At 40.2% G+C, this 144179-nt stretch overlaps 4 protein-coding genes and 1 long non-coding RNA gene across 14 annotated transcripts; 4 read left to right on the top strand and 1 right to left on the bottom strand.

The window, feature by feature from the left end:
- Positions 1-33895: 33895 nt before the first annotated feature.
- SERPINB2 (serpin family B member 2) lies at positions 33896-46640 on the top strand. Its single transcript, XM_003926008.4, has 8 exons — positions 33896-33965; positions 37638-37814; positions 41246-41365; positions 43038-43166; positions 43687-43804; positions 44492-44634; positions 45164-45328; positions 45654-46640. The coding sequence occupies exons 2-8, from the start codon at positions 37647-37649 to the stop codon at positions 46056-46058; spliced, it is 1248 nt and encodes a 415-aa protein (XP_003926057.1). The 5' UTR covers positions 33896-33965; positions 37638-37646; the 3' UTR covers positions 46059-46640.
- Positions 46641-50930: 4290 nt separating this feature from the next.
- On the top strand, positions 50931-66398 carry SERPINB10 (serpin family B member 10). The gene is made up of 8 exons (XM_003926009.4): positions 50931-51029; positions 53774-53950; positions 55734-55799; positions 56244-56381; positions 58066-58183; positions 60009-60151; positions 63039-63194; positions 65107-66398. Exons 2-8 carry the CDS (start codon positions 53783-53785, stop codon positions 65509-65511), a joined length of 1194 nt encoding a protein of 397 aa, XP_003926058.1. The 5' UTR covers positions 50931-51029; positions 53774-53782; the 3' UTR covers positions 65512-66398.
- Positions 66399-85106: 18708 nt separating this feature from the next.
- LOC101050733 (serpin B6) lies at positions 85107-104543 on the top strand. Of its 4 annotated transcripts, none has more exons than XM_074383287.1 (6): positions 85107-86656; positions 91041-91215; positions 97141-97258; positions 98354-98496; positions 102967-103122; positions 104454-104543. In XM_074383287.1, the coding sequence occupies exons 1-6, from the start codon at positions 86586-86588 to the stop codon at positions 104541-104543; spliced, it is 753 nt and encodes a 250-aa protein (XP_074239388.1). In that variant the 5' UTR covers positions 85107-86585. The 4 variants fall into 4 exon arrangements, with proteins under 4 accessions (XP_074239388.1, XP_074239387.1, XP_074239389.1 ...); XM_074383286.1 differs by lacking the exon at positions 104454-104543 and having other exon boundaries at positions 85107-85277; positions 86394-86656; positions 102967-104311; XM_074383288.1 differs by lacking the exon at positions 104454-104543 and having other exon boundaries at positions 85107-85277; positions 102967-104311.
- On the bottom strand, positions 98465-120106 carry LOC104651061 (uncharacterized). Of its 4 annotated transcripts, XR_012513069.1 has the most exons (5): positions 119973-120106; positions 118580-118671; positions 117734-117830; positions 115985-116119; positions 112164-114039 (listed from the first exon to the last, which is right to left on the bottom strand). It is a non-coding gene; the product is annotated as an uncharacterized LOC104651061 (long non-coding RNA). The 4 variants fall into 4 exon arrangements; XR_012513067.1 differs by lacking the exons at positions 115985-116119; positions 117734-117830 and adding an exon at positions 98465-104724 and having other exon boundaries at positions 113788-114039; XR_012513068.1 differs by lacking the exon at positions 117734-117830.
- On the top strand, positions 119443-135298 carry SERPINB8 (serpin family B member 8). Of its 4 annotated transcripts, none has more exons than XM_039463863.2 (8): positions 120244-120910; positions 122849-122968; positions 126145-126322; positions 127648-127785; positions 129636-129753; positions 131483-131625; positions 133017-133169; positions 134782-135298. In XM_039463863.2, the coding sequence occupies exons 2-8, from the start codon at positions 122964-122966 to the stop codon at positions 135184-135186; spliced, it is 1140 nt and encodes a 379-aa protein (XP_039319797.2). In that variant the 5' UTR covers positions 120244-120910; positions 122849-122963; the 3' UTR covers positions 135187-135298. The 4 variants fall into 4 exon arrangements, with proteins under 4 accessions (XP_003926056.3, XP_039319797.2, XP_074239385.1 ...); XM_074383284.1 differs by having other exon boundaries at positions 121747-122968; XM_003926007.4 differs by lacking the exons at positions 120244-120910; positions 122849-122968 and adding an exon at positions 119443-119706.
- The last annotated feature ends 8881 nt before the right edge of the window (positions 135299-144179 follow it).

Raw genomic sequence — 144179 nt, 5'->3', positions numbered from 1 at the left:
TAATATGATCTGTCACTGATTATGTTTCCAGTGAGTGTCAGTTTGGCTCATCTCCAAAAGGCATGTGGAAGAATTTCCTTTTTGGTTTGGAAGCACATCATACCTCATTATATTTTAATAGAACTTTGTTATGACTATTCTGATATGGGAAGGGATCAAACTGCAGGAAATATAAATGTGTCGTGCTATATAGGACAAATTCAGGAGCAACTCACAGAATTGCCTGTTTTCTTATCTCCAGAACAAAGTGACATCACTTCTCACAAAGACACAAACTACTAACCTGAACCAAAGGAGGTAAATAGGAGCTGTGATGCCTACAAGCAACAGACATGAATAACAAGAGGAAATAATGACAGAAAATAATAATTGAAACAATGATTAAATTGCAGCTGGGCATGACCCACAGCCCACTTGACCCATGCTGTAGTCTCCCAGTGTGTGATGAACATACAAACCCTCCTGTGTATTGTGGCAGAAGAAATAACTAAAACAGCTATTTTAGATTTTCCAGTGAATTCCCACACTTAGTTCTAATTTTGAGTTAGAGGACAAAGTAATCGTATCTTTAAAGAGCTTAAAATAAGTGACTGAATAAAATAGAAGTAAAGAGAGGTGCTATTCAAATTGTTTAATTGAATTGTTTAATTATTTTGCCAGTGAGCATCAATCCATCAGAATGACTTCAGATGCAGCATTGGAGCATAATGGAGGCCCCTTGCTGTCACAGATGGCAAAATTACTGGATGAAGGGGTGGGGTGGGGGACGGATTTGGAGAAATGGTGCATCAGCAATTTACTGGTATGGGAGTATCACAAGACTTTTGCTTTTAGTCTTCTGTACTGTACAAACCAGCTGAATTTCTGCTCTAAGTACTTACATAATAAAACAAATCCCTCAGCCCAGTTCTAAGTGGGGAGTTCAATGAGTCTCAGAGGTGATGGACAGTTAGAAATCTAATTGATCAGTTATTGACATATAAATGCCTAAATCTGAAACTTTCTCATTTAGGTGGTCATTTCCTAAGTGCTTTGAGATGTAAGCATTGCCCCCAAACCATGTATCAGAGAAACTTTATGGCAACCACTGTCCTTGGAATTATATTTTTGGTCTTTGTTCCTAAATTTTTAGCTAACTGTGATATTATTGTTGCCTCAGAGAAGACGAAATGGAGCTAACACCCAAAATCTCTTTTTGGAGATTTGTAAAAAAGAAATAAAAAAAGAGATCAAGATCATTGAGGCTAAGACCCACAGCTCAGAAATCAGGATTTTGGAGGCTTGGCTGACTCAAGTAGTAGCTTTTCTTGACTAGAAAATGTTTTTAGAGTGGCCAGGGAAGAATTAGACATTATGACCAGATTCCCTGGGCACCGTGATCCTAAATTATGTGGAATATGCATGTCATTTTTACATTCTTGAGGTCCTTACAGATTTATAAAGCAAGTCAACAATGTAGCATCCTTCTGGCTTAATGCAGAACAAAGAAGCTGCATCCCAGGGTCTGGGGATGTAGTTCTTGATAAGCCTACCCCTTGGGGTCTATCTGGGTGACACGGGTCTCAACTGGTTTTTCAAACTCCATCACTTACCTTAGGCTTCCTAACCTCTCTAGGATGGAAATCATAGAGATCCCTCGCTATCACTTACCTCCTCCCCTGCTTTCTCTAAGTACCCTGAATTGGAGCCATGGACCATCCCTTTCTAGTCCGGGCCAGCAGTTCCTTTAGGGTGTACTCACACACTCAACTTTATTGCCGTATTTTTATACGCATACGTTCTCTCTCTAAATCATCCTCACACAGTTCTGAAGGCTTCAAAAAATCTGTCCCTATCAAATTTAACGTTTTCAGATTTCGGAAAATTTCAGGTTAAGATGTATCATGAGGGTGCTGGCATGAGGGTCAGAAGTAAAAGAGATAATGTTTTGAAGAGTGACAAAATGTAAACTAGTATAATATTTGGACATTCGATTTAAGAATAGCATATAAGAACAATGATAAAATAGTATCTCTCCAGTTCCACTAAAAGAAGTTCTCTGGCCAAAATATATCCAGAATGTGTCTCTTAGAATCTTTTCATTTACAAATTCAAACAACTTGCCATCGCTGTCTCCAATGATGTCATTACATGACATAGCCAGTGACTGTTTGATCCCAAGTATGATATGAGCAGCCTTTAAAAACCCTGTGACCAATACAAAGATGATATTTGGTGAACTGTTTTTCTCTCTTAATGATGCATCATAAATATTTTTATTAGTAAAACATGTTGGAAATAATTGTGTCAAGACGTGTAAAGGGGCTTAGAATGTTATTCTTTCTTATCACATCTGAATTTACAACTGAAAACAGCCTTACATGACATAATCATGTCATTTTATGTTATTTATTTATTTATTTATTTATTTATTTATAGTAGCAAAGACCAAGAAAACAAAAAAATTATCTAAAACAAAAAGAGGAATATGGTTTAGTGGATTTTGATGAGTTGACAAGATGGAATCTTATTATTCCATTTAAACAATTTTAGAAGAATTTATATCAACATGGGTAAACGCTTCTTTTCTAATGCTTACTCTAAAATTCAGGTTAAGATGTATCATTTGTGCTGTCATGAGGGTTGGAAGTAAAAGATATAACAGCAATTTGAAGAGTGACAAAATGTAACTAATAGGACGTTTGGACACTTAGATTTAATATAGCATATAAGAAAAATGCTAAAATACTCTCTCTCCAGTTCCATTAAAAAAGGTCTCTGGCCAAAAACTTCAGCCATGGCTGAAAATTGCTATTAATGAACTACACATTTCAGTTAGGGCTTAGTTTTGTTAAAATAAAAATGTAATATCTTGCAGTGCTGAGTTAGGTTTTGGGGGCAGAAAGGCTCCACTGACTGGGAACTCGAAGACGTAATTTGCCTCTCTGGTTACTGCTTCCTCCCCAGTGAAAGAAGTAAGGCTAGCATTAGCCTTGGAAGGTAGTTTTAAGGATTAGTGTGCTGATACATATAAGGCACCTACTACAAGGCCAGGCATTTAGTAGACGCTTAATAAGTTGTTGTTCTTTATTAAATTGTTCCAACCTTCACTCCTGGAAGAAAATAACCCATATAGCTCGGGGTACCTGGTTTTTGCTAAAGGGCTTCTGGCTTAAAATCTGCATAGAACCAAGGTTTTCTAATTTAAGGTTGTTTTTAGACTTCTTTTTTTAAAATTTACTTTAAGTTCTGGGGTACATGTGCAGAACATACAGGTTTGTTTCACAGGTATACACATGCCATGGTGGTTTGCTGCATCCATCACCCCATCATCTACATTAGGTATTTTCTCCTAACGCTACCCCTCCCTATACCTGCAACCCCTACCCCCCGATAGGCCCCGTTGTGTGAGGTTCACCTCCCTGTGTCCATGTGTTCTCATTGTTCAACATCCGCTTATGAGTGAGAACATGCGGTGTTTGCTTTTCTGTTCTTGTGTCAGTTTGCTGAGAATGATGGTTTTTAGACAACAGGTTATAATTCCACCCCTTCCACAAAATGTTAACTCTCACCATCCTTACTCTAGGGAAATGTGTGTTTTTTTTTGGTGGGGGGGAAGGATCTCATACTAAACCAGTTTTTGATGCAAATTATGCCTACACTCACACACACACAAGTATTTCCTCCAACATAGTGTAAGGCTGCTTTCAAGTGAGCAGGTACATTTATTGACCAGTCTCTGGAATTACTTTCCTGGACAAGCCTGACCTCTAGAGGACAGGAGTTGCATGTTACCCACTGAGAGCCAACGCTAGCTACTAAGTTACGAAGCATTAAGGTGCTCTAGAGTCAGACAAGTGCTAGCGTTCACATGATGTGCGTGTAGGATCTTAAATCTGCACCAATGAGCTTGAGCAAAATTCTTTATCTCCTTGATCTTAAATGTGTTTTAAAAACTTTATTGAGGTGTAAGTTGCATAAAATGAGCTGCTCATATTTATAGTAAACCATTTGATTAGTTTGACGATTGTAAATATAGCAATACAATCAGGATGCCCCACTCCCGTCACCTCCTAAAGTTTTCTCATCCCTTCTTGCAGTCCACCCTGCCTCCAGCCCCATCCACTGACAACCAACAGCTTTCTGTCACTATGCACGAGCTTATATTTTCTAAAAGATTTTATCAATGAAATTATATAGCATCTACTCTCTTGTGTCTGACTTCTTTTACTCAGACTGATAATTCTGAGATTAAATTGTGTGTACCAGTAATTTGCTCCATTTTTTCCTGAGTAGTATTCCACTGTCTGGATATACCACATTTTGTTTAACTTGAATGGGATCATAGCCCTAAATGTAAAAAGTTGAAACTGCTAGCAGAAAATCTGGGAGAAAATCTTTGTGAGATCTGAGTGGGCAAGGATTCTTTAAAATATAAAGTGCACAGATAATAAATGAAAAAAGGATAATTGGAGTTTATCAAAAGTAAAAATATTTACTCTTTCAAGTAAACAGAAGGGCAAGTCAGAGATTGGGAGAAAATATTTGTACACATATATCTGATAAAGATGTTATATTCAAAATAATAAACTCAAAGACAAACGTTCAGTTAAAATATATGCAAAATGTTTCAGCAGACACTTCACAGAAGAAAATATACAGATGGCCAGTAAGCACCTGAAGAGCTGGACTGCAACATGAGTTATCAGAGAAATGCTTAATGTATTTTTCATGTCTCCAAAATCGGGTTATGTCTTACTCTTCAGGTGCTTGGAATTGGTGTACTCCTTTTGATGTAAAGTTAATTTTATTTTTAGAAGTAATATTTATTGAGTACTAAGGTTCAAGCAATGATTTGAACACTTTGTGTGCATTATGTTACTTAATTCTCACAAAACTTATGAAGCGAGTACTATAATTAAATCCATCTTTATGGGTGAAGAAACTGAAGCTCACAGAGTGCTTATAACTTGCCCTAGTCCCACAGCTAAAAGATGGCAACACCAGACCTGGAACCCTCTAGCTACCACCATAGCCCGTGGGCTTAACTATTATGCTATTTTAAAAATTATTCCATTGGTGGTGAATGGTCAGTGGAGAATGCCTGAGAAAACAGGTCCTTCTCTGGAGTCCTGATGTTAACTTCTTTTGTTTGAAAACATTTTGAATGTTGCAATATTCTTGGTCATGGTTCACAGCTAAGGGTGATTTTGCCCTGGGTGACATGTGACTGTGTCCAGAGACATCTTTGATGGTCAGACTTGTGGGGAAGGGCTGCTACTGCCATCAATGGTTAGAAGCCAGAGATGTTGCTGAACATTTTACAATGTAAAGGACAGTCCCACGACAAAGAATTACCCAGTCCAAATGTCACCAGTGCTGATGTTGAGAAATCCTGCTTTATATAATATGTGGGACTTAATTATTTATTGATGTCAGTTGAGAATACTGAGATCCTGCAGGAAATTAAAGAAGAAGACATGGTCTCTGATAGCATATAGCTACCAAGCCAACGAGGGAAATAAAGAAAATAACACCACGAACTCTACCACCATTATTATAATAAATATTACAATAGAAAATAATAGAATATTTTAAAATTTTAAACAAGGGGACTCTAGCTGGATAACACAATGAAAAAAATCAGAAAATGGTCCTTGAGAACGAAGTACGGAAGTACTCTACTTCCTCAACAAAAATAAAATTTGGCTTCTTTAGGGCTGATAATAGAAAATAATTCTTGTTTACCAAACTTCATTTTCCTTTTAATTCTCTGAGGTATGATGAGACAAAATATAAATTGTTTAAGGAGACCAAAGGAAAGGCTGTGAAGTCAGCCAAACGGAGTAATGTAAAACTGGATGATGTCTTACAAAATACGCTTGCATTCTGGAACTTGAACACATCCCATCTTGATCTTGGCTGTTCTCCACAGTCAGGGTGTCTCTTAATACCTACCAACCACAATTGCAAATCCAAGCATTTAAATGTCTTTAATGCTGGACCTAGAGAGAAATACAGTTCCCTCCCCCCTCACTCATAGTTACCTCTGAACTGTATTTTTTGTTTTAGTACCTCCTTCACTGGAAGCAGTGATTGACATGTTCACTGAAATCATTTCCCCTCTTACAGTGGCGTGGCCTTAATCTGTAGGCTGAACAGGATAAGTCTCTTAGAATGTAATACCGAGCCCTGCACAGTCATGTCATAGATTCAGATGCGGATTAGCAGAGACAGTGGACTGCGATTGCACCGATGGTGGGATTTTAGACATCATCTAGTTTAATATAGGAGATGATTTCTGTTGACAGTATATTTAGGTGGAATCCATTTCTAACGCCATCTTTTAAGAATAATGCAAGGTCTGCATTAATCATATACAGATTGTCAGAAACTATTGTAGCTAATGGAGAGAAACCGCTGTTAGCACCAGGGAAGCATCATTAGGAGACAAGGTCAAAGGCTGAGCTAGGAATGCAAAGATACGGAAGGATTACGCAAACGGTTGCAATATGTTGATTGTGAGTAACAAAAGAGGGCTTGTGTTGGGGGTCATGAGATATACAGCTTTTGCTGTATCTTATAGCTTTTGGTACGCTGTGTTTCCAGTATCATTTGTTCAAGAAATTTATTAATTTCCTTCTTAATTTCTTCATTGACCCACTGGTCATTTAGAGCATGTTGTTTAATTTCAATATATTTGTATACTTTCCAAAATTTTTTGTTATTAATTTCTAATTTTATTCCATTGTAATCAGAATAGATACTTGATATAATTTCCATTTTAAAATTTTTTTAAAGACTTATTTTGTGGCCTAGCATATAATCTATCGTTGAGAATGATGCCAGTGCTGAGAAGGATGGGTATTCCATAGTCATTGGATGAAATGCTCTGTAAATATCTATTAAGTCCATTTGGTCTATCATGCAGATTAAGTCCAATATCTCTGTTTCTCTGTCTGAATGATCTGTGCAATGCTGAAAGTGGAGTATTGAAGTCTCCAGCTATTATTATATTGTTATTATATTGGGATCTCTCTCTCTATCTCTAATAATATTTGCTTTATATAACTGGGTGCTCCAGTATTGGGTGCATGTATATTTATAGCTGTAATCCCTTCTTGCTTAACTATCATTCTATAATAACATTCTTTGTCTCTTTTCTAGTTGTTATCTTGACATCTATTTTGCCTGATATAAGTATAGCCACTTCTGCTCTTATCTGGTTTCCATTTGCATGGAATATCTTTTTTCCATCCTTTTATTTTCAGTCTATGTGTGTCTTTAAAGGTGAAGGTTGTTTCTTATAGGAAACAGAGAGTTGGGTCTTTATTTTTCTGTCCATTCAGCCACTCTATGTTTTCAGATTAGAGAGTTTAGTTCATTTACATGAAATGTTATTAATAAGCAAGGAAGGGCTTACTCCTGCCATTTTGTTATTTGTGTTATAGATGTTTTGTGGTCACCTCTTCCCTCTGTCTTTCTATCCTGTCTTCCTTTTAGCCAAGGTGAGTCACTCTGCTGATATGTTTTAATTTCTTGCTTTTGATTTTTTTGTGTGTTGTAGATTTTTTTGAAATTTGATGTTACCATGAGGCTTGCAAATAGTATCTGCAACACATTATTTTAAAGTGATGACAATCTAGCACTGATTGCATAAACTAACAATAAGTACAGAAAAAAACTAACAAGAACTCTACACTTTACCTTTGTCCCCCACATTTTAACTTTTTATTTCCTCTATAAGTATCTGATTGTACTTTCTATGACTTAGAAGTTGTAATTATTGTTTTAGATAGGTTCATCTTTTAGTCTTTCTACTCAAAATATGAATAGTTTACACACCACACTTAGAGTGTTAGAATATTCTGTGTGTTTCTCTGTACTTACTATTACTCGTGAGTTTTGTACCTTCAGGTGATTTCTTATTGCTCATTACCATCTTTTTCTTTCAGATTAAAGAACTTCCCTTAGCATTTCTTGTAGGGTAGAGCTACAAGTGTTAATGAAATCCCTCAGCTTCTTTTTCCTAGCCCCTCTGGGAAATGCTTTATTTCTTCTTCATATTCGAAGGATATTTTCACTCAATATACCATTCTAGGATATAAGGTTGTTTTTTCTTTTCTTTTAGCAGTTTAAATATGTCTTGTCGCTCTCTCCTGGCCTGTAAGGTTTCCATTGAAAAGTCTTCTGCCAAACATATTGAAATTCCGTTGTATACTATTTTATTCTTTTCTCTTGCTGCTTTTAGTATCCTTTCTTTGTCCTTGACTCTTAGGAATCGGATTATCAAATATCCTGAGATAGTCTTATTTGGGTTCAGTCTGCTTGGTATTCTGTGACCTTATTGTACTTGAATATTGATATCTTTATCTAGGTTTGGGAAGTTATCATAACTTTGAATAGACTTTCTACCCCAGTCTCTCTCTCTACCTCCTCTTTAAGGCCAATAACTCTTAGATTTGCCCTTTTGAGGCTATTTTCTAGATCTAGCAGGAGTGCTTTATTCTTTTTTATTATTTTTCTTTTGGCTCCTCTGACTGTATTTTCAAATAGCCTGTCTTCGGTCTCACTAATTCTTTCTTCTTCTTGGCCAGTTCTGCTTGTAAGAAACTCATGCATTTTTCAGTGTGGCAATTGCCTTCTTCAATTCCAGAATCTTTGCATAATTTTTAAAAATTATTTCAATCTCTTTGTTAAATTTATCTGACAGCATTCTGAATTTCTTCTCTGTGTTACCTTGAATCTCACCGAGTTCTCCCAAAACAGCTATTCTGTATTCTCTGTCTGAAAGGTCACATAGCTCTGTTTCTCCAGGATTGGTCCCTGGTGCCTTATTTAGTTTGCTTGGTGAGTTCATGTTTTTCTGGATGCCCTTGATGCTTCTGGATGGTCATAGTGTCTGGGCTTTGAAGTATTTATTATAGTCTGTGCTTCCGGGCTTGTTTGTACCTCTCCTTCTGGGGAGGGCTTTTCGGATATTCAAAGTGACTCTTTTGTCATTGCAGCTGCATCTGGATTAAGGCATGACCACAAGCCCAGTAACACTGTGGCTCTTGAAGATTCACAGACATACCATCTTGGTGGTCTTCAATAAGATCTGGAAGAATCCTCTGGATTATGAGGCAGAGACACTGGTTTTCTTCCCTTACTTTCTCCCAAACAGATAGAGACTTACCGACTTACTCTGTGCTGAACTGCCTGGAGCTGGGGGAGAAGTGACACCAGCACTCCAATTGCCACTACCCCTGGGACTATGTTGGGTCCAACCTAAAGCTCACACAAGAGTGAGTCTTTCCCACGGCCTGCAGTAACTACTTCCTGGCTGCTGTCTGCATTTGCTCAAGGCACTAGAGCGCCACAATTAGGAGGTGGCAAAGCCAGATAGACTTATGTACTTCCTTTCAGGGTGGTGAGTCATCTCTGGCTCTGGGTGGGTCCAGATATGCCATCTGGGAACCAGGCCCTAGAGTCGGAAATCTTAGAAATCTACCTGGAGGGTTATTCCATTGTGGCTGAGCTGGCACCCAAACCACAAGAGAAAGTCCCCTTTCCACAATCAGAGGAGCCTCTCTCCATGGCTGTCAGTGCCTAGGCTCACAGCAAGGACTGCCAGGCCAACCCTAATGTTCAAGCCCAAGGGCTTTTCAGTAAGCTTGTGATGATAAATGCTGTCAGGACTGGGACTTTCTTGTCAGGGAAATGGGCTCCTCTCTGGCCCAGGGCAGGCCCAGAGATGCTATCCAAGATCCAAGGCCTAGAACTGAGGACCCCAAAAGCCTGCAGGGTGCTTTAACCCATTGTGGCCAAGTTGGTACCTAAGGTGCAAGACAAAGTCTTTTCTACTTTTCCTTCTTCTTTTCTCAAGCAGAAGGAATCTCTTCCTGTAGCCACCACAGCTGGGAACGTGCCGGGTCACACCAGAAGCCAGCACAGGCCCAGCTTCCCACGGGTGCTTCTGCTGATTATTCAGGCCCAAGGGCTGTTTAGTCAGCCGCTGATAAATCCTGCCAGGACTGGGTCCTTCCCTTCAAGGAAGCGGTTCCCTTCTGGCCCAGGGTGTGACTAGAAATGTCATCAAGGAACTAGGGTCTGGAAAAGAGACCTCAGGACCCTGGATAGTGCCCTACTGTGGCTGAGCTGGTTTCCAAGTTGCAAGACAAAGTCCTCTTTACTCTTTGCTGTCATCTCCTCAAGCAGAGGGAAGGACCCTCTCCCAGATCTTAAATCTTAACTGCCTAGGACTGGGGGAGAGGTGATGCAAGCACTCCACTGGCCACCCTGGCTAGTGGCTCACTAGGTCATGTGCACCCCCTGTCCAGTGGTTCTGAACCCAGCACAATTCCAGGACTTTCCTGGGAATTTGCAGTCCTTGAGGCTGAGACTGCTTTTCAAGTTTATTTAGGACTTCACAGCACTTTAGTATGCAATGGTGAGGCTTTCCAGAACTCAGGTTCCAACCACTGAGATAGGTGATTCTTCTCTAGCTAGGGCTAGTCTAAATGCTCCCTCTATGGGCATCAGCTAAGTTCTGCCCAGTGTCGGTGACACTGAATTTCAATGCAAATCCCACAATTGCTACATTCTCGCCTTCCAAGAGCACATATTCTCTCCTGCCATGTGGCCGCTGCTGGGGGAAGGGGAAGGGTGTCATCAGCAATTCAAGACTGTCTCTTCTACGCTCTTCAGTTCCTCTTTCAGTGATATAAAGTTAAAACCAGATACTGTGATGGCTTACCTGATTTTTGATTCTTATAAAGGTGCTTTTTAATGTGGATAGTTGTTTAATTTGGCTTCTTGTGGGAAGAATGATTGTGAAAACTTCTATTTGGCCAGATTGCTCTGCCTCCACTTTGAGATAATTTTTAAAAGCAAAATTAAGGGAAAATTAAAACCTGAGAGAATATTTGCCACCCAAAACAACATACAAACGGTTAATATTCTTTACCTAAAAAGAATTCCAGCATATCAGTATTTTTGAAAAATTGGGTAGAAAAAAGGAAAGAAATATACAATGGACATGACAGAATAATTTACTGAAGACAAACAAGTGGTTAATAAAAGTGAAAAATCTTTATCATTTTAGTAGTACAATAAATGTAGCTAAAACAATGAGATGATATATTTTATTTATTAAGTGATTTTTAAAAAATTATACCTTAAGTTCTGGGATACATGTGCAGATCGTACAGTTTTGTTACATAGGTATACAAGTGCCATGGTGGTTTGCTGCATCCATCCTCTCATCATCTACATGAGGTATTTCTCCTAATGTTATCCCTCCCTAATCCCCTCACCCCCTTCTCTCTCTCTCTCCTAGCCCCACTGCCCCCCAACAGGCCCTGGTGTGTAATAGTCCCCTCCCTGTGTCCACGTGTTCTCACTGTTCAACACCCCCTTATGAGTGAGAACATGTTAGGTTTTCTGTTCCTTACTAGTTCTGACAATTGCAACTTAATCAATTATTTATTTAGTCAGGAATTCATTTTAAGGTACCTACCATATTTCAAATGCACTAAAAATACAGAGATAAATACAAAATTTACAGTCTTTTGAGGAGAATAAAATAAGTTGGGAGATGGTCATTTAAGACTTTAATTAATGTCATGAATTCTGATGATGATGGAGAAAATAGGGAATATGACTGCATTTATGGAGCCACTTCCATGTGCCCAATACTAAATATGAATAAATACTTTTTATATTATTGTATTTAATTTTCTCACAAAAACTAATGTTAGATCATATTAAACCCCATTTTACATATAAAGATATGAGAGAGGTTAATAAATTGCCTCAATATTATCCAGGTAATTTGGAGCAGACATTTATACTTGATTGGGTTTATGTTAAGAGACAGTTGATAAGAATGGGCCTTGGAGTCCTCGGTTTGAGTCTCAGCCTCTGACTCACTCGCTGTGTAACCTTGAGCAAGTGCTTTAATATATTTAAGCTCCATTTTTCTCCTCCACAAAATGGTGTAATCATAGTACTGATACATATGGTTATTGAACAAATTAAATTAGATAATATAGCTAAATCGCTTAGTACCGTGAATGCATAGGGTAATGTGCAATTTCCGAATTGTCATTATGCACATAGAATACTATTCATCGCTATATTTTTATAAATTGACTCAAAGCTTCTGTTCTCTTCACTGTTAAACACACTGTCTATATATAAGCACAAAAATAACGGTGTGCAAAGGAGGTGGTTACCTCGGCCCAGCATTGATAGAAGAGGGCTGTGGAGGGGAGGGAGGAGGAAAGATCTGGAGTGAATTCTGCAGGGCCGACAGTGAAAGGGCAGAGAATGATGAGGATGGCATTGAGTAGGTGGGGAGGTCAATTTCGTACTGTGAAAGATAATTCCATTAAATTCAATTTAGCTTACATCTGCTGAATACTTACATTGCTCAAAGCAGAGAGAACTATGATTTAACTTCCACGGTAGAATTACAGTGTAGTGAGCAAGATAGACAGATACACCACTATCTGTTTGAATTTGGGGCAAGGGAACCAAGTGTATGTGGTGAGGGGTTTTGAGAAGTTCTCATCCTTCCAAGGAAACGGTAATATCAAAATGAAGGAGCAAGACAAACTAAAAGATAGAAAAGTCTTTATCAAAAAGAAAGAAAAAAAAGAAACCAAACGAGAAATTTCAGAATTGTCAAAGCCAAAGGATCTCAAAAACAATCATTAAACCTGGGACGTGAGACTAGAAACTGGGAGTCTGAAAGCTAGAAATGTGTTGAAACAAGTTGAGAGTAGCTGGGTGGGGTGGGAATTGGGAGAGGCAAATATTTTACACAATTGTTTGTGCCCATGCATGAGTTTTATGAAACTAACATAACACGTGTTGATTTATGTAATGTAAATCTTTGTTTAAAATTGAATTAAAAATTATGAACGGCTTTTCGTTAAGTTAGAGGAATACGTTGAGTTAAGGAATGAATGTTCACAATCTCCACCACAGGTCTGCCTCTCTCTATTCTCTTTGCTTCTATTATGTGGGAAGGTTTCTTGCTTCACGGATTAGTTTCTAGGCAGGAGAGGTCGAGTCATGTGTATAACACAGAGGGTAAGTTAATGGAGTCATGTGTATAACCCAGAGGGTAAGTTTATGGATCTAATTAACAGCTAATAGAAAGAAGGGAAAGGAAGAGGTCTGAGGAATTTTTGGAGAGCAAGGGGTTTAGGTGCCTGAGAGGGCATGTGAAAGCAGGGAGCAAAGGGAGACCTCAAAGACGGAAGGCAAGAGGGAGAGGCAAAGGCCCCGCACACGCTGCTGTTGACAGAATTAGAAAAGAGTTGCAAAGGGGTTTTTTACAGGCTGTTACAGAGCTCTCAACTGGAAATCCTCTTTCTTCCAAGAGATGGAAGCAAAGACTGCAATTGCTTTTAAATTATTTCTGGTTTGCTGGACTATCCAGACAAGATGCATTGCAACCTGCATGTTTCCGTTGGGGTTAGCAGAACTCAGATGGCTCCATCTCTTGGGGAATAGATTTCAAAGAAAGATCCAGAAACAGAAAGCTCTAGAAAAGGAAAGCATAGGTAACTTCAGAAGAAAACTGTGTGCAAAATGACCAAGATTTCCAAATTTACATGAATCCATTGATAGTGGAAAAAACAATGACTTTCATGTACTTGTGTCATATTCATGGGGTCATGCCATAGCTTCGGATGTGACTAAAGCAAAAATCAGAAATACAGCTTTTTTTTCTGTTAGGGAGACCAGGTTTCTTCAAGGTTTTTATTATTTGAGAATGAAACTATAGCCAGATGGAATGACCATGTTATTAATGATCTCAAGATACAATTTTTTCCCATACTCAAAGTGCTTCGTTATATAAGAAGCAAGGAAGAAAGTCAGTTTTTGCTTCTACGCTAACGAGGTTTCATAATCTATTGTAAAAGCCTGATGCAGGCGGGGTGCAGTGGCTCACGCCTGTAATCCCAGCACTTTTGGTTGCTGAGGCAGGTGGATCACTGGTAGTCAGAAGTTTGAAACCAGCCTGGTCAATATGGTGAAACCCCATCTCTAATTTAAAAAAATACAAAAATTAGCTGGGCTGTAGTGGGCTATAATGCACCTGTAGTCCCAGCTACTTGGGAGGATTAGGCAGGAGTATCGCTTGAACTCAGGAGGCAGAGGTTGCAGTGAGCTGATATCGCACCATTTCACTCCTGGGCGACAGAGACAGGCTCCAAAAAATAAAAAATTTTTTAAAAACCTGAAGCAATAAGCAGAACTGAACTAGAATGGGCCAATGCTACAAGAAACTAGGAAACAAATGAAATGGCAGAATCAGCAGAGGCAGACAGCAATGCAAGGTGTAAAATAGAAACTCCCTTGCCACTCCAGTGGATAGAAAACAGTTTTAGACAAACATCCTTTGTCATTACTTTCACTCCTTTGAACACTAAAATAAGATGCCTCAAACCTCTCCTCAAGATTGGAAATTGCCACTTGAGCAAAACTTTTGTTACCTTTTTATAGCTTATATTTGTGTGGGACCAATATCAATTGCATATAATTCTGTTTTTCGTACTGTTCGTAGGGACCGCAACGTACATTCACTTTCTCTCCCATTTCTTCTTATACTTGCAACCATTTGGAGAAAACCATAAAAAAATAAGCTTTTATGAATGTTTTCTTTGAAATGTCCCGTGCAAATGCGTTGTTCTTAGAATGATGAGGCTTCCTACCACATGTGTGCTCACTGGGCCTGCATTCCAAAAATGTTGCAAGAATGTGTGCACTGCTGTTTTGCCACATCACAGCAGTTGCGTGATGTGCTGCCATGACCAATAGGCAGGAAATGGGGTTTGCGTGTGGAGTGAGCGTCCGGTCTTTCCCCAAGGTTAGAAAGATAACGGTATGAAGGAGGAGTCCTAGGTCAGCAACTCTTGTGTTGATGTGGCCATTACTAGATGCTCTGCTGGTCTTTCCCGGATGGTAGAGGGCAAGGCAAAGAGGAAGGAGCTGGAGGTGGGGGGAGGTGGGGCCGCAGCTGATGCCTTCAGCACAGAACCTATGGTTAAAGGAGGAGGAGTGGGGACATTTGTTACTGAACCTTCTATACCACCTAGAGATCCCAAAATAGTATTTGGGTGGTTTTGAGGTGAGGGAGCAAAGGAGCCAGCCCTGTCCAGCCTGGTATTTGAGTATGATGAGGGCTCAGGTATTGCTCCAGCCCCATAATCAGAAAGTCAGGTAAGGTTTTAAGTCAACTCTATCAAGACATTTGATTCAATCATGCAATCAATGATTCAGCCTAAGTTGAATTATCACTTGCTGTGTGTCAGGCACTCTCTGGGTGCTGGGAAACATCAGTACGTAGTCTCTTAATTTAGAATTTTTCTGCCAGAGTCACTTTCTTATTAGGTTCCTTTAGATCCAAGAACAACTTAGGAGGAGGCTGTCTGTTTTAGGTTGAATTCTCCTGAAAGCCAACTTAAGCCCAGGATTCATGTAGTTCTTTCCAAAGGAAGTGTCCCCAGGAGAAACCAGAAAGGGTGCAAGGCAAGTAGCACAGGGAAGGCAAAGAAGCCAAAGTCCCAGATGTGACTGATCCCTCTGAAAGCTCTAGGGGGTGACATCTTTCTTTAAGATTTTTTTTTTAAATTGTACTTTAGGTTCTGGGGTACATGTGCAGATCATGCAGGATTGTTGCATAGGTACATACATGGCAAGGTGGTTTGCTGCCTCCATCCCCCCATCACCTATATCTGGTATTTCTCCCCTCATTATCCCTCCCCACCCTTCTCACACCCTGCTGTCCCTCCCCTATCCCCCTGCTACTGATAGCAATGTATGATGCTCCCCTCCCTGTGTCCATGTGTTCTAACTGTTCAACACCCACCTATGAGTGAGAACATGCAGTGTTTGGTTTTCTGTTCTTGTGTCAGTTTGCTGAGAGTGATGGTTTCCAGATTCATCCATGTCCTTATGAAGGACACAAACTCATGATTTTTTATGGCTGCGTAGTAGTCCATGGTGCATATATGCCACATTTTCTTTATCTAGTCTATCAATGATGGACATTTGGGTTGGTTCCAGGTCTTTGCTATTGTAAACAGTGCTACAATGAACATATGTGTCATGTGTCTTTATAATAGAACAATTTATAATTCTTTGGGTATATACCCAGTAATAGGATTGCTGGGTCAGATGGTATTTCTATTTCTAGGTCCTTGAGGAATCGTCATACTGTCTAACATCCTTGAGAATTTGTATCATACCAGAATAAAATAATTGGACTTTTGAATTCCCACATCAGTCAACTATTGGCTATGAGCTTACCATGAGAGATGTAATACATATGGCACTTCCAATTTACATACCAGAGATGTGGCTCTAGCACTGAATGGAAATACTCTGAATGTTGCAGGTGCAAGCCAGCAACAAAGCAGACAGAAGCATGTGGACAAGGCACCAACATTGTCCACTACACCCTGACAGTGGGAAGTTATAGATAGGGTGAAGAGAAAGAATACACACACACACACACACACACACACACACACACACGGTAGAGACTTACTACTCAAAGTGTGATCCTCAGACCAGCAGCATCTGGCCGAATGGTGAGCTATCACCTTCCAGGCGCTTTAGAAATTCAGAATCTGGCCAGGCGCAGTGGCTCGTGCCTATAATCCCAGAACTTTGGGAAGCCGAGAAGGGCAGATCACTTGAGGTCAGGAGTTTGAGATCAGCCTGGCCAACATGGTGAAATCCTGTCTCTACTAAAAATAAAAAAATTAGCCAGACATGGTGATGCACACTTGTAGTCCCATCCCAGCTACTTGGGAAGCTGAGGCAGGAGACTTGTTTGAACCTGGAGGGGCAGAGGTTCAAACAGTGAGCCAAGATTGTACCACTACACTCGCATCTGGGTGACAGAGCGAGACTCTGTCTCAAAACAACAACAGCAACAACAAATGCAGAATCTCAGGTCTTGTAAAAGACCTGGTTCATCAGAATCTCATGTTAATAACATCTCCCCAACTTTTGTATGCACGTTAATTTTTAAGAAGCTCAGCCCCAGAGTGTTATAAAACATAATTTGCTGACTTTGGGACCGCAGGAAGAATAAGCTTCCAAACAAGAGCTGCAGTGTGTGTCCAGGGAAGGTTCTCAGTCCGAAGATTCCTTGGGCCTAGCAATGAAACCAGGGGGAATGAAAAGCTTTCCCAGCTGGAAGCAGGGTGGTGCTCTCTTTCCTACTTGGTGCAATTGTTCCAGGTTTGCAGGTCCCAGATTCTAAGACTTTGCAGTCTTCTTTAGTTCACTTGGAACTGATATCTTTTGGAGTTGGTGAGTTTTGGGGGGCTTTGTGGAGAGAGGCTGAGGAGGGATTTGGGTGTGGGCACAGGAAAGAGCAAATATAACATAAGGCAAGATTTAGAGCTGACCATACAATTTAAGCTTGAAAAGCATTTGGAAAGTCACAAGTAAATCACTCAACTTAGATATGCATCATTAAGGAGTCATGACACAACTCACACAAGAAGGGACTGTGGTAAAATATGGTAGCCGCAAAAAGCCCCCCCCCTCCGCCAAATTTAAAATGTCTCTTCCATAATGTTGGAAATTCCTATTAGTCACAATTGGGGTCAGTTAACTAACAGGGATATCATTGTCTTAGGGGGGCCATTGCAAGGAATTTTGGGAAACATCTGGTTAAAGACAGCAAATTAAAGACTCATTTAACTTCAGGTCCCTTCTAAAATCAGACAATAAATTAGCAAAATTTTCTTATTGTTGCTACTGTGGTTTTAAAGTATTAACCTAGGAAGATAAAGGGAATTGGAGAGAATACAGCAGCCATCCCTTTTTGAATGCTGAAAAGTAGATTGGTTATTATGAATGGTAGAACCAAAAAAGTTTGATACTAGAAAAGAAAGCTATTTGAAAAGTAGAAAATAAATTTAATTTACTCATGTAATATTTTTAAAACTGAAGAATTAATAGCAAGCACCTCAGGAATGAAGGGTTGAAAACAAGCTAAAAACAAAAAGATAAGCATTCCAACGGAGAAGCAGTTGAACTGTCAGATCCCCTCACACACTCCACAAAGTCCGCATAGCAACCTTTCCCTGCAGGAAGGCAGGTGATGGAGCTTGATTCTCCAGGGAGAGTAAAATAGAGGGTGATAGTCCGGATTGCAGTACAGCAGACAGAGATAGGATCACGGGTGCCATACTGAAAACGGAGGAGTAAATAAAAGCTTAATTTCTGAATTTTTATATCTGAATTCTTATATAGGCCCTACTGGATTCCAGAAATCTGGCAGCCATCATTTTCCAGGGATAACATTGGAATAACTTTCTCAGGGATCCAAAGATAAGAACAATGGGTATGTCCCCCAAAAAAAGAGCCCAGCTAGATCATCCTACATTCAACACTTTTCTCCCCTCTTCCTAGATTCCCTTCCAAACAGAACTTCCAATATGCCTTTTCAGGGTCCCATTCTAAAATGAGTAGACCACAGAAGGATTTAAGGAGCCTATCTAAAAGGGAAGTAGGACACCGAAGTACTTTTTAGGTTGAAGATGCTTCTCCCAGGAGTTGCCAGAGGAGCTAGAAAACACAACCCAGAAGGGTGGAAGAGTTAGTGTTCCACACAACAGATGCGAACCAGTGAGGGGCGGGATCTACAATAAACCTGTAGATAAAGTCTTCTCTTTTTTTTAATTGTAAAGGACTCTTCCAGGGTGCTCTATTCCCATGCTGCTTCTCTAAGATGTCCCGTGTGTATGAATATTTGGCTGGTTTTTCAAGGTGTAGCCATCTAGGTAGTGAAGCACTTGGTATCAGTTTTCCTTATTTTGCATCACCTCTGTTCTTCTTTCACTCTTGATGCCATGGAATTGCACTCTAAAATAACCATTAGAATGCCAGATTTGCCTTAGGCTCTTTTGTTGGGTAACACAAAATAATATACTTGGGGACCTGAATGAGCGCATGGAGTAGACCACTCATCCTCTGCCTACTGACTCCCATTAGACCACAGGGTAATTGAAAATGACATTTTATTCTATTAAAGGATAGGCAGATTTTACTCTTTATTATGGGAACTTCTAAATGGAGACAAAAGAAGAGATAATAGTTTAATTAACCTCAAGGCACTCCTTAACTAACTTCAATAATTATTATCCCATAACCTCTCTTGTTTTATCTATGTGACCACTTTCTTTTTCCCTCTACTTTGATTATTTTGAAGCAAATCCTAGGCATCATTTCATTTTATCCACAAATATTTTAATAAATCTCACTAAAGGACTCTTTAAAATTATAACACAAATTATAAAAACAATCTCTTTATAGTATCAAAAAGCCATTGTTTAAATTTCTCCACTTGATTTTTAATTTTGTCTTTTTGGTTTATTCAAATCAGAATCTAAATAAGTTCTACAAATTGCATTTTTGATACAGGTCTTATTTCTTTTAATCTAGATCTTCCCCCTTTCTTTTTGTCTTTCAATATAGTTTTTGAGGAAAATGAATAATTTGTCCTACATATTTTCCCACAAATTTCCATTTTTTTGTTGATTTCATCCTTGTGGTATTATTTAACATATTCCTCTCTTCCCTTGCATTTCCTATGAACTAGCAATGGGAAAATGACTTGATTAGATTCGATCTTCCTCCCTCCCACCTTCCACCTTCCCTCCCTCCCTCCCTCTCTCCCTGCTTCCTTCCGTTCTTCCTGCCTGCCTGCTTTCCTTCCTTCCTACCTTTCTCCCTCCCTCCATTCCTTCCTTTCTTCCATTTTTACATTTCTTCCTTCCTCCCTTCTTTTCTGTTTTTTTTTTTTTTTTTTTTTTTTTTTTTTTTTTGGTCAAAAATAGTTCATGTGGGAGGGGGGTTATACATGTCCATCAAGAGACATTAATGTCTGGTTGGCTTTCCTTTTGTGATATTAAGATTCAGCATTGAAAGCATGTTTGGCCAACCTGACATTATAAAATTTCTTTTTGCCTTTTAACCTAATGGACTTAGCAGTAATTGAAGATAGGAAATAGACCCTTTACTTTGTTATAGATTGCAAAATGGTGATGTTTTAATTTTGTCAATTGTTCTTCATTTACTAGTTATATTTCTAGGAAGAAGATCTCTCCTCAAGGAAAAGTATGATGAATATTTTAATAATTTACATCATTTACCAGTTTTCAGAATAATAATCTGGTCTATAGTATCATCTGAATTTGACTAATGGAGTTTTATATTTTTTGCCTGTATCATTTTTAAGTCATGGACTTCAATAGATTTAAAATTTTAAAATTCACTTCAGCTATGATTGTCTTTCATGCTCAAAGTTCCTAACTTTTTCAATTGGCTTCTATGTCTTTGTGACAAGACCTTAGTATGCTTCCATGGCCTCTTTGCTTGCTGGCACAACAGGATGATTCCAACTCATCTTCTATAATACCTGCCCCAGACCTAGAATTATTTTCAAGTATCCCTCATCCTCTATTACAAATTTAAAATTCTTTGTTGTTTTAACTTCTAAGTTCAGGGGTAAAGTGCAGGTTTGTAACACAGGTAAACCTGTGTACAGATTATTTCATCACCCAGCTATCAAGCCTAGTACCCATTAGTTATTTTTTTCTGATCCTCTCCCTCCTCCCAGCCTCCACCCTCTGAGAGGTTCCAGCATGTGTTGTTCCCTTCTATGTGTCCATGTGATCTCATCATTCAACTCCCACTTATAAGTGAGAATACGAAGTATTTGGTTTTCTGTCCCTGTGTTAGTTTGCTCAGGATAATGGCCTCCAAGTCCACCTATGTCCCTGCAAAAGACATGATCTCCTTCTTTTTCATGACTGCATTGTATTCCATGGTGTACAAATACCACATTTTCTTTACCCAGTCTATCATAGATAAGAATCCCTAGTCCTCTTTAGAGGCAAAAGTTTTGTAACTTAATATAGGAGAATATTTTTCTGAGATTGGGATAGAAAAAAAAATTTTTTTAAAGCTGGAGTCTTTCTCTGTCACCCAGGCTGGAGTCCAGTGGCATGACCTCAGCTCCCTGTGACCTCTGCCCCCCAGGTTCAAGCGAGTCCCACCTCGGCCTATTAAGTACCCTGGATTACAGGCACCTGCCACCACACCCTACTAATTTTTGTACTTTTAATAGAGACAGGATTTCACCATGTTTGCCAGGCTTGTCTTGATTCCTGACCTCAAGTGATCCGCCTGCCTTGATCTTCCAAATTGCTAGGATTAGAGGTGTGAGCCACCGCACCTGGCCAAAAAAACTTTTTCTAAGACACAAAATGCTAAGCATGTACAAAAGTATATATGAATATGACAGCATCAAAAGCCATCTTAAATGAAAGTTTAAAATGGCAAATTAGAATATTTTTGCAACCTATACAGCTAGCAAAGGTTAAATATCTAGTACATATAAAGAAGTCCCATAAGTCAACAAAAAGACAAATAACAACAAAAAAAAAATGCCTTTCAAATTCTGCCCTCAAAAACTTTTAAGTAAAAATTTCACAGAATAGGAAATACACATCATCATGATATTATGAAATAACAAGAGCTGTTCAATCTCTTCAGCAGTCAGAAAAAAGCAAATCAGGACGTGCCACCTTATACATACTATAATAGCTTGTCAAAATTAAGAGATTTGACAAAATTAAGTGCTGGAGGGGTATATATTGGAGATATCTTTGTATATTGTTGATGGGAATATGTATTTTAAAAAGCATATCAGAAAACAAAAACTAGAAGTAACCTAAATATGTATTGATAGAAAAAAATGGATAAATAAATTATGATACTTTAATTCTTTCAATGGAGTAGCAATGAAAAAATGAAATATACCTACAGGAAATAACTGGCTGAATTTTGAAAATATAACGTAGAAAGCTCTAGAGGACTTGTAACAATTTAGTAAACAATTTGGCATTGTTTTCTATATACACTAGTGAAACCCTTCCATTTCCTGTGCACATGTTCAGAGTTTCTCTAGAGGAGTCCAAATCCCACAGCATATGGCTCACCACATGTTTTTTTATTACAAATTATATATTTATTTATTTATTTTTATTATACTTTAAGTTCTGGGGTACATGTGCAGAACACGCAGGTTTGTTACATAGGTATACATGTGCCATGGTGGTTTGCTGCATCCATCACCCCGTCATCTACATTAGGTGTTTCTCCTAATGCTATCCCTCTCCTTCCCCCCATCCTCTGACTCTCCCTCTCTGAGTCTCCACCCCCCCGACAGGCCTCAGTGTGTGATGGTCTCCTCCCTGTGTCCATGTGTTCTCATTGTTCAACACCCACTTAAAAGTGAGAACATGCAGTGTTTGGTTTGCTGTTCTTGTGTCAGTTTGCTGAGAATGATGGTTTCCAGCTTTATCCATCGATGACAGACTGGATAAAGAATATGTGGCATCACGTGTTTTTCGCAGGTGAAATTGTGTTGGGACACAGCCATATCCACTTGGTCATGTCTGCTTGCCTATCACAGGGCAGAAATGCGTGGTGGAGACGAAGACTAAGATATTTACTATCTGACCCTTTTACCAAACAAGTTGGCAGTCACCATGTTTAGAATATTTATAAGGTTTTGCTCAATTTTTATAAAGTTCACACACAAGCAATACTCAGCAATACACTATCTGGGCAGGCTTTCATGGATAAAGATATGAAAATAAAACTAGGGAAGAATGACTATAAATTCAGAAAAGTGTTTACTTCAGGTAAGGAAGGAAAGGCTGATTTCTTTCTTTGGGAGAAATCCACAGTAAATGGAAGTTAATAGAAATATTCCCTTCTATGCATTAATCAGTATGTTAGAAATATTAAAAAATTAAGAAGACAAAAGGAAATAATTCAAGAAAGTTCTCTGAGACTAAATGACATGAGCTTACAGATGAAAAGAGCCCACTAAATGCCAGTAAAGTGGATAAATGTAAGCCTACCCCAAGACACACCATAGCAAAATTTAAGAACATTGGAAACAGAGGGTCTGTAGGCTTCCAGAGACGAAAATAAAGGCACAGATTAAACATCAGATATTAGAATGACATTGGACTTCTAACAGCAAGACTAGAGGCTAGAGTATGATTAAAAAAGGGGTCTTTAATTTTGGAGCAATATTTTTAAATCTAGGATTCTATATATCACCCAATTACCAATTTGGTAAAAGAGAAAGAAGCAGCATTTTTAGACATTTATGATCTTAGAAAGCCTTTTCTCCATGTCTTTTTTTTTCTCAAGTAGCTACTAGAGCATGTGCTGCTTAAAAATGAGTCAAGGAACCATGAAGAGGATGGTAAAAGATATAGGAAAAAGAGAAGACAATCCAAGAGAGGGATAAAGGGATCCACCTCGGGATTCTGCATTATCTTTAGCAGTCAGACTTTCTGAGGCCTAAAGAGCAACCCTGTTCAGTCTGAAGCCAGTCAGAGGCTCTGAGTGTGATTATTTTAAGGAAATGAAATTGATTAGATATTTCGAGCATTTGAATGTGTTAAAATAAGACTTGTCCAGCTAGGATAGGCTTCATGGCCAAGTTGGTGATAAGTATATAAAACATTAAGCAAATTTTTAAAAAATCTGAGATAATGCTAGGAAAATATAATGTGCAGAAAGTAAAATTACAGAATATGGCCAAGCAGTGAATTCCATGCACATAATCATGATAATGTAAACTAAAAATATTGATCAAAGTTTGGTATTACTATAGGTATATTTGAAATACGGCAGGGTGGGAAATGTTCACATGTGAATGAGAAATAGTCAATTCCTAGAGCTCTTTAAGAAGTAGCAATATAATCATGTTCTTTAGAGATACAGAGGTAAATACCAAAAATTAAAAAAGCATTAGCTGAAGTAGTTTTAAAAATTGTCTTGAAGAGTGAGAAATGAGAAGAAAAATACTGTGCATATTTGGTTTTAATTAAAATTTAAAAACAAATTGCAATAATAACAGTGTAAAACTAAAGCTCACACATTAAATATGATCATCTTCCTCCAGTCTAACCAACTAACCAACCAACAAACCAAATAGAGTAATACCTGGAGTTGGCCCTTTCCTTAATAGAAATTAATTAAACAAGTCTGTCTGAACCCACAAAGATGAGGTATCATCTTTTGTAACCTCTTCAGCACATTACACAATCCTTGAATGCACGTGAAGTTTGTTGCTCCAGAAACAAAGTGCTGATGTCAGCTGAGATAAAAAGAAAAAAGAGCAGCATCTGCTGATAGTTGTAAACTGGACTGAAACAGACCATGTTACTCTCCTAGAAGACATAAAGACATAATGTCACAGAACACCAGTCTCAGATAAATTGCAAACCTCAGACAAGTTTACTCTGGGGACCATGATAAAATGAGACAAGATGAGATCATTTCATAATTTTGTCTACGTGCAGATAAACACATCAATGTACCACCCATAAAATACCAAATATCCACTGTCTCACCCAAAATGATTGACTACTACTTCTTTAATATTTACAGTCTTACCCTTTTTCTAGTTTCTCCTCTCTGTAGATGACATTTACAGAGATACCAGTCAAAGACTTAACTCCACTTTCTGGCAGCACCCAATCTTGGACAGACCCCAGGCACAAGTAGAGGTGGGGTGTCGGATAATGCTTGATCAGAAGCAGCGCGACTAAGAGAAGATTCAATTTTGCAAATTTTTTTCAGGGCTTACCCTTTGCTAATGACAACATTAGCCCTGGAGAAATCAAGACCAAAATCAAAATCAAGAGGAGTGATCACCTCTGTCTTTGAAGTTCTAACAGCTTCTTAAGCAATCACAGAAATGGAATCACACATAGCAAAATCAGAATGAGCAAGCAAGGTATTGTCAGTGGAAAGCGCATTAGCCTAAAGCATCTGGGTCGAATATACGCTATCATAATTCATTAATAATGAGGCAACTCCCTTGTCCACTCTGCATGTCTGCTTCCTCAGCTGTACATTTATCTTATTCAAACAACTGCTGATATGATTAAATAATATAATGTACATTGAAGGATGTTATAATGGGATCATTACAGTGTAAAGAAAGGGAAGCCAGAAGTTAAGTGATCCACCTAAGATTACACGGCTATTATCAGATTTCAGTTTAACATTCAAGTGGAGGTAATTATCAACAATATTTCTATAATAATAGTAATATCAAGTGCTTATTGTGATTAGACATTCTGCCTAACATTTCACCTACATTATTTCATTTATAACAACAATGCTTTAGTTTTATGTATATAATGTATGACTCTTTTCAAATCTCTCCTGCTTCATGATTTAACCAGAGGTACTGGAACTCTTAAGCATGATTATATTTTAAGCAACTATATAAGAAATTTTGGACATGCAGGATTTGTGCTTATCTTTCCACATTAAGAAGAAGAAACAGGATCTTACTTCAAGATTATGATGCCATGTCAAAAATCACACAATTTGGTGTGATTTCAGCATGAGTCAGAGATAAGGGGTCAGGGGTCATGACTCTACATGAGGAAAATGTGGTGACCAGAGGTTCTTTATGGATGCTGAAGTCTTCCAAAAAATGTTTCAAATGGGTTTTATGTGCTCATCCAGGGAAACAGGAATTTGTCATGGAGTTAAGAGTATTCAAACATTTGTAACCCTAGGAAATGGTCACAAAGATATGCACACTTGAGTGGCTGGGAAAAAGTCTGTAACCTTTCTTGAATAAATGGTATGCATTTATTCACTATCTTTCCATGTGTTTGGGTTTCTTGGCAGAGCTCGATGAAACATGAGACTAATATAATATGTAGTCAGTTCTGAGTCAAAGAGGCATTGGACACTAAGAATGCAGGGCTATAGGAAAGTTAAATTATCATACTCCTTTCAGCTTTGCTGAGCAGTGCTTTCATACTAAAGAAACAAGCATACAGGTGTGAATATTGAAATTTTCAAGAAACGTGATTGAAATTGTGTTAGAAGGGCAATAAGTGTAAAACATCACTGAGAAATAATATGCTTTGGGAAGAACTGATTCCTTTGACTTAGGCTTCATCTAAGCAAGAGCTTTGAAGGGATAGATTCAGTATCTAGAAGCAAATGTCAGGAAAAAAAAAAAAAAAATAGGCCACCACATGTCCTGACCTGAAGGAAATCCAGTATGTTCTTGATCTTTGTTTGATTTCATTAGCCTAGTTACTTGCATGTCAAATACATTAATAATTAAAATTATCTCTTAATCTGAAGCCAATGTTCTTGCAAATCGTATGCAATCTATGAGCTGGAGCACAGTGTTTAGCAGCACCTTCCAAAGTTGGGTTTTTTTTGTCATTAAAAGTTTTATTTACTTCTGTTTATAGCCAAGTATCCAATAAAAAACTTAGAACATCAGGATAAGAGGAATGGCCTTCCTTCCTTGTGACTTCTCCTTTCGTTGCTTCTAACTCTTACCATCTTCTCTTTTCTCTTTGTCTTATTCCTTAGTACTTAATACGTTCTCACAGCTTAGAAGTTTTGAAGTCCTAACTCCAGTGAGGCCTTACCCTAACTCAGGAGTAGGGACAGAGTTCTCTTGCTGCTGGCCTGAGGCACTGTATGCTTATTGAGGTCAGTCAAGTTCAAGGGTTTCTGTTTCTTTTCCTGTGGATCCTACACTAGCACCTGTCCTCTAAAGTCCCCTGAGCTCCTAGTCCCAACATTCACCTAAGATCCAGTTCATGAGACTCAGCCTTAACTGCTCCCTGTCCTGGCAGACAGTGTTCTATCCTCATCGCAAACGGGGGAAAGCAGGAAGGCCATACTTTGAGGTTGTCTCAATACTGCTAGGGAAGATCAAAATTGAAGTGCAAAGGTTTGTTTGCAGTTGAGCTCAAGAAACATTAAGTGGAACATCCCCAGTGAACACATAGTCTATTAAGTGGTGTGTATATAAAAAATAAAATGTACATGTCTGCTCTCAAGAGAACAGAGGAAACAAATATGTAAAACCATAAATTGGACACAATTTTCTAAGTATGTTAGTAAAGGTAAAGAAATAATAATCATTAATGCTAACAATTTTTGTGTACCTATGTGGCAGATATATGATAAAAACTTTATCTAGAATGTTTATTGTGATTAGAGAGGAGCCAGATCACTGATGGTCTTGGACACATATGAAACTAGCTAAGATATATCCTGTATTTAATGGAGGCTCATTGAAAGATTTTAGGAAAAGTCATAGCCGAATCAGGTTAAATTTATGGATTAAGGGACAAGACACTAGAAACACAGAACCCGGGGCTAAGATGATGAAGACCAGAGCCAGGGCAATAATTTTAGAGGAAAAAAAAAAAAAAGAAGAGCACACTGACTCAAAAAGTATTTTGAAGCTAAAATTATTGTTAAATGGTAGATGTGGAAATGGATAAGAAAAGATTCAAGGATGTTGCTTTGATATTAGCTTGAATAAATAATAGGCAAATGGGAAGTAAATGAGGACAAACAGTCCTGGAAAAATGAGGGAAACATGATGTGTCCAGCTTCGGACCATGGACATGGGTGCAGCCATGACCAGGGGAGGGGTCATGGCTGGAGATAGAGTTGCAGGACTCTTTGCTATCTCTTTCTTTTTTCTCCCACCCACCACTCACACACGATTCACATTCTCATCTTCCTGCCCGTACACTCAGTGTATTATGACTAATCAACAGGGGAAGTACTGAGCAATAATTTTTTCTGCCACCTCCTCATTTTTCTACAAGTCTAAATAAGGCTGTCATGATTAGAAGGCAATGCAAATTTTCTGGTCCAACCCTAAGATAAAATGCATGACTACTGCCAAGTTCCTCTAGTTTTTCCTTGCCATTTCCTTCCTAGAAATCAAGGCATTTCCCATGTTATTTTATATAGGACCAAATGAAATCTGTCTGCAGGACATACATACATGTATTTTGTTTGTTTGGTTGGTTTTTTGGAGACAGAGTTTCACTCTTGTCGCCCAGGCTGGAGTGCAGTGGTTTGATCTCGACTCACCGCAACATCCACCTCCCAGGTTCAAGTGATTCTCCTGCCTCAGCCTCCCGAGTAGCTGGGATTACAGGCATGTGTCACCACGCTCAGCTAATTTTGTATTTTTAGTAGAGATGGGGTTTTTCCATGTTGGCCAGGCTGGTCTTGATCTCTTGACCTCGTGATCCACCCACCTGGCCTCCCAAAGTGCTGGGATTACAGGCAGGAGCCACTGCAGCCAGCACATATGTGTATTTTAGTAGCAAGTGTCAATCAGTTTCTGGTCTTTATTTACCCTGAATTTGAAAAGATACAAAAATTTATAAGAAGATAAAACAAAAATAATTGACATCTGAATTTAGACTGTGTTTTACAGTTATTTAGTTACATGTTTATCACCTGAGTACATATGTGCTATGGCAATTAATTCTGAAATAAGCTACCTTCCCTAGGCCTAGAACATTGCCTGAGATGTACTAGGAACATGCTACATAAGAGAGAGACTAAATTAAGACTCGTTAAGTAATATGAATAATTCATTTATACATAAGTAATCCTCAAGGGTAATGGAGAGTTGAGTGATTCATGGAATCAAGGTTATATGAATCTACTATTATATCATTGGACCCTCCAAGGAAACACACCATCATAAGCATGGAGTTTCACTGGTGTGCATGAGGAGTGAATTCATGATTCACAGTGTTCTGAGGCTGCTCTGGACATGCAATCTTGCATGCTTTTGTCATGACAGGTCTTAAGAAATTTATCAGCTTTCTCAAATAGCTGAATCACAGAACCTGGATTTTTGTTCGGATAGCCTACCAACCTGGCATCTGTGTTGAGGTTGTCACTTGGTAACAAGATAAATACTCCAACAGAGGTGTTACACTCCCTAACAAAGCTAACTTCATGTGCAGACTTTCTCACACTCATAGCTGGCCCAGGGCCACATCTTAAGATAGGTGAGGTTTGCTTTCTTTGCCCTGAAGATCAGGACATTCCCTCCCTGTGGCCTAGGCCTACCCTTATTCAGTGTTCTCATCCTCCTAGCCTCTTCACACACCCCGAAACTCCTTTCTGGACCACCCCTTTCCCTGTAAAACCCGCTTCACAGGAATTTAGATACATGTAATATTTCTCCCAGAGCCTTTAACACACAAAATGTTATTGCTAATTTATTCTCTGATAAAGAGATTTCAAAAAGTGTATGTTCAAGAATGTTTCAGCCAAGATGTCCCAAATTCACACCAAGGAGGTGACTGCCTTCACCTTCATTTGTTTCTGCTCACAGCCACAACTACGTAAATTTATGGAATAAACCATGCTATCTAACTACTAAGGCTAATCAATACTAATGATCTTTGTTATAAATTAACATTGTTTCAATATATCTAACTGGAAGTCATTAAAAATAAAGTTATTATGTAGAATTTTATATTAAAATAGGAATTCCTTTTTGACTTACTTCATATCATGTTTGAGATAATTTCAGTGGTGATGTTACTGCTGCACAGAAATGATGCATTTTCCTAATTTGTACATTCCCCATATATCTGTAAATCGCATAAAACAGGTAATTATGGAAGTATCACTGGTTGCTCTTCAAAGTGTGGAGGATAGAAATGCATTGCAATGTGCCAAACATGAGCAAGTTATTTAGCAAACACTAAGTGAATACCTAACGTGAGCCAAATGCCTGTCCTAGCCATTGGGGAAGACCATCACAGTCTTGGACTTCATGGCTGTTACCATCTAGGAGGGAAGGTAGGCACTGAAGAATAAACTACATAGGTTATTCAATCACAGTTGGTTAGATGTTTCAAAGAAAAAGCACAGCATATGCATGTCTCAATTAGAATATTAGCACTTTATTACTTATAAAGGTATTTTCTTCTTTTGGATATTATTTCTTTTTTATACATGATTCATTGTAATAATAGTGGGGAGAGGAAAAACACCTCAATATAGAAACTTTGATGAATTATTTCTGATTCTAAAAGTAATGCATGCCTGTTATGGAAAATGTGGGAAGGTTTTGAAAGTACAAAGAAAGAAAATGGTGAATCTACGAAGTTATCACCTAGACATAAACCCTGTTTATGTTTTTAAGAAATATTACACTAAGTAATATTTCTTATGCATGTATTTTATTTATATAATTAAGATCATACTACCCATATAATTTTATTTCTTTCCTTTTCCCACTTATGATTATCTCATACACATTTTCCTAGAAAGTAAGAAACTTTCTGTTTCAGAAATCTCATACTCCATAGGAGTGATCTGCTCTGCATTTGTTGGATGTACTATTTCAGGTTATTTGAAAAAGCTTAATCATACATAGTTTCTAATGGTAAGGAACATTCTTTAGTGATTGGGTGTTTTTTTCTAGTTGACCTACTGGCCAGGTTACTACTATAGTCTCCTAATACATTTCCCACCCTTTAGGTTCCTTCTCTTCTGAATTTTCAGACTTTTCTTCTTAAAACACAACTTTTTACAAGTCATTTCCCTTCTCCAGAGTTTACAGCAGACTCACTTTAGCTTAGATTTCAACTTAGTCTGTTATCAAAGGCTCCTGTATAAGATATGTTCCTTTTCTCCTTTCCTCCTCTGTAGCACCAACTCAGCTCCAGACAGACCTCAGGAAGCTATTCAATAATCTTTGCTTCCCACTTCTATAAAATTAGTGCCTTCCTCTCTCTATTGTGTAGTTTTTCATTTATCTCAACTCTTTCCTCAAGGCCCTAACATACACTATCCATCCTTTCCCTTCTTTGTATGATACTTACTATTAGCACCACTCAATTTGGTTTTAAGTTGCATATTATCTTTTACAAGTTCCTCTAGTTGTTTGAGGTGTGAAAGTCTGGTCTTCTTATACTGAACTCATACAGTTGCTCTAACCTAGGCAGAAAGGCAGCTCCCAAATCAAATACCAACAGTCACCCAGTTACATATTAGCTAATGTTATGCAGCACTCACTACCAAGGGCAATCTGCTGAGGACTTGGCAGGCATTATCTCACTGATTATTCACAGCAGCCTGTATTATTTAGAATCCTTTTGGCTGAAAATGACAGAGAACCCAAAGGGTCAAATGATTCTTAAACAATACAGACTCATTTATTATAATATCTCAGAGAACCACAGCAAGGGCAAAAACTAGAGGTAGGTGGTTTCTGGCATTGGCAGACGTCAGGGATTTTGTCTGGCATCTCTGAAAATTTCTCCGGCTTCCTATATGGTTGAAGTATGACGGTGGCATCTTCTGGCATGGCATTCTAGCACAACCATGCTCAAAGTTGGGTAGGAAGGGATGGCATAGATATGGAGGTTCTTTCTTGATGCTTCCTTCTATCAAGGAAAGAAAACATTTTCCCGACCAATACCCAGTGGATTTCTCCCAAAAGTCATTGTCCAGAATTGGATTTCTATGTCCACCCATCCCCTGCACCCCCACTACCCCTACCACAAGACTGGCAGCCAGACCTTCCTTTCCTGAGATTAAGAACTCTCTGAATAATACCTGAAGAAAATCAGGAAGAAAGATAGCAGAAAGGCATTGATTCAGGATAAGCAATCAACAGTACCAGCTGTATAGTGTTATTAGGAAATTCAAAGTTAGAGTAGCTGAGAAATATGTGCAAGATTATACAACTAGTAAGTGGCAAAAAGAAGATTCTGAGACTTTTCTGCATCTCTCAGAATTCTTATCCTTGCTCATCACAGTATAGGGCCTCTCTAGAGAGTTTCACCATGTTACTCTACCCATCAAAAAATATTTGGTAAGAATTTACTTGATGCTTACCACTGTTTTTGCTGCTGAAGGGAAACCAAGTGTATATTTAGAGATAGATCCTAACTCAGATGATACTGCCAGAATATACAAGATTACTGTACTACATACTCAACTCTGAAAGTTGCAGTTCTATGTAGACGGTCACTGAGGTTTGTAGGAGTCAGAACGGACTCCATGGAAGTTATGGGGTGTGAACCAAACATCATAGATGAGTCAGTGGGGAGAAAGAAGCATGACATTCCTCTTGAAAATAACCGGAATGAAAACACTACGGTGAGAAAGAGTAGCACCTGAGAGGTGAGTGAAGCAAAGCGTGGCTGAAGTTTTAGGTATATTGGCATCTGTCCCAACTTACTGAGCTGCCAATGTGTGGCAAAAAAAAAAAAAAAAAAAAAAAAAAAAAAACAGTTAAACAGGCTGGGTGGTGCGGTGACTCATGCCTGTAATCCCAGAACTTTGGGAGGCTGAGATGGGGGAATCATGAGGTCAGGAGTTCGAGACTGGCCTGGCCAAGTTGGTGAAACCCCGTCTTCACCAAAAACTACAAAAATTAGCTGGGTGTGGTGGCAAGGGCCTGTAGTCCCAACTACTCGGGAGGCTGAGGCAGGAGAATTGCTTGAACCTGGGAGGTGGAGGTTGCAGTGAGCCGAGATCGTGCCACTGCACTCTAGCCTGGGTGATAGAGGAAGACTGCATCTCAAAACAAACGAACAAACAACAACAGCAAAACAGTTAAACAGTTTGGTCACATAAACATTACCAGAGGGGTCTTCTTGGACTGAGGTTGAAAAGACAGAAGGGACTTAGCTCAACATCAGACTCCTGAGTACTCATAGGAGGCGAGCACAGAGGACTAAGGGGCGTTAATACATGTAAAATGGTCAGTGGCTCCTAATAAAGGATAAGATCTGTTTTCTTTTTTTTCCCTTTATTTTATTTTTATTTTTTTGAGATGGAGTCACAGTCTGTTGCCTAGGCTGGAGTGCAGTGGTACAACCTCACCTTACTGCAACCTCTGCCTTCCATGTTCAAGCAATTCTCTTGCCTCAGCCTCTCACGTAGCTGGGATTACAGATGCGCACCACCATGCCTGGCTAATTTTTGTATTTTTAGTAGAGATGGGGTTTCACCATGTTGGCCAGGTCAGTCACAAACTCCTGACCTCAAGTGATCCTCCCACCTCAGCCTCCCAAAATGCTGGGATTACAGGCATGAGCCACCGTGCCTGGCCAAAACGTCTATTTTCTAATCAAGAGAAGATGAACAGTTCTTCTTGTGTCAGGATATTAGGGTAGAATCCAGAGTTATTTAGAAAATTACAGCTTGAGACAACGTAAGACAGTTTAAAACAGAGAATTTCTAAGAAAGAAAATTGTGGATTTTTTTCTTCCCTCCAAACGCCCTGAACATCACTTGGGTCTCCCTAGGCTCAAAAGAGAGTAAATCTTGGCCGAGCATGGTGGCTCACACCTGTAATCCCAGCACTTTGGGAGGCCAAGACAGGTGGATCACTTGAGGTCAGGAGTTCGAAACCAGCCTGTCCAACATGGAGAAACCCCGTTTCTACTTAAAATACAAAATTAGCCAGGCATGGTCGTGCATGCCTGTAATCCCAGCTACCTGGAAGGCTGAGGCAGGAGAATCACTTGAACCTGGGAGGTGGAGGTTGTAGGGAGCCAAGATCGTGCCACTGCACTCTAGCCTGGGCAACAAGAGCAAAATTCCATCTCAAAAAAAAAATTAAAAAATAAAATAAAAAGAGAGTAAATCTCATGGCACTTCTTATATGTTGGGAGAAGCCCACAGGCCATGGCTGACGAAAGTTAGAAGGAGTATTGTAGAAATTGATACTATCCTTGAGCACACATATAGTGGGGGAAATCTTGAAACTGGGGCTGACAGATTTTAGCTAATTTTGACAGGCATGTGTAGATATTGACCAATTCTTAAGTTTCAGAGTGACCTCATCCTCCCCCAAAATTTCTTACACTGTGCCTTTACAAAGAAGTATTTCTATTCTAATGATGTATTGCTGAGTAAAATGTTGAATCACTCAAAGGATATAGATTAAAAAGAGAGAGAGAGAAAAAAAATGCTGTGTGGGAGGGGCAGAGCTGTATAAAACCAGTCATTACCATGTCTGAACTGCAACAAGTCTCAGAGGAGCATTGCCTGTCAGACAGCAACTCAGAGAATAACCAGAGAACAACCAGGTATTTCAATGATTTCCATGCCATTTCTATGGGAAACAGGATTTCATGTTTTCTCTGCCCTCATGCTGGTATTAATAGATTGAAAATTTGAATGTGGGGTGTTTGCAGAGGGTGAGTAAAATTTAAGTGGTGTTTTCTTGTTTAGTTGTTTAATAAGAAATAATTTATTTCAAGATTTGAATTACATTTACAAGGTGTAATTTTGAGTCTCAGAAGCCAAAAAATGCCTACGTAGCATTAACCAAAATGAAATGTACATTCGTATTGTGATGTCAATTTTATTGAACAAGTTAGAATATGTATGTTTTCTGCTAGCTACTGTTTTGACACTGAATTTGATGGAAATAGCTACATTAAAATATTTTCATTTAAGCAATTGAATGTAATCTCTACATTGTATATAAATAATAGGAAAAGGGGACTCAGTTTGCATCTTAGATGAAAAAGCAGGAACTGCAAAAATTAAGTTGCCATTTGGGCTTGGTCAATCTAGTACAACAATATGTTTATTGAGTTTAGTTCAATAACGAGTCAATTTAGTGAAAGAGAATAACAGTCAAACTAGTTGTGCGGTTGACTGAAGTATGGTTCAGTAAATAACTTCATATCCCATAAAAAGATACTTATTATGAAAGCCATCAACTAAAAGAAATTGCTTTTAATTCTGTTGGGGAAATGTACCAGTATTTGATGAGATATTCTCTTGAAACTCTTATTTTCTCTAAGTTCTCATTTATTTTTGTGGTCAATTTCAAAATATCTCCACTGCCTAATTGTAAAAAATTTTTAAAAAATTGTTTTAAATGCTGCAGCAAACTCCAATCTAACATTCAGGGCCACTAGGATGAGGGACAGTGGCCCCCGTGTGACTGGTGAATCCTCCCAGAGTCTCCCTTCCCTGTGCCAAGTTTCAGTGGTGCATTTGTCAACTTTGTGTTGCAGGAACCAACACAAGCACCGGGAAGCCCAGCCCTGCATATTATTCCCATTAATTCATCCCAGTAATACTATTAAACCTTAATTAAGAGCATACTATTTGGAAGTTAATGAGGTCACATAAATTACTATAATGTTAACAAATGCACAGGAGGTGTACCTGTTCCAGAAGGCTTTTATTTCACAATGCTCCCTGGTTTCAATTTTGCATTGTTTTGAAAGATTTTCATTCAAACATGAAGTATGGCCTTATCTGAGAGTCAGAAAACACTGCATATAGATGCCTTCAAAGATTTCTAAAATTATGAACCTCTCAGGCCTTATTTAAAAATTTTGTAGAAACCATTAGACTTGGAATTGGAAGTCGGGGATCCAGTCTAGGCTTCTGAAATGAACCAGCTGTATAATCTCCATTTTCACATTTTCATTCATATAACAGAAAATACTGAGCCTTACTGGACAGGTAATTAGGCAAATTAAAAAGGGAGCTGAAGGAATTTGGTTAACAGCCATATAGACATCAAATATTATTTTTACATTAAATGTAATCAATTGCACCTTATTTAAAAATATAATTCAAACTATTGTTTTGAAAGAAGTAAATGCTTCCAGGACAATTTGATTTTGTTCTTATTAACTTCTTTCTTTATCAAGTTACCTTAAATTCTAACTTAGTATTAATAGAACTTTCTGATAGTTTGTCGTTAGAGTTAAATATTTTTACTGTCAAAGTTACTATGTGGAGTGTTACAAATAATCCAGTATGGATCATTACAAATAATCATGTACTTAGGTATGAGAGAAGTCTAAATTTACTTTTCTGGCTCTAATCTCTTATGTACATTTTTCACATGGGGATAGAGAAATATTTTATTTATGTTATTAATACTCAGTTTGTTTCCAAAAAGTATTAAGGTAATTAATTTTAAAAATACATACAATGAATACAATTAATTTTAAAGACAATTTGAAAATTTAAAAGTAAGAAGAAACAAAGTTTTGAGCCATGCAGTGTAATCTGGTATCTGTGATGAAGCAAGAGAGAAAAAAAAGTGACCTTAAAAAAAAACTTATAAGCCTTTTAGGAGGATTACAGGTTTACCACTTTTTTCTTTTGACTTCCTCTTTCTAGCATTTCTTGCACCATAACTTGCTTAAGCACTTACACTTCATAGTGAAGGTATGAATCACTGAGCAAAGCGATGTGGAACATTGGAAAGAGTGGACTTCCTTAGACAGACCTGGGCTTGAACCCCTACTCCACTACCTACCAGTTGTGTCACCTTATGCAAGTTACTTAATGTTTCCGGGAATCAGGATATAATCTATAAAATACGGAGAATCACCTCTATCTCATACAGATCCTGTAAAGATTAAATCAGGAGAGGAGGTGTGAGAGTTTTAGGGATAAGTTTTATTTAATTTACTATTTTCGTCTTGATAAAATAGTTTGATTATATTTCAAATGAGAAATTTTAATGCAAATTCCAGTCACTTTCTTAAAAAAAAAAAAAAAAAAAAGAGTTCATGAATCAAGGGTTCACATAAGAAAGAAGTGGCCATTGGTCCTTGTTTGGGAGCCCTGCCGAGTAAGACCACAGGTGTAGACAGCCAAGACCAGAGCCAGAGGACACCCTTCCTCCTGGGTACTTCGCCCAGCCCCTCCCCAGTTCTGGGAAGGCACGGTCACAGAAGATTTCCCAAGGGATGATGAATGTCAGCGTTGTTTGGTATATTTATATATTTTGATAATTATCAGATATGTTTTAAGCTATGATGAAAGCAAAACACACAGCTGAAAAGATGATCATTGGTCAGGACCAAAAAACACACACACCCTGGGTGTGACCATGCATTCAGTCGCCTGTAGAGCCTGAGGTCAGGGAAGGTCTCAGGTGGTTCATACCTTGGTGTGTGTATGAGTTTCATAGGCCTGGGATTAAGGATTATCCCTGCAATTGTGCCTGGCATTGACTTTCTACCTGGTGGGGTGGCAGAAGAAGGGGGTCTTCTAGTCCTCCCAGTGATGAATTCCCCAGTATAGGAAGTCTTTTTGTAGTAAGGCTGTGGAATACGTGGTGCGTATAGGGAAGGGGTGTTGGGATAGGGGCTGAGTGAAAGTCCAAACCTTCAAACAATCAGTCTAAGCCACTTTAGAAACAGGAAACTTGAAAGAAATTGACCATCTTACCCTGTGCAACAAGACTATGTATGCAGGTGGCATACATTTCAATAGGTGTGTATCTTCCCGTGTGGCAGTGTGTGTGGTGTGGATATGTACCGTGTTTTGTGGGGGGCAGCATAGAAGCTGAGAGTGTGACTTCAGGGTTGGCCTATCCCGCTTCAATTCCTACTCCCATCCCTATTTATTGTCATTGTTATTCTATGGCATGCCACAAAATGTCACTACTCATCATACAAAACACTTCATGTATCTCAGTACTGGCTAGGTAATTTACAGAGTCTGGTGCACAGTGAAAATGTGGGCCTTTTGTGTACAATTATCAAGAATTTCAAAATGGTGACAGGAGAACATTTAGCCAAGCATGGGGCTTTTTATGGCTGCACAGGTGGCGTGACCATGAAGCTGTCACTGCCCTGCTTCATGTTCCATGAGGAAAAACAGAGAGGGAATCCGACCCTACACAGAGTACAGACTGTCCTACTCTGCTGACCTCACCCAAAGTGTTACCTCATGTTTCAGAGCTGTTTTTTTCTTCCTCTCTTTCCTTCCAGATTGAAACAATGGAAGACCTTTGTGTGGCAAACACAATCTTTGCCCTCAATTTATTCAAGCACCTGGCAAAAGCAAGCCCCACCCAGAACCTCTTCCTCTCCCCATGGAGCATTTCGTCTACCATGGCCATGGTCTACATGGGCTCCAGGGGCAGCACCGAAGACCAGATGGCCAAGGTGAGTTTGCGCTAAAGCTCCACATTTGGGCCGAGAGGTTCCTGAATGGAATTGGAGAATTGCTCTTGTTTTATGCCAAAGACATTTTGATTCAGGAGGTCAGCAATCACTACAGGTAATGAAGCACTGATCCATACAACATGAATTCCTTGGATTCAAATCTCTAAGACAGCCAAACCCCCAAAACCTTCAACTGTAGCTGTTGAAGGCATATGGGAGTTGAATAGCCAGCAAGGCTGGAAACAGTTATGAGTGGGCACAACTTATATTTTAATGATACGGTATTCTTATTTTTCAAAGTGAGTGTTTTGTACTCATTATCTCATTCAGTTTTATGACAGATATCATTTTACAGATGAGAGCGCTGGTGGTGTCAGGGAAGCCCCTGCTGTCTCCTAACTCCTAGCTTGGGCTCCTTCACATTGCTCTGCCACTGTGGTGTTTGTTCCCTATTCCTATGGAGAATTCTTGCTAATGTTAAGAGAGTATCACAAAGGGGGAAAAAACCACACCAGAGCAGTGCTCACTATACCCACAGAAATGCATGGATAGTGAGGTAGCTGCAGAAGACCTAGCCATATGACCATGCCTGTGAGGTCACAGCAGCAGAATGGGATCTGGCATTATGCATGGCCAGCCCTGAAAACCAAAATGGATGGGGTGCACAACAGCATCGTGAGGGGTTTCTGCAAGGCCACTGCCTGCCTTCCTTGGTAAATGGACACGAACTCAGTCAGGGAACTCTTTCCATGGAGTCTGGGCCCTGGAAATTATGTTTGACTACTTCAGTTGTACACTGCAATCGCCACTGCAATAGTCAATCCACGCATACAAAATTCTTGTGATCATGCTGTTTCCTAGGTTAGGGACTTCGATGTGACCATCACATCATCAAAATTTCCTTGCATTCAAACACACAAATATTAACATTGAAGGTTTTAAGGACAGGCACGCATTGTGCATGCAGTCACACCAAGATGCCACCAGCTGGTTTCCAGTTTCCCACGAGAAAGTACCTGAGTGTAAATACATTCTTTCCATGCACATGGTGACCCATGTAAGGTGGGCCTTATTTGAAGTTTGAAGTTTAACAAAGAGAGCATTGGCCAGTCTTGCTGCAGGAGGACAAGGGATAGATGAATCACCCTCTGTGTTTGTGACAGTTTGAACATCGAGTCTTAAAACTCAATTGCTCAACTCCCTGATACAAGTAGCCTTTTGCAATACTCTTTCCCCTTTATTTTTTTTTAATTTTTGCCTTGAAAGAATAAAGACAGTAAATTGGCATGAAAACTTTAGAAATATCAGGTCTTAGTTTTGGTGTTTTTTTTTTTTGTTTGTTTTTTGTTTTTAATGTAAAGGAATCAGAAGCAATGTATTTTGGGAGCATATCCTAAATGAAGTGCTCTGGGTGGTTAAAGTAAATATCTTGATTTTGGTACTGGAGGAAAATAAACTGATCGTTCTAGACACAAGACAGCTTTTCTGTATCTAAGAAGTGCTTTAAGCCTCTGGGACTATGTGAAGATTCTATATAGTCTCTTTTTGACAAACATTTCCTTTTTTTATTATACTTTAAGTTCTGGGATGCATGTGCAGAATGTGCAGGTTTGTTACACAGGTATACACGTGCCATGGTGGTTTGTTGCACCCATCAACATGTCATCTACATTAGGTATTTCTCCTAATGCTATCCCTCCCTGCAGTCTTTTTACAACGCTGTTGCATGTGTAGATTTTGAAATTCAAGCGTTAATATGATTGCTTCCCAAATAAAAAGAAAAAGACATTTCTTGGCTTGGAGAAAGAAGCACAGACTTTAGAGACAGATGTATCTGTGTTTGAGTCATGGCTTTGCTCCTTACTCTGTGTGTACGAGGACATTGAAACTCTCTGCATCTCAGTTTTCTCATGTACAAAATGGAATAAAAATGTGTAGCCTGCAAAACAGCTATGAAAGATTAGAGATACTATGTAAGGCACCTAGTTGCAGTCATTGTAAACATAACCGATACTTATGAGAACTTAGCCAGGCATCTTTCTGAGAACTTCTTATAAATTTACTCATATAATACAAAATACTATGAGGTAGGTGCAATGATTACCATACTCATTTTACAGATGAGGGAATTGGGACAAGAAGAAACCACACAGTTGGGAATCGCCGAGGCTGTTAGAAGTGTAGCGAAAGAAAAGAATAAGTAAAAGGTATAAGCTCCCAGACAGCATAGGTCTGCGGGAATTAGGGTGTCAGCTCTTTTGTTTACAGTGAGGCCAAACTGTCCTCGCATAGACTAGGGGCAGCTCGCAGCCCCACTTTTGCAGGGAGCTCTCCCTGAGTGACTTTGACACTGATTCAGGAAGGCTTTAGTGCTAGCCCAGAGAACCCTGATTTAAGGGTCAATTTCCCTGGCGGGGAGGAAAACCAGCCAAGCTGCAACAGGAAATATTCTTTTATGTGAGGGCGGAGTTGCACCACTTCTTTTCAAAGAGTACTAGGCAGGAGTTACAATGTATGACTGGAAGAGCAGAGAAAGTCCTCCCAAACCCTAACACATCTCCCCCCAGCCCAGAAATTCAACTTGCTGGACGAGGCTGCTTTAATTAACTTCATTAGCAGAACCCCAACCCTCAAGCCACTCACCAGATCAGCTTCTCCTCAGGGGCCCCATAGGGACGTGCTGCAGGACAAAGGGTTTCCAAGGAGGTTGGAAGGGGTGGGTGGCTGGGAGCCAGGGCCAGCTTGCAGGTACTAAGGCTGGCAGACCAAGGCGGGCAGGCAGCAGTGTTATGGGAAGGAGATCTGAGGTAGCTTCAGAGGGGACAGTCTCCGCTGCCAGCTTCCCCGTGTCAGCCAAAACTGCCTACTTACCGTACAAAGAGATTCAAGGTGTCGTCAAACCAACTTGCCCCTGACATGGACATTCACGTCTCTGTGTGTGAATATGGTATGTGTAAATATTTTAGGTCAGCCCTGTTAATATTGTGTAACCCATTTTTATGCTTTAGCTGACTTTGGCTTGTAGTTTTTGGCAAATTGAAAGTATTTTGTACATAAGGCCACTGAAAAGAGAGAGAGACACACACAAGGTTCTGAGTTAACCTTGTGACTTTCTTCAAAAGACTGGCATTTTTTTCAAAGCAATTAATTGGTTGGATATAATTTAGATAATTTGGGGAAGAGGTTTTACATCATTTCATAATAACAAATTGTTTTCCAAAATGGCCAGGATATAAATTTCTATAAGGGAAATTTAGGTTGGCTGACACCTTTATATTACGCAGAAAGAGTATTAAGTATCTGTACTTGTTTGCCATGTATAAGGTCAGGGAAAAGATCTAGGACCATTATAGAGCCACTTGATAGCCAGCATTTTAAAAGTTCAGTAAATCTGGGGCGATTGTAACCATCCTCCCTAATTCTGATTGCAGGTGCTTCAGTTTAATCAAGTGGGAGCCAGTGCAGTTACCCCCGTGACTCCAGAGAACTTCAACAGCTGTAGATTCATGCAGCAGATCCAGAAGGGTACTTATCCTGACGCGATTTTGCAGGTATCTGACTTACTGGTTCATATCTCTTTTGTATTTTATTTCTACAATCTTCTTGTCTTAAAGCCACAATGTTAGACTAGGAAGGAAGCAAATTTACCCTCCCCCATTCACAGAAAGAAAGCTAAGACTCAGAGTTATTAAGAAAAACATATCCTAAGGTGATACCCATAATGAAAGATGAGTCAGGGCAGAATCCAGATTTCATGAGTTACAGGCCAAGCCTATTTCTTTCTAAGTTCTCTCACGCCCCTCTGTCATTGGTACGGTATGTGTAATTTATTACAAATCCACAGCAGAGACTCCTAGAATACACGTGTATGGATAAGTATTTCCAGAGGAGAGGGCAGGGACTAACAATTAATTGAGAAATGGGGGAAGGCCAGGCCCAATGACTGCATAAGAAATCACTGACCTTCAGATATCTTTCCCTGTCTATCTAATCTATCATCTATCATTGATGTCTCTTGTCTATCTTATCTACCATATATCAATCAATCCTATCTATATATCTTATCTATCATCTATCTTCTCTCTCATCTGTCTTTTATCTATTAATCAATCCACTATCTCAGGCAGTAATATCTTTCTTCAATACACCATTTCCTTAAATGTCAGGTAACCAGTTAAATCATAGAAACTGGGTACAGACTGCTCCTCTTGGTAACCAACTTTCGCAGTCATGCTTATGAGGTAAATTATGAAGCGGTATCACCAAATCTCTCTTTCTGGGCACTCTGACAATCTTTCTACCCATCGCCCAGGGAATTATGGGCTGGAGGAGGTGGACAGGAGCCTGATCGTGTGGAGATTCTGCCAGGTCTCCTGTAATACCTGGCAGCCCATCTGGAAGTCTCTGTCCTCTGCCCTTGGATAGGGTGCTTCTGTGCTAAGCCCTGTGTCTGACATGGTGCTTACAAACTTCAGGTTGAGGACTGAAATTACCACTCACTTCTGTGGTTTTCTAAAACCCGTATTTTCCACAGCATAGGTTGCCCCATAAAATAGGAACCTAGTGAAGCTTTATGAACTTTGTAAGATCATTACTAAGACAATGTTTCCTCCCTGCCAGCTTTATTGAGGTATAATTGACAAATAAAAATTGTATGTATTCAAGATATACGATGTGATGACTTGCTATACCTATACACTGTGAAATGATTACAGTCAAATTAATGAACACATCCATCACTACAATTTGTATGTATGTGTGTATGTGTAGTAAGGACACTTAAAAATACATATTCTTCACAAATTTCAAGTAAACAATTTTATTAACTACAACTATAAACAACCAGAGTCTTATTAATTATAGTCATTATACCATATATTAGATCCCCAGAACTTATCCATCTTATAAATATAACAAAAATTCCTTAGAGTCCTTGAAGTTTAGGAAACTGAAAAGGAACCTTTCTTCTAGGCTGTTAGTTACCTCCTGGTTAAATCCAATCCACAGCAAAATTTGAAACAAATTAAAATTCATCTTATTAGTTTTAATGCACTACATCCTTATCAAAATAATTTTCTCAAGGATTCCTCTAAAGTACTAAAAACAAAGTATGTATTAATATAGCATTTCATCTTTGTACTCAGAAAATATTATCATGACTTAAGAAATATCTTGTTTGGTAGTCCTGTGTTAAATACAGAGAATCCCTTCTTTATGTTCAAGGCACAAGCTGCAGATAAAATCCATTCATCCTTCCGCTCTCTCAGCTCTGCAATCAACGCATCCACAGGGGGTTATTTATTGGAAAGTGTCAATAAGCTGTTTGGCGAGAAGTCTGCAAGCTTCAGGGAAGTAAGTGAAACCTGTAATTGAAATGCCTGGGTCCCAAACAAGTAATGAGGTCACTTTCAAAGCAATTCTCTACAATTCTACAGTTCATAAAAGCAGAGCTGGAATTCCACACCAGCTCCCTAGGGCTGGCCTCACATTAACAGCTGCCCCTCCTGTTCTCTCTGTGGCTGCCTCCTCTTCCTGTTGCACATGTCCCAGTTGCAGAGTCATAAATCAGGAAAACAAATGCAACTGTTTTCCAGAGACACTATCCCCCAAGCCAAACCTCTTTCCTTTTATTCTGTGTCTATAATGCAAAGAATGCAAGACAGTGGGTAGAGATGGGTGGGAGTGCGGACCACTTCACACCCAGGTGGGTTCTGCACTCTTTCTCCCTTCAGCACCTGCCTTCATAGCCAACCTCCACTCCCACCCTTACCCCAGGTCTCCTAATCTCAATAGGAAGATCGTAATTCACAATTACACCATGGCTTGTTTGCTATATATTCTGTGTAACCTTTGGCATTGTCTTGCTTCAAAGGAATATATTCGACTCTGTCAGAAATATTACTCCTCAGAACCCCAGGCAGTAGACTTCCTAGAAAGTGCAGAGGAAGCCAGAAAAAAGATTAATTCATGGGTCAAGACTCAAACCAAAGGTAAAACCAAGAAAATATTTTCTTTTCTTCTTTCCATTTAGACAACTCTGATCTTTTTCCATCCGTGAACTTAACCTTCACCCCTTTACAATTTGTCCAACTTTAATTACTTTGGTGGATACAACTTTATTCCTGTTTAGCTCAGAGGTGTTTTAAGTGAGAAGAAATAATCGAAGCCTACTAATAGAAGATATATGTTTAGTAATTATTTCATTTTGGATATTACCTGAGAATAGAATATGAAAGGGGGCAGAAGTTTTCAAAATAGGAAATATGAGTCAGATCCTCAGACTGTCTAGACCAGATCTAGAAGAACATGATATATTTTGGAAAGGCACTATTGTATACCTTAGGAGCCTCTCTTTCACTTCCTTCTGATTTGAATAACTTTCAACTGCAAAACTTTGAGAAAACAATATAAAAGGAAGTGAAAATCTCGTTCCAAATTTGATAGGAGGTCTATATTTTAAATGCATTATTTCTTCATTTTTTTCTTTGACTTTGCAAGCCTTTTAAGAAATTGGTTTCAATTTTATTTTTGCTTTAAATAAATCTAAAGAAAAACTACCTTGAAGATCAACATCTCTGTAATTGGACGAATTTAGTTTGATGGCCACTCAGAAAATTCAGGAAGTAATTTCACAGTTCTTGATTATGAAACGTAAATATATGTTATGTTTCCTGCAGGCAAAATCCCAACCTTGTTACCCGAAGGTTCTGTAGATGGGGACACCAGGATGGTCCTGGTGAATGCTGTCTACTTCAAAGGAAAGTGGAAAACTCCATTTGAGAAGAAATTAAATGGGCTTTATCCTTTCCGTGTGAACTCGGTATGAGAAAACAAAATGTATCTTCCTAACATATATTTTAGAACCTTTGATAAGATATAGACAGAAACGTTAGAGACCGCTCATTCATTTCTCTATATTATTTGCTAGTTAGAGATTATGCAGGTTGGACCGTTGATTAACTCTTTCAAGAAACAGTAGAGGGGAAGACCATGGCTTTATAATTATATGTGCTCAGACTCAAATGTTGGCTTTACCACTTAGTTCAAAGAGCTGTAAGTATTGACACATGGCAGAGTTCCTGGCCCATAGTAAGAACTGAACAAGTGTTATAGAATCATGTTTGCCATTACCATTGTTGTCTATTTTACTAAATGATGGATATAAAGTTGAACAAGCTAATAACACCAGAGTACCAACTGTAAGGGTGTACAAATAATTTATTTTGTTGATTTTTTAAAAACCCACATTTATCCAACACTAAAGGAAAACCCATCCTCCTTTGTGTCTAATTGCAAATCTCTTGACATCTTATAATTGACTTCCATATTTTACTTTTTAATAATATTAGACTCAGCGCACACCTGTACAGATGATGTACTTGCATGAAATGCTAAACATTGGATACATAGAAGACCTAAAGGCTCAGATTCTAGAACTCCCGTATGCTGGAGATATTAGCATGCTCCTGTTGCTTCCAGACGAAATTGCTGATGCGTCCACAGGCTTGGAGCTGGTAAGGCATTTAGATATTTAAATTTCTGGGGCTAACCCTGCCTTTTGTGAGATGAATATATACTCCTTACAAAATGATGTGGTAATTTTTCATGGAAATAAAACAGTTGATAGTAAATGTAACACGTCTCTACATTTCATTCAAAGCCTTAACCATGCCGCACATGTTACCTTCTTGTAAAAGTCTGACCAGCCTATTAACTTTTTATATCACCCACAATGTCGTAAAGTCACTGATTTTTAATATTAGACTTAAAGTTGTTTTTCTTCTTTTCTAATACTCGCTATATTTTCTTTTGTTTGTTTTGTTTTGCTTTGCTTTGCAGCTAGAAAGTGAAATAACCTATGACAATCTCAACAAGTGGACCAGCAAAGACAAAATGGCTGAAGATGATGTTGAGGTGTTCATTCCCCAGTTCAAATTAGAAGAACATTATGAACTCAAATCCATTCTGAGAAGCATGGGCATGGAGGACGCCTTCAACAAGGGACAGGCCAACTTCTCAGGGATGTCGGAGAGAAACGACCTGTTTCTTTCTGAAGTGTTCCACCAAGCCATGGTGGATGTGAATGAGGAGGGTACTGAGGCAGCAGCTGGCACAGGAGGTGTTATGTCAGGCAGAACCGGGCATGGAGGCCCGCAGTTTGTGGCAGATCATCCTTTTATTTTCCTTATTATGAATAAAACAACCAAGTGCATTTTATTTTTTGGCAGATTTTCCTCACCCTAAAACTAAAACATTCTCTTTCTGCAAAAGATTTTGTAGATGAGCTGTGTGCCTCAGAATTGCTATGTCAAATTGCCAAAAACTTAGAGATGTTTTCTACGTATTTCTGTTCTTCTGAACAACTTCTGCTACATGCTAAATAAAAACATGGAAATAATTAGACAGTTGTCCATTGTAACATGACAACCATATTAACCGTTTGGTCTTCTAAAATGAGATGATGCCCAATTAGATTTTCCTTACTGTCAGTTTATTTTTATAATATTTACTTTTACTTTGTTATTTATTATTTTATATAATGGTGAGTTTTTAAATTATTGCTCACCATCTATTTAATGTAGCTAATAAAGTTATAGAAGCAGATGATAAGTTAATTTCCTATTTTAAAAAATGCATTTACTCATTCTCCTAATGAAGAATGAGTAGGTGTCCCTCCATGCCTTTCTATAATAAATATCTGGAAAAAACATTAAACAATAGGAAAATATATGTTCTGTGCATTTCTAGCAATACATATCACATACATGTCTGTATATTATATTCAATTGCAAGTATATAATAAATAAACCTGCTTCCAAACAACAATACATTTGTTTTCATTTCATTGGGTCTACAGATCATAAGACCTATTACACCTTGATTCCTAGGAATTGAGCATCATGACTCATGAAAATGCAGAAAAAATAAACAGGATGAAGGAGCCAAGGGCATAACCACCCTCTTTCAAAAAGACCCAGTGTTGGGGTGGGTGGGATGGGGCAGAATGAAAAATGGATTAGAGCTGCTTTCTCACAGTAGTAAAGACATAGCAATTCAGAACAGGCTAGATTAGAGTCTTTTGGGGAAACCAGTGTCTGTCTAAACATTAAGGACACCAGGATTAATGACCAAGTCAAGTGGTCCAGACACAGAAGGCCTCAGTCACTGCACTGAGAGTTCCAAGTAGTGAAAACGGGGAAATGGGCTGGGTCCAAGAGGAGGAGGGAAAACGTAAGATGGATCCTTCTAAGGAAGTTTGTTTCAAATAGCAAGGAATGCTTTTGAATGAGTCACAGGCAGAGCAGAACAAGAAGACCTGAGGAAAAAGGCAAACTGTAGGCTGGGGGTCTCAACTGGCAACAGTCTGGCTGCAGAAGTATGGCTAGGTCCTGGGAGTGTATCACACTCCCTTTGATGGTAGGTAGGGATGCTTGACCCACTAGAACATGGTGGCTGAAGAAGTAGCTTCAAGACTTAGACCCTCTGCCTCCAAATCCCAGTTGTAACACGTACAAGTAGCTTAACCACGGGCCAACCATGGTGCTTCTTTGTGCTTCAGTTTTCTTTCAGTGGAAACTAAAAATACTGCTTTTAACATAAGATTGCTGTGATGACTAAATGATTTCCTATATATCAAGCAATAAAAAGAATACTTGGCATAAATAATATTTAATAAATACAAGTGACTATGATCTTTCTTACCTTTGTTAGTAATAAAGCTGTCTCACTGTAAGCTGGTCAAACATGAATTCCAGAAAAGTACTCAGTTAACATTTTAAGGCTTGAATAATGGTGTAATCCCTCTAATCAGACATTCCTGAAAATTAAGAGTTGCTGTTGCTTGCATTCTTCTACTTACTTTTAAATTCATTTTTCTTTCTTTCTTTCTTTCTTTTTTTTTTTTTGGAGACAGAGTTTTGTTGCTCAGGCTGGAGTGCAATGGTGCACTCTTGACTCACTGCAACCTCTGCCTCCCAGGTTCAAGGGATTCTCCTGTCTCAGCCTCCCAAGTAGCTGAGATTACAGGCATGAACCACCACACCCAGCTAATTTTGTATTTTTAGTAGAGATGGGGTTTCTCCATGTTGGTCAGGCTTGTCTATGTGCTTTAACAATTCTGCAAGTTTATAGGTGGTAACTTTGTGAATTATCATGAGTCTTAAAATATCCGTGTTTCACACTCTTTATTGAGTTAGAATATGGCTATGCAGTTCTAGGTACAAAGTGCTTTTCAGCACTTTGAGGGTATGATTTTATTATCTTTTTGCTACCCAAAATTGTTGATGGGAAAGTTGATGTTAAGATAATCCTTGCTCCTTGTAATTTTAATTTTTTTGTTCTTAATAATTTTTTTGATATTTCATTACATTAAGGATATTTTTTAAATTGTATTTTAAAAAGCTTATCCTGTTCATCAGCAGATTTTCCTATCTGAAAATTTATATCTCATTTCAGTTCTCGGAAACCTCAGCCATTACTGTGGGCTCAGTGTATCTCCCCAAAATTCGTATGTTGAAATTTTAATCCCAACTGTGATGACACTTGAAGATGGTTCCTTTGGAAGATAATTAGGGTTAGATGAGGTCATGAGGGCAGAATCCATGATGGAATTACTGCCCTTATAAGGAGCTCTAGGCACCAGATCTTTTCCTGTCTGCCATGTGAGGACACAACAAGAAGGCAGTCATTTATGAACCAGGAAGGGGCCCTCACTAGAACTTGACCATGCGGGAACACTCCTCTCAGACTACCAGTTTCCAGAACTGTGAAAAATCAATGTTTGTTGTTTAAGCCACACATTCTATGGTATTCTGTAGCAGCAACCTGAACTGACTAAGAAAGCCACAGCCATTATGTACTCAATTGCTTGGCCACATTTGATCTACTCTCTTCTGGATTCCTACTAAGATAATATTGATGTATCTTATGCTTCTCTCTCTGTTTCCAAAGTTTTTTGAATATCTAATAAATTTACATGGCCCAAACATCAACTATCATAAAAAAAGACTAGAGTAGAAAGTCTTCCTTCCACTCCTATTCCCTATTCATTTAGTTGCTATTCCTCTGTCCTTACTAGTAATATATGTGCATATTGAAATATACACACAGGGTCATAAATAAAAACAACAAACATGCAAAATGATTCTAATAATACTGTATTATTAACACAGCATATGATTATCCCTTTCTCTTTCCTAGTCCCCCAAAAAGCAACAAAATAATGTGCAGCTATTATTTTATTATCGTCGGCAGAATATCTATATGTAGGGTGATATCGTTTGGATATTTGTCTCTGCCCAAATCTCATGTTGAATTGCAATCCCCAATACTGGAAGTAGGGCTTGGTGGAAGGTGTTTGGATCCCAGAGGCTCATCCCTTAGGGCATGGTGCTCTCTTCATGACAGCGAGTTCTCGTGAGATTGGTTATTGAAAGATGTGTGGCAACTTCCACAACCCTCTCTCTCTTGCTTATGCTTCTATATGATGTGCCTACTCCTCCTTTGGCTTCTGTCATGATTGTAAGTTTCCTGAGGCCTCCTCAGAAGCTGAGCAGATGCCATCACTTTGCTTCCTGTACAGCCTGCAGAACTGTGAGCCAGTTAAAACTCTTTTCTTTACCAATTACCCAGTCTCAGACATTTCCTTACAGCAATGCAAAAATGGACTAATATATAGGGGGTTTAAACAAGAAGTGAGGAAGAAATCTAGAGAAAGATTTGAGGAAAAAAATGAATAAAACTTCACCTTTAACTTTAGGGAAGATGAAATCATTTGCTGCAGAATTCAGCGAAATCTACATTTATGCCTTTACTATAATGCAAGCAACACAAGCAAGTCTTCATGCTGTACAGTGATGCTGCCCAAGTCATCATGGGCTACTGCTGTCAGTCAAGGGGAGCAGTCCTTCCACCTGGAGGTGCCATATGATGCTTTTGTCTAAAATAGTAGTCCTGGGGCATCCTTGGAATCATAGCTGCTCAGTGCAAGTTGGGCAGGCATCATGGAACTTTCTAGCACATGCCTCATTCCCCAGTGCAATCCAGAGTAACACTCTGCTCTGAGTTCCACATCAACATTCAAATGTTAAACTCTGAGCCATTTTGCCAGAAAATAAATGTGCCCCTGTGAAGAGAAAAAACAGGAACTATGTGAAGCAAAATATACTAATTACTTTATAAATAGGCTCCTTCTTTCTCCTAGTCCCTCCTGGCGATGTCCTCCTGTTTCCATTTCTCTCCCCATGATCCTCCCTTCCTCCATACACACGCAAATGAAACAAATGACCTGTTATTTTTCTTTTGTAATAAATAAGGAGTGAAAAAGCATTCCTCGGGAAAAATAAAAGAGAACCAGAAAACGATGAACTAACATCCCACTCAATAATAGTGTCTTCAGTTTTGATCTAAAACCCTTCTCCCAGCTAGTGGGAAGAACAGACATCCCACTCACTCGAGGTTTCGCTTGGGTTCTACACCAATGCTCCAAATGAGAACAGAAAACATTCCGGGTGCCTTTCACATAGTAACTGAGAGCCATTTTAACGGGGTTTACAATAAAGGCCAAGCATGATGGGTCGTGCCTGCAATCCCAGCACAGTGAGAGGCCAGAAGTGGGAGGATCACTCAAGCCCGGAAGTTAGAAGCTGCAGTGAGATAGGCTTGCAACACTGCAGTTCTGCCTGGGTGACAGAGTGAGACCCTATTTCTAGAAAAAAGCAAAACAAACACAACAAAAATAAATAAATAATTCAGTAATAGGTTCAATTTCATTGATCTCTATTATTCCACTGATTTGAAGCTTTCTATTTTTGTTTTATATATATAAAAAAAATCTACCAGGGAAAAGCATGCCAAATATTCTCTTTTGGCAGACTAGAGAAAGGATTAAGAAAAAAAAAAAAAAAAGGATGAGTTACAATGTGTCAGAATCCAGGTCTCCACATGTATACAGACATGGAAAATGTGAGTAATTAAATAATTCAGGCAAACCCTTAACTGTCTCTCTGTGTCTTTTTATTGAAACTTCTGGCTAAAATAAGCCTGAAAGAAAGAGTATACTTGCTTGTGAAACTGAATCAAAGGGTGGGGCTAAGTACGGGGAGTGGTTAAGATTTTTTTAAAATATTTCTTCTGTTGAAAGTTTCCCAACTCTTCAGCCACAATCTCTTACTAAAGGAGCAAATTGCCAATTCTTCTCCAGTGGAAGAAAACAAGGTATTGTAAATATTTCTTTGGTTATTGATTTTATTTAAGCTTTTCTTCTTGTTTGAAGGGCTTAGCTAAGTAACAAATAATGAATACCCCCCTTCCCCCAGAAAAGTCCAGAAATAATAGATAAGGCCCAATCCCTTAAGAATTTTTCTGTACAAGTCAGAAAGGCTTAACCCTGAGCTGGCTTGAAGTTTGTTATTAGAAAGAGGGATATGGAGGAGAGAGCATTCATTCCTCAAAAAAGTTAAGAGAAATTGTTTTACGAGGAATTGTGGAGTGGAATTTGCTCCTTGTTTTACTGGGTATTGTGAAATCATGAGTGGAGTTTCCTCCAGTCATATTTCTTTATCTTTCAACAAAGTCAGAGAGAAATAGGATATTCTCTCAGGACAGTTGAGCCAAAACCCTTTAACTCTTTAGCAAAAGTGAGCTTGGCACTCTGAATTTGGATCCTAGTCATTAAGATATGGAACTCATGGTTTAACCCTTTAACTGTTTTGCCCTCAAACCCAAAACCTCACTCTCCTCTCCTGGCCACCACTTCATGGGCCATTAGCTTTCTTCTCTACTGTGGAATAATCAATGTTCCTAATCCCATACTTTAGGTGCTTTTCACAAACCACCCCAAGCTATTACCTGTCTCTAAAGAAGGCCTTAGGTGAATAGAGAAGCACTGGGGATTGGAGAAAGCTGTCATCCTCTGATATGCACAACTCCATGAGGAACTAATATTGTCATTGTCATCAGAAAGGAAAGAGGCCCCAGAGAGTGACTCATGGAAAAAGGGACAAGAATCCTTCTCCCCACTCTTCAGATCTTCTTTCTCCTCCTGATGGTTCTCTACCACGCAGTCTTTCTCCCTAGCCACTAAAATCTTAAAGACAATGAGATAACAATGGCAAAAGCAACTGTATTCAGAGTCAAGAGAATGAAGTTGCAGTTTTGACTGCTGTGCATCCTTCACTCAATCAACTTCTTTCAGCTTCAGTTTCTTAGCAGACAAAACGGGGGAGTTGGGTTAGGGACACTCCAAGCGTCTTTCCAACTCTGATATGCTGCAGCATGTGTGTCTATGATGAGACATTTTGGTGGATGACACTATCATTTTCTTGCTTTCTTAATTCTCTTTGGCTTCTCCTCTGAGCCTGTCTACAGGTTAAGCTCATAGGTGATCAGTTTATAGCTCCTGAATTAATTTTGAAAATCACATGGTGAATTTCTGACCTAGACATTTCCAGTCTTCTCTGAAAATAAAATTGTCCAACATTTGTTTGGAATAATTATTTTCTTAAAATTTCATCCCACAATTCTACACCCTTCAGAAATTATTCTTCACTGTTGGGTTAAATATCACTAATGGATGTCTTAGTACTTCATTAGATTAATTTAAAAAAAGAAAAGAAAGAATTGTTCATCTTGTATGTTCTGGGTAACATCTGATACATAAATAATTTTAAGAAGGGAATTAGTGAAGATGAACACAACTACATATTAAGTTTACATGAGAAATTAACTTTCATAGTAGAGAATTATTGTTTTCAGGAACATGTTATAAGTAAATAAACACTAGAATAACCATAAACTGAGGTAGAAAGATAAAAACCCCAGCCCCTAAAATGGTACTTTCCCCACTTCATGAAGAGTGTGGTTTGGCCAAGAACCAGACATTTTCCATGTGAATTTAATTCATGAGTTTGAAAAACACAAAGCTTGATATATACTATACTGTATGCAAGTAACAAATTTTTTTTTGAATGAAAATGAGCCTTAAAGGAAGTACAGAGTTATTTTGAAGATGGCATTTGATCTGTTGAGGAAGAAATAGTCACAGGCAAATATTCAATATTTTATGAGGGTGTGGAATTACTACAGAGCTACGGTCTTTTTGTTTTCTATAATCAAATAATGTCAGCCTGGGAGTATCATAAGCTTTTGAAGTAGGCAGGAGCCACACCTAAGGCATGATTTAGAGGCGGGGAAGCTGTTTGGTTAAGTGTAAGTTCATGGTTAGGAAGGATTTCCACAGTATCGCTATTAACTCCAAGTTATGATGAAACCAAAACTTTGTCTACACACGCCTCTCTCGTGATTAAGTTATTTGAGTACAGAGAACTCCTGACATTTTCCAGAGTTCTCATTCTAGGTTTCTCAGAAGGGCAGGTGATATTCATGCAAGACAAAACTCTACACAACCTTGGCATTAATGAGCGTTTCTAGGCCTAAGAGTTTGAATTATTTTATTTTTTAAATAATTTCAATTTTTATTTTTGATTCAGAGGGTACATATGCAGGTTTGTTACAAGGGTATAATGTATGATTCTGAGGTTGAGGTTTGATTGATTCCATCACCCAGGTAATGAGCATAGTACCCAACAGTTAGTTTTTCAATCTCTTCCCCCTTCTCTGCCTCTGGAAAAAATAGATATAAACACATGGAAACAAAACTAGTGGTGCGAAAAATGTCAAGAGAATGGGAAAAACTATGTTATGGGACCCTACTTTTAATTGACCAGAATCCATTCATTCTCTAATGCACATTAGCACTAAAATTTGAGGCGATTCCCATAAATTTTCTAAACTTCAGTGTTTTAATGCGTAAAATACTAATATTGGACTAGAATTTTGCTGAAGTCTATTCAGCTTTTATGATTATGTATATGGATATGTAGGAAAATATGAATACATACTTTTATAAAAATGAAGTGGAAGAAATATTAATATGCTATCTTTTGCTTTGTTTTTCTTAGGTCTCCTCAATGGATGCTCTAGCAACTTCAATCAACCAGTTTGCCCTGGAATTGAGCAAAAAGCTAGCTGAATCTGCTCAGGGTAAAAATATTTTCTTTTCTGCCTGGAGCATCTCAGCTTCCTTGGCCATGGTGCATTTGGGCGCCAAAGGTAACACTGCAGCCCAGATGACCCAGGTGAGTGGAAAAGGTCAACCATCTTCTGTTTCTTGTAAACTAAGTGTTTTTATTGCCTTTTAACTTCAGTTTCCTCTTGACAACTTGGTAATTTACATTTCACAATGACATTCTCTAAAACAGGACATACACTAAAAAATTCTATGCCACAAAACAAATCCTGGTAAAGGGAATCAATTTGCAGACTGTTGCCAGGAAAACCATTTAAGTACCTGTGTCTTTTAGCAATATAAAATGGAGAAAGGATGAGGTTATCAATTTTTATAAACAGCAAAACCAATTTTATTTTGACGATACTATTTCAAAAAGTAGTTGGTCAAGCTTTAAATAATAGAATTATTCAGCATCTTTATAATCAGATTTTCTTGAAGACACAAAAAAGAAAAATAAACAAATTCTGTTTCTCATGCTTTGTTTGATTCTCTCTTTGTTTAGGCCCTGGTTATCTGAATGAATCTAAGAAGCTCATTAAGATCATTAAAATAATAACATAATACTATTGTATAGAGAACTAGTTTTGCAATAAGCATCCTCAAAACATTGTGTGTATGTAAATATATAGATGTAGCCATAGACAGCAAAACAGCCATATGTGTGTGTAAAAATATAGTGTATATGAATACATATTCATATATGCAACAATATGTATATAAAAATGTGTTTTGAAATAAAAATAAAAAGAGAAAGAGTAAACTTGGCCCTAAATCTTGTAAAATCAAAAGGCTAAATGAAACAATTTTCACCCAAGAGGGTGACTTCTTTGCAAAGTATGGATATGAACACAGCTGGTAATCTGAGAAAAGTGGGCAGAACAGATGCTCTATTAGTTTGGACTTGGACTATCACCCTTACTCTTGTAGTTCACAAGATATCAGGTGTTTTAAACAAGACGACAGCAACAACAAAATCCTTGTTCACAACTTGTTAACGATTGGTTCAGTAGTTCAAAAGTCTTAATCATTAATATGAGAGACAACCTTAAATGGATTCCAATTTGAATCTATTTAACATAAATATATTGCTGAGTGTTGCTTGTCCTTGTTTCAAATGCTAATGCTCTCAGTTGCAAATGAGCCTCATGAATTAGCTGTGCACCCCTCTTTGTATGGTAGGTGACCCTTGTTCTATTACCAGGGGTTCATGCAACACTTGATGTAATATACTGTATTTCTTATTGTCAGCCAGGTCCAGGACATGAGAGATAAAAGTATTGTCTTCTGTTCTACTGTTGTATAATTCAGAGGAAAGAAGTGTATCTACGTCCTTGCTGTTAACTTTTCAATGAAATGCTGGGGTGAACATATAGATTGTGCCTATATATGTCAAGTGGTGGTAGACAATAGGAACTAAAGCATTTAACTAGAAAAAGAAACAACTAAAATTCCTTAATTTTCCACATAATTACGGCTTTTACTTAAACTGTCTAAATGATGGTCTCAGTGGGACACCTAGCATTCTTCTTAAAACAACCATGAGTAAAAAGGAAATATGGAAAATAAGAGAGTTTTACCTCAGGGTTTTCCCAACATCACTCTAGTTATAAAACATAGGAAAATAAAGAGACTAGCACTTAAACTGGAATTTAGAAAATTTATTTAAAAGCAGTTATTGACTTATTCTATTAGTTAAACACATTATTTAAGTCAAGTCAGAGCCCCTTTGTTTAAAGAATTATATGTTCTGCAATTACAGGAATAACTGACTTGTATTTACAGATGATGTATAATTTATATGATTGCTTCTCTGCAAAGTGTATTCACTGGTCTTTTTATTGAAATTACAGGTGCTTCAATTTAAGAGAGACCAGGGAGTCAAATCTGACCCTGAAAGTGAAAAAAAAAGAAAAATGGTATATTTTATCCTTCAATATACATTTGATAATTAAGGAAAAAGTACTTTTAGCACATATATTTTACTGATAATTTAAGTGACTTTTAGCTGATAACTTTTCTTAGAAACATATATTAAAGTTATAGGAACATTTTTTCAGAATATAACATATCTACACTTTTTGAAAGATCACTTCTCCCCATGCCTTTTTAATCTCACTAAAAATTTCTCTACTTTCAAACTTTTTTTTGCCTGCTTTTGTAAATTAAATGTGTAGGAAATTATGGCCTAAATAATATTTCATTCTTTGCACTAACATTAAAGAAAACATTTTTGTCTACTTTAGGATCATTTTCCTCTTTTGTTTGCCTTTCACCAAATAACTTAATTTAGCTATAGTTTGCTAACATATACATAACTCTCGTTTAACATTTTTATTTGACTAATTCATTCTCTTTTAAAGGAATTCAATTTGAGCAACTCTGGAGAAATACACTGTAATTTCCAAACACTTATCTCAGAAATCCTCAAGCCTAATAATGACTACATACTTAAAACAGCCAATGCGACATATGGTGAGAAAACATATCCATTTCACAATGTAAGTGCAAATGTATTATTTTAAGCTAATGGAATAGAAAGAGCAATGTGAGATCAATCAGTAAACTCTATTTCTTTAGGGATCCCAAGGACAATCTCAATGTGGTCAGTACTTCCCTGTAAACAATTAATTAGACCAACCAATGAGTGTCTAGTGGTAAAGGAAACCAGTAACAGTTCTCAAGCCAGATCTAGCAATCAGATATTTATGTCTAGAATAAAGAGATAACCCCTAAGAATGGCCCACAAATACATATGGAGACTTGGCTGGAGACTGTATACTGGAGAACAAAACTGACCTCGGGATGAGAGAAGTGGGGAGTTTTCACAACAAGACGTTACAGACTTTGGGAACATGAAACATGAGATAATATCAACTTCTCCTCTTTGCTAGTGGTTGAAACTCCACCAGTGCAGACCATGATGACTCCGTCCTCTGTTAAGACTCACGAGGTTCTCAGAGGGTCACATCACAACCCTGGCTAATCAATTACTTCTTTTTCCATCATTTCCTTATGCAGGAGGATCCAGGTGTCCAGTGGGAACAAGGAAATTAGATAGGGTAGAAGGATAGCAATAAGATAAAATAGAGCTACCTTGTGATTTCAAGCAATGCTATCCCTGTTCAAATCTAGTGAATTCTGGAGAGTTCAGGACTTAAGCTTTTTTATTACTAAAGATACAAAACCACCCAAACGGAGTCTTAAAGACAGTTTCCTTTCTTGTAGGTTCAGGGACTCTGGTTTGATTCAGAAGTGGGAGAAATGACTGACTCAGTGGGCACTTGGAAACAAGAGGGACACAGAGATAGATATGAACATCTTTTTATATGTCCACAAGCCCTGAATTAAGACAGGGAGTAGTCCCTCATAAATATTTAAATGTTCTTTTTACTAGATTTTAAATTCCACAGAACTTAGACTTCATAATCTTCAAACCACTTCCTGGAAGCAGAATTAACTCATCACTTTTTACTCCCTACGAGCCCTCCATAAAGTAAGCAAATTTACTACACAGTCTTGAAGAATAAATTATGTTCCCAAGGCAGGTGCCTTCATAAAAGCAACCTCAGTCATAGCCTACATGTGATGACTGCCACTGGGTGAACATCAGAGGATCAGGAGGAGGAGGAGGCCTCATTTTTTTTCCCTCAGAATGCCCAATAAAACATTTGATTCTGCTTAGAAATTCATTTTCATGGCAGAATATCATCTTCAAGGGCCCTCCACAAAGTTCTTAGATGTTTAGAGTACACAGAAGGAAGCTGCCAGTATCACAGCCCTCGCTTTGGTTTCGTCCCTGCCATAGAAAGTCAAGTACAATGCCCAGTATTTCTTGGCCACTGGGGTCACTTTTGTAATTTGTAGTCCCTTTTCATTCTTGCTTCATTTCAAGGCATGGATAAAAATAGAAAAGAAGAGGATGTGGAAGCCCCAGAACTGTGGGCATCAGTACTTTCTTCCACAGCTGGAGTTCTGCAGAGCTAGCCAGTGCCCTGCTAAGTTTGAAGAGGAAGGTGTTGAGTTTTTGACCAAAACTGGGAGTCAGGAAAGAGAAGAGGGAGTGATGGTGTCGGAGTGTGCAAATTAATTGCCCACTTACCTAGTTCTTTTGATAATCTAAGTAGATTTGATTTCTCGGTTTTAAACAACTCTACAAAATGGGATGTTATCTATGTCTTTCAGAAATATTTAGAAGATGTGAAAACATATTTTGGTGCAGAGCCTCAGTCTGTTAACTTTGTGGAAGCTTCTGACCGAATCAGAAAAGAGATAAACTCTTGGGTTGAAAGACAGACCGAGGGTAAGCTTTCACCGACACCGAGGGGCTCAGCAGCATGCTTTTCCCAAATGTCCTTTTATTTATTTTAGTCTGTGTCATGTGTAAGTATGTGTATTCCTTAAATAGAAGGGTGGACACATTCTAAATATTCAGAACATTTATTTCTATTCATGTACCTAATTTTTAGGTTGACTGCCTTCCTAATAAGTCTTATCTAAAATACGTAAGTCAAGCCATCACGTTATCAAATAGACAAGAAAATTATCATCTCCCACTAATTCCCAAGAAGAGTCCAAGCATAAAAAGCAGACAAATGCAAAAAGGAAATTGGAAATAACTGCTGCTGCATGCATGATTTTTAAAGAAAAATACTAATAACAGAAATGTGGCATTAAATGTGCTATAGAATCTTAAGTACTTTTCAAAATAAGTTCATGTACAAGTATCAGTTAGAGTATGGGTTAAAGAGTGCTAACGAAGAGGCCCAAAATATAGTGGCTTAGTAAGACACAAGTCTGTTTTTCTCTCAAATAAGAGTTCAAAGGTAATTAGGCATCTTGATCTAATCCTTTCCCAAAGGCCCTACCTGTTAATACTACTACATTGAATATTAGGTTCCAACATAAGAATTGTGGAGGGACACAAATATTCAGGTCATATCAGCAGCACATTACCTTAATAGATTTCCTAATATATGTTTATTATATTCCTCATGTATATTAATTAGATTTATTTACTAAAATGTAATTTAAGATTTATTTGTTTATAATCACAAGAGAAATGGATTCACAGATGGAAATTTTGTGCTTTTTTGGTCATGTTTTTATACTGAGTATATACTAGCTTGATGAAAGTAATCAGAGAATTTTCTATGTTGTGCTTTGAAACTGTTTTTATAGTGTAGAGATTTATCATTTACTTGAAGATTTAAAATAATTTACCTGTCTACATGACTGGGGTTGACACTATTTCCACAGGAGGTAATTATTTGACAGTTGTGAAATTTCAATCGTGTTTAATTTTTTTTTTCAGACTGTCGACCATTTCTTGAGTTTCTATTAATATTTTCCTGGAAAATCATTTTTAAATTAATGGCCACAAACTGTCTCTTATAATTTTAACACCTTTCCCATTTCTGCATTTTGGCAGTTTAAAAGATCAGCCCTTTATTCTGAGCAGTCTCTGTTGCAGAGTGAAGCTGGGTTGACCAGGAGGTTCTTCTCAATCCAGTTCTATGTACCTCAGTTATCAAACATGTGCCTCTAGAGCAAACCTCTAACACCTGATTTGTGAGATATATATTTGATATATTTTTATAAATCGTTCAGGGTGCTTTGGTGGAGAGTTTGGAGAGAATGTATTGGGGGTTGACAGTCAAATATCAGTTTAAGTTGTAACTATAACAATCTGATAGAAGCAATTGCACCCAGCAATATTTTGGGCAACAGGAAAACATTGGCACAACCTTCCAGATGTTAATCAGAGCAGCTTACGGTTTGTGGCTACAAACCGAAGTGAAAAAGAAGGAAGCATTTGGTCCCCTCAAAATAGAGGTACAAATCAACTCATGTTAGAGGGAAATTTTTATAATTAAAATGCAGATTTATACTTAATGTAGAATAAAGCTTACTGACCATTCAGTATATTATTTCTTCAGTGTTTCTCTCCTTATTCACAGCAGCTATTCTAGACAGAAACAGTATATGTCCATTTCTGGAAAATCCAAAACCAGGACTTTTTAAGAAAACTTTCATAGTTCCAGAAAAAAAATAAAAAATCTGGTTGTCTTTAGTTAAAATATACATATTTCTACAAGCCATTTGCAACTGGCATTTTGTTCTTACAGGTAAAATCCAGAATCTCCTATCTGATGACTCTGTGGATTCCACAACCAGGATGGTTCTGGTGAACGCCTTGTACTTTAAAGGAATCTGGGAACATCAATTCTTAGTGCAAAACACCACAGAAAAGCCTTTTAGAATAAATGAGGTAGGAAACTTTTAAAGATCAGTTTGAATTTTCACATGGCATTGTAAAAATGATTCCATTATAAATTCACTCTTCTTTTAAATCATACGTTCTAGCGAACTATGGCTCTTACTAGGTGGACTAAAAGCCTCCAGTTCTCTGGGGAATTCAGTGACATTCCCCTTACTTTGTTTTTTTTCTGGATATACAATCACTCAGTCCCTGCTACCCTTGTGAGCTGGGTAGGGTAGTTTATATATTTATTTCCTAGGTGAGAAATAGTGTAGCCAAGTGACTGGAGGCATGCCTGAGTTAGAAGCAGCCCAGAATCAGAACCTTACACTCCTCACTGTAGATTCTGTACCTGATCTGCTAAACCAATACTAACTTCTACCAAATTCTCACCCTTACAGAAGTAAAAGCAATAAAAGGGAAGGCTGATGTAAGGTTATAGATCAGTCTCTCATGAATGGGCCAGAGTGTGGCTGGGCTTTGGGACCTGATTGGCAACAAGGACTCAAATATTGTCAAGATTTTCCCTCTATTTTCCAACTCGGTTTCTACCATTATTCTTCTCTCACGTTGAAGTCTAACTTTCTCTGCTTCCCAGTTCACAATGGCAGAACATAGCTACCCACAGGACCTTCTCCATGCTAGAGACCAGTTGGAAAATCCCATTCCAAATTTCTAGGAAAGGAACTAGTTGACCAAGGTTTGTTACAGTTGTTTAGTCTAGGGATAGGCCACAGACAGTGCTGCTGTGGAGCTCTGGCTTTAGTGAATGTGTGCAATGGGCATTTCTCTACCAGGGAGGTGAGGATGGGGAAGGAGCCGAACACACAATCCAGCAGGTTAATGACAAGTGAGCTGGATAGTTGCCTGGGTTTGTATATTCACTGGAAATTTTTAGTTGCAGGTGATAGAAAAGTATTCCAAACTAGCTTTGCCAAAATGGAAATTGTACTGGAATTAACTTAGGTAACAAAAAACTAGGAAGTCAGGAGTGAGTGATGGTGGTCTTTAGAGTCTCAACACATTATCCCAGTTCATTCTCATTCTGTCTCTTTCTCTTTCTTGCTCCTCTAGTTGCTACTCTCATTCTCTAATAATGATCAGGGAATATGGTTGCCTCATATTAAGCTTAAAGCTTCACAACTCTATCAGACAGAGAAAGTGTTTGCCATTAGTTCTAAAACAGTGATTGCAAAGAAGGTTCTGGTTGGTGCCATTCATGGGCTCTCTCTAGAAAAAAACCACAGCACACTGGAGTACTCCTAGTAAACGGCCCTTGTCATGTGGCCACCACCTTAGCATACGGTTGGGCTTTGTGATGGACAGTTCCACATAGAATGGACAAGTAACATATGTCTACAACATCTACGTTGCAGGGGTGTTTGTTTTGCTTTTATTTGGCATTGGACTTATTTTTAAATAAGCTTTATTTTTTAGAGCATTTTAGCTTTACAGAAAAAATTGTGCAGAAAGTACAGGGTTCCCATATGTTCCCCCTTCAACACACATAGTTTCCCTTAATATTAACAACTTGCATTAGTGTGGCATATTGGTTATAATTGATGATTGAATATTCACATGTAATTATTAACTAAAGTCTGTAGTTTACACTTGAGTCCACTCTTGGTGTCTTACAGTTCTTTGGGTTTTGAAAATGCACAGTGTCGTGTAGCCACCATAACAATAGTATTCAGAATAATTTCACTGCCCTAAAAGTGCCCTGTGCTTTACCTATTCATCCATTCCCCCAAAGCCCTGACAACCACTGATCTTTTTTTCTTTGTACAGTTCTGGCTTTTCTGGAAGGTCACATAGTTGGAACCATACAGCATGTAGCCTTTTCAGGCTGACTCCATTCACGGTGAATTTAAGGTTCCTCCATGCCTTTTCCGGGCTTGATAGATCTTTTTGTTTTATTGTTGAATGGTATAATTGTACCACAGTTTATTTATCTATTCACCTATTGAAACATATCTTAGTTCCTTCCAATTTTGGGCAATAATGAATAAAGTTGGTATAAACACTACACTGTGTGCAAGGTTTTCTGTGGACACAGTTTTTTACACATTTGAGTAAATGCCTAGGGGCACAATTGTTGCATTGTATGGTAAGACTAGGTTAACTTAGTAAGAAACTGCCCAACTGTTTTCTAAAGTGGCTGTACCACTGTGCATTCCCACTAGCAATAAGTGATAGTGCCTGTTCCTCCATATCTTTATCAGCATTTGGTGCTGTCAGTGTTTCATATTTTAGCCATCCTCATAGACATGTGTAATTTGCAGTCTCCTAATGACATATGAGTGAGTATATTTCATGTGCTGTATGTCTTCTTTGTGAGGTATTTCTTCAGATATTTTGCCCATTTTAAAAACTGGCTTGCTTGTTTTTATTATTGTCGAGTTTTAGAATTCTTTGTATGTTTTGAATACCAGTCTCTCATAATTATGTGTTTTGCAAATATTTTCTGCTCATCTATTGCTTGTCTTTTCATTCTCTTAGTGAATGTCAGTTTTTATAATACTAAATTACGTTCTCAAATATTTGCATGTAAAATATACCTTACTCAGCTTCTGGATTATTGGCATTTCCTTAATTTACACAAGATCATATATTAAGTGTTTGATATAATACCCCTTGCTATAGTCTACAGAGGTTGCCACGGTCGTGTTAGAAACAGAAACTCACATATTTGCTATTGGGGATACTTTTCAGTGGAATACATATTTACATAAAGGAAGGTCTGGATACCTTTATTCACCATTTAGCAGAGGATCGCCAATTTCTGGATACCTTTAGAGGATCACCAGCATCCCAGAAAACTGGGAGTTAATGATGGTAGAGAATTAAGGATTTGGTGGAACACTTCTTCACTGACCTTGTTTTTTTTTCTTGTCAGACTACAAGCAAACCAGTGCAAATGATGTTCATGAAAGAAAAGCTTCAAATTTTTCACATAGAAAAGCCACAAACATTAGGCCTTCAGCTCTACTACAAAAGCCGTGACCTCAGCCTGTTTATACTACTGCCGGAAGACATCAATGGGCTGGAACAGGTAAATAACATCAGCGTGACTGATATGAGGGGGTTTCCATTGTTTGACTAGGAAAGAAACTGGTTGGCAAAGGTTTCTCCCAATTGTCTCCCAATTAAAGAATGGTCTCCCTATCCTTTAATTCCTATAGAGAAAAGTCACCAATGTACCTTGAGTCATAGGCACTTCACCTTTTCAATATTATTTAAGCTTTATAATGCTCTGTAAAATTAATGTTACTGTTCCTGTTTCTCAGAAAGGTTAAGCAATGTATAGACATCTCCAGTCTGGGTCATCACACAAATAGCCACATGTACAACAGATACGATTATACTTTGTCAGTCACAGAACTATGTGGATTGATTATAACAATCTTTCAATCAGTTTAGGTTTCCCTCTGGTAGAACCTATGTGATTTGAAATTAATATTTTAATCATTTGCATTAGTATACAGACACATACACAGGCATTAAACTGTTTTACAAAACTTATTTTTATTTATTTATTTTTTTTGAGACGGAGTTTTGCTCTTGTTACCCAGGCTGGAGTGCAATGGCGCGATCTTGGCTCACCGCAACCTCCGCCTCCTGGGTTCAGGCAATTCTCCTGCCTCAGCCTCCTGAGTAGCTGGGATTACAGGCACGTGCCACCATGCCCAGCTGATTTTTTGCATTTTAGTAGAGACATGGTTTCACCATGTTGACCAGGATGGTCTCGGTCTCTTGACCTCGTGATCCACCCGCCTTGGCCTCCCAAAGTGCTGGCATTACAGGCTTGAGCCACCGTGCCCGGCCCCAAAACTTATTTTTTTGAACATTTTTATCAAGTAAACAACCTTCAGGAGAAAAAGTCTGAACAATACTATCTTCAAGAATTATTTAAGCTGTTTATCAGTCAAATTTCTATTAAGCTGGACTCAACTTGGTCAGACCATGCTTCTGAGCAATTTACATGCCTCAACTGAATCTGAGTCTCATGCAACAGATGGCCTTTCTTTGCCACTGTCCAATTTTTCACATGTTTCAGACTCTTAATACTTGTAAGTTTCCACAGTTCTACTGGTATGTAGAAAACATTTCCAAATTATGTCATAAAATTTGTGAAACTGGAGAGGATAGTAAAAATAAAACCAGTTTGGACAAATAACTGTTACAGTTAAGCCTTTGTAAGATAAATACCTAGAAGTGCAGTTTCTTGAGATGGAGATATTGTCATTTTATTAAAGTAAATGATTTACAGGTATGTCATTGACAGTCAACACTTCAGTCTAGAAAATGCATACGCATTAAAACAAACATGTCATTTAAAAAATCAAACATACAGATATACATGTGTAATATATACACATATATATTTATTATTTTAAAATTTAAAATATAAAGAAAAGGAAAAGCATCCTTAACCTCACTATAACATCATTACTTTTGAGATTTTGGGGGTTTTCTTATCTTTTCTTTCTTTTTTGACTTAGTTTATAATTATTAATCTCACATTGTTTTGATTATAGACATGTTATTTTATTCTAAATTTTGTTTTCAAAGAGCTGTCTCCCATGTTGATAAGCAAGTTTTTCTGTGCCTTGGCTTACAACTTGAACTAGAGTATATGCTTTTGTACAGATAAAATCTAAATGTATATTTATATTGATGTATTTGAGTGTATAGTTGATGTCTTGCATGCTATAGCAGAAGTATTTCCATTTTGAACTAAACTCAAATTCTCCTGTAGTCAGATAGCAATTAATCTGCAGAACAAAGATTTTGAAGGTCAATATTATACAACCAAAGGACTTCCAGATGTGTGTGTGTTGTCACCCTGAGTAGTGGGAGTGATCATAATTCATCTATGTAGTTCTTAGGGAGCTCTCTCAACTACTGTTTTTCATTTCACTTTGGAATTACTGATTCTTTCTTTCTTGGTTCCAAATGGGCAGCTGGAAAAGGCCATCACCTATGAGAAGCTGAATGAGTGGACCAGTGCAGACATGATGGAGGTGTACCATGTGCAGCTGCACCTTCCCAAGTTCAAGCTGGAAGAGAGTTATGATCTCAAGTCAACCCTGAGCAGTATGGGGATGAGTGACGCCTTCAGCGAGAGCAAAGCTGATTTCTCAGGAATGTCTTCAGCGAGAAACCTATTTTTATCCAATGTTTTCCATAAGGCTTTTGTGGAAATAGATGAACAAGGTACTGAGGCTGCAGCTGGCAGTGGGAGTGAGATAGGTTTCCGAATTAAAGTCCCATCCATTGAATTCAATGCAAATCACCCTTTCCTCTTTTTCATCAGGCACAATAAAACCAATAACATTCTCTTTTATGGAAGATTTTGCTCTCCCTAAATACTGCATATCTCTCAACAAACAAGACCATCTTACAGTGTGAAAGATGTGCCATGAGATGGAAAAGCACATTTTTCACAAAAATGAGTTTTTAGTCTAAACCTTTTTCACATTTGAATATAAGTAAATAGATCTTGAAATAATACATTCTAATGATCCTGTCATATCTGTATAGCTGGAGAGAATGATGATTTTTATTTTTACCATGTTAACATTTTATCTAATGTGACTTTCATTTACATTTCAGAACTACGATGCTTTTCAACTGACTGCTTTACAATTCTTGATCACTTGCAATATCCATACTTGTTATCATTATATATTTCATATACATCACTAAATGAAAAAATCTTTATAAAGGTGATATGATATTGATAAATAAGAAGTTTCTCAAGAATATCATTTTGATCGAAAATTTAGCCAGGTATGGAGGTGAATACCTGTGGTCCCTGATACTCAGGAGGCTGAGGTAGGAGGATTGCTTGAGCCCAGGAGGTTGAGGTTGCAGTGAGCTAAGATCACACCACTGCACTCCAACCTGGGCAACAGAGCAAGACCCTGTCTCAATAATAATAATAATAATAATAATAATAATTTTGGTGGCTCATAAATTATCACTGTAAAATTAAATATCCTTTTTCTGTTATTTAAAAAATACTTATATTGACATTAACTTAAAAAACTAGTGAAATTCAAATGAAATTTGTGATTCAGCTAGTAGCAGTCTCTTAATGTTGGTGCCCTAGTTTTGACAAATGTACTGTGGTAATAATGTAAGATGTTAGTGTTTGGAGAAACTGTACTGGGGTATATTAATTCCCTGCATTATCTCTGCACCTCTTCTGCGAATCTAAAATTATTTCAAAATAAAATTTTGTTTAAAATAATCATGGATGGCTGAAATATTCAAAACCAACATCCCCCAGTAACCTTAGCCCCGGCCAGAGCAATGCAGCGCGCGATCCTCACCCTGGGCGCCCATCCTCGGCTGCTGCCTCTTCCTTTGGGGCCCCTGGGCCTGACCTTCCTTCCGGGTCCGCACAGAAGCCTGAGCACGTGGCCGCTAGCACTGGTCCAGCGATGGGAACGCGGTGCGCCCCGGCTGCCATCTCCTGGAGACTAATTGCAGTGGACGTCGAGAGTGAACCACAGTCTCAACAACACCTAATTCTAATTACAACTGGTGATGGGCGAGGTTACGGAAATAACAGGGGCGCTGTGGCAGGAACCAACAGATGGTCTCCTTAGGGGGTATGAGGTGTCCCTTGACCCTTCTCTTCTCGGAGTGGACCTCAAGGTGACTTCTCCCCCGAGGACTTCCTACCCGTGACGTCCTGTGACCCCACCCCCGCTGCCAGTCCAGTCCTCTCAGGCGCCCTCGGGTGGAGCAGCGGGTTAGCTGGGGGAGTGGGGAGCTTCTGCCAACAGAGTCCAGCCCTGCAGGATGCACGTGGCGCAGAATCCTTGAAAAAGCTTTCGAGTGAAACCCATGCCCGCCCAGGGAGCAGAGCCCTAGCCGGGGAGGACGGGTTCCCGCAAGGCCAGCACAGAAAGGAAAGACGCGGCGCGTGGAGGCGGGGGCGCAGGAGGCGGCGTGCAGACGGTGTCCAGAGGCCGGAGGAAGCAACTCCCCAGGGAGTGGGCGGTGGCCCTAGGGACGGCTCCCGGGCCCCATCTCTCCCCGGAGCTCCGGGCAGCCTCGCCCACCGCTCCTGCATCCCAAGCTCCCTGGTCCAGAACGGGCGCTGGGCTCCGCGGGGGTATATTTTCCCAATATAATTTATGAGACAACAGACTCATATTTATATGCTGTTGTTCCAAAATGTAGAGGCAGCCATAGCACTTGCTGCGTTAATTCTCACTCAACAAATTTAATGGTTTGTGGGAGTGACAGATTCTATAATCACAGCATCCTTTAAAAAAAAAAAAAGACTTTATGTTTTAACGCAGTGTGTACATGCTTAGTCTCTCCCATTATTAGCATCTTCACCAGCGTGGTACATTCGTTATGACTGATGAACCTCCACTAACATGTCATTATCACCCATAGTTTATTTTAGGGGCCATGTAATGTAGTCCCTACATTACATTACATACATAGGGGCTATCTATGGTGTTGTATATTCTGGGGTTTTAGACAAATATGTAGTGATACATATCCAGCAGTACAGTATCAGACGAGCAGTTTCACACCTTAAAAATCCCCTGCACTCTGCCTGTTCATCCCTGCCAATCCACAACCCCTGGAAATCCCTGATCTGCTTACTGTCTCCATAATTTTGCCTTTTCCAGATTGTGATATAGAGGTCGTTGGAATAATACAGTATGCAGCCTTTCTGATTGACTTCTTTCACTTAGTAATATGTATTTATGTTTTCTCTCTGTCTTTTTATGGCTTGGTAGCTCATTTCTTGTTGGTACTGAATGATAATCCGTTGTCTAGATATATCACAGTTTATTTATCCAATCACTAGAAACAACTTTGTTGTTTAATTGACAACTTTGTTGTTTCTAGTTTGGGCAATTATGAATAAAGCTGCTGTGAACATTTGTGTGCAGGTTTCTTCAATTCCGTTGAGTAAATGCCAATGAGCATGATTGCTCGATCATATTTTTAGTTTTCTAAGAAACTGCCAGACTGTCTTGCAAAGTGACAGTACAATATGGCATTCTCATCAGCAGTGAATGAGAGTTCCTGTTACAAACATTTCTGCCAGCATTTCATGTTGTTAGTGTGTTATCACATTCGTTTAGTTCAAAGTATTTTTTAATATCTCTTGAGTTCTCTTCTTTGATTCATTTATTATTTAGAGGTGTGTTTTGCATTCTTTAAGTACTTCTGGATTTTTCAGCTGTCTTTCTGTTACTGATTTCTAGTTTAATTCCATAGAGGTCTGAGAGCAGATAGTGGATGATTTCTATTGTTTCATATTTGTTAAGTTGTGTTTTATGGCCCACAATGTGGTGGGCCATAAACTTGGTCAATGTTTAATGTGAGCTTGAGAAGAATGTGTAATCTGTTCTTGTTGGATGAAGTAGTCAACAGATGTCAATTGTATTTAGTTAATTGATGGTGCTGAGCTCAACTATGTTGAACTGCTCACTCATTTTCTGCCTGCAGAATTGGTCTATTTCTGATAAAGAAGTGCTGCAATCTCCAATTATACTAGTGAATTTATTTTTTTTTCTGTCAGTTCTATCAGTGTTTGCCTGAAGTATTTTGGAGTTCAGTTATTAGGTGCATACATGTAAGGATTGCTAGAACTTCTTGAATGGTTCTCAGTGTCTTTAATCACCTCATTGATGCACTGCTACTCTCTTGAGGGATCCAGCAGTTCAAGAAAATTGTTTAACATGCAGACCACTATATTAGTTTACAAGCTAAGATTAAATATAGCTGAAAAGAATTTTGGCTTTAGGGTAATTCCTTATATTTGTAAATGTATGCTAAATCATAACATTATTGATTTTCTGGTGAGGCACAATGAGAAGTAAGCTGTTGGTGTTTATTCTGTCTGTAGCTGTAAAATTATGTTGCTTGGATTATCCTAGTGTTTTATAGATTCTTGTGGCAAATTCTACCAAGCAAAAATAGAAAAGCTTGACTTTGTTAATGATACAGAGATTTCAAGAAGACATATGAATGCCTGGGTCACTGATAAGACTGAAGGTGAAAATATATCATTATTCTATTTCAATAATATTTTAACAGTGTTTTGGTTGAGTTCTTTACAAAATTGTCAAATATAAAAGGAGTGATTTTTTTCTCTAACTATGCAAACTTTAAAAATTTGTTTCTGAAGTATTGTCAATGCATAGACATTTCTCTAGCTTTATCTCCACTCATATCAAATATCTGATGTTTCTCAATATTCAGTACATTTTTTCCAAACAATCCACATTTTAAATGGCCTTTTTCTGGTTAATACTAAGGAGGTTTTCTTTTCAGTAATATTAAAATTTGAATTTTGGGGTTTCTAGCTACCTCTCTCTCTGGCATTTGCCATGCTCCATGGTTTGTCCATAAAATGTGGCAGGATGCCTGGCTGTGCCCTTTTTGCCTTTAGTGCTTAATTTAAACTGTTTTTAATTTCATGACACCATGAACTCCCTTCATGCATACTTGCATCCTCAAAGAGACCACACAATCTGAGTATCCCTCCTGATACAGGCATCAGATAATACATTTAACTAAATGGTTCTTTAACTCTTCTTTACAGGTAAAATTACTGAGGTGCTATCTCAAGGTTCAGTGGATTCATTGACTAAGCTGATTCTCATGAATGCCGAAGGAAACTGGGATAGTCCATTTGAGAAGTACAACACTAGGGATATGCCTTTTAAAATCAGCAGGGTGAGAATTCTGCACTATCAAAGGTAATTTTAGGAACTGTCATATTGCCTTTAACACCTGCAAGAAGCTTAACTTCAAGAACTTTGACTGGCCATGACCCTTTGGTAGTTTAGCACCTGGACTTCCCTCCAAACCTTGAGACTTTTTTTTCTCTTTCCCTTTATCTCTTTCTGATGTCTCAATAAAGGTGACTACATTACTTCCAGGCCTCAGGTCCTGCTCTCTATATCTCATCTATACTGGGTACTATCTATACCACAAATCTGAGTGTATAGCCCTTGGCTTCCCAAAACTTGTGAGATAAAGTTCAAACTCTGTGGTATGATGTGTGAGGCTCTTCATGATCTAGATCATGCCTGTTTCTCTATCTTCATTTCCCTTTGTACCTTCATGCTCTTTCTTTCTGCCAGTGTCCCCTTCAAGATACCTTTTTTTTTTTCTTTTTTTTCTTTTTTTGAGACGAAGTTTCACTGTTGTTACCCAGGCTGGAGTGCAATGGTGCGATCTCGGCTCACCGCAACCTCCGCCTCCTGGGTTCAGGCAATTCTCCTGCCTCAGCCTCCTGAGTAGCTGTGATTACAGGCACAAGCCACCATGCCCAGCTAATTTTTTGTATTTTTAGTAGAGACGGGGTTTCACCATGTTGACCAGGATGGTCTCGATCTCTGGACCTCGTGATCCACCCGCCTCGGCCTCCCAAAGTGCTGGGATTACAGGCGCGAGCCACCTCGCCCGGCCCAAGATACCTTTCTTGACAATGTACCTCCTCAAGCTGTCTCCTCCTCTAAGCTGTCACAGTGACCCCTGCCGGTCTCCCTGGTGGCATGGCAGTCATTGAATCAGGTGTCTTTTTTTTTTTCTTGCTTTGCTTGTTGCTGTTTGAGTGTAGAGAATGCTACAAGTGTCTAGCATACACATATGCTCAATAACTACTGAACCAATGAATTATATTGTCTTCTTTTAGTAATAAAGATATTAAACAAGCACACATTTTTGCTTAAAACCAAGTGAGCAAAAACACATACACAGGACAGACACAGCATTTAGCCAAGTACAATTTTAAATATATTATTTGCACAAGGCCCTTTATCTTTTATAAATCTTATTTATTTACTTTTTTTGTTTAACTCTAGAAATGTTTTGACGTGCTCAAAAGTAGACAGAATATGTTAATTAAGGAGACAGAATATGTTAATTATGATTTAATTCTTAATCATTTATCATCAGTTAAATCTTTCAGTCCAATGTGAGCCTGAATCTTCAGTTTCTCAAGAAATGTATTTCTTTCTTGCTTTATTTTGAAATAAACTGTCATATTTTCTCCTGGCAAGATATTTCTCTTCTTGAAATTTCTTTTAATAAGATGTATGTTAAGATGCCGCTGAAAACTTGCTCATAGTGTTTATACTCCTGAAATTCATCTCCCTTAACAGGAAGTCTGAAGGTGGGCAGAGGCCAGGGATGATGTGGGATGTGGGTGAAACTTCCAGACCAGCTCTCTCTACTTCTGTTTCGTCATTTTTAGAACATTCCCTACTTCTTCATGGTCTTAAGATAGGTCAGGCATTAAGCCCACAATGCAGACAAGAAGTTAAAAAAACAAAAGGGGTGGTGCAAAAGTCTTTTCTACCTGAGGTTCTACAATTTTACGCATAAAGGGAAACTTTTTCTATATTTCACTGGCCAGAATTGTTTTACGCTATAAGGAGGTGAATAATTATATCTTCCATTCTAGCATCTACAGTAGAGAAAAGCAATTTAAAGTAGTTGTAATGGGTAGTAAGAGCACCAACCTATGTGCTTCCTCAAAGAGCACACGTTTTGATTTGATGTTAATTCTTTCATTTTAATTCTAATTAGTACATTTATTCCTAAATAAAATAAAACGTCTATACAAATGCATATTTACTAAATAATTCAGTTAACATAAAAGACCACAAATGGACCCTTTTCTATTGCAAGACTAGAGTTTTGGGGGTTTGGAGGTGAGGAGAGGAATTCCCTAGACCAGGAGTTGGCAAACTATGGACCAGGGTCAAATCTAGCCCACCACCTATTTTTATACATACAATTTTATTGAAACAACCAGGTTCATATTGTCTATGGTTGCCTTCATCCCACAACAGCAGAGCTAAGCACAGATTGGGGGTTCTTCATCGAAAAATTTGAAATCTGAAATGCTCCAAAGTCTGAAACTCTTTGAATACCATCATGATGCACAATTTACCAGGATTTTAGCTTTTGCTCTGGGTCACAAGGGTTTTCAGTTGAGGAGTGATGTGACTTGGCTTATGTTTTAGCAGAGTCCCTCAGGCCACTGTACTGAGAATAACCACAAGGAGGATAAGAGCAGAAACAGGGCATCTGGGGCTAGGATGATAGCAGTGAAGGAAGCACAGGTTAGATTTTGGTTACATTTTACAAATGGGGCAGATATAATTTGCTAATGGGTCAGATAACGTGGTGTGACAGAAAGACAGGAGTCAAGGTTAACTCCATTAACTCCAGGGCTTTCGACAGCTGGAAGGATGGCATCCCTGTCAACTGAGTTGGGGAAGAAAATAAAAGACTTGGAAGGGACTAGGGGAGCCCAGCGTTACAAGTTAGACTGGAGGTTTCTTCTGTAAGTTCAGATGCAGATGTTGAGTAGGCAGCAAAATGGAATATTGACCTACTGAGGTGAGCTCCAGGTCAGAGGTGCAAATTTGGGCGTCCTATTTAAATTCCTCACTAAATGAAATTATAGCAGAGAAAAGAAATCTTTTTCCTTAATCTTCCCAAGTTCTCTGGCTGGGGCCCTAATAAATTAGAGTCACACAAGACAATTAGCAAGAGAAAACCAAACAGAAACGTATTAACATGTACGTCCCACATACACATGGGAGAACTCAGTGATGAGTAACTCAAGCAGGTGGTTAGAATTGGTGGTGTATTTACCTAATTTACTAGGGGAAAGGGAGGGTAAGGAAGGGCACTTAGGGAAAAAGAAATGACTTTTCGGAAAGATAAATGAATCCTTCAGAGTAGAATAGATGGCAGATATAAAAGTCAAATGACTGGCTGGCTGGGTGTGTGCGAAGCTCTCATCTTTAAGAACATAAAGCTTGTTCCCAAGGAATGAACTGAAGACAACTGAGTTCTTCTGAGGTCTTTTGGAAGGCTCTGCTTTTAGGTAGTTAAGATATTTCAGGAACTCAAGTGCCTTCAGCTCAAAATAATTCTTAAGCCAAGGTGGCATATTTGGGAGTGGTATATCCTGGTTCCCTTCAAGATCACCAAGAGAAAGGAAGGTAAAGATGGAGCCCTGGGAGCCCCAGTGTTTGGAGATTGAGGTAATGAATATGAACCAGTAAAGGGGCTACTCCAGGGTTCTAGAGACCAAGGAAGAAAGCATTACCACGGGCAGAAACTGGCCAACTCTGTTGATTATGTCCAATATTCAATTCTTGTGCTTCAACTTAATGGTTAACTGTTGTCTTTATAGAACAAAGGAAAATCTGTGCAAATGATGTTTCAGGAATCTACTTTTAAAATGACCTCTGCAAAGGAAATATTCACCAAAATTCCAGTGCTTCCCTATGTTGGAAAGGGGCTGAATACGATCAGCATGCTTCCAGATGAAAACACTGATTTGAAAAAGGTAATGAGTGTTCAAAGCATGCATTGAATCAGAGTAAAGGCTTTCAGAAGCCTTTTAGGAAAAAAAAACTTTGAAAATTTGCTTTGATGAGTGTTTCCTTGACATATTTGGCTGCATTCAGTGGGATGATTTTCCATTTTAATGGCTACATTCAGTGGGATGGTTTCTATGTGTTGAACACCTTTTAGAAAATACTCTTATCTCAGAAAGGACTCAGGTTGGCACCAAACCAGGTCAGAGTTCAAGGTCCTGCTTTACAATTTAGAAACTTGTCTTTTGTTAGCTTGTCCTTCCTATGAAAAACAATGTCAGTACTTCTCAATGAGGATTATTGCAGGATAAAGGAGATGGCCTATATGAGGCATTTGTTTCAATGTGAGCATGGCATTGATTAATATTTGTAGTCTTCACTCCAGACTTGCCCAGTAGTTCTGAGTTTTCCCTTCAGAAAGCAGGCAAATGGGCCGGGCGCGGTGGCTCAAGCCTGTAATCCCAGCACTTTGGGAGGCCGAGGCGGGTAGATAACGAGGTCAAGGGATCGAGACCATCCTGGTCAACATGGTGAAACCCCGTCTCTACTAAAAATTAAAAAAAAAACTAGCTGGGCATGGTGGCGCGTGCCTGTAATCCGAGCTACTCAGGAGGCTGAGGCAGGAGAATTGCCTGAACCCAGGAGGCGGAGGTTGCGGTGAGCCGAGATCGCGCCATTGCACTCCAGCCTGGGTAACAAGACCGAAACTCCGTCTCAAAAAAAAAAAAAAAAAAAAGAAAGCAGGCATATGGAGAAGAGCTGCTGTGACTCTATGCGTCACCTAGGGATCATGTTAAAATGTGGATTCTAGTTTAGCAGGACTGGGATGGAGCCTGAAATGCCGCATTTCCGCCAAGCTTCCAGGTGTTGCTGAAGCTGCAGGCCCATGGAGCACTCTGAGTAGCAAGGTTGTAGAGAGTCAGTGAAGACTTACAGCAGGACAGTAATTGGCTTTTTAAGAAAGCTAATTCTTATGGCTGCAACAAACAGATTAGAAGGAGAGAGACTGGAGACAGATCAGAAAGCAAGCTGCTGTGGCATTTCAAGTAAGACATGACCAGCGCCTGAATGAAGACAGCAGCAACAAAGGCAGAGGAAATGCTGAGAGGTCTTGGAAGTCAAAGGAACAGAAAAATGGTGATGGATTCATTGGAAGGGAGTCTGGGTGAAAGAAGAGACAAGTCTGAGATGTCCTACGTCAACATGCTTTCGTGAAGATAATACAACCAACTTTAAGAGGACAGTCATTGTCTTACAAATATACTCCAGGTTGTAAGTTTCTGCCTCAGGGAAAAGGTTTGGCAAAGTTTCTGGGATCCAGGGATCAAGGTATTGAAATAAAAGTCATCACCTACCTGAATGGTTTAGCACTAATGTGCTGTCTTCCATATGTGTGCTGTTCAATGTGGTAGCCACTGGCCACCTTTGACGATATACATTTACATTAACAAAAATTAAATTGACAAAACAGGCCTTTCCTGCACTACCCACATTTCAAGTGCTCAGTAGCCACATTTGGCTCGTGGCTACCACATGAGACAGCACAGCTGGAGGATGTTAACATCATAGAAGCAAGTCCCACTGGACAACACTGATCTAGATTGTCAAATCACCAACTTCCTTGTTTGAGGTGGAAAAAGAACTTTCTTCTGAAAGATTCATAGAATAGACAACAGCAGACAAGATGTATGCAAGAGACGTGGAAGTTTTCCTTCCTAGATTTAAACCGGAGGAAACTTGGAACACAGAGGCTGTCCGTCATGGTCTGGGCATGGTCGATGCCTTTGCACAGGGCAAAGCAGACTTCTGAGGAACGTCATCTAAGAAGGATCTGCACCTGTCCAAGGTCATTCACAAGTCCTTTGTGGAGGTCAATGAGGAAGGCACTGAAGCTTCTACCACCTACATGCTAGTTTGCCAGGGCTTAAGAATCCTCCCCAGACTCTGTACCAAGTATCCCTTCCTCTTCTTTATCCAGCACAGCAAAACCAATGGTATTCTCTTCTGTGGCCGGTTTTCCTCTCCCTAAGGACATAGGTAGTCATTGGATAGAGTCCTTCTCCTTTCTCTAACTGACCTAATTTTCCTCTACACTTTACAATATGCCTGAAGCCCAAAGTGACATTATTATTATAGTGGTGGAAAAGGAGATAGTAGGAACCTGATTTTAAAATTCCTTGTTCAGAATGCTTGTGTGTGTGTGTTTGCATATTACATTTTTTTCTCGGCCCTGAACTTGACAGCCTCCAAAGATACTGTGGTGACTTTGACAGTCATATTTCTAAATATCTGTCAAAATGACTCTCCTTAAAATGAGGTGTCTCCCCATTCTCACAACTTCCCCACATTCCAACCCTCAGAGCTAAGTCCTGTGTCTTTCCTTTGTGCAAGGCGTCACCCACATGTTCAGCTGTGCTATTCTTCTTCCATACACAAGAAGATAGATGTAAATTTTCCTTCTGCTCTGCACAATAGTATTGACATAGGGATCCATTTTTAAGGGAGAATAGACAGTAAAATAAAGATGGAGGAGGAGGTGTGGTGAGCAGGACTCAGATTCTCAGAAGCGCCCTCTATTCCAGAATGTTACCAACTCTTCAGAAGCCATCACAGAGGGCGAGAGAGCAGTTAACTCAGACCAGTAAGAATTCAGTCCAATTCCCTGGGTGTTTTTGTTTTAATCATAGTTTGCATTCATAGGAATCAGTGGGTCACAACCTCTTCAAATGTGCCAGTATCCTGTTTCGCTGAAAATTTACAATTGCTATAAGGAGGCAGAGGTGATTATATATGTTCTATTCATGGTAATGTAGTTTAAGACAGCTTCATGGGTACATATCACATGTCTTTCTATTTTATTTCAAATATTTACTGAAAGGACAGGTAAGCTGTCTGCAGCCATTTATGTTACAGGCTTGAAATGCAACCTCTGTGTTCAGTGATAAAGGAACACACCGATGAGTTAGATTGAAGAGAGAGATTGGTACTGTTTTCAAGAGGACAGCTATAAAGACTATATTCCCTCAACCCTCTTGCAGTCATAAGGTTGCTGGGCACACCCTAATTTCATGACACAACTCATATTTTCATTCCATAGCTGGTTCACTTTTCCCTTTTTACCCAAGCCAGTGAATTAACTGCAGGGAGGAAATGGGACTGAAGCGTACAAGGAAACATCGACATTGTTTGTTGACAAACAGGAAAGAGGAAGTATCAGAGGTGGCCAGGTTCATCACTCTCATTATTCTCCCTTCTCTACCCAACACTTGGACTTGGAAAAAAGAATCCTAGGTGGGAAAAATCAGCTCTTGTGATTCTTTCACTGCAGAGAGAGCTTCTGAGTGTTACAGACAGAAGCAATGGGCTGGCGCCCTGTTCTTTGTGGAAAGGCATGCCTACTTGTGCAGCCTTGCAGGAAGCCCAGTTAACTGGGTTAGTAGTTGGGAGCTGGGAGTGTAAATAGAGTAGCCTCCTACCATTTATGTGGGACAGTGTTTTTTAGATGGTTTATGGGTTGAGTTGAGTATATTCAGAGCATATCAATACTGAATTATAAATGTGAATGATATTGGTTTGCTCTGTTATAGATCTGTAATACAATCATACTTTAGCCCTGTAAATCACAATACATAAAAGGTAACAATATGCATATTGCTCCAAGAGGGACTTGTACAATTATATGTTTGTCAAATTGCCTTCTAAGAATTATCACTCAATATTTTGTTTATGTCTTGTAAGGCCTGAAATCCCATGTGCTGCCTTGACATCTGTGGGCTTCTCCGTGTCTCAGAGGCCTGGCCATGCTGTCCACTGCTCTTGTCAGATGTGTCTGCCCTATTTGCCCACTGAGCAGGAAGGCTCCTCGCCCTTCTAAGTTCCCCTGGCAGCCAGTCAGCGGTACCCCACCTGGGTCTCAACCTGACTCACTTCCCGGCCAGCCTGGAAAATTATTCAGACAAGCCTGTCACATTCGGAGGAGCCAGGAATCACCTCTTTCACTTGTTACTGCAAAGCCTGCCTTCCAGAGCCCCTGCTGGTTCACTCTGTTCCCAAATGCAGTTCTCCTGTGACCCTGCATGGCATGCAGTGTCCCCCTTCCCTGGGCTGTGAGCAGATATGACTAATAAACTGCAGCCAACTTCATCTGTCCCTGTCTCATGCCATGTGTCTGGTTATCTCCTGCCATTTAGTGGGGGAGAGCTCGCCTTCACCAACAAGGTGAATATGAGATGATCAAAACAACTACACTGCCGGGCGCGGTGGCTCAAGCCTGTAATCCCAGCACTATGGGAGGCTGAGGTGGGTGGATCACGAGGTCAAGAGATCGAGACCAACCTGGTCAACATGGTGAAACCCCATCTCTACTAAAAATACAAAAAATTAGCTGGGCTAATGGTGGCGCGTGCCTGTAATCCCAGCTACTCAGGAGGCTGAGGCAGGAGAATTGCCTGAACCCAGGAGGCGGAGGTTGCGGTGAGCCGAGATCGCGCCATTGCACTCCAGCCTGGGTAACAAGAGCGAAACTCCGTCTCAAAAAAAACAAAAACAAAAACAAAAAAAAACAAAAAAACAACTACACTTCAGCAAAAGGTCCAGCCTCCCAAATAATGATTCCACGTCTATTATGAAATTGCACTAAAAGACATTTATGCTGAGCAGTTTTCTTGTAAGTGTTCACAAAATGAATTCCATTTAGAATTTAATTCTAGGAAATAGTTGATCTCACCTATCTATAGATCTATTCACAGGTGTTTACTGGATACCCACTTTGCATTTGGGCATTTTACATAGATTATTTAATCCTCAGGAATAATAAACCCATGAGTAATCTAAGACTTAGAAGTTAAGTAGCTTGAACATGTTCTTGTAGTTAGTAGAACCTGAATCCCGTATCTGATAATGCCAAAGCCTGGATTATCTTTAAGAAGCCAAACTGCTACTTCAGCTCCTACCAGAGGGCAGCTGTCAGCACAGTGCAGGAGGAGCAGGCACCAGAAAACTGTCTCCCTTTAATATGAAGTCTCAGTTCTCTGGGGCTGTTTTCTTATCTTAAAAGTGGGGCTTGGAAACCCAGCACCAGAAACACATTATCCTGGACCCAGGGATGAGGTTCCTGAAACAGTGAGCTAAGGTCGGGTTCAGCTGGGCTATGTGAACTCTGCAAGGGTTACCGCCCCTCCGGGAGTCGGAGATGGAAGTCCTTGGAGCCTTCCTCTTTGTAGGCATGAATAAGTGGTAACGAACCTTAAAGCTCTCTCATCCCTATTCCTTAAGTAAAGGCTGGAGGACCACCGTTGCAAAGGAGGGGTCCAAAGCCAGGGATGGTTTGGGGACTGAGAGGAAAGAGGCTGTGCTTGCAGGAGGTACCCCTAAAAGGAGCTGATGCCCACCTGCATGCGACAGATGGCTGTTCCTTTCCTGACCTGCAGCTTCTGGGCTAAAGGAGATGGAAGGGGCAGAGGACTGGACGGAGGCTTCCAGTCTAGTGGATTTGCTGATCCTGATCTGACACTCACAGGTCAGATCATGGACCATGCACACCTGTTCGGCACATCTAGTGGCTATTGGTGAAAGAAGCATCAAATTCATTTTCTACCCATACTGGTGTTGCCTCCAGAAGGAGTTCACTGTTCCTAGTTGCTTCTGACAAAGGATACGATGCTTTTTCAGTCTCTTACATAATATCCTTGAAATGGAGGGTTCTGCAAAGGGTTAGGAAAAGAGAGACAGATTCAGTAGCTGCCTTTCAGATTTAATGACCAGTTCAACTTGTAGCTCTATTCATTACTGTGTCAGTCCCATTTATTGTCTGTCAGCTCTAAATCTACCTTTGCAGACTGACTTTGTGATACCGAACTTGAATCTTAAAACAAAAAATGGACTAGCTAGCCCAGTGTTAGGCTTTGCCGATAGAGGGAGCTGGAGAGACACTCTAAAGAGATAGCAGTAGACATGCACTTTGTAGATTTTGGTCTTCCTAGAATTTCTTATTCAGGGTAAGCGGCCAGCAGCCCACTTGGTCATCTGTAGCCACATCGTCAGGCCATGCTTTCTCCACACAATGGCCATGTCCATATTTGGTCAAGATGCAACTTTTAGCAAGTGTATCCTTACCAGGCATCTGCTTCTACAGACCAGCTTCTGGCAGCCCACTCCCACCAGCAAGGACAGATGGCTTCTGTGAATCAGCTTTGACCCTCTGGCAAGTTTCACTGCCACTGCAGACTGCATGTTTCTGTGGCAGCGGGAGCTCCAAAGAGCTCTGAATCTCAGTCCTGGGGCATTCAGTTATTTCCGTTTCCTCAGGTGGGTGTAATAAAATATCAGACTGAGTAGTTTAAACACCAGACATTTCCATGGTGGCACCTGCCTGTAATCCCAGCTACTTAGGAGGCTGAGGCAGGAGAATTGCCTGAGCCCAGGAGGCGGAGGTTGTGGTGAGCCGAGATCGCGCCATTGCACTCCAGCCTGGGTAACAAGAGCGAAACTCCGTCTCACAAAAAAAAAAAAAAAAAAAAAAAAACATAAACGCCAGACATTTCTCAGAGTTTTGGAGGCTGGCAAGTCTTAGATCAGGGTGCCAGCAGATTTGATTTCTGGTAAGGACTCTCTTCCCGGCTTGCAGAAGGCCACCTTCTAGCTGTGTCCTCACATGGCAGAGAAGCAATCTCTTTCTTCCTCTTCTTATAAAATCACTAATCCCATTCTGAGGGACCCACCCCCTTGACTTTATTTTACCCTAATTATCTCCCAAAGGCCCTTTCTCCAAACACCATCATATCGGGGGTTAGGGCTTTCACATAATTATTTTTGGGGGACACAATTCAGTCCATAGCCTATATCCCCTCTAAGTTTCTGGCTCTTTCATTTCTACTCACCCAACCATGAGGTAGCAATTTCTTTTTAGTACCTTCTATTTCTGCTCCCATTAGAGTATTTAAAAATAAAAAAACTCCTATTATTAGTTGACAATTCTTTATACAAACTCTCCCTTGTTCAAATATTGATGTAGTATCTGTTTGCAGTGTGAATGCTGGCTGGGGTAACAGAATATGCTTCTTACACACTATCAGGAAAGGCTGTGGGAGACAGTTGAAGCATGAAGTGCAGGTCTACCAATCCCATCCTGGCTTGAGTTAATACGGATATTAGAAAAATTACTCCATGAAAAACTGAAAATTCTGAGATTAATGCTGCCCCAGATAGGACACTAGGACAATTGGTATGAACTGGCACTGTCTCAGGTAAACCATTCATGGCCACTGTACTGCGATGCCATATTCCTAGAGGATATCAGTTGTTTTACTTCCCATTCAATTTTCCTATCTGCAGTACAACCAATCATAAACCCTTGAAAAGAAAAGATGCATTCAAATGCCAAAGAATTCCTCCCTAATTGACATCCAATTCCTTACCCTTTAATACTTTCTGTTATCAGCCTTGAAATTAATGGAGAGAATGACGATGCATTGATGAGGCACTAATGGCAGTTACAAGGCAATGTCTTATCAGGAGATGTTTTTTCTCATAACTTCACTGCAATACAAAACCAGGCATACTGCTAATGTAATGATCTTCAAATTTAATTCTGTTGGGTTCTCCATACCCTTGGTCAGCAGATGCTCTAATAGCACTAATGTGAGTTGCCAGGCAATGCCAGAGCAGGAGATTTTTTTTCTCTCTCATAACTTCATTAAAATACAAAACCAGGAATACCAATTAATGTAATGTCTTTCAAATTTAATTCTACTGGGTTCTTTATATCTTTGGTTAGCAGGTGCTCTACAATACTTATTTTTCATTGCTTGCCTTTGTTTTGGTAATAATCTAGACATTTTAGTATAAGCATTGTCTTAGTATGTGTGTGTTGCTATAAAGGAATACCTGAGGATGGGTTCTTTATAAAGAAAAGATGCTTATTTGGCCTAGAGTTCTCTAGGATGTACAAAAAGTGTGGTGTCAGCATGAGCGTGGCTTCTGGTTGGGGCTTCTGTGCCCTCATGGGAAAGAAGGTCAAAAGGGATGTGGACGTACGCAAAGAGAAACCAAATAGGAGAACAAATCTCATTTTATAACAATCCATTCTCGGGGGAAGTAATCTGCTCTGAGAGAACTAACTCTTCCTCACCAGAATGAGAACTTACTCAGTATCAGGAGAAGCACAGGAAGCCTTCTCTGAGGGATCCATTCCCGTAACGCAAAAACATCTCAATAGGTCCAACACCAACACTCCAGGGATTAAAGTTCAATGTGAGTTTTGCTGGGGACAAACAAACCATATCCAAATGACAGGCAGAATATTTTGGATGACTTAGATACCCATGTTATAACTCAGTACTCTAATTGAATTTAGTATTGTGTGGGTACCAAGCAGTACTAATTTGACTGCGGAATGTTAATGAAAAGGGACAGAAGTAGAACCTATATAATGATTCATTAACTCAAAGAGCTGGCCAAATAATATTCAAGAAGTTTTGTAATTGTTTGAATAGAGAGAAGTGATGAGAGTACTGGCAAGATAATGTATCTGAGTAAGTAGAATATATCCAACGGAAAGGCACACTGGGCTCAAAAGAATTAGCATTAACACAGTCAGAACAAATTGCAAATTAAAAATAGGAATTTACCTTCAGCAAAACAGCATTGCAGATCAAAACAAGGAGACTCCATTTAGTCATTTAGCCCAACTTCTCCAAGAGAGTGAAAACTCTATTCCTTAAATGATGTCAACAATCAGATTAACTTTGTTGACATCTATTCACTGTAATTAAACATCTCTTCTATCACTGAATATGTGGAACACTCTTCAGTTATATTATAACAATATTATAATATTACTGCAGAGTCTGGCAGAAAAAGTAGGGCTCTGGGAGTGTGGCCATACTGACTCTGGTCTCACTTCTTCCATGAATTCTTCATGCGACTCTGGGCAAATCACACAAACTACCTCTATTTCACCATCCTTCTCTGTAAACATAGCAGCAAAAATATGATTCTTTCTAATGCTTACATTTTTCTCTGTTTCTCTAAAATTGAATGATCAGAAACAAGTGTGGTTTTTTGTTTTTACCTCCTACTTTCTCAAAACCATGAAAGCTTTCTGGAAATCTTATGAGAAAATTGAAAGGTGCAGCAGGGCATGTAAGGAGTGGCTGTTGCTGGTGAATATGGTCAGTCACTGAGTGGAAACATTTTTAAGGCCCACGAGCCTCTTTAAGGTGGAGTATTTGTTCATTGAACAATAAGAAGCACAGAAATCTCAAAACATGCTAGGAAGTTTCAACTATATCTAGACTCTATTTCCTTCTTGACAAGCAGAAGTCTAATTTGAAGACACTAGTAGGTCAACCTGAGACTAGCCTAGGAGTGGGCCCTTTCTGAGGGCCACAAAGTCAGGAGCCAAAGAAGTCAGACAAAACTAGGTCAAGGTTGAGTCGGAAGTTGAGAACCAGCAGATACTCCCCAGTACTGACTGAAGAGATGAAAAGTAGGTATAAGGCAAGAAGACAGAAGATGAAGCTGAGTACAGTTTCTGAGACACTGAATGATATAGTCTGGAACCTTCTTATCAGGTACCTGTCACCTTCCTAGTGGGCCAGGGGACAGGCTTCATGAGTGGGGAGCCTATTCAGGTTGTCTGAAATTAGATTCTAGTTACCTAGAAGGATGGGTCCCTCTTTAGGGCCCAATATTTAAATTGTCCATACTCAGAAAACAAATACAATTAATTCTCATGAATATAGACTAGCAGATAGATTTCACACTTGGAAAACAGACAGGTTTCACATTTCGTTGCATTATTCCAAAAATTCTTTTCCTTCTTTCTTGGATTCATCTTTGATACTTCCCACTCCCTCTTCCTTTCATGACCCAAGGAGTGATGCCTACTCTATATCCTAGAAATCCCTCCTCTCCATTTCTCTTGCCTCTGCCTCATTTCAGCTTTCCTCATCTCTCACCCATGCCGTGTCCCCCCAATACCTCACTGCATTCAATGGTAGCCTCCTACAATATCTTCCATGACGCAGCCAGAGAGATCTTTATAAAATACAAATATGACTAAGTTTCTCACAGCTTAAAATCTTTTAGTGATTCCCTATAGTCCACAAGGGAATGAAGAAACTCCCCCAAGGGTTCAAATGGCCCTTCATGAGCTGGCCCTGTAGGCACAACAGAGGGTTTCCTATGGTGCCTCATTCCAACTGTCTGTGCCACTGCAGGCACGAAATAGTCACAGTTCTCCAACATCATCATAGTGCCATCTCATGCCTCTCTGCACTGGCAGGCACTATTTTTCCCAGCTGAGATAACTTGTGTTTACAATGAAAGTCTCAGTGACCAAATTATGTCCTTGATAAACAACTTTGGAACAACTAAGCAGTGGGAATGAGGTAAAAAGTATTCATCATATTTTAACTTGTTGAGAGAGTCTTAAGGTTAAGTGCAATAACCCAAGTACAGAAAGACAAATACTGCATGTTCTCACTTACAGGTGGAAGCTAAAAAACGTGGATCTCATGAAGATAGAAAGTAGACTGGAGCTTTCCAGATGTGAGGAAGGGTAGAGGGAAGGGAGTGTTGAAGAGAGATTGATTAATGGGTAAAAATATACAGTCTCATAGAAGCTAAGATCTAGTGTCTAATAGATCAGTAGGGGGAAAATAGCTTACAATAATCTATTGTATGTTTCAAAATTAGAAGAGAGTAATTTGAGGGATTCTGCATAAAGAAAAGACAAATATTTAAGGTGTTGGAAGCCCCAATAACACTGATTTCATATTTGCGAATTATATGAATGCACTAAATGATGTACCCTAAAACTATGTTGGCTATTATCTATTAATAAAAAAATAAAAATCTGGCTATCACTCTCCCCACCTCCAATCATCTGAAACCTTTCTGCTTCCCATGACTGCTCTAAAATGGCAAATAGGGTTTTCACATTCATTTCTGTAATTTGTGAGTGCCCCAAAGTCTAATTCTTATCCCAAGACGTCTACATAGATGTGGTGTTCATATATATTTACGTATATATATGTGTGTGTGTGTATATATATATATACGTATGTGTGTGTATATATATACGTATGTATATACGTATATATATACACACATATATACATACATATATATATATATATATATATATATATATACACACATATATATGTATTTTATTGTACTTTAGATTCTGGGGTACCTGTGCAGATCGTGCAGAATTGTTGCGTAGGTACATACATGGCAATGCGGTTCTGCAATGTGCAGCTTACGTCCATGTAGCAGGAACTGGCACTTTTCTGGACCCTGAAGTTATGATTCCCAGTTCACTACAAAGACACATTAGCTTGGGGTGGGGTACGGGGTGGAGTAGCACCTCTCGATGAAAACTCCTGACAGTGGAGAGTAGGGGCTTTTATCTGCACCCGGAGCTGCCGCTGGCTGCGCTCCAGGAAAGCCCCGCGGCCTGCGGGCCCCGCCCGCCACCCCGCCCGCCCCCCTGCCCGCCCCCCTGCCCGCCGCGCGCTGTGCTGGGTGGCGCCTGGCCGGGTCCCGACTCCGCCCACCTCCCAGCCCAGTAGGATCTGACACCCCGCGCAGCCCCGACACCTCTATTCCCGCCACTCCTACCGGTCTCTCCTCGCTCCTGAGCAGCTTGTGCCCATAACTTGGGTACGTGTCTAGCTTTGGGAGCTGCTCCCACAAACAGGCATCGGGTTATCCGCTCCGGCGCCCAGGAAACGGTAGGAGCCCTGGAAAGCGAAACCTGCAAAGCGCCCTGAGCGCCCTCCCGGGGCTCCCTCCTTCACTCGGTCGCGGGCCGGGGCCTCCCCGAGGGCAGGGGTGTGGCTGCGCCTGGCTGCGACTCCTGTGGGTCCTGGTGTGGTAGGGACGGCTGTCGGGGACGTTGGCGTGGAGCTGGGGGACGAGCCTCCAGGCTCAGCTCAGCTCAGCATCCAGGAGCTGAGAAGCTGGCGTGCGGACAGGAAGCCCCTGATTCTCTCTGGTGACGTGCTCTTGGGGGTGGGAGGGTGCCGTGACGCCTCAGAACACTAGGATCCTAGGACTCCAGAACCCTGGGATCAAGTACCTCCAAGGGTCCAGGAGCAGATGGGCCACCACGGGATGGAGGCGTTGCAGAAAGTTCCGTTCTGTAGCTCAGGGCCCCTTGGTCATAGGTGACCCAGCAGAGTGCAGTGCGTTGGAAATTTCTCAGGGGGTTGAATTCCCTTGAGAGAGAGCTAGGGGTGGGTCCGGAAGTCAGCCTGGACCCTGCGCCTCTCCCAGCGCCTTTTCCAAGAAGGAGCCCATGGGTTTCACAGCCTTTTCTGGCTTCCAGAGTTTGGCCAACACCACAGACTTTTGAGAGTGTGCAGGCCTGCAAAGATCATCGTGAGGGACATTCCACATCTTGTTTTTATGAAATTCACTGACAGGATAAAATATTTCAAAATTCATTGTCCTTAAGGTGAGATGGTGAGGCCTTTTAATCATATCTTAATGTCGTTGTATTAGATCATATTGCCACTTAAGTTACTTCTTCTTTTCTTTCCCTCATCCCCTTTGAAACTAGGTTTGGAAAGCAGAACTTACAGAAAAATGATATTCAGATGCTGTCAGGCATACTCAGATGCTAGGAGGAAACTGGATCAGGTGTGGGTCCTCTTGCTTCTGGGGTTTGATTGTGCCTGATGACAGGAACGTGGCCCAGAGCTGTCTCCTCCCTGTTGTGATTTATAATATTGATGTGATAAGTAATGTTCTTATTTGGTTCCAGCCAAATGATTGCTAGTATCTAACAGTAGAATAAAAATATTTTCAGATATACAATAAATAAAAATTTACGTATTCTGTCTCAGAAAACTATTGCTCCATCAAAAGAAAGGAATGAACCACGAAGCAGAAAAAACACGGGTTTAAAACAAAGGACATTGACAAAGGGCTGTCTTAGGAGAAACAGGGATGCTGCATGCTAAAGAAAAGTGGGTTCAGAAAGGAATAGAGTCAGAAATGGGAGTCATCAAGAGCTGTGGACGCAACACATTGGAATTATGAAAGAGACAGTAGAGCAAGTGCAGCCCAGCAGACAGTCTCCGAATGCAAGAATGTTTAGAAAAGAAAGGTGGGTAACGTAAATACTAATATAACTTACATCATAGTATATTTAGAAACCAAAATGGAGTATCTATCTGTTTTGTCACTGGGATAGATGGTCTTAGAAGAACAGCAGTATTTTTTGTGAGTAGCAAAACTTGAAGGCTCCCTGAGTATTCAGAATTGGTTTTTTACATCTCTCCTCCTTTAAAAGAAAACCAGGAGAGGAGCTGATTCTGAGTTCAGGTACTTGGAAAATTCAAAATGAGGAAGATATTGTTGCCAGAAAGCAAGAATGTTTGAGATAGGGAAAAAAGAAAGTAACCAACTTAGAGAGATTCTCAGTAGAAAAGCTGTGACAATTTGAGCATTGGCTTGGGAAGGGATAGCATTAGGAGAAATATCTAACGTAGATGATGGGCTGATGGATGCCGCAAACCACCATGGCACGTGTATACCTATGTAACAAACCTGCACGTTCTGCACATGTACTGCAGAATTTAAACTATAATTTTTAAAAAAGAACAAAACAAACATCTGTTAACTGAAATACATTGTTACTACAAAGCCAACTGTCTGTTAAACTCAGAAGAAGCAAATAAGATGAGTTTAAAAGGAAGCAGGAAATAATTTCAATTATTATTTACAGGAAATGCTGTGTGATGGTCCATCTGTGGCTGCTGTGTAGAGATTGTGACTATAAGCTCACAGGTTGACAAGCACAGTGGTTACACAAACCAACCTGAAGGCTTGGCTTAAACAATAAACCAAAAGACACAGAGCCAGCATCTCTGATACAACTCTGATATGCAACCTAGATAGAGGAAAACCTCAAATAAGACCGCATTTCAAGAAAAGGCATTAGGCTACAAAAAAAAAAAAAAAAAAAAAAAAAAAAAAATAGAATTTTTGTTTGTTTTTTTTTGTTTGTTTTTTGTTTTTTGTTTTTTTTATTGCATTTTAGGTTTTGGAGTACATGTGATGAACATGCAAGATTGTTGCATAGGTACACACATGGCAGTGTGCTTTGCTGCCTTCTGTCCCCTCACCTGTATCTGTCATTTCTCCCCATGCTATCTCTTCCCATCTCCCCACCCCCCCGCCCCTCCCCCATTTCCCCCCAACGGACCCCAGTGTGTTGTGCTCCCCTCCCTGTGTCCATGTGTTCTCATTATTCAACACCCGCCTATGAGTGAGAATATACGGTGTTTGATTTTCTGCTCTTGTGTCAGTTTGCTGAGAATGATGGTTTCCAGGTTCATCCATGTCCCTACAAAGGACGTGAACTCATCGTTTTTGATGGCTGCGTAATATTCCATGGTGTATATGTACCACATTTTCCCTATCCAGTCTATCATCCTTGGGCATTTGGGTTGGTTCCAGGTCTTTGCTATTGTAAACAGTGCTGCAATAAACATTCGTGTGCACGTGTCCTTGTAGTAGAATGATTTATAATCCTTTGGATATATACCCAGTAATGGGATTGCTGGGTCAAATGGGATTTTAATGGTAGCCTGAGGGCTTGCAAAAATCGCAATGAGGGGACAAACCGCAAGGCTCTTCTTATATTTGTTTGGCTTTAAAAATACTGTTTGAGCCGGGCGCGGTGGCTCAAGCCTGTAATACCAGCACTTTGGGAGGCGGAGGCGGGTGGATCACAAGGTCAAGAGATCGAGACCATCTTGGTCAACAAGGTGAAACCCCGTCTCTACTAAAAATCCAAAAAATTAGTTGGGCATGGTGGCGCGTGCCTGTAATCCCAGCTACTCAGGAGGCTGAGGCAGGAGAATTGCCTGAACCCAGGAGGCGGAGGTTTCGATGAGCCGAGATCGTGCCATTGCACTCCAGCCTGGGTAACAAGAGCGACACTCTGTCTCAAAAAAAAAAAAAAATATATTGTTTGACTATAAAAATAAAGAGCAGCATGCCTGGAAAAGTAGCCGGACAGCTCAATCAGATCCCATGTCCCAGTCATCAGTCTGACTGCCCATCCTTTTATTTTGTGAAAAGAAAGCGGTTTGTTATTAATTTAACCCCAGAAAATTATTAAAGTAAACATTAGTATCAACTCAGGAAATACAGAAAAGTACAGTAAATATAAAGTGAATAAAATCCATGGTATTAATAGTGTTATGCAAGAAATGTTTTATAATCACAGGTGTACTGTTTTGGGTATTTTGAAAACATATTTGAAGGTCTCAGGATATTCTAATTTACTAGGTTTATAAATGTGTATTTAGGCTGGGTGTAGTGGCTCACACCTGTAATCGCAGCACTCCGGGAGGATGAGGCAGGGGAATCACCTGAGAGGTCAGGAGTTTGAGAGCAGCCTGGCCAACATGGTGAAATGCCGTTTCTACTAAAAATACAAAATTAGCCGGGCGTGGTGGCATGCACCTGTAATCACAGCTACTCAAGAGGCTGAGACAGGAGAATCACTTGAACTTAGGAGGAGGAAGTTGCAGTGAGCCAAGATCATGCCATTGCATTCCAGCCTGGGCAACAAGAGAGAAACTCCATCTCAAAACAAACAAACAAACAAACAAACAAAAAACCGTATTTAATCAATTTATGGTAGTTCATTTGTGTATATTAATGGTATGTTTGTTAACTTTGTTAGTTTGTTCTTAAATATGTTTAAAACTTTAAAATATCTTATATATTAGACTTTGTAATCAATGCTTAAATGTTCAAAAGCATTTTATTTGCTGTATCAGTAGTGTGCTTTAAAGTTTAAAGAAAAAGTTTATGTTTATCAAGTTGACAAACAATAAGTCGGCCGTTAACTAAAGTATAACAGTAGGGAAAGTTGTTCTCTGCTTATGAAAATTCTGCATTGGAAATGAAAATTTTACAGATTAAAGAAACCTGCACTCACCAGCAGGGTGAGAAACTGTGGAAGGTTAGCAATGGGACTGACAGATTATTTATATGTGGTTGAGCATATAAAGAAATTACTGAAAAGGTTTGACTGATTGGTGGAACACTTGGGGGGAATTTGCTATATATACAATGAAAGCCAAAGAAGGTGGGGTGGAAGCAATATTAACATAAGGAAAAACAGAGTTATGTGAGAACAGGAATAGGTTCCTTGTTCACTACTTGGCTTAGCTATGAATACTATTTAAATGCAATAAAGGAAACACTTGGATAGAGGAGGTGAAGAATAGTGACTGAAGTTAGTGATGTAATTCTCTAAATTAGGAAGGCAATAGATAATGTCTAAAATTGTTGGGTCAAAAACAGTAGTATACACGTATTATACCTACACATAGAGGTAAATGCCTGGAGAAAGAGCAAGCTGACTTGTGATTGATTGCTTCCAGGAAGTTGGGAGAAATGGGAAGGTGCCTGGGTTGATTTGTACAATGTCTCTCCTAGAATTATTTGACTTTACAGCTAAGTGCCAGTTCATTAGCAAAACTGACTATAGGACATAAAAAGAATATACACGTATTGTAAAAAATGCAAAGAAACAGAAGGACATAACTAATGTCAAAATTACCAATTGCCCGGAAATATTTGATGTTCAGTGTTTCCTTCCAGTCTGTTTATTTGTGAATTATACGTATGTGGAACTATATTTCTAATTTACACTTAATATTAACCTTCATTTATATTTAATCACAGATGTGACAGAATCTAACTGGTTCTTTGTGGTAGGCCATTTAAAGGTTATCTCTGTAGCATATGAAGTGCTTCAATTGTCATCTTTCTGCATAACATTTTGTATCAGTACATGTGAGTTTTACTTTCAGTGAAATTCTTTGGAATGATTTTTTTTATTCTGAATGTAGAAATATTTTCTTGGCATTTTCTTTTTTCTACCCTTCCTCCTTCCATCCCTTCCTTCCTTTTAAAGACATAATTCTAAATGACACTCTGGACATCTTGGTGTCCTAATTTACATAATCAGTTGTAGAGTACAGGAAGGAATACCTATGTTGCTAGTACTGGAAGTGAATAGTTGTTATACTTACTAATTTCATGTTTTAAAAAGATAGCTTTAACTTGCTGTCTGCTTTTTCTTCTTCTCTTTTTTATGAAGACCTTGACCCATGGTGACTAAGAGGTTAAGAGGAACCCTAGAGCTACAGGTTCCTCAACAACCACAGACCTGGTTGCTAATCCTGCTTTGCTGTTTGTAGCTGGGTGTCCTTAGAGGCAAGATATTGACACAGTGAAGACTCCGTTTATTTGCTTGTAAAATGCAAATATTCACTGCACCTACCACATCAGGCTGTATGGATTAAATGAACTCTTTCAACAAAAGCCCCAGTTTAGCTTTTGTGTGTGTACCTATTTGTTCACCAAGGAAAAGCATCCACTATAACTATTAATAAATAAAGTGAAAATGCAACACATAAGAAGCCCATATTGATGTAATATTGTTTTTAAATCTATTGTTTTAGGTTCACTGTCATGGATGCTCTATCAGAAGCAAATGGGACCTTTGCATTAAACCTTTTGAAAAAGCTAGGGGAAAACAACTCGAACAACATATTTTTTTCACCCATGGGCATATCATCAGCCTTGGCCATGGTCTTCATGGGGGCAAAGGGAAACACCGCAGCTCAGATGTCTCAGGTACCTAAAGCCACTTCAAGACAACAATAACTGCTATTAATTTATCAGTGGTACTGGTCTTTCATGTTTCAAATCTCAAAGAGATTCCTCTTTTAACAGTTAACTCTGCCAGTATCACAGGGATGTGGGTGGAGAGTCAGTAGGATGGAGTGTGTTACCACTGCCTGACCATTTTTGGTGATCTGAGGTCATTCCTGTGGGTATTTCCACAGGGAGCTGGGCTAGAGGGTCCAAGGAGGTCTCACTTACATGTCTAGGCCTTGGTGCTGCCTGGTAGCTGGGGTCTAAGTACCCTACAAGCAAGTCTTTTCATTCCTCCAGGGCCCTTCCACATGGCTTTTCCTCAGGGAAGCTTGTGCTTCCTTACACCATGGTAGCTGAGTTGTAAGAGAGTCCAAGTGGAAGCTGCCAGGTTTTTAAAGGTCTAGGTTTAGAACAGAGCTACTTCTGCATTCTCCTATTAAAAGTAAGTCACAGGGCTGTCCCAGGTCCTAGAAAAGGGAAGAGAGACTCCATCTTTTGGTGTCAGGAGCACCATGTAGATGCAGAGATAGAACGCATAGTTGGCAGCTGTGTTTTTAAACAAAGTACCACAAACAGTGAGCATAAGTAACCCAAATCATTTTGCTTGGGTTTGCAAAAGGCATATCCAGTCATACCAATATTTAGATAACTTTGGTTTTCCATAGGAAGTGATTATATGGAGGCTTTAAGAAGAGCTATCAGTAGGGAGACTGGGTGGATTTCAACACACTTTCCATCTAATAGTCTATTCCCACACTGCTATGAAGAAATACCTGAGACTGGGTAATTTATAAAGGAGAGTTTTAATTGACTTACAGTGCCACATTCTTGGGAGGCCTCAGGAAACCTACCATCATGGCAGAAGGCAAAGGAAAAGGAAGCACCTTTTTTACAGGGTAGCAGGATAGAGTGCGTGCAATCAGGGGAAATGCCAGGCACTTATAAAACTTTCAGATTTCATGAGACTCACTCACTGTCATGAGAACAGCATGGGGGAAACTGCCTCCATGATCCAATTACCTCCACCTGGTCTCACCCTTGACATGTGGGGATTATGGGGATTACAATTCAAGGTGAGATTTTGGGTGGAGACATAGCTAAACCATATAAATTAGATTAATCGTCTTTTATGCCGTAGAAAGGATCTGAAAATCTCTTAATGTTGAATTTAGCATTGTGCCTATTTTTGAAGTCAGGGAATATGGAATATGTGTATTTTACTATTATTATTTTTTAATTTCAGGCACTCTCTTTTAGTAAAATTGGAGGTGAAGATGGAGATATTCACCAAGGTTTTCAGTCACTTCTTGCTGAAATTAACAGAACTGACACTCAGTATTTGCTTAGAATTGCTAACAGGCTCTTTGGAGAAAAGTCTTATGACTTCCACACAGTAAGTTGTACTTGTGTTTTATTAAAAAAAAAATAAAGAGAGCAATGTGATGGACAGTAGTAGAAAGAATGTGAGCTATGAATTCATACAGGTGGGCCTGAATTCACAACTTCATTCCCTAACCTCACACGGCTCCTCTGATTGTTTTACTGTCTGTAAAATAAGTCTTATAGCAGATGCTGACAAGACTTTCATGAAGCTTAAATGAGTTAATCTTCATAAAAGAACTGACTGACACAGAGCATAGCACAATTGGAGACAAATCAGCCAAAACAAGAAAACGATCAAAATGCATATTTCTAGTAATTGCTTTGCAGATGTTGTTAACTTTTCCTGCATCGTGACACTTCTTATGCATTTAAATATTTTGATTTGATTTTTAGACACTGCAAATCTTTTAAAACATATTTTAACTACCTTGGCTCTATTTGTTGACAAGTCTTTAATAGTTTTTTTTTTTTTTAAAAACAAAGGTGCTCAAGTAATTTCTTGTTAAACAAAAATGCAAATAATGCATATAAATCAGCAATCCTCATTAACTTCTAACTCCAATACTCCCCTTCTCAATGTCTGAGCTTTTATAAATTTGGAGCGTACCCTGCTTCACATACAGAAATGCTGCTTTTTGAAGTTTCCTTCCTAGATTGTTATTATACTATATATACTATACATATTGTTTTATACTTTGCTTCCTTTTACTTAGCAATGTGTCTTAAATTTTTTTCATCTCAGCATATGCATACCTATATCACTCTTTTTACCCATTTTCTGATATTCCTAAGCATGACTGTACCAAGATATAGTAAACCTTTTCCTTATTGATGAGAATTTAGGTTGTATTTAATCTGGGCCATTACAAACAATAATACCCTTGTACAAGATTTTGTGTTCATGTGCACTAGCTACTATCTAAAATGGATGTGCAGAAAGGAGGAAGGGAATGAGACTTTGAAGCTTTAATAAATATTGTCAAATCACTATTACTAGTGTTGGAGCCATTTACACTCCCCAAAGGATATGTGTGTGGTGCTCATTTTCACCTACTATCAACAGCACTGCATACTATAAACCTATAAACTTTTGGAAGGGCAGGGACAAGATATCGGACTAGAAGCAGCTCATGTGTACCACACGAGAAGTAATAGAAAGGCTAATGAACATTGACCCTGCACACTGATCAATCATCTGAGAAATTACATCGGGTTTCATCAAGGCAGGAGGGGTCCACAGAGAACAGAGAGGAAAGAATCAAGGAACCAGTCTGATTAAGCTCAGCATTGAAGCCTGGAGATTCTCTTCAACACAGGAAAGGGCGAGTGAGTGAGAGCCCCCAGGGGGATTCATGCTGTCTACCAGGACCTGTGCATGACTGAGAGGGAAAATCCCCGACCCCCAGCACCCCACCGCTGCACTTCTAGACTGAGGCAGAGAGCCACCTGGAAGTATTGTGGGGGCAACTTTCAAACCCAAGAAGACCGTTACAAGCCTTGGACCCCGAAGCAGACCATCACTGATGCCATATCCCCAAAAGAAGCCACAGTTGGTTTTGAAACAATTGAGATTCTTTCAGATCCCAAAACCTCTAGTCTTGCAATATAAAAGGATCCACACTTGGTCATTTGTAGTAACTGAATGATTCACTAAATATACAATTATATAGGTAGGTTTTATTTCATTTTGTAATTAAAGAATCAAAATGAAAATTTATAACACATCAAACTCTGTGCCCTTTGAGAAAGTACATAGGTTGGTACACTTACCACTAATTGCAGCTTGGGTTTTTTGTGTGTAAAGACTAGAAAGCAAAACGGAATTCTTCACCTCCTTATAGCATAAAATAATTCTGGCCAGTGAGAAAGAAAGGTTGTGAACCATAAAGTTAAATAGTTATAAGATTTGTACATTATAGTGTGATTTTATGATGTATTTCACTTATTTTTATTGTCTTAGCTACTATTTAGGTTATTACCACCTTTTATTAGCCCTCTATACATGTTATATATGTTTCTATACAAAGAAAAACAAAACTCCAACATACAAATATACGCTGATGGTAGATATTTTAAGACAATAATTTATGTTTAAGATGTTATTTTGATATTGTAATACAAAATAAAAAAATAAGAAATATTCGTCAACAATTTCTCCTTAATTTCTTATTCACTTTTTAAATTCTTATTTCCAAAATCCAAGATCAATAGCAGTAGATAATTAGATGTTTAGTTTTATTCTTCATGGCTTCTAAAATAGTAAGTTAATTTAGATGACAGTTAATTATTTTAAAATGTTTAAACATTGAAAAGATCACCTAGGGCTGCAACAAGTCATCAATATGTCATTTATCAGTTTTATTTCTGATTGTTTTCTTAGTTTGAGAAATTCCAAATTGGCAAAGCCTGAATTGTGGGAGGACTAAATAAAATGATGTACATAGACGAGTTATGCAATGCAATGTCATGAAAATTCAAAAATGTTACATGGAAAAAGTGAAAATAATTCATCAGGTATTCACAGTAATCTTGTGAGGTGTAGGTATTACTGCTTCCCTGTTCTACCAGACAGGACATGGAGGCATAAAGAGAGAAAGAAGGTTTTTGAAGATCCCACAACTAGTAAGTTGCAGAACTTGTGTTCATAACTACTGTTATATTTCTTCTCCAGTGCTGTACTGAAAAGGAAGTATAAAATTCCAAAATAAAAACCAAAACCTGAATAGGGGAATTAAATATTTACCAGTGAGCAATAGGAGAGAAAGATCAGGAAACAATTCCATAGTGCATGGACAACAAATTAATTACTTTAATCCATTTAATTTCCTCCACAGATTCTGCTTTTATATAGCATAATGTAGGTCTTCATGAATATCCTGTAATTCCGTAGAGTAACTGATTATAGTTTGGACTCTTTAGTAAAGTTTTTCATACTCAAAAACATCCCGAATCACAGCCATTGTCTACATGTGGTTATGTGCATTTCAATGTAATTAATTAAAGTAAATGTTTACCTCCTCGGTCCCATTAGCCATATTTTTAGCACTTAATAGCTCTAAGTGGGACCACTCTGGACACTGCCGATTTACAACTTTCCCAACATTGCAGCAAGTTCTGATAGAAATTGCTGGTGTAGTAGTATATAGTCTACTCACATAGTTTATGGAACAACAGACCCAGTTTTATACTGTTATTCTAAAATGTAGATGTAGACATAGCACTTGCCGTATTAATCCTTACTCAACAAATCTAATGGAAACAAAGCAACAGATTCTATAGCTAAAGAATCTTGAATTTTTTTTTTTAAGATTTTATTTTTAAAAGCAGTTTTAGGCTCACGGAAAATTGAGCCTCTCCCATTATTAACTAACTCTCCTATAATGAACTCTCCCACCATCAATATGCTATGTAAGTGCATAACCTCTCCTATTAATTAACATCCCCACCAGAGTGGTGGGTGACATCTTAGTTGCTTCCACCTTGGGCAATTATGAATAAAGCTGCTATGAATATTTGTGTGCAGGTTTTTCTCACCACCGAATTCGGTAAATGCCAAGGGTCATGACTGCTGAGTCATATTGCTGCATCATATTTTTAGTTTTATAAGAAACTGTCAGACTGTCTTCCAAAGTGACTGTACAATACTTTATTCCCATCAGCAATGAATGAGGGTTCCTGTTGCTCCATGCTTTCTTCAGTATTTAATATTGTCAGTGTGTTTTCAATTTCATTTAGTTCAAAATGTTTTTGTCTTTTGAGATTTTTGTTTTGATTCCTGTATTATTTAAAAGTGTGCTGTTTAATCTCCAAGTACTTCTGAATTTTTCAGCCACCTTTCTCTTACTGATTTCTAGATTAATTCCATTGTAGTCTGAAAGCAGATATTACCTGATGTTTATTATTTTAAATAAGATAAGTTGTGTTTCATGGCCTGAAATACGGTCTATTTTGGTGAATGCTGCACGTAAGCCTGGGAAGAATGTGTAATCGGCTCTTGTTGGATGAAGTAGTCAAGGACAATTATATCTACTTATTTGGTGGTTGTTGTTGAGTTCAACTATGTTCTTCCTCATTTTCTGCTTTCTGGATCTTTCCATTACCGATAGAAGCATTTGAAGTCTCCAATTATCATAGTGGATTCATCTATTTCTCCTTTCAGTTCTGGTTTTGCCTTTTGTATCTTGATGCTCCACTATTTGGTGATTACATGTTAAGGATTGTTACGTCTTCTTGGAGATTTCTCAGTGCCTTTTATTATTTCACTGATGCACTGCTACTCTCTTGAAAGATCCAGCAGCTGATGAAATTTATTTGTTATGTAGATTATATATTACTTAGTTTATTAAGCTAAGATTAAGAATAGTTGAAAAGAATTTTGACTTCAGGTTAATTTTTCACATTTGCAATTTCTATATGGTAAATAATAAAATTATTGATTTTCTGATGTGTCACAGTGAAGAAGTAAGTTGTTGGTGTTATTTCGTTAGCTGTGAAATTATGTTGTTCAATTTTTCCTAGTCTTTTACAGATCCCTGTGGCAAATTCTACCAAGCAAAGCTAAAACAGCTTGATTTTCTGAATGATACAGAGACATCCAGAACACAAATAAACACCTGGATTGCTGAAAAAACTGAAAGTGAAAACATATTGCTATTTTATTTCAATAACATTTTAAACAGTCATACAGTCAGTTTCTTTATAAAACTGTCATACATGAAAAGGAGTGCTCTTTTCTCTAAATAACTATGCAAACTTTAAGAGCTTGCTTCTGAAATACTGCTGCAGTATAGAGCTTTTCTCTAGCTTTATCCCTGCACTTATCATCTATCTGTGATATCTCTCAATATGCAGTATATCTCTTCCGGAAGAACCTACACATTTTTATTGTTAATATTAGTTGGGGTTTCTATTAACACATAGCATTAACTTTGGAATTTAAAGGACTCCCTCTCTGGTATTGCCTATGCTCTATGGTTTATCTATGCAATGTGGCAGGATGCTTGGTCATGCCTGTTTTGTGTGTGTGTGTGTGTGTGAGACAGAGTCTCACTCTGTTGCCCAGGCTAGAGTGCAGTGGCGCAATCTCAGCTCACTGCAACTTCCACCTTCCAGTTTCAAGCAATCCTCTTGTCTCAGCCTCCCAAGTAGCTGGAATAGCTGGGACTACAGGCACCTGCCACCATGCCTAGCTATTTTTTGTATTTTTAGTAGAGGCAGGGTTTCACCTTGTTGGCCAGGCTGGTCTCGAACTCCTGACCTCAAATGATTCATCCATCTCAGCCTCTCAAAGTGCTGGAATTACAGGTGTGAGCCACCATACCCAGCCAGTCCTGCCTTTTTAAATCTTTAGTTCTTAAAATGTTCTTATACTTGCTACAACTACCTTTGCCAATCTTTTATGTGTCTTTATTTAAGCCATAGGCATCAATCATTCCCTGCTATATATTATCAGATCATCCTCTTCTCATTAATATCTACTTGTTTGTTTTATGCATCTATTCAAATTGTGATATTTTTATTACAAGAGCTCTATTTCAAGTTTTTATTGCAGTATTGTTACTATGGTTGTTGTGAGGACAAGCATCCCTTTACATGATTTTATTTTGGGACACCGTGAACTACCTTCATGCATACTTGATTTCTCAAACAGATGACATGATCTGGATATCCCTCCTGATACAGTCATCTGGGAATACTTTTAGCTGAATGGTTTTTTAATTCTTCTTTACAGGTAAAATTACAGAGATGCTCTCTCCAGATTTAGTTGATTCATTGACTAAGCTGATTCTTGTGAACGCCATCTACTTCAAAGGAAACTGGGAGAGTCAGTTTGAGAAACATAGGACCAGGAAAATGCCTTTTAAAATTAGCAAGGTGAATATTTTGCAATTTCAAAGGTGATTCTTGGGAACAGTCTCTGTCTTCACATTGGCTTTAAAACATGACTCTTGGTAGATTTGGCCATTACCCTTTGGTCATCCAGCAACAGGACTCCCCTCCAAACCTATGGGCCTTTCCTCTACCTTTCATCTCCTTTGTGTCTCATCAACAGTGGCTACATACTCCCAGGCTTCTGGTCCAGCTTCTATCTCATCTGTGTTGTGTACTTTCTATATTACATATCTGAGTGTATAGTCCTTGGCTTCCCGAAACTTGTGAGATAAACTCAAATGAATGGTATGATGTGTGAGGCTCTTCATAATCTGGATCTCACATATTTCTCTATCTTCATTTCTCCTCAGTTTTGACAATGCACCTCCCCAAGCTGTCTATTCGTCCAAGCTGTCACAGCGATTCCTTCCACTCTGTGGTGGCATTGCAGTGGTTGAATCAGGTGTTCCTTTTCCCACTTTGCTTGTTGCTGTTTGAGTGAGAAAATGCTACTTTACTAGTGCTTAGCTCACACCTGTGTTCGACAAGTACCTAACCAATAAATTATGTTCACTCATCTGTTGATAATAAAGATGAATAAGCACAAAATTTTACCTAAAAAACAGGTGAGCAAAAACACATACACAGGACAGACATAGAGTTTAGCTACCTCCAACTCAGAATACATTATTTGCAAAAGGCCCTTTGTCTTTCTCTAAATCTGGTTTATTCTTTCTTTTTTGTTTAACTCTAGAACTTTCTGGATATATTCAAAAGTAGTAGAATAGATTAACTATTAATCACTGGTTAAATCTTCCATGCCCATTTGTGCCTGATTGAGTCTTTGGTTTCTCAAGGAATGTTATTTTCTTTCTAGTTTTATTTTGATATGAACTGTTCCATTTTCCCCTGGAAAACTTTCTGTCCTTAAGTTTTTTAAAACAAGATGTGTGCTAGGATTTCATTGAACGGCAATTGACAAAAAACTCAACACACAAGGTTTAAACTCTTGATATTCTTCTTCCACAACAGGAATTCTGGAGGTGGGAGAGGCCAAGCCTGATGTGGGTCGTAAGAGAAAGTTTCAGGGACTCACTCTCTCTTCTGCTCTGTCTTCTTTACTTCCATGACTTAATTCCTCATGCTCACAAGCTGATTCAGACATTAAACACACTATGCAGGCAAGAGAAAGCAGGATTGACAGAGAGGGAAGAGTAAATCTTCTCTTTCTGAGGTTCTGGCATTTTTCTCATGAAGGAAAGCTTTTTTTTTCTTTCTCACTGGCCAGAATTATTTTATGCTATAAGGAGGTGAAGAATTCCGTTTTGCTTTCTAGTCTTTACACACAAAAAACCCAAGCTGCAATTAGTGGTAAGTGTACCAACCTATGTACTTTCTCAAAGGGCACAGAGTTTGAGATGTTATAAATTTTCATTTTGATTCTTTAATTACAAAATGAAATAAAACCTACCTATATAATTGCATATTTAATGCATCATTCAGTTACTACAAATGACCAAGTGTGGATCCTTTTATATTGCAAGACTAGAGGTTTTGGGATCTGAAAGTGGGGAGAGGAATTTCCTAGACCAGTAGTTGGCAAACTATGTCCAATGGTCAGATCCAGTCCATCATTTCTTTTTATAAATAAAGTTTTATTGAAACACAGCTATGTTCATATGCTAAAACACTGTCTATAGGTGCTTTTATTTTAAACAGCAAAATTAAGTTCCATTGAGTGCTCCTAAGTTGAAAATTCAAAATCCGAAATGCTCAAAAAATCTGAAACTTTTCGACCACCAACATGACGCTCAAAGAAAATGGTTATTGAAGCACTGTGGATTTCAGATTTTAAGATTAGGGATGCTCGACCAGTAGGTATAATGTAAATGTTTGAAAATCAGAAAAAAAAATCCAAAATCTGAAATGCTTCTGGCTCCAAGCATTTCAGATAGAGATATTCAATCTGTAGATGCAACAGACACTGTAAAGACACCAAGCTGAAAATGCCTACTATTGGGCCATTTCCAGAAACGAGTTTGCTGAAACCTCACTAAAAGTGACAGAACTAAAGAAGAAGAGGATATTGATGGCTGAGCATTAGTTTGTGTGAGCAACAACGTGAAGATAAAAGCTGAAACACAAATATTTTGGAGTTCATTTATTTAATATATATCTGAGAACTGGGACTATAAACTATTTTTGACTATTACTCTAATATTCAATAAATTCACAGTAGCTGCTACTATTAACTTAAAAAGGACTCAGGAATTGAGCAGAATTATTGTGCAGAACATAACATAATCATGGTCCTCGATCTTTCCTACTGTCTGACGATGCGTTAGAAACAAATGTGGTGTTCTTCCAGTAAGTTCTGTTAATTTTTCTTTCAGTATTTTTGTTGTTAAGTAAGTTTGTTTGTTTATTCATTTATTTAACGAATAATGATTGCGTGCTCACTGTGTCATGTATCGCGTTAGATACTATTCCAGACCTGCTCAAAATCTGCAAAGCATCCCTCTCCACATGAAGCTTACATGTTCTTGGAGGAGAAAGACAGTAAATATATATTTAAAAGCAGTGGTATGGACAGGTACAAAGAAAATGTAATAGAAAATTGAGGTGGGGTCGGGTGCAGTGGCTCACACTTGTAATCCCAGCACTTTGGGAGGCTGAGGCAGTCAGATCACCTGAGATCGGGAGTTTGAGACTAGCCTGACCAACACGGAGAAACCTCATCTCTACTAAAAATACAAAATTAGCTGGGAGTGGTGGAGCATGCCTGTAATCCCAGTTACTAGGGAGGCTGAGGCAGGAGAGTTGCCTGAATCTGGAAGGCAGAGGTTGTGGTGAGCCAAGATCATGCCATTGCAGCCTGAGCAACAGGAGCAAAACTCTGTCTCAAAAAAAAAAAAAAGAAAAGAAAAGAAAAAGAAAGTTTAGGTTGGGCAGCACAACCTCAGGTAAGGGTCAGCAAGAAAGCCCTCACTGAAGGAGATGGTATTTGAGACAAGGACAGAAAGAAGTAAGGTCATATGTGTTACAGGTTCTGGGGGAATGAGTTCAGTGGGCAGAGTTGAGATAGTTTGTCCATGGATCTGCGAAGCAGCCACTGTGATTGTGGCAGACAAGCAAAGGGAGTGCACTAAGAGATGAGATCAGAGAGGCAGTGGAGGACAAACTCATGGCACGATTTACTAGTTATTTCAAAGACTTCAGCTTTTGCTCTGAGTCAGGAGGATTTTCAATTCACGCCTCATATGACTTACATTTTAACGGGGTCCTTCGGGCTCCTGTGCTGAGAATAATCACAAGGAGGGTAAGGACAGAAACCAGGCAATCACTCAGGAGTTTACGGCACCATCCCAGATTAGGATGATGGCAGCGGAGGTAGGATGCACAGGTTAGATTTTGGTTACATTGTAAAAATGGGGCTGATATAATTTGCTAATGTGTCAGATATGTGGTGTGAGACAAAGATGGGAGTCAAGGTTAATTTCAGGGTACCTGACAGCTGGAAAGATGGTGTCCCCATCAACTGAGATAGGACAGAAAACAGATGGAGCAGATTTGTAAGGGATTGTGAAGAGCCCACTGTTACAAGTTAGACTGGAGGTTTGTTTTGTATGTTCAGATGCTGATGTCGAGTAGGTAGCGAAATGGATGATACTGGATTACTAAGGTGAGATCCAGGCCAGAGGTGCAACTTGGATTTTATATTTAAATTCATGAGATTAAATGATATTATACGGGAGAAAAGAAATCTTTTTCCTCTATATTCTCAAGTTCTTTGGCTGGGTCCCTGTAGAGTGACAAAAAGAATTAACAAGAGTGAAACGAACAGAAATTTATTAACTTGTGCATCACACATGTACATAGGAAAACTCAATGATGAGTAACTCGAAGAGGTCATTAGAATTTGTGGTGTTTTTATCCAACATAGTAGGAGAAAGGGAGGGGAATAAAGGGCACTTGGGAAAAACAAATGCCTTTTGTGAAAAGATACATGAGTCCTTTTGGAGCAGAATCAATGGCAGAAGTAATAGTCTTGTGACAATGATGGGTGTGTGCGGACTTTTCATCTCTAAGAAAATTAGAATTGTTACTGAGGAAGAGAATAAGGACAATTGAGTTCTTTTGGGAGGTTCTGCTTCTAGGCAGATAGGATATTTCAGAAACTCTAATGCCTTCAGTTCAAAATATTCTTAAACCAAAATGGTATATTTCAGAGTGGCATATCCTGATCTCCTTCAAGATCACCAACAGAAAGCAACGTAGGGACTGAGCCCTGGGCACCCTGGTGTTTGGATATTGAAGTAATGACCATGAGCCAGTAAAGGAAGTGTCTAATACGGGGTTCTAGAGACCAAAGAAAGAAAGTGTTTGTAGCGGCAGAAAGGGACCAACTCTGTTGATTATGTCCAATATTTGACTCTTGTGCTTCAACTTAATGTATATCTGTTTCTTTTCTAGAACAAAGAAAAACCTGTGCAAATGATGTTTAAGGAATCCACTTTTAAAATCATCTGCGTAAGGAAAATATCCAGCCAAATTCTAGTGCTTCCCTATGTTGGACAGGAGCTGAATATGATCATCATACTTCCCAGTGAAAACACTGATTTGAAAATGGTAGAGTGTTTAAAGTATGCATTTCATCATAGTAAAGGTTCTCACAAGCTTTTAAGGAAAAAAGAAACCTTGAAAATTTGTTTTTACCAGTGTTTCCCTGAATTATTGGGCCATATGCCCTTTTCTCTTTTTGTGATTACATCCAGTGGGATGGTGTTCTAAGTGTTGAATACAATTTAGAAAATACTCTTATCCTAGAATGGGCTCAGGTTGGGGCCAAACCAGGTAAGAGTTCAATGTCCTGCTTTACAAGTTAGAAATCTGTACTCTCTCAGGCTTATTCCTATGGAAGGTGGTGGCAGTACCTCCCTATGAGGGATGTTGTAGAATGCAAGGCATGGTGTATAAAGTGTATTTGTTACGATGCTCAGAGTATGCCATTGACTAGTATTAGTAGTCTTCTCCACAACCTTGCCCCATAGTTGTGAGTTTGCTCTTTAGAAAGCAATTATGTGGGGAGCAGCTGCTGTGATTCAGCGTATTACCTAAGGATCTTGTTAGAAAGAAGATTCTGACTTAATAGGACTGGAGTGGAGGAGTCTGAGAATCTGCATTTCTACCAAGCTCCTAGGCGATGCTGAGGTTGCTGGCCCATGGACCACACTGAATAGCAAGGTTGTAGAGAGTCAATGAAAAACGTTAGCTGGACAGTAATTTGAATTTTTAGCAAACGAATCCTTATGCTTGCAATGGATGAATTGGAAGTGTCAAGAATGGAGATAGGTCAGAAAGGATGTTGCTATGCGTTTCAAACAAAACCCGACAAGGTGGGCAGAGACGAACGAAGGGCCAGATAAGAGAGAGATTTGGGATTTTAAATTAACAGAAAATGATGAGGGATTTGTTGGAAGAAAGTTTGGATGGAAGAAAAGGCAACTCTGAGAGCTCCTGCCTCAACATGCTTCTGTTCAGGTACAACAGTAAACTTTGTGAGAAGAGCTGTTCTCAAGCAAATGTAGCCAAATTGTAAAATTCTGCCTCAGGGAAATGGTCTGACTTAGTTTATGGAAAGGAAGAGGCAAGCCCAGAAATATAACATCTATTCATACATGAATGATTTAGCATTACTGTGCTGTCTTCCAGATGTATGCAGTCCAATACGGTAGCCACTGGCCACCTGTAACTATTTACATTTACATTAGTTAAAATTAAACACAATTTTAAAAATAAAGGCTTCCTTTATACTACACACACTTCTAGTGCTCCATAGCCATATTGGCTCATGGCTATCACATTTGGCCCCATGGCCATACATCATTAACCTCATAGCAGAAAACTGTATTGGGGCAACACTGATCTAGACCCTAAAACATCCAACACTCTTCTTCTAGGTTGAGAAAAAACTTTCTTATGAGAGATTCATAGAATGGACAAAGCCAGACAAGATGCAAGCACGAGAGATGGAAGTTTTTTTTTCCTAGATTTAAACTGGAGGAATCTTACAACATGGCGGATGTCCTTCGCAGTATGGGCATGGTTGATGCCTTTGAACGGGACAGAGCAGACTTCTCAGGAATGTCGTCTAAGAAGGACCTGTACTTGTCCAAGGTCATGCACAAGTCCTTTGTGGAGGTCAATGAGGAAGGTACAGAGCGGCAGCAGCTGCAGAAGAAGAAATAGTTTACTGTTGTGCCAGTTACCCCTCAGGTTCTGTGCAGAGCATCCCTTCCTCTTCTTTATCCAGCACAGCAAAACCAACAGTACTCTCTTCTGTGGCCGATTTTCCTCTCCCTAAGGACATAGGTAGTCATTGGATAGAGTCCTTCTCCTTTCTTTTAGTGATTTACATTTCCTATACTCTTTAAAATGTGCCTGTGACCCAAAGGGACTTTATTATTGTAGCAGCAGTCAAAAATGAGATATTAGGAACCTAATTTTGAAATTCCTCGTTGAGAACTCTTGTGTGTGTGTTTGCATGTTAAATGTTTTCTAGGGTCTTTATTTGATAGTCTCTGAGGATTTCGTGGTCACTTTGCAGGTGGTATCTATGACCACTTAGTCAAACCCCTCTGTCTGAAATGAGTTGTTACCCCCTCTCCACTCCCCCACCAACACATTCCAACTGTCAGAACTATTTGCTGTCTCCTCATTTTGTGTATGGTGACACCCTCACAGTCTGCTATGCTTCTGTTTTCTCAAGTAAAAGAAGATACATGTTGTTTTCTGTCTTCTCTGTTCAATAGTATTGACATATATAGACCCATTTTTAATGAAACAACAGAAAGCGAAATGGAGAGTGTGGAGGAAGCATAGTGAGCAGGACTCAGAATGATCAGAAGCCGTCCAGTGCGGTGGCTCACACCCGTAACCAGCACTTTGGGAGGCTGAGGTGGGCAGATCACTTGAGGCCACAGTTTGAGACCAGCTTGGCCAAACATGGTGAAACCCCATCTCTACTAAAAATACAAAAAATAGCTGGGCATGGTGGCGCATGCCTGTAGTCCTAGCTACTTGGGAGGCTGAGGCAGGAGAATTGCTTGAAGCTGGGCGGTGGAGGCTCCAGTGAGCCAAGATCATGCCACTGCACTCTAGCCTGGGTGACAGAGCAAGATTCTGTCTCAGAAAAAGAAAGAAAAGAAATTTTCAATTCCAGAATTTTACCAGCTCTTCGGAAGCTGGCACAGAGGGTGAGAGAGCAGTTAACTGAGACCAGTGAGAATTCAGTCCAATTTCCCGGGTGTTTTTTTCCCTCCTTCCCTCCCTCCCTCCCTCCCTTCCTCCCTCCCTTCCTTCCTTCCTTCCTTCCTTCCTTTCTCTTTCTTTCTTTCTCTCTCTCTCTCTCTCTTTCTCTCTCTTTCTCTCTTTTATTTTTCTGCTGGAGTTCCACTCTTGTTGCCCAGGCTGGAGTGCAATGGCACCATCTTGGCTCACGGCAACCTTCGCCTCCCAGGTTCAAGCGATTCTCCTGCCTCTCCTCCCGAGTAGTTGGGATTACAGGCATATGCCACCATGCTGGGCTAATTTTGTATTTTTAGTAGAGACAGGGTTTCTCCATTTCGGTTGGGCTGGTCTTAAACTGCTGACCTCGAGTGGTCTGCCCGCCTCGGCCTCCCAAAGTGCTGGGATTACAGGCATGAGCCACCCTGCTTGGCCTTCTGTTTTATTCATAGTTTGCATCCACAGGGAACAGTAGGTCACAAGCCTATTCAAATGTACAACCGTCCACTTCCTCTGAAAATTTACGCTTGCTACCAGGAGGCAGAAATGATTAGATATGTTTATTCATGGTAATGCAGTTTGAGATAGCTTCATGCATATACATCACATGTCTTTCTATATTATTTAAAATGTGTTTTGAAAAGCAAGCTAAGCTTTTTGTGGCCATTTGTCTTACAGGCTTAAAATGCAACAGTTGTGATCAGTGATAGGGGAACACACTGATGAGTTAGATTGAAGAGGGAGAGTTACATTGTTTTCTAGGGCACCGCTAAAAAGACATTCCATTAACCCCCTTGCAGCCAGAAAGACCCTGAGCCCTCAGAACTTCACAACCCGTATTTTCATTCCATAACTGGCCCACTTTCCCCTTTGTACCCAAGCCAGCTACTTAGCTTCAGGGAGATAATGGAACTGAGGATTTCAAGGAAACATCCACGTTGTATGTGTGCTGACAGAGGAAGAGAGAGCATCAGAGGTTGCTGTTACTCTCATTTCTCTTCCTCCTCTGCGCAACACTTGGACTTGGAAAGAAGACAGGAAGGTGGGGAGTAATCAGTCCATGTGATTCTTCCACAGCAGAGAGAACCTGAGTGTTACAGACAGGGGCAACTGGGTGGCACCCTGTTCCTCAGGGAAACACACGCCTCTTTGCACTGCCTTGGGGATGGTCCAGTCAAGTGGACTAAGAGTTGGGAATGGGGAATATAAATGGAGCAGCCTCTAACTATCCAAGCAGGAGGGTGTTTCTTTTTCCTCTTTCCTGGAATGAAGATAATCAAATCATATTAATAGTGAATTATGAAAATGAATGATAATAGTTTTATCTGTTATAGAAATATAATGTAATCAGACTTTAACCATGTAAATCACAAATCATAGAGAAAAACAATATGCATATTGTTCCTAGAGGAATGAATATGAATGTTTGTCTGTTGTATCTGAAGGGTTATCACTCAATATTTTATTTCTGTCTTGTAAGGCCTGAAATCCCTGTGCTGCATGACATCCGTGGGCTTCTCAGTGTCTCAGAGGCCTGGCCATGTGGTCCCCTGCTCTTGTTAGATATGTGCACCCTTTTCACCCACTGAGCAGGAAGCCTCCTCACCCTTCTTAGCTCCCCGATCAGCCAGTCAGCTGTACCCCACCTGGGTCTCAACCTGGCTCAATTCCCCACCAGCCTAGAAAATTATTCAAACAAGCCTGTCACATCTGGAGGAGGCCCGATTCATCACTTCCTCTTGTAGTACAAAGCCTGCCTCCCACAGCCCCTGCTGGTTCACTCTGTTCCCAAATGCACCTCTCCTGTGACCCTGTAGGGCATGTGGTGTCCTCCCTCGCTGGGTTGTCAGCAGATAGGCCTAATAAACTGCTGTCAATTTCATTGTCCCTGTCTCATGCTGTGTGTCTGGTTATCTCCTGCTATTTAGTGGGGGAGATCCCTCCTTCACCAACAAGGTGAATATGAGATGATCAAAACAACCACCCTTCTGCGAAAGGTCCAGCCTCCCAAATGATTCCACGTCTTTTGTGAAATTGCACTAAGACATTTCCATTACACTGTGTAGTGTTTCTTGTTAAGTATCCACAAAGTGAATTCCATTTAGACTTGAATTCTAGGAAAAAGTTGATCTCACCTCTTCAGAGATGTTTACTCCATTGAACATTTTACATAGATTATTTAATTCTCAGGGATAATAAACTGTGAAGAATCTGAGACTAGGAAGTTAAGTAACTTTAACAAGTTCTTGTAGCTAAAACGAGGTAGAACATGGATCCAATGTCTGGTAATGCAAAAAACTGGAAAATTACTCAAACAAATCTCTTCCTCTTGTTACTGTGAAACTTGCCTGTATCAGCACCTACCAGAAGGGCAGCTGTCACCACAGTGCAGGAGGAGAATGGACCATAAACCTGACTCCCTTTAACATGAAGTCAGATTTCTCTGGCCATTCTCCCATCGGAAAGGTGGGACTCAGAAACTTCCAGTACCAAAAGCGCATCATCCTGGACCCAGGGATGAGCACCTGGAATATGGACCTCAGGTCAGGTGAATCTGGGCTCTATGAACTCAGCAAGTGTTTCTGCCTTCTCCAGGAGTCCTGGATGGAGGCCCCGAGAGCCTTTGCTCCTTCTATGCATCAATAAACAGGAACTCTAAGGCTCTTGCATTCCTCTTTTCAAAGAGGGCTGAAGGGCCATAGTTGCAAAGGAGAGGTCCAAAGCAGGGGGTGGTTGGGAGGCTGAGAAGGTGCAGGCTGTGCCTGCACGAAGTCCCCTCCAGAAGCTGATGTGGTTCTGCATGTGAAAGGTGGCCTTTCCTTTCCTGACTTGAAGCTTTTGTGTTGAAGGAGATGGAGGGGGCAGAGGACTGAAGGGAGGTTTCCAGTCTTCTGGGCTTTCTGCACAAGCTGATATTGACCTGATATTTGCAGGCCACGGCATGGAACAGGCACATCTGATTGGTACATCTAGTGGCTGTTGGGGAATGCAGCATAAAATTCCTCTCCCACCAGTACTAGTGTTGATTTCAGAAGTAGTCTTCTCCCTCCCTCTCTCTCTTTCTCCCTTTTTCTCTTTCTTGACACAGAGCATTGCTCTGTCACCCAGGCTGGAGCACAGTGGTGTGATCTCAGTTCACTGCCACCTCCAGCTCCCGGGTTCAAGCAGTTCTCCTGCCTCAGCCTCCCAAGTGGCTGGGACTACAGGTACACACCACCACATCCAGATAATTTTGTATTTTTATTAGAGACGGGGTTTCACCATATTGATCAGGATGGTCTCGATCTCTTGACCTCATGATCCACCCACCTGGGCCTCCCAAAGTGCTGGGATTACAGGTGTGAGCTACTGCGCCTGGCCAGAAATAGTTTGTTTTCTCTAGCTGCTTGTGACCAAGCATACAATGTTTTATCAGTGAATTTCTTACATGCTGTCCTTGAAATGAAGGATTCTGGAGAGGATCACGAAATGAGGGACAGATTCATTAGTTATCATCCATATTTAATGACAGGTTTGCCTGAGAACTCTATTCATCGCTGTTCCAGGTATCAATTTATTGTCTGTCAGCTCTAAATCTACCTTTGTGGACTTTGTAGTAGTAAACCTGGATCCTGTGACAAAAACTTCACTGGTTGGACCAGTGTTCGGCTCTGCCAATAGAGGGAGCTAGAGAGACACTGTAAGGAGATAGCAGAAATGCAGTTTGTAGATTCTGATCTTCCCAGGATTATTCAGTGTAGTCACCCAGCAGCCCACTTGGTCATCTGTAGCCACATCCTCAGGCCATGCTTCCTCCACACAATGGCCATTTCCGCATTTGGTCAAGATGCAACCGCTGGCAACTATGTCTCTACGGGCATTTGCCTGCCCTCATCCTCCAGCAAGGGCAGATGGCTTCTGTGAACCAGCTCTGGCCCTCTGGCAAGTTTCATAGCCACTGAAGACTGCATGTGCTGTGGCAGCCACAGCTCCACAGAGCTTTGAGTCTCAGCCTTGGGACATTCAGTCCTATTAGCTTGCTCAGGTGGGTATAATAAAATATCATAGGCTGCGTGTGGTGGCTCACACCTGTAATCCCAGCACTTTGGGAGGCTTAGGTGGGCAGATTACCTGAGGTCAGGAGTTCGAGATCATCCTGGCCAACATGGTGAAACCCTATCTCTACTAAAAATACAAACAAAAACAAAAACAAAAACAAAACCTAAAAAATTAACTGGGCATGGTGGCATCTGCCTGTAGTTCCAGCTACTCAGGAGGCTGAGCCAGGAGAATTGCTTCAACCCAGGAGGTGGAGGTTGCAGTGAACTGAGATCATGCCACTGCACTCCAGCCTGGGCAACAGAGTGAGACTGTGTCTCAGAAAATAAAAATAAAATACCATAGACTAGAGAGTTTAAACAACTGGCATTTCCCAGCATTTTGGAGGCTGTGAAGTCCAAGATCAGGGTACCAGGAGATTTGGTTTCTGATGAGGGCTCTATTCCTGGCTTTTAGAAGGCCTCCTTCTAGCTCGATCCTCACATGGCAGAGAGCAATTTCTCTCTTCTTCTTCTTTTAATGCCACTAATTCCTTCAAGAGGGCCTAACTCTCCTGACTTTATTTTACCCCAATCAACTCCCAAACGCCCTATCTCCAAATGCCATCATCTTAGGGGGTAGAGATTTTACATAAAAATTTTGTGAGGACATAATACAGTCCATAGCATATATGTCTTTCCCTAAGTCCTTAGTTCTTTTTGTCCACTTACTCCAAGACATGAAGTGGCAATTTCTCTTTTGTACCTTCTACATTTGCTCCCATTACAGTTTTTTGCTAATCTATTACTTAATAATTCTCTATATTCTCCTCTCTTCAAATCTCTGATGTAGTTTCTGTTTGCAGAGTGAACACTGCCTGATATAACCGAATAAGCATCTCTCACACTATTATGAAAGAGTGGGGCAGAAGTTTGAAGTCCACTGTGCAGGTCTACCAAACCCATCCTGGCTTGAGGGAATGCAGATATTAGAATAACTACTCCACTAAAAACTGAGAATTGGCCGGGCGCCGTGGCTCACGCCTATAATCCCAGCACTTTGGGAGGCCGAGGCAGGTGGATCACGAGGTCAAGAGATCGAAAAAATTAGCTGGGCATGGTGGCACATGCCTGTAATCCCAGCTACTCAGGAGGCTGAGGCAGGAGAATTGCCTGAACCCAGGAGGCGGAGGTTGCGGTGAGCCGAGATCGCGCCATTGCACTCCAGCCTGGGTAACAAGAGCGAAACCCTGTCTCAAAAAAAACCAAAAAACAAAAAAACAAAAAAAAAAAACTGAGAATTCTGAGATTAATGCTGAATTAGGCAAGACTCAAGAACAACTGATATGAACTCACACTGTTTCAACAATCAATGGCAACTCTATTGATAAACTAAAATCTGAGAAGATATCAGGGATCTGCCATTCAACTTTCCTATCTGCAACACGTTCAATCAAAGCACAAAAAGATACATTTAGAAACAGAGACCTTTCCAATTGCCTTCAAACTCTTTGTCACTTAATACTTCCCTTTAACACCCTTGAAATTAATGGAGAAACTGACAATTCACTAATAAGGGATGAATGGCAGTTTCCAGGCAATGTCATATCAGGAGACTTTTCTTTTACAAGTTCCTTGGAATCCAATACCAGGCATATTAATGTAATGCTTTTCACATTAAGGTCCACTGGGTTCTCTATACCCTTGGTCAGCAGACGCTCTACAACATTTATGTTTCATTGCTTACATTTGTCTTGGTAATAATCAAGACATTTTAATATAAGCATTGTCTTACTCTCTGTTGTGTTGCTATATGGGAATAGCTGAGGCTGGGTAGTTTATAAAGAAAAGAGGCTTATTTGGCTCATGTTCTGCAGACTGCACCAGAAGTATGGCACTGGCATTCCCAGGCTTCTGGAGAGGGCTTCTGTGCCGTGTCAAAACACGGTAGAGAAGGTCAAAGGGATGCAGGCACATGAGAAGAGGGACCAAATATGGGAGGAAACTTACTGTATAACATCCCACTCTTGGCAGAACTAATGCATTCCTTGAGAACGAGTTCTAACTCACTACCAGGAGATCCGAGGCTTTCACAAGGAATCCACCCATATGACGCAGACACCTCTAAGTACAACACTGGCATGCCAGGGACTAAATTGCAATGTAAGTTTCGGTGGAGACAAAAATCCATACCCCAACCACAGCCAGCATATTTTGGATGATCTGGATAGCTGCTTTATAACTCAGTAGTCTGTTTGAATTTAGGATTGTGCTGTCAGTAAGCAGTACTCATTTGTCTGGGGAATGTTAATGAAAAATGACAGTAGACTCTATAAAATGATTCATTAACTGAAAGGAGTAACCAAATAATATTCAAGAAGGTTTTAATTGTTTGAACGGCGAGAAGTGGTGGGAAAACTGAAAAGAGAATGCAATTGTGAACACTGAATGTACCCGATAGGATAGGCACACTGGTATCAAGAGAATCAGCATTAATGCAGGCAGAACACATTTCAACTTAAAAATAGAAATTTCCCTACAGCAACACAGCACCACGGATCACAGACAGGTCCACTCCATTTCATCATTTAGCCCAACTTCTCCTAGAGAGTGCACATGCCATTCCTTAAGTGTTATCACAATTGGATTAATTTTTACTGACATTTATTCATTACAATTAAACTATTCTTCCATCACTGAATATGTGAAACACTGTCCCAATTGTTTGGTGGCAATATTATTACTGCAGGGTGTGGCAGAAAAAGCAGTTCTCTGAGAATGTAGTCATGCCCGACTGTAGTCTCAATTTTCTCATGAATTCTTCATGGGACTCTGGACAAATCACACAAACTATCTCTATTTCACCATCCTCCCCTACAAAATATAAGGAACCTCGTCAATAATATGGTTCTTTCGAATGCTTTCATTTTACGACGCTACCTCTGTTTCTCTAGCACTAATTAGCAGAAGCAAGTGTGTTTTGTTGTTGTTGTTGTTGTACCTAACACTTTTTCAAAACCCAGGAAGCTTGCTGGGAACCTCATGGGAGACTGAGAGGTGTGGCTGTGCATGTATGAAGTAAGTAACTGTGGCTGGAGAATATGGTCAGTCACAGAGGACGTTTTGGAAGTCTTGTGAGACTTTTTTTTTTTTTTTTTGAGACAGAGTCTCACTCTATTGCCCAGCTGGAGTGCAGTGGTGAGATCTCAGCTCACTGCAACCTCTGCCTCCCTAGGTTCAAGCAGCTCTCCTGCTTCAGTCCCACCTAGTAGCTGGGATTACGGGCACCCGCCACCATGCCCGGCTCATTTTTGTATTTTTAGTAGAGACGGGGTTTCACCGTGTTGGCCAGGCTGGTCTGGAACTCCTGACCTCAGGTGATCTGCCTGCCTCGGCCTCCCAAAGTGCTGGGATTACAGGCATGAGCCACTGTGCCCCACTCCATAAGCCTCTTTAAGGTGGAGTATTTGTTCATTTAACACAGATATCTCAAAACATGCTAGGAAGTTCCAACTATGTCTACACTCTACTTCCTTCTTGACAAGCAGAAGTCTAATTTGGAGACACTGGTAGCTCAACTTGAGACTAGCCTAGGAGTGGGCCCTTTCTGAGGGCCACAAAGTCAGGAGCCAAGGAAGTCAGCCACAACTAGGTCAAGATTGAGTCAGGAGTTGAGAATCAGCAGATACTCCCCAGTACTGACTGAAGAGATGAAAAGTAGGTATAAGGCAAGAAGACAGAAGATGACGCTGAGTACACTTTCTGAGACACTGAATGATACAGTCTGGAACCTTCTTATCAGGTACCTGTCATCTTCCTAGTGGGCCAGGGGACAGGCTTCATGAGTGGGGAGCTTGTTCAGGCTCACTCTGAATTGGGCTGTAGTCACTCTGATGGGTTTCCCTTTAGGATCCAGCAATTAAATTGTCCACACTCAGAAAATAAATCCAATTGATCCTCATGAATATAGACTTGCAGACAAATTCCTTACCTAGGAAAACAGACCAGTTCCGCATTTCATTGCATTATTTCAAAAATCAGATTTGTTCATTCTTGGATTCCTCTTTGATTCTTCCTGCTCCCTCTTCCTTTCATGGCCCAAGAAGTGACACCAAAGTTGTGTCCTGCAATGCCTCAAGGCCATGTCCTCCTCTCCATTTCTCCTGCCTTCACTCCATTGATGTAGGCCTGAGGGCCCCACAGGGTCATGGGGTGTCCCTTATGTTATGCTGAGGCACAGGATCTGAGAAATAAAGAGACAGAACTCAGAAGTACAAGGAAAACACAGTTGGGCTCAGGGGGGCCACACCACCTATAAGTGGAGTCAGGAGATGCCCCTAATGTCCAGAAGCATATGTATTTATTGTGTATAGGTTAGGGGGCAGGGCAGTGAGTGAAATCATTTTTAAGGATAATGATAGGGCCGTGAGCAATAGAACAAGGGGTCCACCCCCGTTAGGTCACCTAGGCTAGGAGGTGGACAGTGCACAACAAGGGATCCATTCCCATTAGGTCGTAGAGGCAAGGGCCATGTGCAGTAAGGGGTCCACCCCATTAGGTCACTGAGGCATGGAGGTGGGTTGTGCGCAGTGAAGACAGTGCAGTGTGCAATATCTCTATCTATGGGCAACCTACTTCTAAGATGTATAGAAGGATGCTTTAAGTCACAGAGCAATGACATAGCAGTCAGGGTTACTGCCACCTGCTGGCAGCTTCCAATGGGTTCTATGGGAAGATGCTTTTCGAGCAGCACAGTAGCAAGAGCTGATAAAGTTCACAGTCACCAAGGTGAGATTGCTGGTCTGAGGGCAGCCTTCCACAAGAACTGGAGCAAGGTCCTACAACTCCTTCACCAGGAGGAGTGGCTCTTGCCCTAAGCCTGCCATACAGCAGGTATCTTTACAATACTGAACGCTGCTACCAGGGTCATGGCTTCTTGTCCTGGTATAACTGTTTTCCCTTAAATCATGCGCTGCACTGTGTCTGCTCCAGACATTCCTCCGACTATAAGCTGCTTATTCCTTAATTCATGCTCTGTACTGTGTCTACTCTAGGGATTCTTCCAATTATGAACTAAGATATATATACGGAAATAACTGAGTGGTAAGAGTTTCTTTAGGCACTCATTCTATGAAATAACATGATTATATATACAGGATTATATGAAGAGAAATAACTACGTAGTAACACTATGAGATATTCTCCAAGCCCTAATTCTATAAACTAATATATGATTGATTAAATAAAGGATTATATAGAAGGAAATAACTGAGTAGTAACACTATAAACTGAGATATTCTTCAGGCCTTAATTGTGCCAGGATTCTGCTGAGCTCTCCTTCCTCGCTACCTATGTGGGGGATTATCCACACATTTCAGCTTTCTTCATCTCTTAACTGCTATTTCCCTAACACCTCACTGCAGGCAATGGTAGCCTCCTGCCATATACTCCATGATGCAGCCAGAGGGACCTTTGTAAATACAAATATGACGACGTTTCTTCCCAGCTTAAAATCTTCATGTTTCCCCATAGGCTGCAAGGTAATGAAGAAACCCCACCAACACAGTCGACATGGCCCTTCATGATGTGGCTCTGTGGACATATCAGACGCGCTCTTGCAGTGCCTCATTCCCACTATCTGTACCACTGCAAGATATATCATGGTTTTCCAAAATCATGGTGCCGTCTTGTGCCTCTCTGCACTTGCATGCACTGTGTTTCCTGCATGGGATATTCGTCTTTACAACCAAACTCTCAGTGACCATATTATGTCCTTCATAAAGGACTTCAAACCAACAAGCATTTGCTGGAAGTTTCAGGGAGGAAAAAAACCGTTTTTCATCTTTTAATCTGTTGCTGGTCAGAGGAAAAGGAGTGGATGGATCAAGTGTGGCCCAAAGTCTGAGTCTAGTACTAATCAACAAGGAGAAATTGATGCACAATGGAAAAGTGACCTTGGCATTTTCAATTGGCAGAGTAGTTAAGTTTGGACACAGTTCAAACGTTAGTCTGTAGCCACTAGAGAGGGTTTCAAAGCCATGGAGAAAAGACAGGGGTGAATCCTGCACCAAGACTTACTGAGGAGAGTTCTTGGGAACAGTTACTCTTAGGATTCCACAGGGAAATCACCGGGTGAGCTTTACTAATACTGCTGCCTGGTTCCCTCCCCCAAGATATCTTTACTTAACTGGTTTGGGGTGCAGAGTGGGAATGTGGATCTTTAAAAGCAGAATTCCAAACTGGAGAGCTCTATGAAAGCATCCTGCAGGAGACATTATTTGAACTGAATGTTGAAAGACAAGCTTGTATGCCAGGAATCCCATCTATATGAGTAGAGGATATGAAGGAATGTAAATACTTTATTATGGCTCTAAAGAAAAGAGCGAAATCAAGACTTTAAGAGGCTTAAGTACTTGCTCAATAGTTTATAATTTTTTTTTCTTGGATAAGAGGTTATAAAGGATTTTAAACTGAGGTATAAAATAATTAGAATTGGAATGTTTACTTGAACTTCGGAGTAGACAATAGGTTGGCATGGATCAGAACTGAAGGCAGGAAAATTGTTTAGGAGAGACATGAGACATGATGGAGGTGAGAGAGAGAGTACAGATGAGAGTGAGTATGGATGGGAGAGAATATGGATAGAAATAATAGGACTTTCAATCATTTAGTTCAGAGAACTGGGGAGGGACACACCCAGCTTTCTAGAAGATGTCCTGTAGTACACAGGTAACATCTACAGCTCAAGAGACAGGTTAGAGATTTTGAAGAAATAAGTTAACAGTTGAAACATGAACCTATGGATATAGGGGAGGTCATACAAGAAGATCATATTATAGTGAAAAGAAGAGCGTTTAGAATGGGAGGAAAGGAATCTGGATACTAAGCAAAGGATTCGGGAAAGAAGGGAAGGGTGCTCTGGACAGCCTGCAAAGGTCAAAGAGGAAAGGGCTAAAGGTTGCCAACAAAATGAAATAAGACCTGGGACACATTTCTGGCCAAGGCAATTGCAAGACAATTAGTGTCCTCAGCAGCAGCACTTTCGGAGAATGTTTGGATGGACATCTAACTGCAATGGAGTCAAAAGTGAATCAATGGTGATAAAAGGACAACAGTCTATGAGTACACTTTTTTAGGGAAATTTTAATGTATTTTTGGCTATTTAATGATAACAAAACGTTTTAAAATAATTCAATTTTTTTTTTTTTTTTTTTTTTTTTTTTGCAGATGCGAACATTTTTTACAAATTGTACTTTTAAGTTCTGGGGTGCATGTGCAGATCTTGCAGGTACACACATGCTATGGTGGTTTGCTGTCTCTACCTCCCTGTCACCTACTTCAGGCATTTCTCCCAGTGTTATCCCTCCACAACCTCTCCACCCCTCAGTGTCCCTCCCCTAGCCTCCTGTCCCCCAACAAACCCCAGTGTGTGTACACTTTTTATAAAAAAAAAAATAGGTCAGGGTACAGTGGCTTAGGCCTGTAATCCCAGCACTTTGGGAGGCCAAGGTGGGCAGATCATGAGGTCAAGAGATCGAGACCATCCTGGTTAACATGATGAAACCCTGTCTCTACTAAAAATACAAAAATTAGCTGGGTGTGGTGGCAGGCACCTGTAGTCCCAGCTACTCAGGAGGCTGAGGCAGGAGAATTGCTTGAGCCCAGGAGGTGAAGGCTGCAGTGAGCCGAGATTGTGCCACTGCACTCTAGCCTGACAACAGAGGCTCTGTCGCAAAAAAAAAAAAAAAAATAGTAAAAATAAAAAAAAGACTGTGAATGGAAAAATGAAAAAGCAGGGTGGTAGTTACAAGGCATAAAAAGTAAAGAAAGCATATTTGTTTTTAATGTGTGAGATATTGAGCATATTTTCACCCTAAGACTTTGCAAAACAGTGAAGAGATTAAGGATGCAGGAGGGAAGGTAACTCATGTACTTACATCCTGGGAAGGAGGAGGTCTACTTCCTTCCTTAAAACAGAGAGTTAGCAGGAAGTGGAAGTTGCAGTGAGCTGAGATTGTACCACTGCACTCCAGCCTAGTGACAGAGCAAGACTCTGTCTCAATTAAACAACAACAACAACAACAACAAAACAGATGGTTAGGATAAGCTAGGCCTAGTCAAGTGGACAGTTGGCCACTCCTGCATAGTGGGAGTAGAGTGAAAACCCTGGAGATATGGAAGTTTCAGATTAAGACCTTCCCTTCACCACCACTTGCCTTGAGACCCTGAGAATGAATCCCTGTGTACTCTTTTTCCCAGTCATGTTCAGTCAAAGACATGTTAGGGCTGAGATTTTTGAAAGACTTTCTAGAGTAAGAACCCTTTAAATAGTAGCGGTCTAATATAAACCTGAAGAGGCAAGGATTACTTTTCAAAATTGTTCTGTGAGGCTCTAAACTTGAGTGTCCATGTTTATCATTAACTCCTATTTAGTCTGTCCAGTTCCTCTCTGGAAGCAGAGCAGCACAGACTTTGGGATCTAGGATAACTGAGTTTGAATTGAAACTTGTCTCTTTGAACACAGACACTGAGAAGCATGTTTCATAAAATACAGGGTTGACAGAAGCATTCTTGCGCCTTTGCTTTCAGCGAGATATTGAGAGGAATGCTTGCGACCAGATGGTATCACTGTAGTTTTAAAAAACAAAAACCTAGGATGTTAAATAGCAGAACTTTTATAATATTTTGTAATTAGCAGGAAAACAGCCATCAGTCTTTTGAAAAATGCTGACTTGCTTGTTATCTCATATAAGTGTACTTTAAAAAAAGAATTAATTACATACTTGCTTTTTTTCTTTTTCTTTTGTTAAAGGCTACTCTTCCCTCTTGTGCTGACTTTTCCTGTGATGATAAGCTGTTGTCAGTAGTAGAACACCTAGCAAATGTTTTTGAAAAAAATACAATTAAATGCCTTTCAAGTAAATGTCCATCGTTTCCATGAATGAGAAATGAACTGTTTTTTAGAAGTGTCTATGGTAATCATTTTCAGAACCCCTCTTGGGATATTTTTCCATGACTGTATGACTTTGTTATTAAAAAATGTTAACATTCTCATATAAGAACACTTTAAAAACTTGGAAATGTAGGTTTCTAACCTTCATAAAAATCTTCCAAAAAGAATAGGTTCGGTGGGCTTCGAACTGTTGCAATGATAAAAATTAAATTACTTTTAAAAACCGATTTCAAGAGGATAGATTTTTACTAGATTCCAATCAAATATCTTTGAGTGATTCGTATATAGACTGAAAAATCAAATGTCAAGGTTTCATAAGTAGAACGAATGCTCTTTACTCCATTTAAATCAGTCCATTTCCCTCCTGAGACCTTTTCCCCATGATAGCTACCAATCCAAACTTAAATTTGTTTATATGCTTTATAGCATTTAGAATACATTAGTATTGAGCACACTATTATGTACAAATTCACAGAGATCCATTGGGATGAGTGTCAAAACTTGTGTTGATGGGTGTCACGCCAAAACAGCTTGGAAACTGCTGACTTTAGCAACTTTAACCTTCTGGTTTTGCCCTTAGTTAATTTTCAAAGTTAAGTCTTCACTTTGCGAGTGCTCTTGCATACACACACCCGAAACACGAATACTGCACATAGTAACCCAGGAAAACAAACCAATCTCCTATTGAGCAAAGCCTTCCACAACCACCCTCCGAGGACCAGGCACAGACAGGCCCTCTCTCCGGTGCCCACAGACATCCACACAGGCCAGCAGGCTCAGCCTCGGAATCGGAGTCAGGGATTGCACAGGCCAGCGCAGGGAAGGTTGAGTCACCTGCCGGAAGCCTTGCCCTCAACCAAGCGGACGTGAGGCATCTACAAAGCAGGAATAGTCGAAGCGGCGGCGGCGGCAGCAGCAGCAGCACCAGCAGCAGCAGGAATTGGGGACCTCTCCCAGGTACCGGGCGGGGCAGGCACGCAGGTGCCCAGGTTCCCACCGGGGTCCCCTCTTCCCTGGAGCGTAGGAGAGCGCGGGGGGCGGGAGGAAGGCTAGGAGCAGGAGCCAGAGCAAGACAAAGGCGGGCAGGAACTAGGAAAAGGAGGGCGGGGAGCAGCCGGGAAAGAGAGTTGCGGGGCTGTGGGGGTCGTGGGGGTCCCAAGCCCCACCGCGAGACCGGACCAAGGCCGAGGGCCCGGCCCCAGATCCCGAGCGTGCGGACCCACCCGGACTCTCCGGCTGCGCGGGGAAGAGGAGCGTCTGTCGCTGGGACGGCGATTTGCTGCGCTGTGATTTGCTGCCCGGCGGGCGCGGCGCGTGAGGCGCGCCCCGCGTTTGGAAGCGCCGGAAGCTCGGGCGGGAGCAGGGGGACGGAGGTGGGAGGAGCCGGGGGACGGAGGTGGGAGGAGCCGGGGGACGGAGGTGGGAGGAGCCGGGGGACGGAGGTGGGAGGAGCCGGGGGACGGAAGTGGGAGGAGCCGGGGGACGGAAGTGGGAGGAGCCGCGGCTGCGGAGGAGGCTCCGGGAGCTCGGGAGGCCGGGTCTGGAATTTACGCGGCGCGCGGGGCAGGTCGGGGAGGCGCCGGGTCCCTGCTTACCCGGCACCCACGCCAGCCCCGGTGCTTACAGCCCGTCGGCTGCACCCTCTCCTCCTCCCCATCCCCCTCCCTCCGTTCTTTCCACCCTTCCCTTCTCTGCATCTTTCCTATTCCCTTCTTCATTGGCTGCCTCCTCTCAAATGGGATGGGGGAGGAGCTTTTTCACCTACTAGTGGCAGCCACAGGCGTTACTTTAACCAGTTCCTCACTTTCCAGACACCCTCAGTCCTCGGGCTGCTACTCCGGCCTGAGACCTCCCCATTCCAAACGGCCTCACCCAGGGCTGCTCCCCCGGCCCTCCCGCTTCCCTGCCTCAGGCTCCTAGGCCGCCGCCTCTTCCCTGGGCCCGTCGGAGGGGCGGCGCGTCCTCCGAGTTCTCCCAGTACACCCAGATGGCTGGGTCGCAGTCTCTCTCTCCCTCTCTCTCTTTCCCTCGTCCTTCTCTCTCTCTTCCTTTGACTACCACTAGATATTGGAAATTCCCAGAAACAGGTGGATTTCTTCCCTGGTGCCCCCACTAGATGTTCTGCGTTGTTTCATCCACTGGTCATGGAATCTTGGAATCGGTATGCGGGTGGCTCCGGGTCTTTGGCTCTAGACTGTCTACTCACGCCCAGTGCCTGTTTACAAACATCCTTGACTGTCTTTGTTACGGGTTCACCTGGTATGGTGTGTTCCACGCATCTCAAATGGAACGTGTCATATTCCCATTCCGGCCTGACTCCTCATGTAAAATTCCAGTGGTTCATGACCCACACTGAATGTGAATTTATAACAGCTAGGCGCCTCGGGAGTTGGCCCTCCTGTGCTCCATCCCTATGTGAGCAGTCAGTCCGCCGGGCAATCCCAGCCTCCACTTCTCTATTGCAGACAAGCCCTCTGCCGTTAGCAGTCCCTGGCCCATGGTGGTGGCCTACCTACCAGTTCCCCAGCCTCTTTTCAGACCAAATACTGAAGCAGGTCATCTTTCTGAAACCCCAAATGCACTCACATGAGATGTTTGTTTAAAAACTATGCGTGGCTTTCCAGACCGTAATCTCAAGTTCAGACTCCTAAATGTGGCATAAGGGGTCCATCCTGTCTCACTACCACGTGGCTCACAGGAAACCCTGGAGACCCACCCCATGGGCCCCACAAAAACCATGCCCTTTGTCTTCCTGCCACACTCTTGGCACCTGCTAATTCCTCAGCCTGAAATTTGCACCCCCCTTTCACCACCTACAGAATGCCTGCACAGCTTTTAAAGCCAACTTCTCTGGAAAGACTTACCAGCCTTCTATAGAGTTTTTCTTTGTTTGTTTGTTTTTGCTTTTCTGAGGACTTCCTTAGCACTTGGGAAATTATCCTGTTATAGAGCACCTGACTGACTTGAACTACGCATTTCTATATATGTCTTCTCCAGGGTGTAAGCTTTTGGTCAGAGATTATGGAGTTTATTCTTCATTTTCTCCTCCGCAAACAGGTAGTGAACGTTCTACACAAATGCTCTTTGAGTAAACTCACTTTTGGATGTTGTATGGGGAACCGGGAGTGGAAGAGGGAGTTCACAGATATTTGGGGCTCCCAGGAGGAGAATAATACCACAGACTTAGAAACAGAGGGCTTGCTTTTGAGGCTGACTTTCACTTTTTCTGTGAGTCCTATGGACAGTATTTAATTGCCTCTGTCTTTGTTCCCCTGTAAAGGAAAAACTAGTTTAATGCCAATTTATTTGGTTGGTTGGAAATAAAAACTTCTGATTCCTGTGTTTTTATAACACAATCTAATTGTGGCGCTGGCACCTAAAGTATTTTTTTGTATTATATTAAAATCAAGTGTTTTTTTGATATGTTGGGTAAAGTCCATTTCGTTTGAAATTCCAGCCGTTTCAAAAGCTGTGATGTCCAAATGAGATTGGAGCACTAGGAAGACAGGGGGGAAGAGTCATTCTGTTACCTGGTTTTGTCCCCTGCCTGCTGACCTGAGCAGAGGCCATCAGGGTGCACTTTTGTGTAAGTGCATATGTATTGTGTATGTAACTGCATATGTTTTATGTAACTGCATATGTATTGTGGCTGCAGGGTAGATATTGATGGGAAATACTACATACTGACCAATACCTGAGTGTTGGAAAGGAATGGAAGTGGAGAAATGAGATGAAGGAATAGGAAAGATGGGAGAAATCAGAAGTAGCAGTTTGCAATTAAGAGCAGTTAAAATGTAAAGATGAGATTGATGCAATAATTCAATTCATTCAGAACTTTTAAAACTATTGATTCAATAGCTCAGACAGGATGATGAAACCCACCTACAGACACAGACACACACACACCCACACCCATCCCAACCTAGGTTCATGCTTGCCTCACCCTGAGTCCAAAGCTCTTAGGTTGGATCAAATCCAAATTTATTTGTGTCTTTGTCTTACCCAGTTTACCTAATTCTCTCCATCTTTGAGTTTCTTTGGTGCCACCTTCTGGTGGGCCCACTTCTATGAAGTTTGAATATTCCTTCCTGCTTCCCAGTCACTGAAATATCCTTAAGCGTGAGATGAGGTTGTAGAGGGCCTGGGACTTGCGTCCGCAGCCTCCTCTGCCTTCTAACATCTGCAGGCCCTCGGATAAGCTCTGGAGAGGCCTTATGAGGTGAGGATAGTGAGGACCTGGAACATTTTGTTCTGTAATAATTTATTTAGAGTACTGTGGTGCACACTATGCCATGATTGTATTTTCTTGATTGACATTTATTTTACTTATTTTGTTTTCTTTTTTTTTTTTTGAACCCTAACCATAACCCTAACCCTACTTTTTTTTTTTTTTTCTGAACAGCACTAACATTTATTTTAAACTTTAAAGAATGTGTGCTGCTTTAGGCTGTTGTTCTATATTTAGAATGTTGCTTTTGCAATTTTAAAAACTATAAACTTACTCTTTTGTTTAAGTAATAATACACACTCCCCTGTTTAAAAATATCTTAGGAGGAGGGCCGGGCGCGGTGGCTCAAGCCTGTAATCCCAGCACTTTGGGAGGCCGAGGCGGGTGGATCACAAGGTCAAGAGATCGAGACCATCCTGGTCAACATGGTGAAACCCCATCTCTACTAAAAATACAAAAAAATTAGCTGGGCATGGTGGCACATGCCTGTAATCCCAGCTAGTCAGGAGGCTGAGGCAGGAGAATTGCCTGAACCCAGGAGGCGGAGGCTGTGTTGAGCCGAGATCCTGCCATGCACTCCAGCCTGGGTAACAAGCAAAACTCCGTCTCAAAAAAAAAAAAAAAAAAAAAAAAAAAAAAAGTCTTAGGAGGAAGCCTTAAGCAAGACATCCAACAGTGAAGATGCTTTAATATAGCTGTTTCCCACTTCCCTGTCTCAGCCACTCAATTCCCCTTTCCTCTCTTGCCCTAAGAGACCCACCCAGAAGACCTGTCCGAGACCCCCACTAAGGGGATACAGTTTCAAAGCTGCTGTACTAGGCACTTTGTAGGCCACTGGGAAACTGGATGATGCTCTATATGTTTATAGAAATGAACACATGCACGGTGATTTATATCTCTAGGTAGAGTTTCCAGGACTTTTCATTTTGCTCATTTGCTAATTTTCCAAACTAGAGCATATTTTTCTTGTTTTACTTTACATTTTTTTTCAGTTAAAATTATACATGTTTATGAAAAAAAGGATAATAGAAAAAATAGCTTGTAGGATCGTGACGTTATGGATGATGGTTTGTCCTTTTATCTTCTCAAATGCTCTCAGTTGTAAGAGCAAAAAGGCTCAGAGAAATTGAGATGAGTTGTTGAACTGTAATATTTTATGAAATAATAGCCTAAGTTTTTATAAGGTTTAATAGAAATAATGTAGAATTTATAAAAATGTACTAATATTATAATAATTAATAGTAAGCTATAGTAACTTTTTAGCACTTGAAGCAAGGTGCCTGACTGGGTTGGGCTCCTACCTTCCACAGAACTGGTGGATAGGGATACTGTCTTTCTTGATGATTACATTTCAAAGGGATGGCTTCCCGGTCTTTGACAAAGACTGTCCGGGGATGTAAAACTATCAAGAAGCTTTTAAAAAGATTTACATCTCATCTAAATAAAATGCTTTAAGAAAAAAGAAGAAAGGCCTAAGAGGCAGGAGGAAGCCTGTTTAGTTTGTTTATTTAGTCAAGTTTAGCTTGTCTAAAGTTTATTCAAGCTGCGGGGAGTGTTAAGACCCTCTTAGCCAGGTTGGATCCAAAAATCAATGCATCTGATTAAAAGTGCTCACCCAGTGACAAGACTAGGGCTTCATATTTTACATCCATGCCTATGGGCTTTCTTTGTAACTCCGTAATCCAGTTTCAGCAACTCTTGGGGAAAATGCAGCATCTTTTCGGAGTCATCTTGAAAAGCATTTTTTTTTTTTTTTTTTTTTTTGGTCTTTCCAGTAGCCCCATATTTTAGGTCTGCCTATCTCAAATTTGGTAAAATGTATCTAGCTGTTTTCATGGGCCATGATGACAGAAATACAGTTTTTATTTATGAAGAATTGCATTTATAAGTTTTAGAACATTCTTTATAGCTTATGTTGGAGATATTAAACTGAAAGATAATTAGGAGCAATAGGAAGATTTTGTGTAATGATTAAGAATTCAGGCTCTGGAAACAACCTGTGGGTTCCAGGTGTTTATGGCTACCTGAGGGTTCTGGAATGAGTTACTAAACCTCACTCAGTCTCCTCATCTCTAAAGTGGGGAGTAACTATGTGTTACTGACCTCAATGTGTTATTGGGTGATAATGGAAAGTGCTGAAAACAGTGCCAGGCACCAAGATCTTTTTTTTCTTTTTCTTTTTCTTTCTTTCTTTCTTTCTTTTTTTTTTTTTTTTTTTTTGAGATGAAGTCTCACTCTGTTGCCCAGACTGAAGTGCAGTGGTGCCATCTTGGCTCTCTGCAGCTTCCACCTCCTGGGGCTGAAGTGATTCTCCTACCTCAGACTCCCAAGGAGCTGGGATTACAGGTGCCTGCCACTATGCCTGGATAAATTTTGCATATTTAGTAGAGATGGGGTTTCACCATATCGGCCAGGCTGGTCTCGAACTGCTGACGTCAAGTGATCAGCCCACCTTGGCCTCCCAAAGTTCTAGGATTACGTGTGTGAGCCACTGTGCCTGGCCACACCAAGATGCTGCTACACCAAGGGAGGAAGCAGTCAGGTCTGGTAGGGTGTCTGTGCTCCTGTTGCTAAAAGGGGTACCTACCAGTCACGGGCCCTGAGATTGGTTATTTTGTGAATAAACCAGTGCTTTGTTTCCTATTGGTGTGGTAACACTTTGCCACAAATGCAATAGCTGAACACAACCCACATTTATTATCTTAGAGCTCTGCAAGTCCTAAGTCCAAAATGGTACAGCAGAGCAATGTTATTTTCTGGAGTCTTCAGGAGAGAATCTGTTTCTTTGCCTTTTCTGGCTTCTCGAGGAGTTCGCATTCCTTCGTTGGTGGCTCCCATCCCTCTGACCTCTGCTTCCATCCTCATGCCTCTGTCTCTGACTCTGACCCTCTTGCCTCTCTCTTATAAAGGACCCTTGGGATTCCATTAAGTCCACTGAGATAACTCGGGATAATCTCACATTTCAAAATACTTAATTGAGTACCATTTGCAAAGTCCTTATTGCTAGGGAAGATCATGTAGTCGCAGGTTTTGGGAATTAGGAGTGAAAGCCTCTGGAGGGGGGTTATTCCACCTGCCATCTCGGCATCCACTGACTGTGGGAAGAATGACCACATGGCTACAGGAGGGCTTGGCTGATGTGCTTCTGTGCTGTGCGTTTGATGCAGATCTTCCCTGATGGATGACCTCTGTGAAGCAAATGGCACTTTTGCCATCAACTTATTTAAAATACTGGGGGAAGAAGACAGCTCAAGAAATGTATTCCTCTCTCCCATGAGCATTTCCTCTACCTTGGCCATGGTCTTCATGGGGGCAAAGGGAAGCACCGCAGTCCAGATGTCCCAGGTATGTGTGCTTGCTGCAAAGGAGGAGAATGGTGTGTTTCCCTTGTTCTTCCATAGAGCGGTCGCTCTGTATTTTTGCTCCAGCTGATGAAAGCATGTGGAACTGGAGGTGGAAGGAGAAGCAGCTTGGCAGTGGAGAAGAGCAGAAATGGGTAGAAAGGTGAAATGTGTTGGGAAGGTCACCTCCTCTGATGTTTATGGGAGAAATCAAGTCATAGATATTTCATCTAGATCAAATCATCAATACAGTCTGGCAAATTCACATTTTTTATAAGTAAGATAAACTATAATTCTGTCCCACAAAAAGGCAAAATATTCCAAACCTGTTACGTTTTAAACTTTTGCTAACATTCTATTTTAAATAGACGTACAGCTGCATAGATTAACTTTTTGTTAAGTGGGTTATTTTTAGTGCATGATTATGCATGCTGGAAAAGGAATGTAACACAAATGTGGACTTATACCTTCTGGAGTGGTTTAGATGATGTATAATCTGTTTGGTCCAAAATGGTGATGTATCACCTTATCTGCAAACAAGGAAGGGGATAATCCTTAAGGAGCAGTTCTCTGACCATTGGTGAAAATGTCCCAGAAAATTGCTAAATGGATATCACTTTGCCAGCAGTATCAGGGGTGTATGGATAATCTCCTAAAATGCACTCGGACCCCGGTTGACATCCTCTTGTGGTTGTTTCTTTCAGCTGATTGGAAAAGTGAGGCTTTGGACTGGGGTTGATTGGGAGATACAGGAACAACCTTAATATCACTCTGACTTGACATTTAATTTATAATATGGGCTGGATAACTTCTCTAAAATTGCAGATGAAACATTTTTGATTTTATTTCTACTCTTGTTTGTATTCCCCAAGTCATAATTCATCCCAGTTACTTACTTTTTTCTGTTCTGCCTTTCCCCTGATGTATTGGACACTGCCTTGTTGGCATGAAAGATTTTGCTAGACTGGAGGTTCTCACCTGGAGGGTGGGAGGTGGGGGTCGGTGGGTGAATTTTTCCTTCCTGGGGACCCTTGCCAACACCTGGAGTTTTAGATCCCATAACTGAGAGGTGCTACTGACATCTAGTGGATAGAAGCCAGAAATGCTACAAATATCCTGCAATGCTTATATGAGACAAGGAAGTGTCCTGGCCTCAAATGTGAATGCTGCATTCCCATGTTGAGAAACCCTGTACTAGACAATTAGGCCGAACCTTTTTAAAATAGGATCCTGTGTGATTTTTTTTTAAGTACAGAGATTTGTTTGGAGATAGCTCTTTGGGAGAGTATAACGGCAGTATTACAAGTCAGTGTTGGTTTCTATTCCCAGGCACTTTGTTTATACGAACATGGAGATATTCACCAAGGTTTCCAGTCACTTCTCCGTGAAGTTAACAGAACCCGCACTCAGTACTTGCTTAGAACTGCCAACAGACTCTTTGGAGAAAAGACATGTGATTTCCTTCCAGTAAGTAGTACTCATATATTGATGAAAAAGAAACAGAAAATAAGTCAGACCACAGAAGAGCAGAGAATAAAGTACAACCATGCTGACTTAAAATATGCTTGAAATGGCTATGTGTGGTCACTCACGCCTGTAATCCCAGCACTTTGGGAGGCTGAGGCAGGCAGATCACCTGAGGTTAGGAGTTCAAGACCAGCCTGGCCAATATGGCAAAACCCCATCTCTACTAAAAGCACTCCAGCCTGGGTGAAAAGAGCGAGACTCCATTTCCAGGAAAAAATAAAGTGCTTGGAATTACACTTCTACAATTATGATTTTAGATTTTTTTTGAGATGGAGTCTAGCTCTGTTGCCCAGGCTGGAGTGCAGTGGCACCATCTCAGCTTACTGCAATCTCTGCGTCCCAGATTCAAGCAATTCTCCTGCCTCAGCCTCCCGAGTAGCTGCAATTACAGGTGCCTGTCACCATGCCCGGCTAATTTTCATATTTCTAGTAGAGATGGGGTTTCACTGTGTTGGCCAGGCTGGTCTCGAAATCCTGACCTCATGATCTGCCCACTTGGCCCCCAAAGTGTTGGAATTACAGGCATGAGTCATGGTGCCCAGCCTATAATTTTAGATTTTATGATGGCTTCTGACTTACGTCCTTTGTAAATTGTTTTTGTTACACCTGTCCCTGTTATCAATGCCAATATGTCCATTCTTCTGCACCCAGCCCTGCTTCTTCCCCTTAATTACTTATCCCTGAGTGATGACATCATTCCCCACACTGAACAGAGCACCTCTGCAGCCCCACATCTGGCTATTGGGTTGCTTCCTGCTGAGACAGCCTCTCAGGTTCTCTTAAAGTTGCCTCCCTTTTCTGAATTGCATCTACAACTAACACAATCATCTTTCTAAAATGAAAATCTGTTCATAAAACTGAGGTTTTAAATCTAGGTAGTTTCTGTTTACTTTGGCATATGGTTCCAAGGTTTCCTAGTCCAGCCTGTCATAACATAATCAGTGAGGTCCCAAAATTATGCCACATAATATTCAGGGTGATGCTGTCATGTGAGGTGAATTATCTGGGTTTTAATATATTGGGTACAGGCCTTTTCTAATTGGACACCAACTTACATTTCAAGGCTCTTCTCCCGCCACTGTTTTCCTGAATTCCCTCCCTGATACACACAAGCACACATACACGTGTGCACATATGCACACATACATGCAATTCACATACATGCATGTGCACAAGCACTCAGATGTACACATGTGCACCCATGCACACGCATGTATGAATCCAGTTGCATACACACTATGATCCAGGCCTATCACACTCCATTCCCTTGGGACCTTCCTTGCTCTGTATTCTTCCAACCAACCATATGACCCAGATCTAAAATGCTGTTTCCTTCTGTTCAACATCATTTCTTAACAATCTGGTTCCCTTATAAAGCCCCTCATTCAGCCAAAATCACAGTGCTGTAGTTGGTGCTGGTGATGCAAAATGAGTAAAAGCATGCTAGATTGCCTAATGAAGGAAACAATATTGAAGTCAGTGCAGAGTGTTTGACAGGGATGCTCTTGGGCTGCTCTGTGGAGAGTGGCTGCTCATGATGTCCTGTAAGTGTCTGGGTGTCTCACCTGCCTCTCATCAGGCTGTGGACCTCCTCAAGCCAAGCACCTTGCCCAGTACCAGGGAGGAACAGGTGACCCATACTTTTTTGTTAATTGCGTGCATGCACCTTAAAGTGCAGTGTGACCTGTCCAAACATTTATGGTAGAAACGCAGTAAGAGAAAACAAAATACTTTTGCATTTGTGGGAAGCTTTACCCAATGAGACCAAACTCAGTGTTCTGTGTTTGTAGGACTTTAAGGAATCCTGTCAGAAGTTCTATCAGGCAGAGCTGGAGGAGCTGTCCTTTGCTGAAGACACTGAAGAGTGCAGGAAACATATAAATGACTGGGTGGCGGAAAAGACTGAAGGTGAGAGAGTTTCATTTCTGTGGATCTAACTGCTATGCAGCGAGGCTGAGAGTGGCGGGGACGGGACCTCCAGTGTCGCCACTGTGACCTGCTTATCACAGGCCTGTTTGTGTATGTTGGCTGAGTTTGCAGGCCAACGGTGCAATTCTGTCATTTCTTATCAGATCACAAATTACTGATTTCTAAAACTAATGTTGAATGTCAGACCTCCTCCCCTATGGACCATGCTGGAAAATCCCTGGAAAATGGTTCCTCCTTGGAATCTTCTGTCTGAGAGGGCTTTCTGTGCTTAGAGGTGGAATGGCATTCAGTTAAGTTGCAGCCTAGAGAGGACAACATTTCGTACTATCATGTTATCTCTCCGTGGCAATGGAGACAGCTCAGTAGTTTGATCTGCAGCCTTCTCCCTCCTTTTTAACTACATTTGCTCTCAGAGTGTGGCCTTTTCTGAATTTGCTCCCAGTTCTAGAGGTGCAGCTAACACGGAGCCTGCAGTGTGCCCTGCCCAGACCACACTCCATCCCACCAGAAATATTTCTGCCAGTTCTTGACTTCAGTAAGAAAAGGGAGTGTACGGTGGGGGGACACATACTTTAAAGCATCCTAAATACCTAACAAGTAATTTCAATACTTGTAAACAGTGGAGGAATTAAATCACTTATTTAAAGTGACAACCTGGCAGTTATTACTGCATCCATTCCATCCCTATGGTACAACCGCTGTGTGTGTAGCAGAAGTAATACCCGTGATTCTACTGAAAGCCAATAAAATAATTACCATGGGAAGGGAAGAACCTTGGGTGTTTTCATACGTCATCTGTCCAGTGGTCTCTCCAGTTGTTACAGCAGTACTGACACCCGAGGAACCCAGAAGCTTCTCCACACCTTCCCCTTCGCTTCCCTGTACCTGTCACATCTCTTCCAGGGCTGCTTATGCCCTTCCTTCCCTTAGGCTGACTGCCCACATTTCCCCAAGAATATTAGAGCTGGAGGGGAGCTTGGAGATGACCTTGTTACCCTTTCATTGGACAACTCAACTTGGGCCCCTCTATTCCATGCCCCTAATTCCTTTGCCCCATTCACTCCTTTCAGAGGCTGCCTTTTCCCGCTGGCAGGTCTGTGTTCCCTCATCCTTTGGAAGCCTTTCTTTGTCTGATGAAGCTTGAATATATGCATAGAGCAATGATCCTCAACCAGAAGTGGTTTTGCCCTCCAGGTGCCATTGGATAATGGCTGAAGACAGTCTTCTTGTCAAATTGGAAGAAATTGTGCTGGCTGAACATCCCACAATGCACAAGACAGGTCCCATAACAAAGAATTATCTGGCTTAAAATGACAGTAGTGGTGAAGCTTAGAGATGATAGTGCCAAGGTTGACTGTCCCATAGACAGAATCCAGACTCAGGTGATGTTCTCAGTTCAGCCACTTGTTACCTGTGTGCACTAGGCAAAAAATCTGGCAAATGCTCTGATTCTGAATTTCTGCATCATAAATTGAAAGCAAAAGGATAGTTGCCCTACCTACTTCAAGATTTTTTTCTTAAGCATAAACAATACACTGTGTGTGACACACTGCTAAACACCATCACCCAATTCATCAGGTGGCAAGAAAGACAGAACTCCAGCCTGACTCTCAACCAAGCCTCTGCCTTATGTTTCAAAGAGATTTTTTAAAAATAATGTTTATTTCTCCCTGCCCCCAATTGCAATAACCTCTCATATTCTTTATAGGTAAGATTTCAGAGGTACTGGATGTTGGGACAGTTGGTCCCCTGACAAAGCTGGTCCTTGTGAATGCCATCTATTTCAAAGGAAAGTGGAATGAACAATTTGACAGAAAGTACACAAGGGGAATGCTCTTTAAAACCAGTAAGGTAGGGAAGGATTGTTTAGCTATACTGCTGCTTTCCTAAAGTAGTATCGCAGGAAATACTCTCTCAAAAAGTGAATAATTTATTTGAAATGATCTTAATTTTTAATCTATTCTATTCTATTATTTTATTTTATTTGAGACAGAGTCTTGTTTGGGCACCGAGGCTGGAGTGCAGTGGTGAAATCTCAGCTCACTGCAGCCTCAACCTCCTGGGCTCAAGTGATCCCCCAACCTTAGCCTCCGAAGTAGCTGGGACTACAGGTGCACACCACCAGGCCTGGCTAATTTTTGTATATTTTGTGGAGACAAGGTTTTGTCATATTGCCCAGGTTGGTCTCGAACTCCTGGTCTCAAGTGATACACCCACCTCATCTTCCCAAAGTCCTGGGATTACAGGCATGAGCCACCATGCCTGTCTTTTTTTTTTCTGAACAAATTCAATGCCTCTTGTATATCCTTAATAGCAGAAGGAGGAGAGAAACAAAAATAATTTTTCAATTGACAGTTTTGTTTTTCCATCTTTGATCAAATCTCCTTTCTATCTCTGGTCATATGATTTGGATTGGAGGAAAATTTCTAAGCCTTGGAATTATGTTTGCATGATGCTATTTACTGACTATATTTACTTAGACACTTTTTTGCAATATCAGTGGCAACTATGCCTATTTATTGCCTTAAAATTCAAAGTTATACAATCTTGAACACAAGAAAAAGATGTTAGCAGATGTAAAGCCTAACTTTAAAAACATCTTTCTGCATTCCCTTTTGAATATGAAAATGGCTGGTATCAATAGTTCTTAGCTTGGGATTTGACATCCGTCAACTTGATAATTGCATTTTGCACAAAGATATGAAAGTTAAGAATATATTTGATGCATGCTTTAAAAACAGCAGACTTTACACATCTCGTCAAGGTCCCCTTCCCAAGAAAATCAAGGCCATAAGACCAGTTCTACGACTGGGCAACTTTTCAGAGTTTGGACTATACATCTTTTCTAACCAGATCCTTCAGCCCAAGGGCCTGAACACTAGTTAATGCTCCTTGTAACTTAGATAAATGATTTTTAGTTAGAAACTTCCATGGGAAGGCTTCTCTATGAATGTTCTCTAAAAAGCAAACACAACGTCTACTAAGAATATTGTAGATTTTTATGTCCTTCTCCATTTACCAAACTATTTCTTTCTCACCTGGTAATATTTGATCTGCTGGAACCATAGCTTGTTCTATATTCAATACCAAGATGTACTAATGAAGATTTTACATCCATCAGCATAAATGTGCAGAGACAGTAATTATACACACCTAGAGTTTCTGTGAGTTAGACATATCCTGTTTTTAGTAAATTATGCCCATTTTTCAGTAATCTAATTTTAATTGCCTGTTTCTATTAGGAAAAAAAGACAGTGCAGATGATGTTTAAGGAAGCTAAATTTAAAATGGGGTATGTGGATGAGGTGCACACCCAGGTCCTGGAGCTGCCCTATATGGAAAAGGAGCTGAGCATGGTCATTCTGCTTCCCGATGACAACACAGACCTCACCGTGGTAAGCTCTGGGCAATGAGTCTGAGTTTCTATGGAATCCAGCTGAGCTCATTTCTTTACATCCGTCTATGACTGGCATTTGAGGAGTTTCCAATGGGGGTTATTACAAGTAGTGCTGCGTGAACATCATTGCATGTCTTTTGTTGAACATGTTCATGTATTTCTGTTGAGTGTATACGTATATGAGTGGACAAGTTTTGATGAAGCTAAGAAGAGAGAGTTCCAAATATATTATTATTTGGAGCATTATTCTTTATTGTGCATGGAAGGTCTATTTGACAGCCCAGTGATTATCACACAGAAGTCTTAGAAGAAGAGTAGGGATCAATCTGGGCAGTGATTCTCAAACATTAATGCAGCTATGATTCTAGTGATCTTGTTAAAGTGCAGATTTTGATTCAATAGAGTGTGGCCTGAGATCTTGCATTTATAGCAAGATGGCAAGTGATACAGATGCTTAGAACCGCACTATGAATAGCAAAGGTCTAAAGTACAGGTGGGAAATTTACCTTATACAAGAGGAGAGAAAAGTCTTACTATGACAGAAAAGGAACAGAGTCCAGGAAGGGGGAAAGTAAACTTGCAAGGTAGGAGGTGTAAGACCAATAGTTCACTAGTAACCCAGCTCTGGGAGGTGGGAGAAGCCTCCATTTGTAAAGTTTGCTGATTCTCATGACGTGGTAAATACTCCCACCATGGCTGACTTTAGGCTACCAAGGGTTTAACAATTGATACAAGCCAGTTCTGGCACACCAATGCAAAGGATGTTGAGGATGGGCTGCTTGATTTCTCTGGCTTCTTTTTGGAATCAGAAAGCTACTGCCCTAAGTCAGGGATGACATCTGCCATCCCTTATGAGAAGATTAGGAGAGTCAAAATCAAAACAATGCTCACTGGAGAGGAGCACTCACCTGGACTCCAGTTGGCAAAGGGAAGGGAAGAAGCAAGTGGAAGGCCCTTCTCCGTTTTTTCTTTCTACCTTATTGATAAATAGAATGAGTGATGGATTTGAAGAATTTGGAGCTAACTCAAGGACAGGCAGAGGATAGACAAGGACTCCAGATGAAGTCTTGTTAATTCCCCACTTCTCCCCTCGTGCTGCTTCCTTCTCATGCCTCCCTTCATCTTCAGATGAAACCCGATTCCCTCTCTTTTACTGTGAAAGAGTTGCCCTCTGATTTAACACTGAATAGCCCCTCCTTAGACTCGGAAGCAGAGTTCTAAGCCAAGCTTTTTGTCTTTTGTCAGTCTCTCCCACTCATAGTAATGTGTATTGCATGAAAATTGGTATAATGATTTGCTTAGAATGTTCTAAACTGTTAAAAATTATTTTTTTAACATTTGAAAGGAGTTAGGTACAAATTGTTTTTATTAAAAATTTCTGCCTGTCTCAGGTGTTTTACCAGCCCTTTTACTTTTGTCTCCGTAAGACTTGGAGAATACGAGAGTTTGGGAGAAAATCTTGGTGTGTTTATAAAAGAAAATATCTGTAGATTATCTTGGACCAGAACCTACCATCTGATTGCATGTCATTGGCGGAGGGGTAATAAGTGAATGTGTGGGTACCAGGCTATTGTCATCTAAATTTAAGGTTTGACTCTTTGTTATTCTAGGTGGAAAAAACACTTACATATGAGAAATTCAAAGCTTGGACAAATCCAGAAAAGTTGACAGAAAGTAAGGTTCAAGTTTTCCTTCCCAGGTTAAAGCTGGAGGAGAGTTATGACTTGGAGCCTTTCCTTCGAAGGTTAGGCATGATCGATGCTTTTGATGAAGCCAAGGCAGACTTTTCTGGAATGTCAACTAAGAAAAATGTGCCTGTGTCCAGGGTTGCCCACAAGTGCTTTGTGGAGGTCAACGAGGAAGGCACAGAGGCTGCCGCAGCCACGGCTGTGGTCAGGAATTCCAGGTGCAGCAGGACAGAGCCGAGATTCTGTGCAGACCACCCTTTCCTTTTCTTCATCACGCACCACAAAACCAGCTGCATCTTGTTCTGCGGCAGGTTCTCTTCTCCTTAAAGAGGTGCAATTGCTGTACAGTTGCCTTCTGCCTACCTTGCCTTAATTAACATTCCATGTGACCCAGTCGGTGCAGTGACTTCAATGCCAAAATAAAGCATGTGTCCCCGGATAGTGTGTGAATGTCTCTGCCGAAGGTTCCAGGGCCACTGAGAATCACTGAGGCCTTATATGCACGACACCTGAGGCTGTAAAGGCTATGCTGGTTATGGAGTGTTTGGAGGGCCTGCCGTTGCCTCTGCCTTCACCTAAGTCTGTGCCCATTGCTTCAGGTGATCTTAAGGAGCATCTCAAGGCTCCAGAAGCCAGCCGTCTTTGTGTGCTTCCATCTGCCCAGCTCTGCCCACCACCACTGCCAGGCTCAACAGGGGATACCAGTGCCCAGGCGACACTGCACACAAGGCCAAGGGCAAACCCTACAGAGTGAAGCGGCAGCCTCTCTGTGTCTCATGCGCAGGTGTCCACAGACAGCCCTGCATGCCCCCTGTCTCACACAGTCCCTAATGAAAACAGCTCCCTCTCATCATAAGTCTCAGATACAAGTGCAGGGACTCAGCATTGTGCTTCAGGACTGAGCTAGGAGACAAATCTCTGAAACCTGCTGGGCCGTCTTTGCCATTCCTTTTCCCTCTTAAACACACAAAATGCCACAGGAACTTACACACCACACCACTGAGTCCTCTCACCAATCATATATGCTCAGACACAGCTCAGACCTTTATTTTAAAAAGAGTATCCGTACATTAACTTTCTTCTAACTAAAAATAAAATTGTGTCATGGCAGCAATTTGGAAACTACAGCATTGTCCAAAAAAATTTAAGTCACCCACAGTTCCAACACACAGCAATCACTGCTGTTAATAGCAATATACATCATTCCCTATTATATGTATGCAAATAAAAATTTATAAGCATTTTAGTACAAGTTAATCATATCCTTCAGTAGCTTATTTCTCCCCTTACTTATGAAAAACCTCCCTTAAGATCTTTCCAGGACATCAATTTGATGTGCATAGTATTCCACCGTATGGCTGGATTTCTAGAATTGAATCTAATTTTAGACTCAATTTTGAGTAATTAAATTATTTCTATTAATAAATAATGGATTTATTAATATAACAAATATAAATAATAGATTATTAATAATAAATATAGGCCAGGTGCAGTGGTTCACATCTGTAATCCCAGCACTTTGGGAGGCTGAGGCGAGTGGATTACAAGGTCAGGAGATTGAGACCATCCTGGCCAACATGGTGAACCCCCATCTCTAGTAAAATACAAAACATTAGCTGGGTGTGGTGAGGCATGCCTGTAATTACAGCTACTCGGGAGGCTGAAGCAGGGGAATCGCTTGATCCTGGGAGGTGGAGATTGCAGTGAGCCGAGATCCTGCCACTGCACTCCAGCCTGGCAGCACAGTGAGACTCCCTCTAATAATAATAATAATAATAATAATAATAATAATATGTATTACACTATTTTGGATATACTAAATATTTGTTCACATCCTAAATATATTTTTTAAAATTCCTAAGAATAGTACTGTCAAGATAAAAGTTGAGCACATTTTGAGACTTCTTCCAAATTGGTCCCTAGAAAGTTACACTGATTTATACTCTCACTTATGTCACCATTTTTAACACCATTAACTGCTGTCTGCCTTATTACTTTTTTAATGAGTTGGACTAAACAGTGGTTACTCCTGACTCTGTTTTTGATTGACAGTTAGCAGTTACGTGAACCATTCATTTTTACAATTACAATTCCTACTTAAATTTGACCAAGCTAGAATATATTGTGTTAGGCCACATTCATTCCAGGGGTCATGTTTTCCAAAGCAGGTTTGGGCAAAAATTAATCCACAGGACTGAAAGGTATACATCTATGAGTTTTGTTCCCATTTCCACCTCTAATTTGAAAAATACTTTATACTTTTATGCCATACAATCAACACAGAATACAATTCACATGTTTAACCTGTACAATAAGTTCTGACATGTTTTCCATGAAACAAACCATCACTGTACTCAAGATAATGAACCCATCTGTCACACTCCCAAATTCCTTCTTGAATCTTTGTAAATTCCCTCTCTTCCTTCTCCCTCTCTCTGTCCTATCCCAACCACTACCCTGCTCAGGCAACTACCAGTCTTCCTCTGTCACTATAATTTGCATTTTAAAAGAAATGTACATAGCCAGAACCACAAATAATCTATGCTTTGTAGTACGACTCCTAACACTCAGTACAATTATTTTGAGATTTGTTTATGTTGTTGTATATATCAATAGTTCATTCCTTTTATTGGTAAGTACCATTTCTTTGTATAGGTAAACCATGATTTATTTATCCATTTACCTGTTGATGAACATTTAGATTGTTACCAAAATTTTGGCTATTGAAAATAAAGTTTTTATGAACATTTATGTATACATCTTTTATGGACGTATGTCTTCATTTCTTTTATATATGGATATATAGAAGTAGAATGGCTGGATCATATGGAAGTTGTAAGTTTAACTTTTTAAGGATCTGCCAAATTGCCTTCCCCAAGTGGTTGTATTATTTCACATTCCCAGTAGAGCCTAGGAAAGTTCTAGTTGTTCTGCCTCCTCACCAGTATTTGGTACTCCCAGTGTTGTTATTTTCAGTGTGCACTGGCATTTCCCTAATGCCTAATTATGTTCAGCATTTTAAAAAATGTGCTTATTTGCCATTCATATATTTTCTTTGATGAAATGATGAAATGTCTTATTGATATTTTATTGCTGCTTGCTTTCTTTTCTTTTTTTTTTTTTGAGACAGCGTCTCCCTCTGTCACCCAGGCTGGAGTGCAGTGGCACAATTTTGGCTCACTGCAACCTCCGCCTCTTGGATTCAAGCAATTCTTATGCCTCAGCCTCCCAAGTAGCTGGGATTACAGGCACCTACCACCACGCCTGGTTAATTTTTGTGTTTTTAGTAGAGATAGGGTTTCACCATGTTGGCCAGGCTGGTTTTAACTCCTGACCTCAGGTGATCTGCCTGCCTCCGCCTCCCAAAGTACTGGGATCACAGGCATAAGCCACCGCACCTGGCCTTTGGTTTTCTAATTGTATTTTGAGAAATCTCATGTTATGATTTCCAAATCTTTTATCATATATGTGATTTGCAAACATTTTTCTCCCAGCTCATGGCTTCAGTTTTCATTTTTATAACAGTACCTTTAAAAAGCAGAAGTTCTTAATTTTGATGAAGTCCATTTTATCATTGTTTCTTTGTTTGTGCTTAACGCGTTTGCTGTCATTGAAGGAATGCTTTGCCTGACCCGAGGTCACAAGCATTTCCTGTGTTTCTTCTAGAAGTGTTACAGGATTTGATTTTCCTTTTTGGCCTATGATCAATTTTGAGTACATGTTTTGCATGTGATGAAGATGCTAGCCATCTTTCACTGAATTGCCTTTGCATCTTTGTCAAAAATCGGTTGATCACGGAGGTGTGGTTCTATTTATGGATCCTGTTGGTTTCCATTGATCTGTCTATCTTGATGTCAGTTCCACATTGACTGAATTACTGTGGCTTTATAAGTTTTGAAAACACTTAAGTGACATAAGTCTTCCAACTTTATTTTTCAAAGTTGTTTTATTTGCTTTCAGTCCTCTATCTTTCCCTGTGAATTTTATGATTTGCTTGTTCACTTTTGCAAAGGTCTACTGCAATTTTCATTAGAATTGTGTGAACTCTAGACACCAGTTTGGAGAGAACAGACAGATTGAGTCTTCCAACCCATGAACCAGGCATGTTTCTCAATTTTGGGGGTTTTTATTAATTTATCTCAGCAACATTTTTGTAGTTTTTAGTATATAAGTCTGACACAATTTTGGTCAGATTTATCCCTAAGTTATCCTATTTTGTGCTATTTTAAATGATATTTCATTTTAATTTCAATTTCTGATTATTTGTCCCTAGTATACGGAAATATAATACAGGTTTTTGTTGTTGTTGTTGTTGTTTGTTTGTTTTTGTATCTCAACCTGATAGCTTGCAAACTTGCTAAAATAACTTAGTTCTAATAGCTGTGTTTCTAGTTTCATGTCTGCTAATAAAGACAAATTTTCTTCTTTCTTTCCCATTTAGATAACCTTTTTCTTTCCATGCCTTACTGTAGTGACTTGATTAGAAGTAGTGAAAACAGACATCCTTGTCCTGTTCTTGATCTTAGAGGAAAGCATGAAGGCTCCCATCACAAAACGTGGTATGAGCTATAGGCTTTTCATAGGTGTCCTTTAACAGGTGAAGAAGGTTTCTTTTATTCTTAGTTGTGTTTATAACAGGAATAGATGTTGGATTCTGTCAAATGCCTTTTTTGTATCTTTTAGATGATCATGTGTTTTTAATGTTGGGATTAATTTTTGCATGTTGAAACAATTTTGCATTACTTGGTGATGTAGTTCACATTTTGTCTAGTATCGGATGCAATTTGTTAAAATATTTTTAAAATCGCTCATCTCTGTTCATGAGAGACATTAGTTTGTAGTCTTCTTATTATGTAATAGCTTTGTCTCATTTTGGTTTTAGATTATTCTGATCTCAAAGAATGAGCTGAGAAACATACCTGCCTTTGCAGTTTTCTGGAATAGATATTGTATAATTGGTATTATTTCATCCTTTAATGTTTGGTGAAGCCATCTGAGACTAGAGTGGCTTTATAGTACAACACTAATTTCAGTAATAGATAGTGCAGTATTCAAATTACATATTTCTTCTTGAGTTAGCTTTGATAACTGGTGATTTACAAGGAATTTGTTCATTATCTAGTCATAAAATTTAGTGGTGTAAAGTGGTTTATAGTTTCTTATTTTTCTTTTAATAGCTATGAAATCTGTAGTGATACCATCTCTCTCATTCCCGATATTAGTAGCCTGTGCCTTTTTTTTTCTTTTATGATTGCTATGACTAGATGTTGATAAATTTTATTGCTCTTTCTCAGAACCAGCTTTTGATTTCATTGATTTTCACTATTGTTTTTCTGTCTGCAACATTGATTTCTCTTCCGATCTTTATTATTTCCTTTCTCTGATTACTTTAGGTTTAATATTTTCACCTTTAGAGTTTTTTAAAAGTTTTTTTTAAGGTGAAAACTGAGGTCATTGACTTAACACTTTTCTTGGTTTTTAATACGTGTATTTACCACCATAAAATTTTCCCTAAGTATTGATTTAGAAATCAAGAAATTTTGATATCCTTTGCATTTTTTATTCAGTTCCAAATACATTCTGATTTCCCTTTTGATTTCTTTTTTTGAATCATGAATTATTTGAAAGTGTAATTTTTAGTTAACAATTTTGACGATTTTCAAAGATCTTTGGAATTGACTTATAACTGAATCTCACCATAGTCAGATAACATTTTTAATGACTTGTATTCTTTTAAAATACTGAGATTAATTTTATGCCCCTAAATACAGTCTATCTCAGGAAATCTTCCATGATCCCTTGTAAAGAATGCGTACTCTGCTGATTTGGGGTGTCGTGTTCTGTAAATGTCAATTCCGTGAAGTTGGTTGATAGTGTTGTTTGGGTCTTCTATATAGTAACTGATGTTGTGTCTACTTGCTTTAGAAGTTGCTGAGACATGAATGTTGACATGTTTTACTACTACTGTTGAGAGGTCCAGTTCTAGGTCAAAAATCCCAAGTGTGATCCTACAGGCCTGACCACAGGCAACCACAAGGCAGGCTGCGGGGGGCGGGCCCGGGGAAGCTGCCCTCCCCACAGATTTGACGCACAGCCAGGCATTGCAGTTTCTGCTGGGAGCTGCAGTCGGGGACTCAGGCGCCTGAGCCAGGTCATGCTTTTACGCATCTCTGCATTCTGAGCTTGGACAGCTTCACTCGGAGCCCTCCTTATAAGCGGAGCAGAGGCCTTCACTGAGGCACCGTTCGGGAGCCTCTGAAGAGACTTTCTTACCAGGAGCCTTGAAGACACTTTCTTGCACTCAAACTTAGCACTCAGTACTTTCCCACTTCTAGATCTTCCTTCCCCCATCCCGTCCTCTCCTTCCCCCATCCCTGTTCCTCTTCTTGGCCCCTGAGTCCACAAAATGGCAGAAACCTTGGATTCGGGACTCCTAGGCAATGGGACAATTCTCCCTCCGCTGTTGCTGGTCATCTGACCTTTCCCGGTGTGGTTCCATGGCAAAAATAATGGCACCATGTCCTGTGTAGCCTCTTCTTACATTATCACAATAAGCAATAAAGGCTTGACTGTTACTTTCAGAGGAACTGGTTGTCCTAACTGAGCACCTTAACGCCTGGAAGGACATGCGTGCCCCCTTTCTCTCTCAGTTTGAAGAAGGAGCAGAGTGGTCAATTAAGCAAAATGCCTTTTTGGAAAAACAAAAAGCCTGAAAGTCCTTCAGGGCACTCCTGCAGGTGCTAGAGATTTATTTGCAAGAGTCTGGGGGTACTGGAGGGCACTTGCCAGCCATGTCGCCGGGCCTCTGGGAGGTGCCAGTGGACACAGGACCCTTAGTGTGTTAATGCCTTGTTTACAGAAACTTTTCGGTTCCGAGGACGATCATTGGTCTTCAGCTGGGTACTACTTGGGCTCCGACAGATCTGGCAGGTTTGGTACACTGTGACAAGACCCATGTCATTGAAAAACACGTCTGACCCCCCTTACAGAGGCCAGAGCAGCCCCGAAAGTCACCCTGCTGGTCCTCTGGGTCTACAATGATGGGTTGGGGGAAGCAGAGGATGAGACTGTTCACCAGACTCAGATTTCAGGGATTTTTATGCCACTATTGCTGGTTATCAAGCCCAAGTAAAGCTCAGTCTGTCCCAGACACAATCCAGCGATTTTAACAAATCCCTAAGGGGTGGAAAAAGTGGCTGCTTCCAAGAAAGCAATTGCAGAAGCAGTGTGACAATGATGACTATCAGGCGCCCTCTCCTGGAAGATCTAGGCAATGGCATTCCTAAAGAGCTCTCTGAGCCTGTTGATTCATTCCATAACGGGGGTCTCAAAAGAGGAGATTGAAGGGTTCCCTACCAAGATTCCAGGCCATGGGGAGCCCAGCAGGAAGCCCACGAGGGTCTGCATGGTGATAGCCTCTATGACTGATTCAAGCGTTATGCTTGTTACCATACCTCCCAGTGACTGGAGATGAGTTGAAGAGCCTCACCGTCCTCTCCCCAGACAGCTAGGCTTTTACAAATTAACAAGACTAGGGGTTAGGCTGAGGGCCCTCTGTCCCTAAGGATGACTGGAAGCCCTAGCCAATGTCAGAGTTCAGTGAGGAGGTGGGAGAAGATGTCCTTCTTAGGCATTTTGAATATCTGTGGACTGGTGCCTCTGATCCCCACAATCCCTGGTGCCAGGATGAAGGGGGAACAGATAATGTTCTCTGGTTTAGGGTCTGAGGCCACCACCACCTGCTCTGTCTCTGGGAAGGGACCTATGGGCCCTTAGAAGCCTTTATGTTACGGCCTTTATGTTAACACTGCATGTGTTCTTGGTATAGATGTATTGTCTGTATGTGCCCCCACTGGCCTTCACCTTCAATTCCTGATGGAAATTGCTGCTCTTAGAGTCACCTTAGTGGGACGTGGGAGAGGCTGTGAATGTACCCAACTACTGTCACCTAGGCCATTGTACCCCCACTTGCTTTAGGTAGGAAGAAAATAACTCCTGTCATTGTGTCACCAAAAAATCAGGGATTCCACCTAGGTCGTTCCGTCCACTGCCCAGAAAACCACTTACTGAGACCATGAGTACTACACAGACAGACGAAGGCCTTAATTGAACGCTGTAGCTGAGGAGATGGGAGGTCAGCCTCAAATAACAGGGAAGAAATGTAACCATGCATGAGAAAACAGGAATTAGGGAGAGGTAAGGAAGAGGAACTGGTCAACAGGAAGCAGGTGGTTGCTTAGGCCATCATGATGGGTGAGGCGTCTGGTGCCTCATTGTCCGTATGTGGAGACCTGGTGAGTTTCAGCTGCTTGATACTATCTGGGTGGACTAATGGTTGGCTTACTGAGAAAGGAACTCAGATCATGGTAATTTTCTTGAGTTTTAGGACTGGGAGGATTAATTTATATGCTTATTTGGAAGAAACCATAAATATTAGTTCAATGGGACAATTGGGCTGGTTTCAACTGCTGAGCTTGAGGCAACATTCCTCAGAAACTGTTCCTCATACAGTAGCTGTGTCTGGCCTGTGCACATGGCCGCAGGTACCTGGTGACCCTCTGTCTATTATAGATGGCTCAAGGCTGTGGTGCCACTCTTTGCATTGGCAGTACCTGACATTTTGATTCTTACAGAGGCTGCTGGAGGAAGCTTGGTATGAAACAGTTGATATCGTCAATGCCTTTTTCAGCAACCTCCTGCACGGAGAGGTCCAGGATCAACTTGCCTTTATGTGGAATGGGTTGCAATACACCTTCACAGTCCTTCCACAAAGTGACCTAAATTCCCCAAGTAGCTGCCATCAGTGAATGGGTCATGCTCTGGGGAGAGTTGCATGCCTGGAGGAAGCACTAGCCTTGCACTCTATTGATGACATACTCCTGGTGGACCCAGACAAACACATTGCCAAATAAGGACTAAGTGCTTGAGGACTGATGGCTCTTAAGTAACAACCTGACTGCACCATTAACAGACAGGGAGCCCAAGTGAAATCCCTGGTTGTAATCTGGGCACGTGGCATGCCATCTCATTTAGAGATAACTGCCAAGATTTGGGCTGTCTCTGCCCCAGGAAATAAAAAGGATGCCTAGTAATTTGTGGACCTATTCATCTACTGTTGATGCCACATTCCCCTTGTAGGGATTTTGATGGGACCTACCTAAGAAGTTACTAGAAAAGGCTGCTATGTTTGAATGGGGTCCATTCAACAGGCTACCACAGCCATCCAAGCACCCTTCCCCTGGACCCCATGGATCCACATTTTCCAGTTGACTTACAGGTCTCAACATTTCAGTTCCTTTATTGTCGCTTATAGTAGAAAG

Source organism: Saimiri boliviensis, chromosome 13 (genome assembly GCF_048565385.1).
Source record: "Saimiri boliviensis isolate mSaiBol1 chromosome 13, mSaiBol1.pri, whole genome shotgun sequence".
Classification (NCBI taxonomy): domain Eukaryota; kingdom Metazoa; phylum Chordata; class Mammalia; order Primates; family Cebidae; genus Saimiri; species Saimiri boliviensis.
Note: the sequence above shows the minus strand (reverse complement) of the source record. Positions and strands in the feature narration are given on the sequence as shown.

Coding starts and splice junctions, on each gene's coding strand:
- SERPINB8 (XM_074383283.1), top strand. Junction 126,323..127,647: donor CCGCAGTCCAGATGTCCCAG/GTATGTGTGCTT, acceptor TTCTATTCCCAG/GCACTTTGTTTATACGAACA. Junction 129,754..131,482: donor GGTGGCGGAAAAGACTGAAG/GTGAGAGAGTTT, acceptor TATTCTTTATAG/GTAAGATTTCAGAGGTACTG.
- SERPINB10 (XM_003926009.4), top strand. CDS start 53,783: ATGGATGCTCTAGCAACTTCAATCAACCAGTTTGCCCTGGAATTGAGC. Junction 53,951..55,733: donor CTGCAGCCCAGATGACCCAG/GTGAGTGGAAAA, acceptor TTGAAATTACAG/GTGCTTCAATTTAAGAGAGA. Junction 60,152..63,038: donor AGCCTTTTAGAATAAATGAG/GTAGGAAACTTT, acceptor TTTTCTTGTCAG/ACTACAAGCAAACCAGTGCA.
- LOC101050733 (XM_074383286.1), top strand. CDS start 86,586: ATGAAAGAGACAGTAGAGCAAGTGCAGCCCAGCAGACAGTCTCCGAAT. Junction 91,216..97,140: donor CCGCAGCTCAGATGTCTCAG/GTACCTAAAGCC, acceptor AATTTTTCCTAG/TCTTTTACAGATCCCTGTGG. Junction 98,497..102,966: donor TGCCTTTTAAAATTAGCAAG/GTGAATATTTTG, acceptor TTTCTTTTCTAG/AACAAAGAAAAACCTGTGCA.
- SERPINB2 (XM_003926008.4), top strand. CDS start 37,647: ATGGAAGACCTTTGTGTGGCAAACACAATCTTTGCCCTCAATTTATTC. Junction 41,366..43,037: donor ATCCTGACGCGATTTTGCAG/GTATCTGACTTA, acceptor TTTATGTTCAAG/GCACAAGCTGCAGATAAAAT. Junction 43,167..43,686: donor AGTCTGCAAGCTTCAGGGAA/GTAAGTGAAACC, acceptor CTTGCTTCAAAG/GAATATATTCGACTCTGTCA.